General features: G+C 42.8%; 1 protein-coding gene across 3 annotated transcripts; it reads right to left on the bottom strand.

The window, feature by feature from the left end:
• Positions 1–23,991: 23,991 nt before the first annotated feature.
• On the bottom strand, positions 23,992–138,350 carry ARID5B (AT-rich interaction domain 5B). 3 transcript variants are annotated; one of them, XM_054277011.1, is made up of 10 exons: positions 138,286–138,350; positions 137,858–138,118; positions 124,797–125,022; positions 91,177–91,407; positions 60,303–60,415; positions 53,902–54,106; positions 51,514–51,566; positions 44,547–44,644; positions 32,125–32,323; positions 23,992–28,228 (listed from the first exon to the last, which is right to left on the bottom strand). In XM_054277011.1, exons 1-10 carry the CDS (start codon positions 138,304–138,306, stop codon positions 26,078–26,080), a joined length of 3,558 nt encoding a protein of 1,185 aa, XP_054132986.1. In that variant the 5' UTR covers positions 138,307–138,350; the 3' UTR covers positions 23,992–26,077. The 3 variants fall into 3 exon arrangements, with proteins under 3 accessions (XP_054132986.1, XP_054132985.1, XP_054132987.1); XM_054277010.1 differs by lacking the exon at positions 138,286–138,350 and having other exon boundaries at positions 137,858–138,169; XM_054277012.1 differs by lacking the exon at positions 138,286–138,350 and having other exon boundaries at positions 51,514–51,542; positions 137,858–138,169.
• Between the last annotated feature and the right edge of the window lie 4,570 nt (positions 138,351–142,920).

Genomic DNA, 142,920 nt, shown 5'->3' with positions numbered 1-142,920 from the left:
ATAATGAGGATTTATTTTTACATTCAACAGACCATTGAATTTCAACAAGCTGTTTCTCTATTAAATTCAGTGGCTTTGTTTTGAACCGAACATAGGTATTTTTGCAAGGCATTTAATATTAATTTGAAGGCTTCAAGTGATGAGAATTCACTCATACCTCCTGTTGCAATACTTGATTACCCCAGGTACATTCTTCACTTGATTTTCTATTTGCATTTCTAGCTCCACCTTAAGTTATTTTGGTCTTTTTATGCATTTGATTGCTTATATTGATCTCTGTAGTATCAGCTTTTCTAATTGCCTGTGTGTAGTTATAAATCATGATTATGTCCCTTTTAACCTTTCCTCTGATGAGACTGAATTCCTTAACTTTCCTATGGCAGTGGATGTTATCCAAGACTAATTAATCTTCACGTTCCCTGGATTTCTCATGTACAGAAGTATTTGTAAGGGTGACATCTGCATTAGATGCCACATGTCAGTAGTGATCCATCAGGACTGTACAGAACCAGAATGTGATCCTCTTGCTCTGATGAATATCTCCCTCTCTCTTCTCAAGAACTGCATTTTCTTTTCTTTTCTTTTTTTTTTTTTTTTTTGTGGAAATGTTGCTTTGGATGCTGACTGTTATGGGCCAAGTCCTCTTCAGAGTCTTTCTCAAGAATGTGGTACATCATCCTCTTATTATCTTACCTTATATATTCTTGGAAATACAGATAGTATTTTAGCAGCATTAAAATACTGCTCATGAAGTGATCCAGATTGCTCTGTGTAAGTGACCTGTCCTCATTCTTTACTACTCCAGCAGTCTGCATGTCCTTTGCAAATTTATTGCAAGTGATTTTTACAGTTTATTCCAGATCATTGATTTTTAAAATTGAATGCAAGGTAAGGTTTGTAGAGAGAGGTGATAAGTTTTTATTACATCAGTGACATGGGTAGGGGGTGGGGAAAGCAAACAGGCAGGCAATTGAATTTCTGTCCCTTTTATCCCAGAGCTTTTAAAACTTTCAGTAAGATGGCAAACAGCTAAATTTCTTGCTGAATCCCTATTAATAGTGTATCTTGACATTATTATTGTGATATTTTAAAGAAAATTACATGTTCATTTTTTTTTTTCAGAAAGTTACTCAGGGTTCTTGTGGGTAACACCTCAGTGCAGGTGTCTTTGCAAGCCAAGATTTAACATATCTAAAATACAATCTGTTGCTCAAGACCTGTTCTCCATGAAGCTGTGTTGCTATTTTATATCTATCCTTAAATTAGGCTCATGTGGGCCAGTTCATGATACTGCAGTGAGCACCACTAAGCAAACAAATCCATTCATTATTCTGTTCATCTGCTTCAGAACTACATAATCCCTGTTATGAAGAAAGAGGTGATTCAGGTTTTAGTGTTTATTGTTACTTTGCCTTCTTTCCCCTGTCCTGTTCTGTGTTGCCATTAGTGCCTTTGCATCTTCTGTGAAGCAAGTTGGTTTAACTAATAAAACCTGCAGGCTCCCAGGAAACACAGAGCTCAGCTATCCAATAAAGTCAGGGCCCCTGGAGGAGCTGCTGCTCCCAGGCAGCAGAGGAGAATGTAATGTTCCACCATCTTAGCAGCTGCATTCAATGAGGATCCTTTAATTGCATGGCTCAAAATATCAGGGATCAGAACCCAGAAGTCATTTGGCAGATTGCTGCTGGGATGAGGCTTGGAGGACCTGTGGCTGCTCCCAGCCCTTGTGTCCCATTCCCCTGGTTCACATTTGTGTAGGCAAGCTGGAATGCTGTCAGCTGCCTGGGAAGTCCATTGAGAAACACCTCTGCCAGGGTGAATGGCTCCAATGATCCAGTGTAGCACAGGGAGGACGCTGGTGGCACCTGCTGAACCACACGTGGGATTAGAGACTTCTCTGAGGAACGTGTCAGGCCTGCTCTGGAAACTGTACCTGCTTGTTCTCTGCTGGGATTAATTAATGCTGCTTAAAGCCAGAATTGAGTGATCCAATGCAGTCTTGAAGTGGGGGAGACAGAAGTCAGCCTGAACTATTCTTTTAGGAAGTACAGCTTGAAATTAATTGCTAGTTCAAACTTGAATATAAATTTCACAGAACATGAACTTCTGAAATGTTGACTGAACAAAGCCTTAACTTATTAACTTTTTATATTTACCTAATGTCTTCAGCTGTTCACTTGGTGTTGGAATGGTAGACGGTACTTTCTGTGGTTTTAAAGGCATTACCTTCAAATGCTTATATTTTTACTAGAACTGTGGGGTTTTTTCCCGTGGTAATAATACTAATAGTTATTTTATGGTGGCTTGTACGTATTTGAAAATACTGTCATAGTATTCAGAGTTGATTTCTAATTAATGCAAACTGCCTTAATAGAAAAATGGAAATTTGGACACTAATGTATTGTGAAATGTTAGAACAGAAATCTTCTTATTCTGCTGCTAGCATATTGTATTTCTGTTAAAATATGCAAGTGAAATTAAAAACGTTTCTAGAATAAAAGGTTTTTGGTGTAATTTCTTTCAATCTGGAACTACATTAAGCTTTACTCCAGTGTATAAGCCACGGGTGATGGCTGCTGTAAAATGAGAGCTCAGGAGTGGCTGCTTTTCCCTTGGGCCTGCCATGAATGTACCCCTGTAGGCTCATACTGACAGCAGCAAACAGTGTCAGCCTCAGGTTTCTGCCCTGCATGAAGGGAGGAAAAGCCAAACTGGCTTTAATCAGTTAAATCAGTGCTCCCTGCCATTCACTGAATCCAACAGACACCACCCTGAGTGAGCAGATAAAGTCAGAAATGTTATGAGATGCACTCTTTTCCACAAATGTGCCAAAACAAAACACCCTGGTTTAGCTTTCATCTTACATCTCTCACAGTCATGGAGGAAAAGATGCCATGGCACAGATTTACATCATGCTCTCTGCCTTGTAAGGTGGCTTCATAAATTAGCCACTGACATCCATTGATTAATTAATTAATCCATCCATTAATTGTTTTCCTTTCCCAGGCACCCTTGTGCTGAAGGGGAACTCTTACCCACCTCAGCAGCTAGAGCTCAGTGTGACACTGCTAATTTAGAGCTAACTGAGCTGCTCAAGTAAAGTGTTCTTTTGACCCAGTTATAAAATTACTGTAATAAATGCAAAAGGAATTGCTAGACATTTTAATTTTGGAATAAGAGTCCATGAAAAAAACAAAGTGGGATTGGCAATTGCAAGGCAGGACAGTGCAGCTGAGTGATTTAATGAAAATTGTGCTGCAGCTAAAGCTGCTGCAGTTTGCTTTAAGCAATCATGGGAATATGATATGATGCTCTCTTCATATAACCATTAGCAAATGGTTAAACTGTAATTGTTCCATATATGTATTATATACTCACAAAAACCCCAGTTTGTGAGACATCAAAATAAATGGCTTTTTATGAGGAAAGAACAATCTTTCAAGATTTTTGTATCAAGATAGCTTTCTAAATGTTTTTTATGTACCTCCCCAAAGGGAGAAAATTTATAATAACTAGTGAAGTGTCTTTTATTCTGTTACAGTATTTCTTCACATTTCTATAAACTTCTTGCAAAATAGCTACAAAAAGACATTATTTATAATATATGTTGTTTCACCTGAAGGGTTTTTTGCAGCTCTTGTCCAGTGTTTGGTAGTGATACAGGAATGCTTGCAGAAGAAAGTCATTTCATCCACAGCCTCTTCCCAGCCCTTAGTAATTACAGGCTTTTTAATATGCAGACGTGGGAAGCCTTTTAGTCTGTCAAAGTTTCACTTTATGTCTCTGTCTGGACATGAATTCAGAGTGGCAGTTGAAAGTAAAAAATTGTATTCTTTAATTTACTTAAATTTTGGCATCACTGCTGTCTTGTAGCACTTGCAGCTTGATGATATGCCACAAGAGTTTTCTTTCCAAGTTTTCTTTTCTTTTTAAAATTTGTGTATTTTCTTTTGCTAAGAAGGAAAGGGTCAGCAAGTGTTCATCACATTCCTTTTTCCATCACTGACTATAAAAGTGGTTCCAAATACAAATATCATTGATTAAGTTTTATCACCCTAAAGGAAAATGGTCCCACTCTTTTCCATCTTTGTTTGGATTATATTTTCCATTTTCTAATTAGTGTCTATTTCAAAATCCCACATATATTTTGATGATATCTTTCTTGAGCTGGGTGCCCAGAGCTGAACACGCACTACTTGCTCAGGGGCACTCTTGATTTACAAGAACAGAATATGTTCATTAATATTGCCTCCATTTTAGCTACTCATTGTGCATTAGCAAAAACCAAATCAAAATATTTCTATCACTCTGTGGCCAGAATGGTGTGTGCCTAAATAAAGATGGTAACTTAGGCAAGGGAAGATCTCAGTGTTGTTCTAGTGAGCTTAACATCTCACCAATTTCTCAATACCAGGAAAAATTGTTATAACTGTGTGGCTGGCACGAGTGAGCTGCTCTGTCCTCACAGCATTTTTTTTCAGATGGCAGCAGCTGCTTTACTTTCTTTGGTTTTGAGTGGTCATTACTCCTCAATCCAATGTCTGCACAAAAGGGTTGAGAGCTTTTGAAATAAACTGAGAGCAATTTAAGTGACCTTCCCATGACGTGGATGGATCAGCTGGAGTGTCAGCTGCCAAAGCACTGAGCTGACAGATTCTCAGCCTGTATATTTGACTGGTAAGAAAACAGAGAGCCTGTAGCAGCTTTGCCTTTATTCTGAATCCAGACCTAGGGACTGGATGTAGAGGATGAGAATGCTCCTCATCACTGTAGCTTTATCACACAACATGGGACACCTGACGTGGGGCAGGCCAGCTCTTCAAGCATGGAAAAAACTTTGCTCAAAATTAGTAAGAATCTCAAATTTTACTAACTAAATGGAAAGCCTTTTATTAAGGACAGATCCTAATAATGGTATTCAACACATGGCTTCAGGTCAAACTGGATTTAATACACCATGCATTTTATAGATCAGGATTTTTCTATTATTTTAATATGAGTTCATTTGTGTGTCTAATAATACATCACATTTTACTCATGACCTCATTAGGAAGATTCTTAAACATTTGCTTGATCATTATCCTAAAGAAGGATAAAGGTCTGCTGTCTTGGGAACACCTCAGGTTTAACCCAGCTCGTACAATAGCCACTTGAGCCTACAGCCTGATGTACACTTTTCTGTTCATTCATTTAAAATATTGTATAATTCTTTGGCAAGTAAAGTTAGTGACTTCTAAGCATTAATATGTAACCTGCTATTTACATTTTTTGTAATTATAAACCAGAACACATGAGTCTTCAGCTACTCCACAGCTTACTAGAATGATTAATACAAGCTTCAGCAACAACTTGTTTACTTGCTTCTTTCTACATTTCCTTTGGCAGGGCAAATTCTGTCAACCATATCTGCAAAATAAAAAAAAAAACCAAAAAACCAAAAAAAACAAAACAGGAAAAAAAAAACAGAAAAGGGAAAAGGAAAAGATAGAGCCAATTATTTAGTTAGGCTCTATCTGTTCCATGTTGAAGCATTAAAGAGAGCCAAGGGACTGCTGCAAAAACAATTATTAGAATCAGGGTATATACAAGTGTATAAATTCAATTTGGGCTCTCACTGATTTTAAACAAGAGTCAAGGGAGGGGCCACAGTTCCTCTGCCCCTCACTTTTAAAGATGATCCATTGTGACAGAAGTTTCTATCACGCTTTTTGAGGCATTAGTCCTTAGGGGTGTTTGGTTTGGCAAATAGTGCCATGTTCATGACTGACTTCAATACCACCATCCTCACAGACCCTCTGAACTTGGGGCATGAACTTGGGAAAAAGAATTCTATTTCTTCCCATTTCTAGAGATGATGCTAGCAAACTCTCAGCAACTTTTAATGTAAGCAGTTTTGAAAAGCTGACTGTGTTACTAATTGGATGTGACCAAAAAAGCCCAATCAGGATGTTTTCTGAGAAGCCACCTGGGCAACTTTTTCAGCTTTTTATAGTGACATAATATTCAGAGAAAATATTGTTTAGTCCTTGTTCTTCACTTTTGAAGCCCTTTACTACAGAGAATTTTGAATCTTTAAGCTCTCCTTCCCTTTCCAGTGTCACTGTAGGAATTAGTCTTATCTGGCAGAAACATATTTCATCTCAGCTGACTTGCAAAGCACACAAGGTTACAGCAGTTGAGAGAAGGAAGCATGGCTTGGGATTGGCCAGTGTGCTGCAGGCTGTGACTTGTCCATGGAGCAGTTTGGGACTGTCTCACGTGAGACACTCTGGTTCTCCTCATGCTGATAAAGGAGCAGCAGTCACAAAGGAGCTGGAGAGATCAGAAACCCCTTTCCAGTCCATGCCTTCAGTGCCTTCATCATGCTTTATCAGCAATCCCACTATTTTCTACAGTGCTCTAGTCCCAACAAAGTAACTCAGGATACAAACTGTCCTGATGCCCTCTGGGACATCTGTCAGGAGTGAATGGCATTCCCCAGCATCAAGGAGCACCAAGACAATTTTGCCCAGCCAGGTCCAGAGCTGAGATCCCCACATGCCTTGTTCTGCTTTTTATCCCACTCCAGTACAATCACAGCAGCTCCCATTGGGAGAAGGTTCTAAAGTGCTTTATAATCATTAAACTTCACAGTACCCTTTAGGTTAATTATTTGTATGGCAGGAGAAGTCATCCACAGAGGTTACACATGTGAGATATCTATGTCAGCCTTTATAGACCTGATTGTGCTCAGGTTTTTGGGCCCATTTTAGCAGCATCCTGATCCTATAATCAAATTATATGTATAAGCTGTGGTTTTGATAAACTAAACATAAAAGAAAAACAAGCAAATGAGCTTTTCTACAGCCTCCTCCTCCTCTGAGTGCAGTGTTTCAAGGTCCTCATGGAGCTCTCCCTGGAGCAGGGCTGCAGCTCACCAAGCCTCAGTCCCTCCTGGCACTCTCATTCATGCATTCTGTCAAACAACATTTTCTTTGATTTTTTATCAAGATCTTCTTGACTGAGATCTTCAAAGCAATTAATTCAGTGCTCCATGATTGCAGCTGCTGAATAATTGTTTGTTAGAGCATTTTCTTTCCCAGGCAAGAGATGTAAAGTAGTTGCTCCCCTCAATAAACAAGTTGTCAAATGTGATTAGTTAATGGACCTGTAATCATGCGATAGCATAAAGGTAAGGATATGGTAAGTGTGATGTGAAAATGCATGTTTAAATTAAAGCTATAGGGGAACGTTTTCCCATAGGAACTCTTCCTATCAATGCTGAAATAGACAATTTACTATTCACAATGATTAACTGCAGATCATTAATTAAAGAAAACAAGAGATTAGTCATCAAGCATTTCAAATGAAAGATGCATTGATTGTTTGAGTTACTTTTAGGTCTGGCCAGGAGAGCAGATCAGTGCCCAGGCCCCCATGGCTGAGCCAGCCTTCCCATATAAACTGGCATGAAGAAGTAAAAGCCTGTTAAAATTAAGGTCAAAAATGCACCAGCCAGTATTAAGCTCTCAGAGCCTGAAATGTGATCCTATGCTCCTACTGACCAGCCCTGTAATTTGCCATAGTGTTTCTGGTCAGACACATTAGGAGGCAGAAATGGAGAGCCCAGGCTTGTGGGGAAGAGGGAATGTCATTTTTTGGCAAGTGAATGCTAAATTCCAACTTAAATGCAGTTACAGAGAGCATGTATTATAGCTAAAAAAATCTAATTAGCTCATTTTTATCTCTAAATAATAAATCCATCCTTCTGCCTGCCCTTTAGAAGAAATCTGAGAACCCTGCAGTGGAATCTGTGGAAAGCAGAAGCCCTGTGCAAAAGAATCTTGCAAGGTTGGGGGTTTTTCCTTCCACCCTCCCTTGGGAACTGTACATTCAATGGTTTCATTTCCTAAAAGAGTTTTCCTTGACAGAAAAAGCAAATACTTTTATTTTTGTTTTTGTTAAGAGCTGTATCTATTACAGAAATTTAATTCTCCATTTGGGAATTATAAGCAGTAATACAATAATAATAGTTGTTGGTTACCACATGCTTATTTTAGACTATTCCAGGCAGCTGCCTTCTGCTTTTTGTGCAATCTCTTAGCATTAGGCTCCAATATAAAATAAATTACTCTGAACTGCCTGCCAAATTTGACTATTCTTTTAAAATCAAGTAGCTGTTACTTACATTATGTAATAGCAACAGGGATAATTTAATTACCAAGTCACGTGTGAAAAACAAGACTTCAGCCTGCAACCTTCAGGAAATGAACCACCTAACTGCTATTAAAAAGATGATCAGGGTACATAATTCTGGGACAATGGACCTGTGAAGGCCACTGCAGCAGTGATGTGCTACACAGTCAGAGGCTGTGGGGTCACTGCTGCTTCTAGCCCAAATCTGCTGGGATTCTGTTTGCTTTCTGGAGGTAAAGCTTTCGTAAGTGTTGAGCATCTCCTGTGATGTATCCCAGGATGAGCTCCCTGCACACTGCCAGTGGCACATGGACCCCAAGGCAGTAATTCAAGGGGGGCTGACACTCTGCTGGCCCCTGGGGCTGTGGATAGACGGGGCAGGGATCGGTGCCCCAGGGCTTGCTCTGGTCCCTGTGACCCCTCACAGTCTTGCCCCACCATTTGGGGTGCCCCTTTGCCATAAGGGCTTCTACAGGATTCCAGCTTCATGCTCCTTCCTCAGTGATTTTTACAAGCTGAGCATTTGACCAGGACTACAGGCTACCACTTATGTGCTAGCAAAACAGGTTTATAAATAAATAAAATCCCTCCAGGTTCATCTCCTTTGTGGGTTACTCCCACTCCTCTTCTTCCCCCTGGATGGCTCCCAGTGTCACAGTGGCTTCCTCTTATTCCCCCTGCCTCCCTTACACACCTCTGGTTTTCCTGCTGTAATAACTAAGGACAATGGTTTCTTAAGAGAGTGTTTCAAGGTACTGGACCTTTCAGAAGTGATCAAAGGTAGCTGGAGGATCAATCATACACACAAAACCATGGTTGGACGGCTCAGCTGAGGATGACATAGATGGCAAATGTCACAAAGTTCATGACAGTATCCCCCAAGCCAGTGAGACACGGATTAGGACCAGGTTACTCCAGATAGCTGCAATGCTGACAAAGAGCATCCAAGCTTTCTTGGAAGGCTAAACACTGGATCAAGTGGATGCATCCCTTCTTTGGCTACACACTGCTCGAGAGACATCCTCTTGCTTGTTAGTATGCAGCTGGTGTGGTTCACTAGCTCTGCCAAGCAGAGCTTTTTAATTCTCCCTCGCTGGAGAGAGGAACTTCAGAATAAGAGAATGATTAATGGAGGGAGGAAAAAAAAAGCAAACAAAATTTAAAAAGGGATAATAAAAACCCTCAATGAAAGTGAAACGATCAAGATTTATGGGAATTCTATGAATTCCTCACAGCCGTTCAAAGCAGGATTGCATAAGCCGCAGCACACCTCACTCGGCACATCCCTTAATGAGAGCGGCCGCGTTTACGCTTTCACTGACACCGCCCCCATGCCCGCGGCTCCGGGCGAGGCCCGTTCACACACGCTCGGAGCAAACAGAAAGCCGGGAAGCCTGGCCTGGCTAACTCGGGACCAGCTCGAGGGTTCGGGGTGCGAGAGGTGGGGCCTGCCTGCAGCACAGCTCGGAGGGAGCGGGCAGGGCAGCAGCCCCCAGCACAGGGACAGCCAGGGAGTGGGGACATGTACCAAGGTACTACAGTGAAATCTGGGTTTTTGCAGCTCCAGGAGCACAGCAATTGGAGAAATCCAAGTTTTCCAGGGAAGGTTGACCAGCTCACATTCAGCAGTGTGATGTTCAGGACTATAGTCATATAGCCCTGGCAAATATTTCCATTCCCTTCCAGCTCTCAGGGAAATCAATTAAATATCTCTGATCAGGTTTTTCACTGTGGCTGGGGACAGGGGGGGGTCTTCATATCCGCCTGCAGGGGTGAGCACAAGCCAAACTGCACTGAGGGTGCCTCCAAGCTGCCTGAAATTGGACATCATTGGAAGACCTTAGCACATCTTCTTCTCTGGAGAGAGTTCAACAGAGAAGTGCCTGAACCAGCTGTGAGACATTTGCAATGAATTGTCCATACTAAACACTGGATGTGAATAATATCCCTGCACTCCCCATAAAGTAGTCCCTTCATTGCCAAACTCCCTTTAACACAAGGGGCTTAAACACCAAGTTAACCTGATGGCAGGAGCCAGGAGAATCCAGGTCACTGCAAAGCAGAGCTTTTACATGATCACCTTTGTGGGCAGCGAAGCTCCCGTTTGCCCAGGATGGATCACAGAAGCTCTGCTGTGTGATGTGTTGCAGAATAACTGCCAGAAGAGTTGGTTATAATCGGATGAGATGGGCAGAGATGGAATGTGAACATGGAATGGCTTAGCTTGCAGACAGAAATCACACCTGAGCTCCTCCGCAGTGCTGAGGTGTGCAGCACAGTCAGGGCAACTTCCCAGAGCTTACAAACCTTTCTGAACAGGTTCAGGAGGCAGATAAAAGGGTCAGGTCAGTATGATCTCAAAGAGAGTGTTTAAGGGCATAATTCAGGGGCTGGGGACAGGAGGGGTAGAGGAACAGGCTGCATTCATACTCTTTCCAGGTAATAATCATACCATTAACTTGAAATGTTGAAGCATTTATACTGTCTATTGTGTGCACACGTGTATGCATAAGTTTTAACACTGCCAGCCACCTATTAAGGCACACACAGTGGGAGCCCAGACAGCAGGGCTTGTAAAATGTGACACCCAAATTCTGCATCTGCCCATTGCTTCAAAGCTGGCTGAATCTAAGGGACATGTTCCTTCTTTCTTCTCTTCCTCCTTTCCTAATTAGATCAGGAAAATAAATCAAAATGATACAAGCACAACTTTTCCATTTCTTACATCACCCTCTATCTCAGTTCTACCAATGCCAAAGCAGTCATGAGGATGGCAGGGCTGATGGAGCAATACTCACAGGGCTGAGGGCCATTGGTGCTTATTTGCTGGCTGCACCTTCTGTGCTGGTCATGTGAGGCAGCGTCCACACTCTGCTCAGGGCTGTCCTGCCCAGCTCTGCATGATCTGGCACAGGGCGATAACCACCGGCCTGGACAGAAACAGTGCAGCCACCATGGCATCACGTACTACATTGCAATGTTCCAGCAAATACAGCTTGCTTTCAGGAGGCTCAATTAACACAGGCAGAGTTTTGGGGGGTTTTTTTTGGTTTTGTTTTTTTTTTTTGCTTGGGTTTTTTTTTTTTTGTTGTTGTTGTTTTGTTTTTTTCAAGTTGGTTTTGGAAAAAATAATGAAAATTAATAACATATCCAAACCCTGCTCCCTCAGAGAGAGAAGAACAACACTGAAGAGTGGTGATGACAGCAGAGTGTAGAGCCCCCATCCAGCCCACCAGATACAGAGGGGGCCACTGGATTTCTAGTCCAGGTAACCTTGTTGCTTTGTTTGAAGTATGCAGCATGCAGCTGTAATTTCTTTGTGCCTGATCCATAGGGAGATGTAGCCTTATTCTAACAGCATACAGTTCTTTTGGCCTTTTCTGTCCACAGCCTTATAAGGGCTCCTCTGAAAAGCCAAATTTGGACTGAGTAGGGAACTGCTGTCCCCTATCACGTGGATTTCAGTTTTTTGATCCACATAATTCTTCTGAAGGGAGGAGGGCCAATAATCAATAGGTGCTATAGACAAGCTATTTAACAGGACTTTCTCCAAACTTGGATAAATCAAGTTTGAGCTCCTTTTGGCTCCATCAGTCCTGTAACAAAGCAGCTTAACACTGGCTTTAAATGAAGGACAGATTCTTCTTCTGAGCAGAGCTATTGTGTACTACTGAAGAGAGAAGGGGATAAACAAACATGCACTCCAACTGCAGCCAGAGAAAAATACAACTGGTGGCTCCACTCTTGGAGTTGTTCCTCCATCTCCATTAGCAGCTAAAAGCAGGATATGCAGGGGAAGATGGAGAGATGGTTGGGATAATGGCTGCTTTCTCAGAGTCCTGCCATGACCTGGGCAGCTGGTGACATGAGCCATGGTGGATGAAGACTGGTGGGGTCATTCTACTGCTGCACAGGACAGCAGTACCCTAAGGACTGAAACCTGAATGCCTTTCATGTCACAGTCTCGGTTATTAGGAGCAAAATCCCCTTCTCACTGATGAACACCTTTATGAATTGGCACACCTGTATTCTCATCCTTGCTTTGGAGGCCAGCTCCTTTGCTGCAGTTCAGACTCTTCTTGTGCACCATTTGTATGTGTTTTGTAGTAATTTGGAGAAGAGGACCATGTGCAACTGCCTTGTAGGAGATCTGGTTTGGTCAGCACACCTGGGCACAATGAGACACTCCCTGTCTCATTGCTTTCAATATTGTTCACCTGCTCTTCACAGCTGTAGCCCATTAGGGATGAGGCTTGGCTGCAGCCCCACTCCCCATCACCACAAACTCTGTACCTGTAATTCCCCTTTTACTTTTTCCTTTTAAATAAATGCCATGTCTACTGTTTCTCTACAGGACCTTTGCAGGAGAAATAGTAAACATGGTACAAGTATCTCTTTCGTAGGTTCCACTAACTCTGGAATGTATCTGTGATGACTTTGATTCACTCTCTAAACTTATGTATCATTAAAATCTGTATACTTACATTTATAGAATATTGACAGTATCAATAGTAACATATAAGAATAAACCAAAGGCCAAACACCAGGATAGCAACAAAATCAACAGCTATACAATTTTAACAACATCAATAATTAGACAGCTATATAACTCCAAGTTATAAACCTTTTACAGTTGTTGATTAAATAACAGTGAGATTAGTATAGAATAGATAAAATGCAAGCACAACCCTGTCTCCATAAAATAGTAAATACATTTACAAAAGTAGATCTAATGTGGATAATGTGCAAAGACAACCAAGCAGTAATAAAAACAAGAACAAATTCCAAGACAGAACATTGGCTAAGCTACAAACAAAGCCCAGTACAATGGGAAACACCACGAAAAGTGGAGCTCAACTCACCTGGTTGGTTGAGGGGCTCTGCCATTTCCAGAGCTGGGCTCCCTCATGCCATTTCCACTTACCCAAACCACAGTGATTATCCACACACAGGCTATGGACTCACTCCACCCAGGCACTGTGCTCTGAATTTCCCCTCTGGGAAAGCTGCTGGTACCAGCACTTGCACTCAAAGGCAGCAGGGTCCCCTGAGCCATAGTAAGGGCTGGATTGGCTGGATGACTGCAGCTGAATATTGCTCTTTTCCATAGTGCTCCTATTCAGGGAACAGTTCCTTCCTGGTGTGCACCAGGGGTGTTTCAATGTCCCCTGCACACACTGCACTCTGAAGTTGTGAGTACCTGGGTCTTTCAAATATCCCAGTTTACAACTGAATTCAATGCAGTTACCCAATGTAGAGTACAGCTTGGTTTAGTCAATCAATTTCAGCTCAATATTCGTTCTGTCCATATCTTCCTCTGATGCCATACAGGCCACCAGGCAAACTGGGAGGGGGGCTTGTCCACTGCCCATTAAGGCAGGTGATTGTTGGAGAGCCTTTCAAGATACAGAAATTCTGGGAATTTCTATTCCACAGTATCACCTTGTTGATATTCTTGCAAGGGGAAGAACAAGAAGCTCTCCACTTTGAATAGCTGGAGGTGTGCTACATCTCCCAGCTTGTCCTTTGCATGTTGGCAGCTCTGTCCAGGCCCTATAGTCTTTCCCTACTTCTTTCCAAACACTAAAAGCAGTACTGGCATCAGTCTTAAAATCCTATGACTTTGCCCATGGTAAAACACTACGAATGGCACAGTTACTAGTCTTAACGCCTTTTCTTTTCCATAAAGCTTTCCATGTGGATAAAACACTGTTTATCACTTGATAAGTCCCCATTATGTCCCCAGAGGCTCACCTGTACCCCAGGTGTCAAAATCAGTCTGGTCCAGACCAGGCAGCCTCTCCCCACTGCTCTCAGTGCTACCCTGGGCTCTGTCCCCAGCTGTACCTCACTCTACAGCCCAGTCCCAAGTCACTTTGAGGTCACCATGTGGCACAGCATATGTTGTAGCTGAGATGACCACGATACACAGAGCATCATCATACAATTTCAGAAAGCTTCAACCCATACACAGTAACACCTTACCACTTCAGAAGGCTTCAGGTGTCTGCTCATATAGAGTAACATCATTTCACTTCAGAAGGCTGCAAGCATCTGCACTTCTTTTTCTTCAGCCCAACCTTTCCTTACCCTCATGGTTAATGCACTGCACCTGTGTGCCCTCTGCTCCCTTTGGTGATTGGTCAGTGCACCTGGGCACTCCCTGGCTCATTACCTCCAATGCTGTTCACCTGCTTCTCACAGCTGTGGCCCATTGGGGATCAGGCTCAGCTGCAGCCCACTCCCAATTACCACAAACTGAGTTGTTAATGTACAATGGCTCCTACAGGTACACAAAGCCCAAATGTACAGAGAAGCTTCTACAAAATCACCTAGCCCTCACACTTCAGCAGTCCCCCTAACCCTGGCTATGAATGGGCAATGGCAGCAGGACCATCCCTGACCAAGCACCAGAATGGGATTCCAGCTTCAAGCTGGAAGAGATGCTCAGTTTGCAGCAACACAGCAGGGTGGACACCACTCATGTGTTACTCCACGTGCTGGTGTTCGATCCTAGGGCACGGCAAGAGCAGGAGCTGGGTGGGCTCTGTTGACAGCTGCCCTACACAGTAAAGCACCTCAACCCAATCCTCCTCACCTGCTTTCTGTCAAACCTGCCAAAACTGTACTGAAAGATCAGGGAAAATAGAGCCAAAATCTTAATTTTTGAATAGTATTGCCACAAGAAACCATGACCAGCTCCTTGTGGAAAACCACTCTGTTGCAAAACTGGCAGTGGTCCTGTTTAAGCCCACTGCTCTCATGGCAAATGCTGAGTTCTCAGTACTTCAGGACATGCACACATGATCTCTCTCTCCCCTTCTCTGCATATAGGTATTTTATATAAATCAATATTTTCCAGTCCTTAAGAACCATTTTTCTCCACCAGCAATTCAGCTCCCATCTAGCCAAAGTGGCTCAAATGGCACGGGTGGCTGAGGGGGACCCCGACAGGAGCTGAGCCCAGCAGTGGCAGGAAAGAGCAAATACATTGGGCATGGCCATTCTGCAAGCCTGATCACCTCCAGAGGAGCTGCTGGTGCAGGGCTGGTGTGTTTCTGTGTGTACCTGTGAATGCAATTTGCTCATAATTTTTGAAACTAAGAGCAACCAAATAACCTGATAAACAATCCCAGCCACCAGGGACAGAGGAGCAGCAGGCTCAGAGGCAATTATATATTTACATTACATATTTATATCATGAAAGTGTAGATAGATTATCTGTGTAAATATAAGTATATTAACCTACAGAGAAAAATATTTATACAAATATAGAAATGATTTTATTAATTTATTTATACTTTTGTATGTGTATCTACCTATATAAACATAGATTTAGCACTTCATTATATATCTTTCTAATGATATCTTTTATATTGCCCACAGGCATTGTGAAGTCCTGCAGGTGGCTGGAGGGCGAGGCAGGCAGAACCCTGACCCCAGGGAGAGCTGAAGCCCCAGGGGAAGCACCACTGGGGGGTGATGCAGAATAAACCCTCCATGAGGAGCCACCCCCAGCCCCACTGCAGCCACCTGTACCCACTGCTGCCTTTGTTTGCCATGCTCAAACCCTGGGACCTGTCAAACAGAGAGAAAAAAACCTCTCCCCTAAAAATTCATTATCTCACTGTTTTAGATAAGCACTGAGAAAAACATCCATTTTATGTCCTCCAAGGAAGTTTTGCAGGTGAAACATTAGCCTAGCTATAGAAGGCAGAAATGCAACCCTCTGTTTTCCATTAATTTTTGGAGGAGAGGATGGGGAGGGGAAGCAGGGATGACAGCAGAGACTAGGTGGCAGTTGGGCCGGAGCCATTTCTCCTGCATCATGAGAAATCAGAAGCATCACAGATTATTTTAGTCCCTTTTTTGTAGGTCACCTTTAATTGAAATGTTAATAAAGCTGTTATCTGTATATCTGAAATATTATATGGTAGCTCAGTAATTCACTGTCTTTATCAGCCTTCTTTAATGTATAATTTAATGCTTGTATAGCTATTTTGTTTGGGTATGACTCTCAGAATTACGACTAAAAAAAAATCTGTATGCTAGTTAACTACTTTTTATGGAAAGCATTTCTTTCATCTTATTTTAAAACCACGGAGCCGGGGGAAGTATTTTATGGACCACGGAATCTCACAGAGTAGTTAATTTCTGTCTGAGCTGGTTTCTTTGCTATTTTAAAGGATGCCATCAAGATCATTGCTATTTCTCTTGGTTGGGAGCCAACTGACTCTTCTGCAGTTGCGACACATCCTTGTGCTGTATTAAAGATGGGGAAAATAGCAAACATGGGAGTTGGATGCTGCTGTGTGGAAGGCAGGAAGAAGGCTCTGCCACCCCAGGGCAGCCACTGCTTGAAATCAGGCACCAAGCATGCTGCACCTGATGGGTAAAAATTATTTCAGCCTGGGAATATGGGGGGAAAAAGGTGATGATAACCCATGTGCCTGCTGTCACTATTCCCTATCCCAGTGTCCAGCTGGGCATGGGGACCAGGCAAGCTGGCATGGTCCTGTGAAAGGCACGTTCTTCCTGCAGGCAGCAAATGGGACTTGGCCATGTGCATGCCATGGGCTCAGTGGGGCATATGAGCCTTCAGTGTGTGTGCCTTTGCTTGGTGCAAGAACTCTAAAAGCAGTAATTGGGTGGTTAGCTGAGCCCTAGGCGAGCTCGGGCGATGCACTAAATATTCTGCCTTTTGTTTCATAATGAATTATTCTGTGTATCTAGAGCAAAGGGAGTTTTCTTTTTTGGTCTTTTCTCTGCAGTTCGTTCCTAGCCTACTTGTGGGGGTGTGTTGAAATCTTTGCTTTTTGCTTATGAGGTCAAGTACTTTAATCAGGAGCAAAAAAAAATCGCGTGCTTTAATCCTAAATTCTCTGAGTGGCTGCCAAATATAATTAGAAACAAATGGCTTTATTCTTCATTTGAGAGCTCCACAGACACTGGCAGGGGGCAGAGGGAGAGAGCTTGGTTCGCCTGGCTGTTTTTTGGGGAGCTTGCGGACAAAACCACTGCCAAAAAACATGAGAGAGCCCTGCAGAGGACGGAGGGTTTGGGCACAGGGGCAGGAGGCAGTCCGAGGGGAGGATGAGGCCTCTGTGTGTGCCTCCTGTGTCAGCAGCTTGGTAATTCCTCCCATTGGTACTGGACACTGGAGGGGCTGGAGCAGGGTACCATCCCAGGGGAGCCACATGACCATCACCTGTTCATGGAACCACATAAGCTGATCATGTCAAGGTCCCAGCCACCCCAATGGGACCTGAGTGGGGAGTAGACACCCACATGCAGAGCACTCAAGGGGTTTGGCACTCCCTGGGCTTCCCTCTCCAGACTAGCAGTGGCTGAACCCCAACTGGGTACACACGTAGTGTTTATGTTATAGGAACTGAATTCTGCCCCAAGCAACACCAGCCAGCACCTCTCACTGCAGATATCCACTGCTCCCCTGCTTACACACACCTGGGTTGCCTGCAAATTCAACTTACCTCTATTTAGGTGTATCCGTGCACCATCCACAGAACGACAGAGGTGCAGTGGTTTCATCCTCATGGCGTGGGTCACCACTGTGCCCATAGTGTATCCTTTAGTACTTGGGGCGTATGCTGGGAGTGCAGCATGGCTGCCCCTCATCTTTGCCTCCTGCTCCCCATCCCAGCACTTCCACAGCTTTGCCTGGTCATGGCACCTGCCTCATGGAAGGGACATGGCATTGCCCAATGGTACTGTAGCTACCACACCTCTGTGTGGTGGCCTGAAATAAAATGGCACTGCTGATCACCCCTCTGGTGTCTCCCAGCATGAGGGGGCATTTGAGTTTGCCCAAGGCCCTGGAGGTTGTGAGACACCTATTTCAATTATCAGTTCTGCCATCAAAATGGCTAAAAAGCAGCTCTCACTGACTTGTGCAAGATGGGAAGTTTTGCCGCTTGCCTAGCATACCCCCATGGCACAGCAGTGCCTCACAGCATCGCCTCATGGAATAAAAGCCCCTCACAGCATCCCCTCACAGCATGGCAGCCCCTCACAGCATGGCAGCTGCTCACGGATCACCTCACAGAATGGCAGCCGCTCATTAATCACCTCACAAAATGGCAGCCCCTCACAGCAACCCCCTCATGGCCTGGCAACCCCTCACGGCATGGAAACTGCTCATGGATCACCTCACAGAATGGCAGCCCCTCACAGCAATCCCTTGAGGCATGGCAGCTTCCCACAGGATCATCTCATGACACTGCAGTTCCTCACAGCATGGCAACTCCTCACAGCAACCCCCTTAAAACATGGCAGCCCCTTACGGCATGGCTCATGGATCACCTCACAGAATGGCACCCTCACAGCAGCCCCTCACGGCATGGCAGCTCCTCACAACATGGCAGCCCCTCACAGGCTCACCTCATGACACTTGCAGTTCCTCACAGCATGGCAGCCTCTCACAGCATCCCCTCATGGCATGGCAGCCCCTCATGGGTTCCCTCACGGTAGCCCCTCACGGCAGCCCCTCACAGCATGGCAGCCCCTCACAGCATGGCTGCCCCTCAAGGCATGGCAGCTGCTCACGTGATGGCGTCTCACTGCACGGCCTCACACGCCCTGGGGCCTGGCCTGTGCAGAGGAGGATAGGGGTGCCTTTTTTTTTTCCTTTCCTGACTAAATTGCAGAGCAAACTAAGCAACACTTGCAAGTTCAGCGGGTTTCCCCTCTCTTTCTTCCATTAATAGAGAAGCCCCTCATGGGCCCGGCATCCTCAGCCCCCTCCTTTCCCAGGAGAGCAGCCCCCACACCCAAGGCGATTTGTTAATTGCTTTGATTCTCATCACCAAAACCAAGCAGTTGTTGAGCCGCTCTGTCCCCAGGAGCAGCACCAGGAGGAGGAGGAGGAAGAGGAGGGAGCTACCAGGACTTTTGTGCCCATGTGCACACCCAAGGACAGGGCACACTGCTGGCCCCGCAGGCACCCCTCACCCTTGTGAGCACGGGAGGTCTTCACAGCTGCCACCATTCACAATTTGTGGGTCTCCCGTTTTACCCAAATCACTGCCCTTTCAGCAGCCACGAAAATCTTCATGAATTTGTTTAACCCACTTTTGGACATATTTGTCCCCAGTCTGCTGGCTCTCGTGGAGGGTCCTGTCCCTGCTGCCCCAACCACCAGGACAGGGCACCTCTGGCCTGTGACCCGGGGGGCTCGTTCCAAAGGTGAGCACTAGATGGAGCATCTGACATCGCGAATACTCTTTTTTTAATCCCGTACAGGACAAACTGAAAGGCTAAATGAAAGCACAGATTAAGCTGTATCCCTGCCTGCTGGCTGGACGCGCATTCCCTGCACAGGGGGCAGCAGGGGATGCTGCCTGGCCACAGCCACGGCTTTCTCCGGCAGGAATGCAAACCCTCAGCAGCCACAGCTCCAGGCAGACTGGGGATACTTTGGGGGCCACTCCTTGTCCTTTCCTCAAGACCATCCAATCCTCCCATGTTTCTCTTCAGTGGCAGAGGCGATACACACCCATAGCACTTCAGTTGTGAGTATGCCCAAATTTGGGAAGGCAAACATACAGGCTCTATTGTTTTTGCTTTGGGAAGAGCAAAAGGTGTATGATATTCCTGGAAAGCCTGTGGGTGAGCGCTGAATTTCCAAGAGCAGTTAGGGTGCCAGTGAGGATTAGCAGTGATGTCTGCGTGTGATCAGCTCCTCCCAGTAGTGGAAACTTTGCAGAAAATGTTCCTGAAATACTCTGGAGCAGAGACACTGCTAGTGAGGCAGAGACAGAGGAAGGGCCCCATTCCCGAAAGGTTGGCATCACCATGTGATTATCACCAGCCCCAAAAAGCTGCCAGGCAATGCAGGTGCTGCTGAGCCAATTTCCCTGTGATCCATCCAGGGCAGGGGAATCCTACCCCAGGACCTCCACCAGCTTTCAGCTCTTTGTGCCTTCTGTTTCTTACCTGCTGGGGTGCAAGGCTTGGGAAAGTTCTGTGAGGTCCTCAAGGAGCGTGTGCCATGGCCCAGGAATCAGGAAACCAGGTTCAATGACATTCTTTTTTCGGACAGGAGCCCAGCACAGGGTACTGCCATGTAATTGCAGAAAAGCAAGGCAGCAAAGCAGAGGATCAAGAGCCATCAGCCAGGGGAAGTAAACTGCAGCCAGCAACACCAGACTGTGCATCTCCACTTTTCTTCAGACCCTCTAAACTGTTAATTCCCTGCTGCTGGCAGCTGAATTGAAAAACTGGTGTGATAAGGTGACAAACTCTTTGTTTGCAGCAAACCAGGGGTACAGCGTCCCTTATCCTCTCTCAATCACTGGACATTTCACTCTCAAACACAGAAGCACTTTGGACTCCCTAATAGGGGGACAAATTCTTCCTAGGTGGAGCTCTGCTCCTGCAGACCCTACCAGCCACTGGTGGGGTGCACTGTGTCCTGCAGAGGTGCCCTTGTTTCCCTGCAAATGCTTTGGGTGCTGTCAACACAGACTACTTTGCTCTGCTGCTTGCCCAGGTGTGGGTGCTCTGACCCCCAAGTGACCCCCAGCAAACTCACTGGGAAATGCCCAGCCCAGCCAAGGGAGGATGCTGTGTCTCAGTGCCACTCACAGGCCAGGCTGGTCTGGCTACGAAAAGCTCCAGGGTGCTGTTCCTGGGGTCTTCCCAGCCACACCCTGAGGAGTGGGTAAGGCAGCCCAACAGGCACCCCCCAGCACTAGAAAAACAGGCAGCGCTAGCTTACATTAATCCACAAACTAGGAAGGGCTAAAAAACAGTAAGGAAGCAAGCATGGTGCTGGAAACCAAGTTGCCTCAGCCATGTCTGCATCTCCTGCAAGGGCCAGCTTCCACATGTCCACATTTCTTCCACCTCTTTCACCACTTGGCTGCATTTTTAACATAAAAAGAAGAAAATGCCTCAGCTTGGCAAAGGCAGTAGATAGGGGAAAAGGTTTGCTAGAAGGCCCCATCTTCTCCGATGGCTTCATATACAGCACTGATACGAGTGCCAAGCCTGAGCTCAGAAGTGTTTGGACAACACTGACAGGCACAGGGTGTGACTCCTGGGGTGCCTTGCACAGGGCTAGGAGCTGGACTCGAAGATCCGGAGAAGATCCTGATGGGTCCCTTCCAAATCAGCATATTCTATGATTCTATGATTCAGCAGTGCTGCATCCTTTACACATGCCCAGTGGCTGGCTCTCCTCAAGCTGGTTATTTCCCAGCACACAGAGGAGGAAATGGTTGTTTTTGAGACTGCAGCATGTATTTGGAAGCTGGTGAAACTGGTCTGTGCTCACCTGGCCACACACTCTGCACAGGGAGAATGCATGAAGCAGTTCCAGCCTCCAGGGTCAGCCATGGCCTCAGCTCCTGGACTGCCCAGGGATGGGAGAGGGAAACCTCCCTGCTCCATGGCTCCAGAACCATGGAGCTAAGCAACCATGTGGAATTAGCAGGTGGCTACTGGGCATTCCTGTCCTGCTAATGAGCTGTGCTGGACAAGGGCAGTACCCAGGCCTGACCTACACACAGCCCAAGGATCTTCCCACCTAAGGAGACCAGGAGTGTAACAGCACTGGCTGTGCTTATGGGCTCTCAAAGGGGCCCTAGGTTTTATGGGGGGCTTTTCAGACTCACCAAGGAACACAGTAAAAATTACCTTTGCTTGAGGGTTGTTCAGCATCATCAGCAAAATTAGTAATTAACATCTGACTCCCAAGACTCCAGAACCTTACCCATGTTTGAGCTGGGAAGAAGATGGGGCAATTTTCAGATCCCAGCTCAAGCCTGCAGTACTGGTAGAAAAACATTCTTCTCTGAGATGCAAATGGAGCAAAATTGCTGCTGGAGCCACTGGCTAAGCATGGAAGTTATCCTCTCAAAAGCTATTCCTATAGTCAGCATGATCATAGCCACACGTTAAAGCAAGTACACTGCAAAAATAGTGGAGCACTGACTGAAGATCTTGTCTCTCCCTCCTTGAGGAAATTGCAAGCTTCCATTTCTTTAATCTAATCATTTGCAGGAGGAGATACTTTCTCTAGAAAAGCCAATATAAGAGGGCTGAAAGATCGGATGGGATAATATGTAATCCAATGTGATAAGGGCTGTTTACAGAATTATTAATCAAACACAAAAGGGAACAGATAGTAACATTTTTTATTAAATATTACAGTGGATCAAAAAGTACAAAATATCTTTTGCCTGCTATGTGATTGGGAAACTATTGGCACATAATACAGTATCAAAAGCATTAATAAGTACAATTTGGAAAACATACAAAAATTGAGTGTTTATAGTTGGCTCAGCTTTATTTCTGGTAGTGTTTAAACTAATGCAAAGGTTACTCAATAACCTTTTAAATGGGAAACTATATAATATTACTGGGCCATTTTTATATATACAAATCATCACCTTACAGAGCATATAGGCTACATAACTTGAATCACAAAAAGTATACAATATTTACAACAAAAGAAAGTTAAAAAAGTATAAACAGCTAGTAGATTATGCTGCCATTATTAGAACATATTTAAAACTGCGGGACTGGGGGGAGAGGGGAGGAAGAGGAAGAGAACGAGCGAAATATCAACCACATGTACAGCAAACAGCACCCATGGCAGCACTGCCAATGCCACCCGCCTCACACCAGTGCAGGAAGTCCCACTGCTCATCAAAGTCAGCACGATGGCAAAACTGGCCCAGCTGTGCCCTCACTGACCACCACAAAGGAAGCGAGCAGGCGGCGGGCGCGAGGGACCCCATGCTGGTCTCTGGAGGTGGCAGCCCCACGTCTCCCCAAATGGGGCAGTGCTGACGGCAGAGGCAGCACAGCACTTGTGCCCTGCTTGAGCTCCAGCTGCTGCCAAGCCAGCTCCTCTGCTGCTAGGACAAGCTACTTCCCAGGCTTGAACCCACTGGGCAAGCTCTTCACACCAGGCCAGCTCACAGCCACAAAAGACCTGCCACAAACTGCTGCCCTGCTCCCACCCCGCCTGGCCAGGGGCACAATCACACTGGGAATCAGGCCCTAACTTCCCATATGCTTCACGAAGCCTGGCTCAGAGTGTGGCCAGAAGCTACACACGAGCCGTTTGCTGCTGGGCCTCTTCCTTTGGATCTCACAACCTTTAGCATCCCTAATGCATCCTGGACATAGGGCGTTTGAATTGCAACATTTCTTGGAACTGGCTCCTAGTAAATAGATTTATGACTCTATTGCCAATTAGATTCTGCAGTTTCCTTTACAAACCTACCAATAACAATGGTCTGATTGCACAAAGAAAGGCTTGTGCAATTTCATTCAATAATAAGGCCCCTTGAACTCAAACAATGCAAACAAAGCCCCATTTAAGACATTGAGGGGAAAAAAAGACTTTTCAGCCAATGAAGAATTCAATAGTCTGTTGAAAGATTTCCAAGATTTCTGTTAAAAGAGTTCTTAAACAAATAATGCACCGCTTCTGCTGGGGGTTTATGCCACCATTTCTTTTCCTTAGTCCTGACGTTTTGCCCAGTATGAGCTTCCCCAGCCAGCAGTGGCCAGTCTCCTCAAGGGACAAGCGACGAGCCTTCCTTCCCACTCCCTGTCCCCCAGCCCTGTGCTGCCTCAGCATGGCTCCAAAAAGCCTACCAGCAAACTCCAACAGGACATAACCAAAAGGGACGTTGGACACTTTGCATAAACAAATGCACAACTCCAGAACACACAACTTAACCAAAACAAGGAGAAGCATTTGCTTTGCCAAACACACAACAAGCTTCTGTTCGCGTTTGCTGTAGGTTTTTATATTCTCTACCCCGTTTTCCCCCGCCCTCCTCCCCCCCATCCCCAAACCCCTGACTCTTACGTGATTCAGATGTAGTGCAACTTTACTAGAGATGTCCTCCACACTGCGACCTCTGCCTGGATGAGCCTGCGGTTCTGTTTCCTGTATGACTTGTGGAGCAGCAGGATACCCTGCACTGGCACATCAATGTTCCAAGTTCTACTAGTCTGTTTATCAATCAATTAAATATAGTTTTACCACAGGAATATAAAGTATTTAATTGAAGAAGCTGGATTTGTAACAGTAGACGAGTATATTATTCTGGTTTCCACCTTTGGATATTAAGTATGATACATTATATATTGTATTTGGCTTCATATCACGGGAAAATTTAATGACATGCCTAGCATGCAAAGTGTTTCTTAGTAGTTTATCTTTTCATATCAAGTACACTGTCCTTGAACAGTAACTGAGATGGTTTGAATCACAACCAATTTTCACACTGTATAAAGCCTCCAAGTGACACTTTGCTTTATCAATGTCTGTGCTCAGCTACGTAGTGGTGATGTCCTGCAAAGTGAGTATACATCCACAAGGAAGCTCTTTCATCAGGAAAATCCAGCCTCTCCCTGCCATGCCTGGGCTTTCCCCCTGCAAAAGGATGTGCAGGGAGAGGCCGAGATCCCCGTGGGAGCGTGCAAGGACCATCCCAACCACTGCACAGAACCCCCTTACCATTGCGAGGCACAGAAACAACCTGTAAACCTCTGATTCAGATCCACACTGGCTGCTCTCACAACTTCTGAAATTCTCAACATTCACACAAACCACAGATCTGTTTTCTGCACTCTTTTGTCATTCAGCAGCTTGAGCCAGGGAGATTTTGTTTTCTAGACCGTTTCTCTGGTAGGCAGGAGGGTTTCACAGCCTAGGTAAGATTAAGTACAACGCTTGACAAATTCACAGACCACGATACAGGAAAGCAAAGCTCGGAGGGAGGGGAGAAGCAGCCTAGGAGCCATCGAAACAACAGGAGGAGGGTGAGAGGTGCTCAGCACCTCACAGGGGTGGGCCGTGGGGAAAGGAACCTTGTTCGCATCCTTGCACCATAACATCACCTACAGTATGTTTATAACCATTAAGATTAATCTGAACCAGTTGCTTCAGTTTGTAAACAGTAAACGTTACGACAAAAACAAAACAAAAACGCTGCTCCAAAGTATAAAGAAACTGGAAAAATTACAAACACGTAATAAAAAAAAGAAAAATTAGGACAGCCACAGCCTTTAAAAAAGTTGCAGATAAAATGATACTGTTTAATTTAAAAAAAAATAAGAACCCAAAACAGAAAAACAAACACAAAGAGCACAGAATATACTGGACAAACGAAACTATATAAATTATTGTGACCAAATGTGACACTGGTAGTTTATGAAGTGGATATGTACAGTCAAATTAAACAGTGTTTACCATTCTGTTCTAATAGTGTTAAAATGAAAAAATCTATTGCCGTTTTACTATACATTGCATTGATTGAATCTTTAAAAGTCAGGAAAAGTTACCCAAAAAAGCACATCCACTGATTGTACAGATTCTCGGCCCACTTCTCCTTTCCAGGTTCATCTGAAGTCCTTGACTCATTTGCAACAATGCACAGCCTCCGGTCCTTGGCTCAGTGGAAGGCAAACACAGCCCTCACTGGGGCTTCAGTGAGCTCAGGACTGGGCCTGCGTTTCCACGGCTCCCTTTGAACATCTGCTCTTACCATGTTCAAGTCCTTTCAGAAAACACATACGCAAAATCCAAAAAAAATTCTTTTTTTTCTGTGTTTTTGTTTCTCTCTCCTTTTTTTTTGTGTGGCTTGTTTTTTTTGTTTTGTTGGCTTTTTTTTTTTTTTTTTGGCTTGGTTTTCTTTTTTTCAAGGGCGGGGATAAGGGATGAGGGGCTGATGTGGGAGCCAGAATTAAAGAAGCAGTCCTGTCTCCATCCAACTCCAAGATGCTCCTCTAGGCGGGATACGACTGCATCCTGGTTGACAAAAATACAGATTGCTAAATCTGCAAGACATCGTCACAGGGGGAGGAATGTGGCTAACTGAACTTTCTCCTCAGACCTTTCTTTGTGAGCGAGGGAGGTTTACAGTTTTGTGCTCGGATGTACAGAGGATAGCTGGGAAGGTGGGAATGCAGCTTGAGGGTTTATAGCAGCTAAAGGATAAATGCTGTTATGCAAAAGGTCACCGTAGGAACTTCCTACAGGTGCTGCTGCAGCTAAGTGTCTGTACAGTTGCTGGGAGTTTGCAGGGGACGTGAGGAATTGTCTCTGCACCATGAAGGAGTGAAGAGCCAAAGGCTGCATTAGTGGGGATAGCATGGTCTGATTTTTCAAGTACTGCAGGGGATGAGAATACCCGGGTGGGAGGCGATTGTTCAACCCCGTGCACAGGCTTCCCGGATACAAGCCTGGGAAGATGGGGGCTGACAGGGGAAATTTGTGGCTTTCCAGCATGCTGCCAGAATGGAGGCCATGCACTGACTTGCTACCTTCCCCCTCTTGGTCGGGAACCTTCTCTTTCACCGGGGTCTCCTTTGGTAAGTGAATAGGAGAGACAGCTCGGATTTTTTTTTCAGAAATAACTTTGTCCAAATCCTCCAGGCTCCTTTTCAGAGGCCGGGCAGCCCCCACGTTTTGAGGGCTCGTTCTGCGGCTGATGATAGGATGCACCATCCCCTCCATCTTCCTCAGGTTCTCCAGCCTCTGGGCCTGCTGCTTCCCAGACCTGTGGAGCAACTCGCTGTGTTTTTTTGGGGCTGTCAATGCCATAGGGGACACACGGCAAGCTTTGGGGTTACAGTCTAGGCTCACCGCCTGGCTGCCTCCAGCCTGGAATGGGGAGATCCCTTTGCATTCTTGCTGGGCTGTGGATGAGTGAGGGAGACTGGAGCCTGGAACCTTTGCAGTCTGTTTGTGTATGCTCTTTGGAAGACTCAAATCTGTTGGCTGATCATCTGAAGAGGCCTCCACTGTTGTCTTTTTTTCTTGCTGATGCAAAGACGGCCGATAATTTAAATTTAGTTTTTCTTGGTGTTTGTGTTGAGTAAAAGTAGAAATATTTTCAGACTCTCTGAACATGTCCTGGGGGAGGTACTTTGATGTCTGTTCATTATTAAGGTGGTGTTCTGTGTGCCTATAAAGGCTGTGCAGATGAGGTGATGAATAGAAATCTGCCAAGAAAGTGGGCACATGGGAGTGCTGCAGTGCCCTTTTCTCACTCATTTTATCTTTGCAGTCCTGGATATCCAACTTCGGTAGGTATGACTCGGCAAGAGAACTGAGGTGATGTTTTGAAAAATCACAGCGCTGAGGATCCGGTTTACTTAGCATGTCATGTTTAAAAACATTATTAATTGACTTCCTTTCTTCCTTGGTTTTAAAACTCTGTACATGTTGTATGACTGAGGGCCTATTAATTGCTACAGGATCAGAATTAGGGGCATGGGGACCTTGCGATACGCCTGAGGACAGTTCATCTCTGCTGCTGAGTTTCTTTTTGCTGATCAAAGGTGGAGGAGAACCATAAGGATAGTTACACGAGAGCGTGGCCCCGCTGACCTGTGACAGCAGCTTCTTCTTTGCCAGGGGTGACATGATGCCTGGATTACCTTTAGAGTACAGCAGTGGTGTGTAACTGAAAGTGGAGTCATCGTTCATGGACCCGGGCAGCTCCTTTTCCTTAAACATGTCAAAGTTCTGCACCACCAGGACTTTGGGTGTTTGCTTTAGTGCATTGTGGATATCTTCATTTCCCAGCTGGTCCACTTTCACCGTGCAGTTTGCGATGTAATCGGCCATCCCTGGCAGTTTCTCATCTTCCATGTCACTCTGAGTGGGCAGATGGACTGGGAAAGCAGTGAAGGGCATTTCTGGATGTTCACTTTCCAGGCTGTCAGTAAAAGCTTTGTGTAGTTTTTGTTCAGGCTTTGTGTCTTCCAGGGCATCCGGTGAGGGGTGTAATCGTTTTGTGACAGTGGCATCCAGCACAGCGTCTTCTTCCTCAGGCACAGAAACACTCGAGAAAGAGGACGAGTGCTGAACCTCCTCCTTGGCTTTCTCACTGTTGGTGCTGTTTTCTGTCATGTCTGTCTTCTCCAGAGGCAGTGTCCGAGCAGTCTCTGGTAAAAGAGATGGAGGGCCTTGCATAGGTTGTTTCACCTCTCCCACTGTAGGATGTTCAGGGAAATTCTTCTGGTCTGCTGATTCTTGATCCTTCTCTTGTTCTGATGAAACCTAATGAAATGATTCAAGACACAATAGTAAGAATGCAGTATGTTCCGGCAGCCTGTTTGTAAGGTTATACACAGTACGCTGCTGGCTACTTTTAGAGAAGGACTTGCCAACCACCTTGCTGGCATGTGAAGGCTCTAACATCAGGTACTGGACTCTAAGAAACAGAAGTATCTCCAGGAAATATTAAAAAATACACCATCCCTGTCAGAGTTACAATAAAGCATTTCCAAACAGCAGATGGTTGTAACCTGATGAGAGGCACTGGTGGCTTGATCAGATAGCTAAATGCTGAGGTTATATACTCTTTTAAAATTAATTAGGTAAATGCAGAAGAGCAGATTTCCTGACACAAACAATAAGGCTATAAAAATTTCTCCTACCAGCCAACTTCACCCAAGAAAACCACACTATTCCTACGCTTTTCCTTCCCTAAAGTCTCTCCCTCATAGCTATCTTAAAATTCAGTGATCACACAGGAGATCATTCACACCCAGTTCTGCATTAAAGTGTGAAAATGATAGAAATGGCATACTAGAAATCCCTATTGTAGGCAGCAAATCACTGCCACAGCTTAACTAGGACACACATTTTTTTATTAACGGATTGAAATGAAGTTGTCAACATTCAGTAAGTGTGTGTGTGCCTGCTATTACAAACATGGCTTTTATACGTTCTCGTCAATGGGACCGTGGCTCGTTCTGCTCCCCCATTAATACAGCGTGTGTGCACAATTCCCACTATTCATCCCATTATGTAGCCGCCTGAACTGTGACCCGCAGAGGTCACCAGAGCATCCCATCTGCGATCCAGCTGACTGACAGCCCTTTTCAAAACTGCTGTCACTCTCCTCTGACATGTCATGGTAGAAGACAGTCATAAAACAGCAGCATTGTGCGACTCCTTTATTATTATTGTTTTCTTTCTTCCTTCATTGTAAAGATAAGACGCACTGAGAAAGTTATCATCTAAATGCTGCTTTATGGTCTGTCGCAGGAGCAGGGAACTGGAGACGGTCCTAACGAATCTAACCCTCTCAGAGATTTATTTCTTCACAGCTGCTTTTAAATATTCCTGTCTGTTTGGTTGGCCTATTAGTTACAGTGTCTGTTAGTCATCCTAACTTCTTTTTAAACTCAGAGCTGACTTTTGCAGCCAAATACCATCATTAGGTCCTTTACAAAGTACCATCACTAGTCTCTTGAGCTTATAAAATTACAGGCAAATACCAGACAGATGAGCAAAGCAAGGAGGAGAAAAAAAAAAAGAGAATCATACTTAATAACTGTACATTCTGCTCTTTGTTTCTGTTAAGCAATACTTTGATTGAAGTTTCAGCTATTGTGAGGAAATGTGCAGTCTAAGGCTAATAGCATTTTGTCTGGTGTCTTGTTACACTGACAATGTCATTGTGATGGCAGGAAAACAGTGAAGAGCACAAAGGCAAATGCAATCCTAATAAATTAAAGTTATATTCTCTCCCTGCATACTTCTAATGGTGCATGAGTTGAACATGCAATTGAGACCACCACACATCTGTAACTGGATTATGCTTTTCCAGCTCACAGTTTCCAGGCCACATGCAGAAATGGCTTAAGTGGGGACGTGCCTACACATTTATGTGGTGGCTATAGGGCTCTCCCTCAGAGCAATACCCCATCACTGCTGTGCCTGGATGAGGGCCCAGGAATGGGGCTCCACTGCCAAGGCATGGCTGCAGTGCAAGAGACAAGCAACCTTCTGCCTGGCCCCAGCACACCTGGATTTTGCTCCACCCAAAGGAGCTGAATGTCTCCAGCCTGCTACCCCTGTTAAGTGCCACATCCTGGGCATGGAGCCCTCCATATGGCAAAGCACAGATGAGTTCTGGAGCCCTACACCCACCCAGGGGTGAAACATCCACCCTGCAGCCCCTTCACTGCTCGGGCTTTGTGTGATCACTGACCTGTATGGTGACTAACAAGGAGGTCAAGATACTTAATAGCCTGCCTTGATCAAATAGGGGCAGGACATGTCTTCCACCCCAGTCAGGGAGAAGACATTAATTCTGCTATAAAAGGTACCATTTTACAATAGGGAACTGCCATAATTGTAGATTTTTATTGTCTCGTCTAAGCTCCCTACATTTCCGATAAGTGCAGCTTAGGAACTCTTCCTGCAATCCATACAAAAATAACTTCAGTTTAAACAGCAGGAAGTTTGAGATAGGGAACAACAAAAGCAAGGAAATTCAAAGTGAAGGTTGTTGCTCTGTTGCTGACTTGTTATGCTGGGCATAGCAGCAGTGGTACTGATAGTGTGTAATGTGTCTTCCTGATCCAAGACCCTCAGTAAATAGTCAGGGATGAAGGAATGACAAGGGAAGGGAGCAGAAGCTTTCACTTCACTTCTTGCTTTGGGCAACTTGTCTTGCAAACTTCCAGTGACTGAAGCACGCTTGTGCACACTCTTCTCTTGATGTACTTCTTTTTTTAAATTTTACCCAAACAGGGCTCTCCCTACTTTAAAATTACAATGTAAGAAAAAAGAAAAAGTCTTTCTGGGGATTGCTCTTAAATTACATATTAATGGTACTGTTATTTAAAACACAAATTCTTCTTTGGATGAGAGATTAAATTGTCCTTGTAAACTTAACGAGGTAGTGGGACATGAAACCCCAAATTGTCTGTTCTCAAAACTGGGTACATGGAATCTCAGAGGCATCTGCATTTACAGGACCTGCATTGTTATTTTAAAACAATGAAGAGGAGGATTGTTGATAGCTGACTCAATACAATTTCCAAACAAGTTTAGAACCAGGACTCCTGTACCTGCCAGACGCAGTGAAGTCAAAGGAGCAGCCATAGTCTGCCGAGCACGTCATGTGTTTCGACATTCTTTAAATACTTACTTTCACTGCAACGCCTTGAAGGCTGCTGTGACCTGGCAGACTGAGTCAGGAAAAGCAACATGTTTTGCAGGGGTTGTGTGTGAGGAGCTTCACCACCTCCTTCACATGCGGTGCAAGTGGGGCACAGGAGAGTGGGCAGATGTGCAAAGGAAGGTGCTCAAATAACACTGGAGCAAAAACCCCATTGATTTTGCATCACTTAACAACACTTGAAATTTACTCTTATTTGTAGACAAATACGAGTCCTACCATCAATCTTACCCTGTGCTGTGAACACAAACTCTCTTCTACAGGGCTGTTCTATGCCTGCAAGTAACGTGGCTGTATGTGGAAACTGGGGCCTGCCCATGTGAAGCAGAGGGACATCACAGGAACCTATTATGTCTGAACAGGAACCTCAGCTGAAAGCCATCTACTGCTCGGGAGAGGGAAGTCGATCTCAGGGCTTGGAAGGTGGTTCCCTCAAAATGTGACCTTTCAGTTCAAAAAGAAACTTAGTATAATATAATAAAAATCCTAGGGAGCAGTATGTTTTCTCACAGTCATGCATACATCTGTGAGCACAGAAGGGCTGATCTAGAGGTTACCATTATAAAAATCAGCTGTGTCCAACAGTTACCACAGTATTATCAACAATATTAGAGGTTCCTGCACCCTATACTTAGATTAGGAAATAACTGTGGCAGTTGTGTGGTTTCCCTTTGGCAGCTGCTGATCTGTTAATGGTGACCACTGTATAATACAATGAGCAGAACTGGTACTAGTCAGATCCAGAGCTTGGTCCTCTGCCATCCCCACTGTGCAATATGGAACAAATTGGCTGCCATTCGCAGCCCAGCAAATCCCAGCACAGATAGCATCACAACAGCTGAATTTCCATTGCTGAGCAAACTAAAAGGCCAACTGGTTGGAGTTCTCCTGTTTAAATTATATATTTTATCACTGGATTTCATGTGATTAAAGCTGTGCATTTTTAATTGAAAAACTGAAAAGCAGGGAAGCAACAGACCTCAGATGCATCTTGGGGTTTCTGTGAATTATCTTTTTCCTTCTTGCTCTTTTGGTTTTCATTTTTGATGCGTTTTGTTGCAGACACTTTTGTTTTTGCTTCACTCTCCTGGGAACCGTTATCCTGTTTTCGAGGTTTCACTGGAGGCAGTGGCTTATCTTCCTCTCCTTTAATAAATCTTTCATATGGCAGGATTAATCTAGGGGATTAAGGAACAAATAATTGATCAGGTTTTGCTGTTCTAGCAAAGAAAAAATGTATCTACTGTGAGCAGTTTACTTAATAAATCCATTTTCTTCCGTGCCATAAAAGTAACAGTTTAAACTCTACATCTATAAATCCAAGTATAAGAAATCAATTTATTTGGCAAGATTATAACGTGGAATAAATTCAGTGGAGTTAAAGAGGTGGTGTGGATTAGTTGTCAGCAACTTCACAGTGGCTTGTATGGCTACACCAATTTGTACCAGATGAGAATATCAGCCATTATGTTTTAGACTGATTAAAAAAAAAATTTCCACAGTTTATTTTTATTTTCCCTCCCCGACTTTAACAGCATGCAGCAAGCCCCAGGAAAACACCTACAAAGCCACAGCCAACTTGGTAACAGCTACACAATTTCCAGGCTGCTGGTTCCCCTGACTGCAAGGGCGGGTGCCAGGAACGTGGCAGGGGCCAGGAGAGCTGGGCTGCAGCAGCCCTACGAGGTGGGCACAGCACCCGCCCAGCCTCGTCCATGCAAGGCACCCATGCAGTGACAGTCACCAGAGCCTTTCTTTAGGAAGAAGGGGAGAAGAGAAGAGTTAAATATGAAGGAATTCTACACTGTGGAGCTGTCTGCCACAAAGTGCACGAAATTGCTTTAAAAACACAAGGAAGAAACACAAACAAAAAATATCCTCCCCTGAAAGCATCAAACACACTGAGTTTTAATCTCTCTGTTTTCCCTTTGCAATTCTTGATCTGAAAGGAAAAATAACTGATATAATTAAAAGGGATGGATTGCATTACAATCTCAGTTTCAACTTCAGTGATTAAAGTTTTTATAATGCATTTTAGTATGATTAATGACTCACTGTGGGATTAATATAAGACTCAGACTTTAAAAATATGAACATTAATACAGCAAACATAATCTGTTAAAAAAAAAAAGACAAGTTGACTCTGTTAAGAAAATGTACTTTGCTTATAAACAACACAGATCTACTGAAATACCAGGAATCCTTAATTATCTTTAATCTAAGACTCCAAGGCAGAAACCTCTTTGGTTCAGATATTCGTTTGTTATCCTAGAATCAGTTTCTAAGCATGCAATTTTGATTTACATACTTAGATGTTCAAACACAGTTTGGGCTTAAGAGAGCAGAATTAGATTGCTCGTGATCATAATATTTTACATTTTAATAAAATACAACATAAATTATGTTAAAATATAAACCTAATTTATGCTATATTAGAAACAAAATTCATTAACTGAGCATGCTCTGACATGGTATGTGCAAAGAGGCGTGAATAATACTTTCTAGCCCTGAATTTGGCAGGGCTCCAGTAATGAAGCTAAGCAGAGCCCACAGGGAATATTCATCTTCAGATCCCATTACAAACTGAGTTTAAACATGTTACAGCTGCTAAAACTGGAAACTGCTCCCTCTATGCAAACTTAGCAAAATAATACGTAGTTGCCAAATACCTGCTTCCCACTGTAATATTACAGGTAATGTTTATATAAAAAAAGCATAACTAAGCAGAAGAAGAAAAAAATAATCCTGTTCATACTTGAGGCTGCTACATTTCATTTGCAAAGCACAAATATTGGTGAAAACACCGAATTCCTCCCCATGCTGCACAAAGCACTTTGGACTTCACTTACAGGCAAGGTTGGGTTTCACACAGGGCAGTGCCGAGGCTGCTCTGCCATGTGTTAAGTATTTAAAGTCGCTTTTAATAAAAACACATTTTATTACAGTAATTGTTAGCACTGCGAGGGGAGTGTTTGACTTTGTTTTGTTTCCATGGGAACGCATCGCCCATTAAAAATCTACATATTCCATCCATAAAGGTTTCAGCCGCTGTCCGGTGCCTCATAGGGGACAGGGATGCTCCCAGCCTCAGGAATGAGCCTTTCCCTGGAAGATGCCGAGGGATTAACCCAGTGACTATGGCCGGGCCAGGAGCAAGGCCTGGGCCAACATGATTAATCACTGCTCGCGTGCTCTCCTTGTAGGGTAACACGGGACCCAAACTCCTCCTCCTCCTGCTGCACCTCACCAGAACTCATTAGCCTGGGTGCTAATTAGTAACTGTGGCTTAAATTTCCTTTTCTGATCTTAAGGGTTCATGTGGGAGTACAAGGTTTTCATTTTAGTTATTTTTCACTGAGCTCAGCAGTTGGCAGGCCGACAGCAGTAGAAATACATTTCACATAGCCGGTCAGTGGCCTGGAGCCAGTGGCAGGAAATCTGGAATTAAATGTTTCGTGTATCGGGGAGGCGGCATGACTAAGGTAAAACTGAGTCAAAATACAAGGATGGCTTGTTCTAGCATTTTCCCCTCCTCGTTTCAAAGGAGTGCCGGCCGAGGTGGCTCTGGGGGGCGGCTGGCGAGGAGCCGGGCAGGAACGCGGGCTGCGAGACCCCAGGGAGCAGCACCGAGCCCAGCAACAGCAGCAATTGCCTCTTCACGTAGAGATTTCCGTCGGTTGCAATTTTCACTGAATGTTTTTTCAGTTATTCTGTCATGGTACAACACAATTACCCACAGGATATGATCTTATCATTTGATTATTAGAAGTTTTTATAGTGCAGGAGTAATAAAGCTAATACAGCTCTCTCAACATGTAAGCAGCCGGCTCACATGCCATGAAAGCAGCCGGCTTAGCCAATTTAAGGTCAATATTGCCCAACACCGGAAGAATGCGATCTGCTGTTAGCCAAATAGTTTAGCAGAATGTGACATGTCTGAAACCAGCACAAGATATTTTTTCTTGGTCAAATATTTGCAGTGCAGGTAAGATTTAATCAATCTTTGCGCAAGGAGAGGTAAAGACAACGTCCAAAAAACTGGATCCAGATACCTCAAATGTATCGCGTGTTGGAAACAACAATTATGTTTTCAGTCGCTTTGAACTGTGGCTGTACTTCCCGACGGGGGAGGAAGTATAAAAGTATTCATAAAAAAGGAAAAGAGGGGGAATATTTTGTGGTCTAAAGAATATTTACTTGTAAAGCCTGCGAGAAGACCAAATAAAAGGGTCTTTATCATGATCAAGATTCTAATATTAACATTAATAAAATGTATTATTTATAAGTCAATTAACATAAATAGAATATGTAAGCACTAGTGTATTAAAAAAATCTTTCCACAGGCAGCAGATTTTTAGCAGCATGAGGTTTTTTTTTTTCCTGGAATAATACAAGAATAACATTTTCCAGCCAAGAGCAGAAACAGTAGGGGAGTCTTTGCTATCACAGGGCTTCTTATTAAATTCAGTCACTGTGAAAAGCCAGTCTTTTTCCTTTTTTTTTCTTTTCTTTTTTTTTTAAATAAAGACAACTTAAAATCAATACAAGTTAGATTAACAAATCAGTACTATACTAATCCTGATTTATTACAATCGGCAATATTAAGTTTAATCACGTATAAACTGCTATTAAAAAAAGATTTTCCTTTAGTAAGTCCTGAATTAAATAATAGTGCAGTGTACCGAGTTTTTAGATCTGCATCATCTGATATTATGAAAAATTCAATGTACTTCTCTGCAGCAGATGTCAGAGGTCAGCAAATCTATTACAGTAATGTAAGTAAGCTGGCTTTCTGCCAACCTTTTTTTAAAAAACACTGAAGCAGATAATTTTATATTTACAAATTCTAAAATCCTCCAGGGACTAAATCTCTTTCCCAACAAAAAGCAGAAACTTCACATTAGAGAAATGTATTTCACAGTATATCAAACATGTCTTCATCATTAGCATTTCATAAAAAGGAAAAAAAAAAAGCCCTTAATCTTTATTAGTCAACATTTTTTTTCCAGCTACAGAACTAACAGTACAAGTTCTCATCTGAGCCAGTAATCACTACATGTATTGATTATGCAGAATGAATGACTTTTTTGGCCTGACTCTGCTTCATAGGACACATGAGAGCACATCTATTTATAGGCATGATAAAAAAAATAGTTACAATAATGCAAAGGATCTGACCAGCCCAGAAAGAGGAAGGAAATTAAACGTTAAGGCTGCCAGTTTCCTCTTTAATTCTCCCTACTGTGTATGGATATGACAGGGCTCTGGGCTGGGGAGGAACCATATGCCCAGGACACACAGGGTGATGGAGGGAAGGAGGCAACTCAGCACAACCCCCACAAAATTTTTTTTTGTATCGCTGTTTCAGTGTTTATTTTTGTTTTCTTTCTGGCAGAATAAAATATTTCAGCATGTCTCCCATTGAGATCATTGTACTTTCTCCAGGGATCCAAGCCCAACACAAAATAGGATGCATTGGAGCCTCTCAGCCACAAGAATAATTTTGGAAGGCCTTAAATACCAAAGTCCAGTCCTTGGGAGATGTTGCCCCATTCGCATCCTTGGCCAGGTTAAGGAGGCTAATTGCAACAGAAATGAAAAATGATTTAAATTTGCTCCACCAAATGAATACAGCAACCAGTTAACCCGTGGAACTCACTGCCAATGGATATCTTGGGGCCAAGGGATTAGTGAGATTATGCAAGGATTAGATGCTAATGTAAATCATGAGAACATTAAGCTGTTAGGGCTTCAAAAATGCTGAAAAGGGACAGGCAATAGATCTCTTTAGTAGTAGGAATTTGGAAAACTCTTTTCTCCTGAGCACATAAGGCTATGGCGGCTCCAACTCCTTCCTCTGCAGGCACTACCAGAGCTGGAGGGCAAGACAACCAGTTTGTTCAGTCCAAGAGGGCACCCATCTGCTCTAGGATGTCCTCACAGCAGCTGGGCAGAGCTGCCCACAGCCCCTGCAGCCACAGGGTCTGAGTGCAGGGCTGGGACAGCCCCTGTGGTGAAAATGGGCCCCTATCAGTAACCTCAGTGAGAGAAACCTGATTCTTTTCCCCTAGAAAGTCAGTGGCAAAACCTTCAGCTGTTTTACGGGACCAGGAGGAATGCCTGAGCTCTGATCCCAAGAGAAGTCTTGTCTTTTTTACGCTGTTGCTTTTCAAAAGAATAAATCTTCGAGCACTGGTCCGGTGCAGGCAAGGGAAACAACGTTGAAGGAAAACCTTCAGTGACAATCAGTTGGTGGGGATAACCAGGAGCAGGAGGCAGCTCTCCTGGGCACCAGTGACACATGCCCAGCAAAGAGGGGAGAGGAATAGCCCAAACTTTAAGGTCTCAGCTTGTTTTCCAAAATGGGAATATAAAATACATTCAGAAAATGAAGCAGTGTGTTCCTGAAGTCTGCTTGCCCTGGACTGCATTGTACAATGCAGGGGTTATGAAAGCAAGCCTCACGTGCTTTTGTGCAGAACACAATAGCAATGGCTTTATTTGCATTTGTCTGAAGTACAAAACTGGCATGTATTATATCAGCAAAGACAAAATATGCTGGAGTTCAATTTTCTTTCCAAAGAACTTTCCTTCCTTAAAGAAATGGCTCTTTCATCCTTTCAACAACAACTTTCCTCACAGCCCACTGGGAGTGCTGGTGGGTAATGAGAATGGCTTACTGCTGAAAGGTGGGAACAGTGCTCAGTGCTGCTCTAAGAGAATTCAAAGACACTTCGTTTTAAGTAAACTGGAAATTAGTGACATTACAAACACAGCTGTTGATTTAACTGCAGCGAGGCAAGCTCAGGCACTCCTGATCCTAGGGCTCAGCAGGGGGAGATGAACAACTCCAGTCTTCTGCCTTTGGCACAGATTTACAGCATGGAAAGGAGTCAAAGGAAGGGTGGTGGACACAGAGCAACTTCCCAAGAACACTGTACCAAAACCACTACAAGACTCTGTTTTGGCCATAGTCACCATTTCTGCATCTAAAGGCAGACATGCATTTTATTTGGTAGGTCCATGGAGTCCCTGCAATGCTTGTTCCCTAGGCTCAGAACAAGCTTACAGATGCCAATTTGCATTGTCTGTGGGGTTTCAAAATCCTGCTGACCCTCCCTGGGAGCTCTGAATTACATCTATATTGCAGAAAGCTGAACAAACCATGGGCATTCTCTTTCATGTTAACAGAATCCTAAAGTACAAGGTGGAGATTCCCAGCATTGCTGGGCAGTCTGAGGCACAAGATCTTGGTGCTTACTCACCAGTGCTGCTCCTGCAAAAGAGAATGGCACACACCTCTCACTGTGCAGCACTCTCCTGGGGCTACTCAGCTCCCAGCAGGGAAAAGGGGCTTGTCCCCTGTTCCTACTCCTACATGTCAAGGAATGAGATTGCCATGGGTGACACTGACTCCAAGCTGGACTGCTGGCACCCCCAGGCTCTGGGCACCCAGTCAGTGCCAAGGCACACGTGCATGGTGGGCACACCTGGCAAGGGCCTCTCTGCTCGGGTGACAATGCCCCCAGCAGCACTGGGCAGCACTCAGCATGCCCCAGTTCTGCTGGGACAAACTCCTGGGTAAAAGGAAGGATGTAGGTGGGAAAACAATTCCCCACCAGGAGAGAGATCATCTGCTTGCAGGCACTTAAAGGCACTGCCCGACTGTCCAGCACTCTGCACTCAAGGACTCCCACTGACTCTAGCAATGGCCACTAAAAGTTGCTGAGGCTGAAACCCCAGAAATTTTGAAAAAAAGTGCATGTTCTCAGATGTTTTAAAAGGACAGCTAGGGATCTGTTTTAATGGTAAACAATTACATTCCTCTGTCATCTGATACTTTTTAAATTTTGGGGAGGGGGGAAGCTTTCTGAATGTTCAATAGTTCCTTTGTTAAAGCATCTGTTACTCACATAATTGAAAAGATGTTTGTTCAGTGGTATGCTTGAGAGTACAGTTATTTAATCTTAATGATAAAGCCCTGAGGGCAGAAAATCATAAGTAGAAACCTCTTGTTATTTATCAAAAAGAAAAAAAAACACCTAAACCAAAAACCTAGGAAAATAAAGAGAGAACTGAGACACCTCATCTATCTTCAGGCTTAAATTTGTGCTTGATGGAAAACTATGGAGACAATTTGCAACTTGCGAAGTTTTCTGGGAGTCTGGGACGAGCTGAAGTGTGAGGGGGGCAGGGAAGTGGGGTGAAGACAAAAATAAAACAAGGAGAGAAAACTGTTGCTTGGCAAGTTTTTTTTGAGTCAAACAAAGAGCTAGTTGTAGTTTACAGCATGACATAACATTTGATTAATTTTTGCCTGGGGATGTTTTCACACTTAACAGTGTAAATCAAAACCTTCTATTAATTACAATGTGTATAAAAAGATAACCATAAGCAATTTCATGCAGATGCTACACTAGTCCCCTACTTTTTGTTCCCTCTAACGACTGGCTGCTATTTCCTGCAAAATTCCACTGAAATGCTTACACGTTATGAAAGTTATCCAAACCCTTTAGAAAACCAAACAGCATTTGCATGGAACACAGGGCTCTCCTGCATATTGAATTACTGCACAATATCCTCAGGGTAGACAGACTTGTTAAAGGGAAACTGTGTAAGGGACCTATTTTGACCTGCCTTGTGTTTGTGATCATATATAATTTTTATGTGATAGATTTAGAAAGAAAAATGGCAGAATAGGCTCTGAACTCTATCTCCTGAAGTTAGCCCCCTGGCAGATGTGCAAGTACCCAGGGGCCACACTCACAGTCAGAAGAAAACCCTCTGCAGGTCATTGTCCAAAGTGTGGGCACAGCCACCTGCCACCCCATTGTGAAGAAACACAACCCATCTCACCTGTCTCCTCCTCAAGTTCCAGGTGGCTGTATCTCTGCAGAATACTTTCCCACTCAGCTGCCTTAATTTAGTAAGAGCACAAGGTCTAATAAATCCCTCTCCAGCTGTGTCTGCCCAGGACAGACGGGTTTTTGAAATGCTAGTAACTTGTGAGGGCCAGCACAGGAGACATGCTGCTGAAGAGCAGGACTTGGGCCATGGGGCTCTCTAGGTCCATCTCTGCTGGAGATCCCAAGGGAGCCCAGCCTCCTGCAGCACCCAAAGAGGCCAGGAAGCTACAGGTCTGTGGTACCCTGCAGCTGCCTGCCATGATGGTTCCCAACATGTCTGTCCACCAGAGAAGCCAAGGAGAGCTACTGCATGCCCTGCACAGCACACTCCCCCAGGCCATGTGTTTTTGTGCACAGCCTGTGCATGGGACTTGCTCTGGAGAAAACCAAGATGAATCACAGCCAGACTTGGAGACAGAAAAAGGCCCCAACAGGTAATTACGAATATTTCTGTTTTGTTCAATGTATTTTATTGGGAACTTTTTATACCTTGCCAACAAGCAGGCTGGGTTTTTTGGTTTGGTTTTTTTTGGGGGGGAAGAGGGGAGCAGTGGTGTAGTGTTTACAAAAAATCCCCGACAACAACGTCATCAGCACTGCAGAAAACAGCCTACTGCTCACACCAGAAAGTCAAAGCTGCCGATCATGTGTTTGGTGTAAAAGCGAAAAGAAACCTCAAACCCTGCATGTGAAAACCACATCTGCATTATTAGGGGAAGACAGCATGGGGCAGAGTGCTTCGCAGAAAAGGAGCCGTTTCTGAGGGTTTCTCGATAAGCGAGACAGAGATGCAGGGTACTGACAGGGCTCTGAGAGGTTCAAGGGAACGCTGCAGGCTGAATCAGCTACACCAACCACACACCTCTGCCTCTCTGTGATCGTGAAAGATCATCAGAGGAACATTAATGAAGACAGTAACGACCAAAACAACAACACCTTATAAGCTCTGTATGGTCCAAGTCGTGCATAGAGCAACAGTCCCATGATGGGAAAACATTAATGCTTTTTATATTGGTAATCATCTGTAACATGAGCAATTAAGTACAGTACTAATGGACTATAGCCAAGAGCCTGGTACTAATATTAAAAACTGACAGAGATGAATAGGTTTGGAAGGAAAACTAGGCTGACAAAGACATTTTTATGAAGTGCTTGGGCCTATTTGGAATAACCCAATCAGAGGCAGGTCTAGACCAGCCATGCCTACAGTGACAATAACGTATTCATTGGCATTATATGATGCCTGCTATGCTTTAAATAAAAACACTCATTGCTTCTACTCAGAAACCTGCACTTTCATTATTATACTCATTAATAAAACAGAAGTTGTCTAACGAATATATAATATAACACTTACTGAAACACTGGCAGCCTTGCCTTACTTTAAAATGAAAACAGTTACTGGAAACAGGAACTGTATTAATGATAAATGAATCAGCTGAAAACGCACACAAAACCTTTCTTTCCCTTTTACCAGGGAAACAAAGAAAACACCGCCCCAACTGAAGCACTCTACCTACCTATAGCACACCAGCAGCTACCACCACAAACCCTGCTCCAAACAGCAGGGTGCAGAGCAACACATTGCCCAAAACCTTTAAAACTGGCTTTGTTCCAGCTTTTGCCATCCACTGTACCATGAATCTGCAGCCACATGGTAGCTTTGCAGAGGTTATAAACACCTTTACAGAAAGCAGTATTTCTTCATTGGATTTGGTAGACAGAGACAATTTTGCCCTCTCCAGTGCTCATATTTTGTGTTTGGGTTTTGTTGGTTGGTTGGTTGTTGTTAATGGGTTTTTTTCCCCCTCTCCCTCTTTTCAGCCTTTGAAATTGTGTGTGAAACTCCACCTTGCAAAGGAGAACAGGAGAGGGCAGGAAGAAGGGATGGCAATGCCTGAATTGGGACATATGTACCATTGCACTCCTCAGCATCCCAAGGATGTCACTGAAAGGTGGCTGCCACCTGAACAGCCTTGATATGCTAAAGCTGATGCACACAGCCAGTAACTCCTCCTGGGAGAGAGCTGGTTAACACAACATGGATGCCCTTGAGATCCAGCTGTAGAGATGAATGGCAAGGCTAAGTCAAACAGCAGCAGGGCCAGTGAAGTCTGGGAACTGCCTGTTCTGCCTCCAGTAAGCAAGGAAGGGCCAATAGGATTCAGAAAGGAAAAATCAGGAGATTTACATAGCATTTGCTTTCCAGATAATTCAATTTCCAGTTTAGCTGTACAGTTTCAAGTTTGAAAATGTATGTGTGTCCTGAATCATGAGCGTGTGTATTCCTGCACTACAGTTCTAGTTTTAGATTAAATGTCATCTGAGCACTTTGCCTATAAATGAGCATTACGTTTACAGGTGCTGTAGTTAGAATTACCTGCTGAAACAAACCATGACAATTTCATTTACTTTTTTTCAAGTCTGAGGCTTCATACAGCTTTCCTGTAGTGAAAGGAAAAAGAGCATCTAACACTAGAAAAGCAGAGACTGGATGAGTTACTGAGGTTTTTTGTATACGTGTTTTGGTTTTTCAGAAGGGATTTAGTGAAGAACATTTTAGGTAAGCTCAGGGCTAACCTGAAAGTCCTGAAAGATTTTTTGCTCCAAATGCCATCTTTTGATAGCCTGCCAGGGATGTGGAAAATTAGGTGCTGCCTCATATCAGACTTTATACAGAACTACATGATAGACTGGCATCCATGAACTCAGATTTGAGTTCTTCAGTGTATTAAGACCAATCTAACCATAAACTAGAAGACACTTTCCTCAGACCAGATCAAGTCAAGCAAAACTGCTTTTGGGTAGCCTGGAAAGGCTTTTCAATTTGGAAGGCATCAGGACTGTTCAGGTTTTCCAGACAGCACAATGGGTTTTGTGGCACTTCAGAGCATACCCAAGTAACTGCTGAGTCAGTCACACACAAGTCTCTATGCATGGGAGTGCAATGCAAAGCTTTTACATATTAAAAACACCCAAACCACTAGCAATGAACATAGTCAGGAAAGCAGAAGAGAGAGAAAGGGGTTCATGGAGTATTTGTGAATGGCTCATTTAGTTTTCCACAACTACAAGTGATGTGCTCTCTCAGTGACTCCAGGGCTTCAGCAAGGCTCCCTCTGCAACCCAAACCCACAGAGACCTAATGCTCATGTGTGCCTGAGTCTCCTTTGTCCAATAACATCCCCCACAGAACATCTGGCAAGGGAAAAGCCACACTGCCAGTTGGAAACCCATCAGCTGGCTTGGGTGCAAGAGGAAGCTGAGACTCTCAAGTCTATAATGATGGGGGTGGAAGAGCTGAATATCCACAATCTGATGAGTCAATAAAACAATCTATAACATTTGTCTGCAACATGAAGGCAGGGAAAAACCCCATCTGACATGCACAGCAACTCACTCACTTCACTCTGCTGCTTGGCTCAAACTCCAGAAAGCTTCTAACATTTTATAATGGCAATCATTACATGCAACTCCTCTGTGCACCCAAGGCCTTCTGCTGGAGATGTCCCCTGTAAATGAGCATGATCAAATGCCCCACCCTCCATGAGGATGGCAGTATGTCTCTTTGAGAGGCTGACACATCTGGCACTAAGATAAGGAGAGAAAGTGCCCACTGAACACAGCTCTGCTGTGCCACCTTCTGCATGGGCAAGTACAATCTCTTCCTGAGCCCAGCAAATGACTTGTTTATGCCGAGGAACAAGAGACTGAATTTTACTTATCTGAGCCGAAAATTGCTGAGTTTATTCACATTTGCTTGTCTAAGAGAAAACAAAAAAAAAAAAAAACCCAACAAGAAAAAAAGAAGAAAAAAAAAGATAAAAGAAAATAAAAAGCCCCAACAGTTGTTTCTAAAAACCAAATCAAAACAACATTCCAGCTCCAGTATTTTATTCAATGTGTTCTGGCTTCACAAGCCCTGGAAGTTATTATCTACATGGGAAGAATAAGAATTCAACAGTTCTGACCAGCAACAATGGCTGCAGAGAAAGAGTGCTTGGCAGCAGCTCGCAGGCAGGGAGGAGGGAAGGAATGCCATGAAGAAGAGGAATGCAACGCTCGGCATGACCTACAACACTAACAGCACCCTGCACTATGGGCCACCCCATTATTTTGATCAAAACCACAATCTGTTTAATTGGTATTCCTAAAAAATGATAAAAGACAAGCATTTTCATCAATTAGCTGCTGTTTCTTATTTTTCCTCGAGTATGTTTTCCTCAATTTTTCAGCTTCTTTAACTGAAAAGCTGTTGCAAAAATTAAGATCTATACCAAAGAAAAATCTGATGCTTTTTTTATTTATTTAGTCACTGGAGAAAGACACGCTGGTTTAAATCACAATGGATTATCTGACTAAACTGTTGGGGAACTATGTACTAAATCTTAAGACGACTCTCTCTCCTTTTCTCTAATTCCATACAAAATGCTTTGAAGGCTTTCCAAATTAATTTTTTCATTATTAAACAAGCATTTCAGATTTGTTATCTTACCTTTCATAATGTCTACGAGTACATGTAGCAGCACTTGTGCTTCCAGGGTTACCACCTAATTCATCATAAATATGTTTCCATTGTCGACGGGCTGTTATCTGTAAAAATGGCAATGGAAAATTTAATCTTGCATCTTTACAGATTCTACAGCATTTGACTTCACAACAACAAATGCACATATGACACTTTCAGAACAGCATGTACTACGAGCACTATAAAAGCCCCTACAGAATATATAGAGTACACAGAGCTTTGGGTGTATTTTTTTTTTGTAAGTTAACACTATGTCTATTTTCTTTCTCTCTAAAATGGAGTGATCTAACTGATTCATTATCAAGTCACAAGCAATACAGACTCACAAAAGAATCTCAATCAATACAGGGTCATTAACTATCAGAAGTTATGCAGACAAATCCCACAGTGAATTATGAAAATGAAGCTCAAATCATATTCAGCACAAATAATGATTACATAGTTATTTTAACTGAATTAGAGAAAATAAATCTGCTGCAAAACCCAAATCCACCACAGAATTCTGTAAATCCACAAAAGCATAGTCCGTAACTATATATGTTACAAGCTGTTTATTTTTATCCATTTATATCTGTAAAATATACAGATCAAATAGTACTGAAATCTTAACGTACTCCAATGTTAATATTTGAGCTGTGTACTTTATTGGACCGTGCTGATGAAAATAAACATCTTGTAACATATTGAATTGCATACCATGGTTCTGGGTTTTTTTGTACAGAAATTAGGATTACACAGAATAACAGATGGAAGACCTGGCAAAAGGATTGTTTCTGAATACCACTTCATTATTTTATATATTCTGCTATATTTAAAACAGGAAGAGAAACAGGAATAGGACAAGCACAACAGATCACCCTTGTTTGCCTGCAGCTCATAAAGAAAGCCAGTAGAAAACTGGTGGGGGCAATTTGGGGAGAATTTTGTCATTTGCTGTGGAATGCCATGGATTTTAATATATTCAGCCCTGGAGGCTTCTTTGGAGTTACCCACAGAGCAGTCAATGGCATTTACTGAGGAGGTAAAGGCAGCAATCAGAAGAGAACAAATATTACAACTTGCAATCAGAGGCCTGTAATTTTAATCTAAACAAGAGGAGATAGCTACCATCATTAAATATTACAGGGTAAGAGATATTTCTGTTTCACTCAATAGAAAGGGAAAATCCTTCCTTTGCAGAAATTATTCGCTAAAGCCAAAAGCATAGTTGGAGTCTTATCACTTGATAACATTACAATTTCTTCAAATTTATTGTTTGCAGAGTTCTCCAAAAAACAGCAGTAGCTTTAACTCACTATTGGCACTTAAGCATAGTTTACACCTATAGATACTTTGGGGGAAAAAAAAAAAAAGGTGTTTTATCTTAAACCTTACATAAAGCTAAATGAACTGACTTCATTCACTAGTTTTATTTCCTGTCTTTTATAATAAACCCAAAGACTACCAACACAAGGATTCAAGCAATTCAAGGAGAAATTCCACACAAGTAAGTTATTTAAATACAAATCAAACACTTATCTGATGATAAGGTTCATACTAAGTCTGTTTTGTTTCAGTTCTTATGCTGTCCCTTCCTCAGTCTACCCACACTTATTATTATTACTACTAAAGTGCTTGAAGAACCAGAGTCCTATTGAGCCATAAAGAACATCACATCCTGAGAATATGAATGGATGCTCCTTATGCCACCTAAAAAGTCAAATGAGAGTTGGACCAGGTATCCTGTTGTGGAGGAATGCCTGGATGGGAAGCTACCTCTGGTCCTGCCTCCCACACTCCACCATTCCTCGGGACAGACAGCACAGAGGTGTGGCCAACCAGCCCTTGCCTTCTTGGAGCTCCCAAAAATTCACAGATCCCTTGAGGACTCCTGCAAGCAAACCTCTGACAGGATCCCAGATGGGGAAATGAAGGTGCACAAAGCTGCACTGGGGTCTGTGCTCTGGCCCTCTGACAAGCACAACCTCACTGGGCTTGCAAAGATGCCCAGGACCTGAAACCTCAGCTAAGAACAGTGATGCTGAGCAGAAACTTTAAATGAAACCAAGGATTAGTTAGCAGGAGGACTACTGTAAGTCCCCCTTATAATCATCTTGATGTGACTGAGAAACACAGTCTCCATTTTCAAAAGGAGAGCTTCAGAGCCTTAGTCTCATTTATCATGAGCTGACTCAAGAGCTGATACTCAAGCTGGAACACTAGTAAACATAACTAAGGGGAAAAGTGAATCCCTTTGAAGTCCATGGATCGTTTTTTGTGTCTCTTTCTTCTAAGCTGCTTAGAGTAATAGTATTTTCACAAACATTTGCCCAGTTCTAGCCAATTCCACATCTGCAATGGACCAGAGCTCCTTGGCAATTAACTGAGTTGTGCCCTCCCACAGAGGGAGTTTAAATTTGACATTCCCTGAAACAATTGTTATTCTAACAAAGCCTGGGGTTCAGTTTTGCCCTGCTCTGGAAAGTTTATTTTTTATGCTTAATAAACTTCAAAGGACTAAAGGAACTGATTAATTACATCCTTAAACAATCTGTACAAAATGCTTCACTGAGGAAAGTGCACTCTTGTCATGCAGGACTGCTCAAGCTGGATGTTCCTACTGACCATGTGCAAACTGAGGGCCTTTCTCATACAAGTTCTTGCCAGCACCTTTGAAAACCTCTGTGAAATCTTCCCCAACCAAGAGAAATCCGAGTTAAGCAAAGAGACTGGCCTGTCTAGGGATGTAAGAGCCGATCTGATCTGGTTCCTATAAGTACAGTATTATGCAGTGAGTGGTAGTAAAAAAAACCCCCAAAAACAACCACATATAAAAGCAATGATCTTATCTATTAAAGCAGAAGGCTGTTTACAAACATGCTTTTAATGGTGTCTTCTGCTTTGAGAAATCTTAAGGTCTTCTGCACTGCAATCCTACCTCCTAGCTCCCTTCCTTGTGAAAGGCTTCTTGCTTATTTCCTGCTGCAAACATAATGGGGGATTTTCTGGTCATGGTACATGATGTTCACAGCTCTCTTCAGAGCTCTGGGAATTAGTTCTGTATGAAACAAACCCAGTTAGCTTTGCATTCCACTGATACACCAGTTTCATCGGGCCTGCCCAGACACAGGACCGATGTATGCGTCAATCACTAATTTTTAAAAATTAAAGCACTTCATTGTTGCTTCCAGGGGGCAGCAGCTAAACGGGATCCCACTGACCTTTGGCAAAATCTAAGCTGCTACATACTGAAGGTTAAGCTCCACCTAATTTTCTTTTTATCCTTTATCTTTCTAAGACATCTCCAGGTAGAGTCCATTCAGCAGCACAGCCTTCTGCAAACATGCCAAGACACTCCTTTTATGTTGGCTCAAAAGGAAAAAATGCTACTTCATAATTTGCCAAGGACAACTCTTTAGGAAAGTCCTGGAAGTTTCCCATCTATGAACTTCTGCACCTTTTACTCACTTGACTTAGGGTGACTGAGAAAATTCCAGGCAATGGCTGTTAAATGCCACTGCAGCTGAGCCCCCTACAACATGGCATTGTCTCATATTTCATCCAGTGATTTGGGGACATTTTAAATCATTCATACTGTGAAGGTCTGCTATAGAGAGTGCTTTCCAATGCACTCTCCTATTATTAGTAACAAAGATGCTCATCTCACATATCTTTGTTTAAGAGAAATATGATTCCACCAACTACAAAGAGACAGCTTCATCTGTTAAAGTCTTAAACCAGTTTGTATGGATTGCTGTTTTTATTAAGCCTTGTTCAACAACAACTACAAGGGAGTGTGGTATTACACAGTTATAGATGACAACTAAGAATTAGTAATCAAATGGAGGAGAAATGACACTCTTAAGGATTTGAAATGGAGAGCACTTAAATATGACACATGATCATGACTTGACACTATTAGATATCCTGTATGTATATCCCATATACAAAGGTAATGCTCTCTGTCAAGCCTCACTGGATCCATTGCCCCAGGGGGAAAGTCAGATGGCTAAGAAAGTTCTCTGCATCTCAAATCCAATTCCTGCCTGTTCTCAGTCACTTTTAGATCCTTAACTGACAGGACAGGACTCAAAAATATCACAAAAATCTTCTGTGAATCTGTGCAGAAGCTGAAAAACACCACAAATGATCCATGCTTGTTTCTCAATAATGTTTTTTAGACTGCATCAAAACACGTATATATGAACAAAGTGAACAATGCAGTGGATAAAATTAAAAATGGGTAGACTATAACTGTTCTGCCAAATAAAAGGATGTAAAGTTTGCAACTGCTTTACCTGGGAAGGTTTCTATGCTGCTTAAAAAATTGTCATCTAACTACTTTAAGTTTCCACATGTCATTTTAAGCAATCTTTTATCTATTTCCTGCTCATAAAATGGCTGTCACATGTTGAAGTCAAATTTCTACTTTTAAATATCATTTTCTTTACAATACTTCCAAGAGAAAAGACCTATTTCTATCTCAATGCTCAAACCAGAAACCTGTGAAATTTTAAAACCAATTAAACATGATGAAGCCCTTGTAATGGTTTGCTCAAGTCAGATGGAAAGGGCCAGAGATAAATGCATATTAAACAGGGCAGGTTTGACAAAGCCATTGCACTCCACAACTTCTCCTCATCAATAGATGGTGGCACTGTGTATGAGAGTGCTGGATTCTGCTCAACATTGAATTAAAGCACTCACTTGAAATTTCTGCATCTAAGTAGACCTGCCTAAGATCCTAGAACTGATAACTAAGGTCCATGTCACCCCTACCATCCACTGACTTGTGAAATATGAAACAAATAAAACACAAAAGCTTCTCAGCAGGGTTTGCCATTATAAACTATATACAAACTAATGCAGTTGGCAAACTCAATGCATATAAACTGGCCATAAAATAATAAATCCCAGGGTGTGCACAGGTCAAAGTATTGCAACAGCTATCAATATGATACTCAGGGAATTTAAATCAAAGGCAGATCCATATCGAGGATGAGACTGTTAACAGAAGAGAATGAGGTCAGGAAACCTCATGCTCCATATACAACCTAAATTGCATCACAACAGTCTTCCCAACTTCAGCTTGCCTGCAAAGAGCACAGATGCCACTCACATCATAGAAACAGGACAGGCCCATCGTTTCAGACACAGTCACTCTCCAAAGAAAGCTGGGCTCATGGCAATGTCAGAGGGTGTGAGCTGTGCTTGCCTTGACATTTACTGAATAGGAGCAATTGCTTAGTTTACTCTCTATGAAGAATAAGCACTGCTGGTACAGTTTCATTCAAGGTGACAAATGCCCCTAAACAACAGAGAAAATCTGTCACTGAGAAAAGGACAGGAGCTTTGAGAGAAGTGTGGACTGAAGCTACTTTGGCTGACATCCTCATGTATGTGATCCTTCCTCTCTGATCCTGTCACCTTCCTCAAACCTGGCTCTGTGGCCTTGTGGTCACAAATTCACAATCCTGTTCTTGCTCTCCCTCGGGTATAGAGGCTCACCTGCCCCAGCTCGTGTAAATCCATCCCTCTCCCTCTGGCACTAAAACTCAGGCCTCTCCAGCAAGCCACCACTTTGGCTTCCCTGCTTCTGTACTCAGTCCCCTCAAGCAAACCTGAAACATTGCTGTCAAAATTGCTCGTCTTCCTGAGCACTCTGAACATGCCACTCTCCCTTCAATCTCCCTCCTGGCCTTCCCTGGTGCTCTGGATCAAGTTCAAGATTTCAGCCCTCATTTTCGTTGCACTTTACAACTGGAGCAATTACAGCTTATAATTGCTGTAACGATCTATCTATGGTAGCTATTCATTCATACATACCCATGAGCACGCCTACACACACCCCTGTACATAAGCATGGTATGTGCTGATTAATGAAAGATAGAGCAACAGTAAAAGCCAAATCAAGCATATATTTTTTTAAAGAATGTTAGATTTCATGTTTTACAAAATCCCAGGCACACCCATGCTAACCAGCCCAGGCTGCTGATGTACAGAGCAATATGCTTTATTGCAAGGAAGGAAAACAGTGAGTTCTGCATTTTGGTTCAAATGACTTTCAGTTTCTTGATAGTGCATTTCTTCTTGTCATTTCTCTACAGAACAGATATGTCCCAGATTACTTCATAAACAAAGCAAAAATAATTTCTTTCATCTAACTGTGGCAGGAACTGAACAACTTAATCTGATCATTGTGTGCGAAGAAAATATTTCCAGTGACGACATCTTCCTATGTCAATTGTTTTTTTATTACAGATGTCATCTCGATGTGCCATATTAATGCGGCTCTTTCTTCTCATTTCAAGATTTTAATCTGAGTTTGTTGCTCTAATATTTTATTGGTTCAAAATACATGCTGTAAAATCCGTGGCCATCAAATTTTCCTGTGAGCTAAAAATAAACCGCTCTCGTCAGATATGGTTAGCTGATAAAAAGTGTCAGAGACTTTTCTGAATTACTTTGATAACTTCCTGTTTATGTGATACTGACCCTTGTCTAATAAAGATCTTTTACACTGGGAATAAGAGAAGATTCTGCAGCATACTATTCCTTAATGGACAATGCTGATTACTTTTGAAAGCCTTTAATACATTTCCCATATTAGACATGAACAGATGTCAGGGATGTTGCCAAGTGAAATTTCTTTTATGCAATCTTGGCTTGTTGTACAATAATAGCCCTTTCTCAACATGGGAAAAAATTACAGACCTAACTAATTTCCTTGACAGAGAAGAGTTACATATGTTTTCCACTTGGAGTTTTTACGACAAGTTTACAATTTTGCCAGATCTGGAACTAATTGGGACCATTTCCAAAAATGGCCCAATAAACCCACAATGAGTACAGCTAGTCTAAAATGCAGCAAATGATTGTTTGCTTTCACATTTTTTTTTTAACAGGGAAAAGTTAGATTGCACAATTATTTCATTTAAGTTACTTAAACACTTACTGTTTCATATCCTCCCAGTTTTTGAGCAGCTTGAAACATAGTCCAAAGGTTAACTGTTAGAGGGACAATAAGTATTTAGATAAGCATTGCATTAGCCAACATATTTCAAAGAAATGTAAATTAAACAGTTTTAAAAAAAGAAAAATAGAGAAAAAAAAGCTCACAGTCCCTGAAAAAGCTCCCGCAAAACATTTTCCAAAGAGGTATTTACATAATCTGAAGAGTAAATATTAGCCCATACTATATATATTTTTAATTACATATAAGAGAACACACTTAGAAATTCCTTAACAGGACTGGAAAAATACACTGAGACAAAGGTAATGGGCTCATTTGACTTTGCTGATAAGAAACACAGTATAATGACTATAGCATGTTTCCATAACTTTGATAATAAAAATTACTCACTGGGAAGAATGTTACTTTTAATTATTTGTTTAATACCGGTTTCATTAGCAAGCAAGCAAGCCCCACACACTGGCTCACAGAGCAGGCCTATTGATTAGACAATATCCAATATTTACTGCAGCTCAGATAATGGGCTCCATAATCAATGAACAATAAGCTGCGTTCTAGCCGGCCTGCGTGAATGAACCCAGATGGAGCACGAATGAGCATTACTGGAATAATTGTGCTGTGGCTGGTTGTGCCTTGCCTGTGCCTGTGGGGTCAGAGCACAGAGGCAACTCAATTCAAAAGATGTGTTGGGAGAGAGTTGTTATTTCCTGCAGAACTTCTCTCCTCTCACGTGCTTTTCATCCTGGCCCCCTGTCCCATGGGGTCACTGCTTGCTGGTGTCTATTTTATTTAATTTAATTTAAATTTTTATTTTAGCTAATTTAATTGTTAGAAGAAAAATCCATGTCAGTCCTATCAAAGTTGTGTGCACAGTTTCACCAACAGTGATTCCCCAGACACACTACAAATACTTGAGGTCAGCAGTAACGCTGCAGACCATGGAGAATGGGATCTCCTTCTCCATGGGGGGATGCTCTGCTGTACTGTACGTTCTGCCTCTTCCCAACAACCTATTTATATTGGCAATGTTTGCACAAGCCTTGCTGGACAAATACAGAGCCCCATCCTGCAAACATTTCTGCTCTTCTCGGCATACATTTGGTATTTAAGTACTTGCCGGATCAGGCCCCTACTTCATAATGAATGGCAGGCAAGTTTCAATGTATTTCAGCTAAATGTTAGCAGCAGGCCCTACCCCCAGTGGGCAACTTTAGAATTAATACTTTAGCTTGTCTTTTGAGCCCACCCTGTCTCCATGCTTGATGGAATGCAGAATAATATGGGGGGGTGGGGGAGAAATAAAAAATTTCTTCAACACAAAATGTTCTGAAAGCCTCATTGAACCTTGTACAGCTTCAAAGCTATCAAGAGCTTTGCTTAGGCCTTGATTTAATCTGCATCAATGCATAATGCAACGAAGCTGTTCATAGTACATTAATTTTACTCCCATTTCAAGCAGCCAGTTTTCAGACAAACACTGTAATCATTCTGAGTTATATAAGTTTATAATGGCTGCTGGAGGCCTGTTGCAATCAGTGCCAATTGCTATTAGGTATGTAAATTGTTATGTAAAACATACAGGTTTGACATTCTTCATCAAAATAACACATGGTTTTAATCTAGGAGATAAATTAGAGTAAATAATATTTCAATCCATGGTGTTTTCCCTTTAAGGAAATAAAGCATCATTCATTCTATAGATAGGAGGAGAAATTCCCCCATTTACAGCTTTTGTTGGAAACTGTGAAAGATCTACATTGTGCTGCAATATTTATGCAAAATTCAGTTTCAACTGTATCTTCTCCACATACAATTAATTTACAGATTGTGGCACTACAAACTGTACATGCCAAAGCAATTCTCAAGACTGTATTCTGTATTAAGCAGATACAGTCTGGTTTTATTCTCCAAAGTCAGTAATTTATTAACTAGAAACACATTTTGGGGCTTAAAAATATGATTCTTTTTGTGCCTTTCTTGACCACCTTTAAATGTCTTCCTTTAATATTTGTCCTTTCATAAAGAACATCTGGGCACAATAAAGAAACGTCATATTATTAACTCAGAAGAAAGGCATTACAGACGCTGCAGATTTACAAAACAGAAAACTAGAGAGTTTTCAACATGCCTATTTCTAGTCATAATCAGTGGATTTAAACCTATAAATATCCGGCAGCAACTACCCCAGAAGGAAGAGATGCAAATCTAGGCATAAGACAGTGAAATGCCTGGACTGGAAAATGTGTAGAGATAAACATGGTCCCTCCCCATCCATAAGGCTTTAAAATAGGCTTTGTATGCAATTGCTTTCTCCAGAGAAGCCAAACCATTCTAAAATGTCAACAAGAAAGTGAGAAAAAGGATACTTACTCTGCTTAAAACCTAAATAGGGTATTCGTTCAATTGGTGTTTTCCTTTCTTTCATATATTTATAAAGAGCCACAAGGAAAGCCTGCTCATCAGCTCTGCATTCTTCACCTATGGCAATCTTTGATTTATCCTCACTTGAGCCTTTCTTACAGTTGCTGTTGTTACTCTTGGGTTTGGGCAAAGCTGACTTAGCCTCACATTTTACCTGGGAAAAGAAAAGATGTCATATCAGATCTGGGTAATCTTTAATTTTCACTTAAGGAACAAATACCCTCTCCTAGCAGAATGGATTGTTTAAAAAAACGAAGGCCAAACCATGCGACTGTATTTGAGGGGAAACAAAGGAAGCTATTTATAGAGCTAAAATGTCTTGTTCTGAATCTTAGTCACAACATTTTTAAGCAGCCACATCTTTAAATCATTATAACTCACTGGTAATGCTCTCCAGATCTGCATTTTTATGACTATACATTGCTATGTCACAGCTTCTATCTCTCACATACACTTGCCATTAGCAAGTCTAATAATAACCCTTGTTCCAGGATTGACACTGAGCATTGTCAACTCCCGTAGACAACCCTTGGAGCTGAGGGTGCTCAGCCCCTTCCAGGAAAGCTCAGCAGCCAGCTCTGAAATGACACATTCTTCTCTCCTTTGGCCCACCAAAATAGATGCAAACCATGGCAAGCTTTATCCAGGCAGAGCCCTCAGCACACAAGTGGAGGTTCTGCTGTAGCATGGACTCAAGTCAAGTGTATTTGAGCATCCTAAGCATTTAGCAGAGGGGAGAGGCTGGTAGCTGGACACTTTCCTGGTAGACACTGGCATCCCCAATGCCCGTGAGTCCTGGAGCTCCAGGTGTCCCACTGGATTGCCCAGCAGATGTGTGCCAGTCAGGAAATCAATAAATTGGAACCACTTCGCCTCTCCTCAGTATTCATACACGAGGAAAAATACCCAGTGAGACTGGTTTAATTCTGCAGTCCCTCTTGAAGATAATCCTCTCACTGAATGAAGCAAATTACAAATCGAGTGTTCACTTAAGGTACGTATACAAAAAAAAAAAAAGGGCAGAAACCTGATGTTTAAAAGCTGTACATCACCAAGACATTGGGACCATGGGATCAATAAATTTCCAATGAAATACTGGAAGTTCTCTAATACAAGGTAGTGGAGATGGTTACATGTATTTCGGATTTGCACTGTCCCTTCAATGCTTCTGAGTGCTGTCAGGAGCCTTCCAGTAGTTCCATACCCCATCCAAGACAGGTCCTTTCGTGCTCCCAGAGGGAGCAGGGAGGCTCTAAGAGCCATCACTTGGTATTTTAGGAGGATACCAGAGGGGAGTGGGGTATCCTGCTGTGCAGGAAGGCAGGAGTTCTTGCTCAAGCAACCCATGGACCCTCCTTCAGAACTGTCACTTCTAAACCAGCTGCTTTCTGGATATTGTTGACAATTTGGAAGCAACTGCTATGAAGAGCATTATGTAAGTGCTTGTAAACAAATATCACTGGAAAGACCACAACCACAATATGCTTATATTATCTTAATAAAAGATACTCTGGCATTTCAGGCTCAGGGAAAGCAAAATCTTTATACTGCTCCAGGTATTAACTTTGCAGAGAGTACTGAGTTCAGGTGATCTGCTCCACAGTTTTCCACAGATGCTGGACAAAGCAATGGTAGCTCCTAAGGAGAGTGGACAAGTGGTCACAATTTTCCATGGCAACTGATGCTGCTGAAAAACCTCCACTATTGGCTACTGCAGGGTACAGGCTCACTCCTCCCAGGCAATGCAGCAGGGACTGGGAAATGGGCTTCCTGTGGGGTTTTTCTTGATCACTTGCTGCTGAAGTATGTCCAGTGTACTGCTTGATATTCTCCAATTGCACAGTTCAAAAAGATGTCTTCCTACAGCACAAGACACCATCCTTTGTGTTTTAGATGAATAGATATGCCTGTTGATTAAACTTTTGTAAAGATCATTGGTTTCATCCAAAGCTCAGAGGAGCTGAACTGGTTTTTTTTCCTATTAAATGAACTTTGGACTTCCTCATCCACTTTTCAGGTCAGCACTGTAATTCCTTGGCTTTTTGTACTTTGGCATCTCACAAAAATTATTTAGCAGCTTCCAAAGTTTAGATTACACTGTCATACGTTTCAACGCTTCACCAAAGACTGGGTTAACACTCTCAAAAGGAATGCATGACTTCAGTAATTCTAGGACTTTTAATTGGAGCTGCAAATTTGGAACAAATTCACTGGACCTGGGAACAATATTTCAGTTTTCTCACCCACTTGCTTGGATTGTTTTTCAAACCAGACAATTCAGAACAATGTTTACAAAGACAACCTGGGCATGAACTCTAAGTGAAATCAAAGCTCACAGCTGTGCAAGCAAACTAATGGCAAGGGATACTACCCAACAGGAGACAAAGGCAAAGTAATGTTAAGAAAGCTACCAGGAGTGGGAAAAACCCGTGGTACACACAACCTTCCTCTCAATGTCTACAGAGAAGCAAGGTCAAAGCCCCTGTGGAAATCAGAGGTGTCAAAATGCAATGGGCTGACTCCAATCAGTATTGGGTTCAACAAAGCTCTGGTGAAGGCTACAATGCTTCATCTGCTCAGCATTTGAGGTCCAAACCTCACTTCTGGAACCTCCCCACCATCTGACAGGCAATATGGATGAATGCCATGACCAATGATTAATGAGAACAAAAAGGGCCAAATGCCATTCTGGGCAACACCAGTGTAAATCCAGCATAAACATATCAAAATCAGTGAGAATGATACCAGATTTGCTCCAAGCATCACAAACTGCCCTTTTCTTTCAAAACACAAACCCAGTGCTACAGCTGGGTTAAGCTGGGTAAGATGGAGGTGCACTGAGATGGGGTCTGGAACATCTGACCATCTCCTGCTGTGCGTTCCATCAGAGGTGGATGATCCATGGCCAAATGGTCAGTGAACACTCATGGGTACAACTGTGTGTTTGTCTTCTCCTGCCAGAGGTCACACACAACACAGACCACAGCAGATCTGCACTTTACAGTTTCCATCAGATAATGGTCGAGGCACTCGGAATAAATCTGCAGGTCTGAGAGCACGCCAGGCCACCTGTTGCCACAGGAAAAGCATATCCTGGCAACTTCTAAACTCATTTCCCAGATCCTGTCGTACAAATTAAGTGAGAGGTTTACTTCTGCAATTGCACTAGGAGATGTAATTAATAGATCCATTTGGGGACAATTTCCATGTTTAACAAGTTAATCCCTTCAGTTCCTCAAAATGGTCAGATCAGCCATTTTTAAGAAGCATTAGAACATACTTTAAATTGGGAACACTCTCTGGGAGGATGAAGCAGGTACAATGAGGGTCATCTGCTGGAGCCCCCAAGTTCCAAAAGCCTGTCCAGTACTGATGACACATCAAGTATGAAAGCCTCCAGAGTCCTAGGAGTGTTTCAAGGGAAGATCTTGACATATCCCTCTCCAGGAGAGCTGATCCTGCTGGAGTACATGGCCTTGTATTCCTTTCCCAGCTGTGGAGGGAACTCCCCTGGCATCTTCTCCAGGAGGCACAAAAATTGATGCAGTGACCACCAAAGAGATACAGAGAGCAAAAGCAAGAAGTGGCACACAAAAGAGTCACCCTTCCCTGGCAGCACCTGCAGCTTCAGGAACACACTACCTGTGACCTATCACTCTATTTCTAACAAGTCACCTACACTGGAAGTGACCCAGAAATGCTCCTACCCAACCAGCCACTTCTCCTTGTCAGGTTAACTGTGAAACCCCACAACGATCTGCTGATAGCTCAAGACAAACATGCCTGATGAGAAGTTGGTTTTAAGAATTAAGCTTTCTAGTCACTGGCAGTAGAGAACATGAAATTCAGCAAGCCATGACAACTGTGCAGCTTGCATGGCTCTTGACAGGCTCAAAACCACAGCCTTTGGAATGCCCCTTCTGCCATTTCCCAACCCAAACCATTTGGCTACTGCAACTCCATCAGAGCCATCGCCCCACCAGTGAGAAATGAGGCTGCTGCAGACACTGAGTGACAGGATCTGAGAATGCAAGCTGCACAACTTCTGGTCAGAAGGGATTTTATCTGCAACAAGAATATGGCCAGGACTGCTAAATGCTTCAGCATCTGACTGAAGTGGATTAATCCCATTTACATGAGCAGTGTTCAGTCCTGCTCTCCATGGACCCATTGTCAGCATTAGTCAGATATGGAGCACTCACAGAGGATAATCAATGGTGAACTCCAACATGGAGCTTCAGATGACCATATCCTAACAGTTTCCAGCAATGAGAAGATGGTAGGTGGATCTCTATTTCTCCCCTTCTTCAAATACCCTTTTCCTTTGTCGCCAGTAAGGCAGAGGCAGGGTCTGCACAAAGTGCAGTGCATCTGCTATGGAGGGTTTCATTCACTGTCCCCCTCTCAGGGAAGTGTATCCACAGCCCTGAGACACAGATTGATGTGAAGAGCCACAGTGAAGTCAGTGTGACTACGTGCAAGGACATTATATCATGAGCATGTCTATTATTTATAATGAAATTAAGCTGGCCAAGATAATTAATGCTATTAATATCTGCACAATGATGAGCACAGTATGACTAGATAAATAGGTGGAATTACTTCTTATCTGAAATATCCTCCCATCTGACTAGTAGTGAACCCAAAGATAAACAGAGAGGATAAACAATTTGGTATGAAGTGTTACTGTTGTTTTTAATTATCTAATACCTATATATCAGGTGCTGAAGAGGCAGAGCTACTTGTGCTACAGTCTGGGGTGCTTTGACAATATGGTCCATGCCACAGTGCACTGGCAATATTATGACATGAAAAAAGGCTTGGGGGAAGGGAGAATTCAGGCAAATTGAGACATTTTCACACAACGGATTTTGCGCATTCTTTCACAGAGAAAACATTCAGACAAACTCTATAGTATCTGGCAGGACCCTGCAACTCAACACACCAGGCTCCATCACCTCTTACCACGGCTGTCTAATATGATAGTAGAGACTCCAACTGAGCACAAGAGGGCCCAAAAAGAAGAGAAACAATGACTTAAGGGCAGAGTTTCATCATGAACTTCAGCCTCCTTTATTGTCATCAACAGAAGGCACAATTTTAACTGAACTCCTAGAGAGGAGGAGGAGGAGGTGGAATTTAATTTGCCTTCCTGTGAGAAACTGAGAGCAGAACACTCCTACTTGACCTCTTTAACCTCCTAATCTCCCAGGACATTCACTGTGTACAACAATACAACGCAAATGGATCTATAGACCCACTGTATTTCCTAAAGAGATGGTCACAACAATGCAAGTGTTTTTCAGATACACATCCATCTAATTTATTGAAACAATAGATTTGGGAGGAGTTGGTGTAAAAAGTCACTTATACTTTTAAGCTAAACAGCTAAAGAGTATATGTAAATCTCTTTAGCTCTTTAGCTTAAAAGTATAAGTGACAAAGTTCTGTCTCAGATAAAAATCAACTATTGCTTTAAGTAATTTTCCATCTTTGCACCTTAGAGTTTCTAATTAAATCATCTTGAAAGGAGCCATTTGTGCTGCTCTTTTTTTTAAGAGAAAACTAAATTCCTGTCTAAAACCACTCAGACAACATACAAAATAGGATGCAATTTATACTACAGAAACTCCATTTTAAAATATTTTAAGGAAAGGACACAAACCCACAAATATCTTAGAGATTAAGTCTATAAACACTAATCAGTGATCCCATTTTTACTTGCAGTATGGGCTAAGCACTGCAGCACTGTAAATGCATGCACTATTCAGCAAACTGTGGAACATGCAGCTCAGCAGTAAGTATTAAAGAAACAGTCCAGATTTTTTTTTAAGCTTTCATATTGAGTTCCTGCCTTTATCTTTTATTTTTTTTTCCAATTAAAAAATGTCGAGATCTTAACATCAGGGTAATGCCTTTTGTGTTTGCTTCTTAGAAACCATTACAGAGGCAGCTCTTGTTTCATAGTCTGTTTATCTTCAAACTTATATTTAGAAGTACATTGTAACAGGGTGAGCTGCTCCCAGGTTTATTTTTAATTCCTAGATACTGTCACACACTATGTTTGTGTGTCACAGAATGTGAAAACTAATACTAGATGCCAAAAAAGCTTAAGCACTACCAGTTACCAACAAGCTGATAGCGTTAGGTTGTTAGGTGATTATAATTGCTGGTAACTTTGAACACAGGCATGATTTAAAGTGAAAAATAAAACTATTGAAAAAAATTAAGTTTACCTCCTCAAGAAAATAAGTTACACTCTAAATGTGAAACCGCATGCTGGGAAACAAAGGCAGGGTTGTACCTAAAATAGAGGAGAGTGCCGAAAAGAGTATTATTAAGTGATTTACCTTGGCAACAGCTTTGCTTTCAGAATTATTGTTGGAATCCTTAATGCCATTTAATGAATCTCTTCTCTGTGGGCATGGCTTCTTTTTGCGCGGTCTGCCTTTAAGATTTGGCGCTGAAAATTAATGGAGAACATTAATTTGAGAAGAACTTTGAGCACATTGTCTTATACTGGATGCTTAACAGCCAAAAGCATAATAAATAATTCCACTACAATCACTCACAGAAATGTACACATCTGTCTACAGTAAATGCTTATTACGAGATTCCTGTCCTCTGTGGTTACATCTTGACACACTATACATTTCCATAGAACATCCCCCAAGGCTAATCTAGTCTACTTTCACATAACTAATTAATATTAAGTCAAACACTGGTCTCCCAAGGAATCAGAGAAAAGGCACAAATATTTCTCTCTGGTACAAAAAAGAACAAAATTTAATATTAATAGGCAACTTTAATCACCCTGCTGCCTTTATTTTTAATCTTCAAGCAAGAGTACTAACTGCTATTTCCAACTTTGGGCAACATCTGGCACTGGAAATGCTCTGAAATATTGAAATTCCTTACAGCTCCAAGAAATGTTTATATATCCTGTCAGTCTTGTCAAAGTTTTTCTAAAAAAGTTTAAGAAAAAAATAAAAAAATTACCCCTGAGTCTTGAAAGGGATAAAAAAAACTCCTTAACAACTAGTTCTGGAAGTTGACAAGTACTGAAATAAGTGATTGATTGTTTCATAAGGGTTACATACCACACATACAAATTAATGTGAATCACTTTCAGTTTTGTCCAATTCTTAAGATAAAACAGCTCTGAAATAACACAGTGACTAAATCCTAGCTGTGCTGAGCCATACGAGGAATGGGATATGGATCATCATAAAAAATATCACACTCATCTTTCAATAGTGCTATTACAACATAAATTAGATCATATATAGAAATAACAGATGAAGCAGATGTTTGCTCATTATTACACGTCCCCTCTGCTTTCAGATTTAAAAATCAGCCTTGGACTACTATGGCAACATTTAAAATTATAAACAATCACTAACTAATGACTGTAGAAGTCATGAAGAAGATAATTTCCTTTAAATCTTTAATTTTTAGGTAACCATTGTTTTCATTACTTAAAGGGATGATTAGAACAATGTCAGAAATCTAAACATCACAAACCTCTTGAGTGTCTTCTAATTGTTTCTAATCTTCCATTTGTTACACAGTAAGCCAGTGGTTTCAGGACATTTTACATTTTAATTAGTTTGCAAACACAATAAAGGGTGCTAATTTGATTTTATAGTTTGAGTAGCACTTTCTTATTTGGTCTGTTCAGAGAAAAAGAAAACCTTTGGGTTTAAAATAAAAATATCCTTTTTCTTCCCCCAACACTGGTGTAAGGTAAAAAAAAATAAATCTATATGTGTATGAGTATATATATATGCGTGTGCATATGGGAGTAAGTCCATATTCGTGTCTATCTAAAAATACATATATCTCCCTACAGAAATATCTCCATTTATCTCCCGTGAAGCACATTCTGCTTATTGAAAAGTACTGCAGAAAGCAATTCTGAAATTGTCATCTGAGGCTAACATGCAAAATTAAACAAAGAGAGAAAGAAATTATTACCCATTCCAGCCGACAAACATCTGCCTGATTTATATCAGTACTCATGAATGCTACAGCATGTGACTGCACACCACGTCGCTGGAGTCCCAACGTGGTGTGGATGTCAGTCTGACACAAAACGAGCACTGAGAGTGAGTGTTTGCTCCGTGCTTACACATCCCCTCCCCCAGCCGCTCCATTACTCATCCAAACAGAGATGAGCGGCTCGGCGGCAGCGTGGGATGAGCTCCGAGGGCTCCAGCGCCGGCTGCCAGCTCTGGCCACGCCGCCCTGCCTTATTTATAAACCCCGCTCAAGCTTTGATGTCCTCCGGATGCCTACAGGGAGTTTTCTGGCACACGACCTGGATGGGACGGACAGATCCTTAGTCACGGGCTGCCTCAGCAGTCGCTGAGTTCTTTAAAAAGGTACTGAAGGAAACAGAAATGTTCCCGCAATTTACTACCCTTTGGCATACGTATTAAAAGATTAACCTTTGAATGAAAGGATCCCCAGGCCTGGCCCAACCAATGGCCAAAGAGGGATGTGGCTGAGCTACCATCAAACATATTTGTATGTGAGCTATTTGTCTTTTCTTTTGTTCCTTCATTCTGTTCCTACTTTTTAACAAATAAAGAAACTAGTTCAAGGCTCAATGTTTTTCAAACACACTTGTTATCTTGAGTTTTGGCACTGTACTTTGCATCACACTATAAAGCACTGCTAATGTTTTGCTAAAAGCTTTAAAAGCAAGAAGGCATTTGTTCCTAAATTCCAGGTATATTGAGCTTGCATATAAACACTGTTTGAATTGGAGCTTTCCACAGCAGAACTGGCACAAACCCACTATGAAATGGGGTATTTGCATTCTCCCTGTGGCTCAGGAGCTGCAGCAGGGAAGGTTTGTCTGCAGCACACACAAGGACCATCCCGCACGCCCCATGGTATGGTTTTAAATCACCTAGAGCCACTTCACATCTGACACACAATTAACAAGTAAGCAGCAACAGGAATTATTATCAGAAGAGAAGGTCCTGGCATCTAATATCTACTCTGTAAAAGAAAACATTTGACATAGTCCCAAATCACACTTGAAACAAAGCCATTAATATTTGCTCCCTAAACCATTATAAATAAACACATTATATGAAGATTATTGCATTTCAGTGACATTCATTTTGTTCGTGTGAGCGAGGAAATATGACTAGGACAGAAGAAATAATTTACAAGTCACATTCATGTTTCAATTTTGTCATCTTTTGTTTAATTTTTGACATATTCATGAGCATGCTGCAAGTGTCTTGAATTTGTTATTCATAATTATTTTAAAGCAATTTTATACATTTTGTGGCTTAGTCACATTCAGTTTTCCTGATGATGTTAGATGTTCAGTATGTACTGGACAGCTAAGTGAGTATCCTATGGGTTTTCTTCTGTTTTCTAGTGGAGAAGGACTTCTGGCATGACTACCTAAGAATATCCAAAATGATTCACTTTCTTCATGTGTTTGTGCATATGGCTTTCAGATTCATTTTCTGAAAGCATTGTGGCAGTGAGGCCTGATAATTTACACATTCCCAGAAGGCGAGAGCATAAGCAAAGAAAATTGAAGTAAAAAAAAATGAATAAATAAGTACAGAAAAAAGTTTGCATTATTTGCTACCTCTGGTGTGAGTGCTTATAACAGGCGTATGAGAGAGACAACACAGTACCAGTAAAAGTAACTTTCTTTCCTGTGTAATTGACAAAGTGATTGCCTTTTGCCAATGTGTAAATTATCAGGCCCACTGCCACTGCCACTGCCTAGAAGAACTCCCAGCTCTGGTTTTACCCCAAGAAAGACAGGTTGTATGCAGGGCAAAGATAAATACACAAAAGTGGGAGCTGCCAAAATCAACCATGACCATTAACACTGTTTACAATGGAAAAACATGGGCTGCCACAACAAGACAGCGCATTCACCTGCCACCTTCTTTTCCTATGCATCCAGGATGGGGAAGTAATTACAGGGCTTGCCATCTCCCTGTTATCAGGTCAGCCTCACCTGAGCTACATCCACACTGATAATGCCATGAATAAACCAAGAAATAATGGCTGTTGTTTTGGGGTACCTGAATTTAGCAGGTCACTTACTGTAAAATGACCTCTTTTTTAGAGTTTGATTATCACTGGAGGTCCAGGGAGTTCAACTCTCCCAATAACACTGTTCTCTACATTCACATATTTTGGCTGATGCAAAAGATTTGTTGTTATAGGGAGGGTGTTAAAAAAAATAGTGGCCTTCACAGAGCTGAGGTCAAGCTATGTTGGCACTTTGTCAAAATCAGTGGTGTAGCCAAGAGTTTTTAATGAGCCTGGAATGCATTACCTCATTTTTCATACCTGGATCACTTACTCATGTTGAGCCCAAAATAACCTTGGACCTTGCTGGCTGCTCAGCAAACCATGTAAGTAAACAAGTACTGTACTCATGCCTAAAACATGTATCTTTTAATTGTTTGCTCCACATTTCTTACTCTAGAGCACATCTAAGCAACTGTAATGCCCGTGATCAAAGTTCTTGCCTTTCCAGGCCTCTCTGACCTGGGTAACTATTTCCTGATACAACTTTTGATTCTGGCCTGCTGATACTCCAGGTTCTCAGACACACTTCAAAAGTAGGAGAAAAAAAAAAAAAAAAAAGAAGGCCATTGCCATATTTTGCTAATAGACTTACAACTTACACTGCCAACCAGATTCTTCTGGCTGCCTGCTGTTTTCTGTGACTATGTTTTGTGAAAAGATGAAGGAAGAACAACAGCATATTTGCCAACTGCAAAAATCAATTAAAAAAACACAAACAACTGAGCTTCTAAAAATCTCCACAGCCATTGACAAAGAAGGGCCAGCAGAAGATCTGGGTCTACATTTAGGGTGGGCTCACACAGTCAGGTGAGCTCTAAATGCAGAGCTGGGAGTGTACCAGAGGGAGGCAATCACAAACCAAGATTTAGGTGGAGCAGTGGAAGTTGCTAGAAGTGAATGAACAGGGATGAGCAGTGGTGCTGGATTCAGAAGAGACACGAGGCAGTGGCAGCACAGCTGCCAAATGCATCCACCGCCATTCTTCCCTGAAGGACACCTTGCACAGTGTCCCCTCACAGAATCCTCCTGCACTGTGCCAGTCCTTCACATGTCTTCTGCACAAAAGCTGTGATACCAGAATCCTTGGCTCTAAGCTGCAAAACCATCAGTACATACAGAACAGATTAGGAGATCTCCTCTCTGAGGCAGGTGGAAATGGCAGCATGTGTTAGATCCCAGAGCTATTCATGAGTCAGGTGCCAAACAGAAGCTGGAGGTGGCATATGGAGGCGCCTGGCCATCAAAGTCAAGGTGAGAAGAATGGCCCCAGATCTCCACAAAATCCATGAACTGACCATGCCTGTTAGCAGGTGGCAAACAGCTGGTTGCTGAGGACATCCCTAATACAGCCTGGCAAAAGTCAGCTCTTGGCTGAAAAACACGGTTACATGTTGCACCTTTTAAAATGTAATGAATAGAAAGTTAACAGGTTTAATGGCTTTAACACTTACCCCTCTAGGGGGCTTCAGACATTCTGGAATATCTGGAAGTTGAGAAAAGCATATTGCTGTATTTAAGCGTGGTCTCAAAAACTGTTCAAAGCTTAGTTAATCTTGCATATTTTGTGGAGTCCCAGCTGCTTCCTTGATTTCTCTGTCACCATCATCTCCTTATTTTATCTCCATCCTCTCATTCCCTTTTCTGCATTTTGACTTCAGGCCTTCACATTTAATTTATTTTCCTTTCACCCCTGAAAGTTTATTTAAAAGCTTTTGCCTCCAGGAAACATGGTCCAAAAATGAGGGCTTGGGGCATTTATTGCCCAGGCATGCTGAGCTGATGAAGAGAAGCAGCAAGCTGTAAGTAACCTAATATTGCATCGAAAGGGTAGAAATTAAAGTGCCTGGAAAAGAAAGCAAAGTATCAATCTGCACTAAAAAAAACCCAGACCTGAGTTTAGGAAACATCACTATCAATTCAATTTGGGGAAGGTCTCAACGGGATCCTAAGCACACCTATGGAAGTCAATGGTGAGCACCTACCAACAACTCAAGCCCTCACCAAGCTGTGGAGGTCACACAGCCTCTCTGTACCCACACAGACACCCCTCATGCTTGCTCAAGCTGACATGAAACAACCCGAATATCAAAATTATTTTTACTAGGCTTTTTCTAAATGAAAACACTTGTTTATTCCTTTCTTTACAACTGAACATGCCAGGCCTCACCTGGAAACTCCTGAGCACAGCAGTGAACAACCTTGCAGGAAACATTCAGGATTCATGCTGCTTTCTAACCCACATGGAGAAAGAGTGGACTTGTGCAGCCATTTCTGAAAGTTTTGTTTTGGAAATGAGATATCCCATGCTACATGTGGGGAAAATCAATTTGCTACCTCTCTAAAGAAAACATTCCCCATTTGGAAATAAGTGAAACAGACACTTCCTTGTGTGGATTAATGTGGAGACATATGACTTGCTGCAGACTGTTGTTTTGACCCCCCTCCTGACCAGACAATCTCTGAAGGAAGCAAAATGCTAGTATTTTTCATGATTTACGGTTCAGACTAGCATTGCTTTTAACTGAAAATTTAGAGGCACTGCAAACATCAGGTTGGTGAATTTTGCCAAAAAATGAATGGTTCTTTTTTCCATGGAAGATGGAGATAAAGTTCAGGATGAGGCTTGGAGTCTCTTTTTCTTTATTTCAGCATGGTTGGATATTAAGACTTTTCCTTGATCTGGACTTCTATATGTCCTGCTGACTAATGTGGATTTTAAAAAATGGAAAAAAGTTGTGGGTTTTTTCTTTTTCCTGGACAAAATATATATATGTGCTGGAAATTATGAAGTGCAGTAAATTGAAATGGAAAGCTGAAGACTTCAGAGAAAAATCTATGCTTGAAAAATACATGACATTCAAGAAGACCTTAGAGGAAATTAAAATAATAGTAACAAAAAAAATTCGGTGTAGGCCTATTACTGGCTACAGATGACAGGACTATTACTAATGATTCAAAAAGAGGCAGAGGTGTGTGGTAAATATTTGTTCCATACTTGTAAAGAAGCCAGATGATATGCTTGCAAAAGAATATAATTAAAGCCAGTCAATTGACTTGGTTTTACAGAAACCAGATCTTAAAACAACAGAAAAGAAAAACAAACAAAGTACCTTATTTTACACTTTGAAACGATAAGCTTGGTTAGAGAAACTAGCTGCACACATGGAACTTACCTGCATTCAGTAAGACAGCTGATTTAATATTAGATAATACTTTGATTAAAAAACAGCACCACATAATTTTATTCAAGCGTATATTGAATGGATTAAGAACTGGCTAAATGTAGGCATCAGTGGGGAATTTCTACCAAATAAAAAGATTTCTGGTGGGATTCCACAGGGGCTGCTCCTAACCTTGTAAGTATTACAAATTTTAATCAGTGAAATAAATATAAAGCCTCTGACAGTTACATTCACACTGACATGAGGACTGGCACAGTCCTAAGACTGACTCATACAAATGAGTAATCAGAAAGAAAACAGACCAGGAAAACACAATGCTCCTCAATACAGCTCCAGCATGAAACCTGCAAACAGGGATTACAGGTCCTATTGACCAAGCCAAGGGTGACTGTTCATAGGCCACTCCCCACTGTAAATTCAACATACACTGATAGGAAGATGCTGTGGCCAACAGGGTATCTGCCTTCATGGAGGTGTGAATAACTCAAACTGTGCTGGGTTTGAGCAAAAATGACAGAGCAGTCACTTTACCAGGTAACAGGAGCTCCTCAAAGGTGAGAAAAAGTTGGCACACAGGAGTGAGGAGGCATAACCAGGCATGCCCAGGCACTGCAGTCCCCATACCTGATCCAGTGCCAGAATATGGAGGCATGTGTATAACCAGCTTTCTCAAGGCCTTTGGGAAAAGCCTGAGCCCAACACAAGCTGGTGTGCACAGTGCAGGAAGCAAGAGATGAATTTGAGGGTCTGGAGGGTTGAGGTATCCGACTGGGGCTGGGTGTCCCTCTGTCAGGCTGCTGCCAGGAGAGCCTGGCTGGCTGCACCACCAGCGTCCAGCTGTCTGGCTCTGGTCCTTGCTCAAACAGCTGTTTCCCTTCTCCTTTAGAAAAAAGGTGGTGAACTGGATGAAAGAGTTTGCCAGCAATTTTGGCTGATGAGCCACTACTTGGGGTTCATACCAGATTAGATGACTCAGTGGTTCTGGTGAGAAATTGCATGAATATGGGATCAAACACAGTGAAGTACTGAGCAATGCAGGACAAGGAACATGAAGAGCTGCAGACTTGATTCAGCAAAGTTCATGCCTAACTCGTAAAGACCTGGAGCATGCAAGGACATCTGATGACCTAACTGGGCTAGCCACAACTTTGAGCCTGTGTTAAGCATAGAACACAACCAAGCCAGCATGGCGCTCTCTGCCACTAATGGGAAAAAAGCATTCAAGCCCTGAACAAAGAAATCTTCCTCTCTCATCATGAAACACCCTGTGCTTGGGCAGCATCACAGGATCAGACATGGGTTCATCAAATTTCCCTTTCCCTCAGAAATCCTCAGTCAATCTCCAGCCCCAAGGCCCTCCATCCCCAAAGGTCACCTCCCGGGAGGCTGCACCCAGCAGACAGGGGCTTCAGTTTCTGTGGGAGGGTCAGCAACACTCAGGAAGTGTAGGCCCAACTTTACAAAATAATAATAATAATTAAAAAAAAAATTTAAAAAAAGGCAAGCAAAGAAAGGAAAGTGAGCAAGCAAATGAGCAGGTTCTAACAGATTATGTAATAGCCAAGACAAAGGCAAACATGGCAACAAGAAGTGAAAACGCACAGCAAAGCCATGTAAGTCAGCCTGTCTGATCGAAACTCATCAGAACACTCAGGGCAGACCTTCCATTAGAGGGCTGGAGAAAATAAAAGGCAAATCTTAGGGCAGTTTTCCTCACAACGTTTCTCTTTCTCTCCAGTAAAAGGCAGCGTTTGTGTAATTGCTGTCTAGCAGAGTCAGCAGTACCCAATGGAGACATGACCTACATACCTCAGAAATACAACAGGAACGTAACCAGTCGTATCCACGCAGAGAGATGGATGAGATGGGATAATTGACTGATGGACATTGTGCACGAATATAAGCAGGCAGAAATTCATGCCAGAAGGATAAAATGGACAGTTTCCAAGACCTTGCTTTTGGGAATAACAGTGCCAGGTAGGAAACAATGATCATCAAGTTGTGCACAATGTGAAAGTGACAGATATATTATTTAAATAATCTCTTGCATTTCTGATTTGCAACTGATTATATAAGATTCTTTTTTGTGTGTGTGAGAATATTATAATTTCCTTTCCTTTTTTTTCCTTTGCACTTGATCACTGTACTGCAAAGTAATCAAAATCTGTTAGGCATAATCAACCTGCATGAAGATATTAGTAAAGTGACAAGCAGAAACTACAGAGTAAGCTCTCCCCTTTGATGCCTACATTCAGCTGCCACCACAACAACTACACAAGGCATTAGGTGGAGGCAGGAGCAGCAGCCACAGCCTAAGCCCTGTGCTCATTCACATCTCTGGGTCATCACCAACTTCACTTGCAGCACTTGGCTTGCCAGTCACCTCTGCCGCAGTGCACAGAGTCAGCAAAGGGTTCAGAGGCAATTCCACTTCTGCAGAGAGCTTGGGAACAAAGCCTTGGCACCCTGGGAGATCTGGGTGACATGGGGTGTTATTGCTGAGGTGCAGAGGGGATGCTGCCCAGCACTGCTGAGCACAGGAAGGAATCTGAACTTTTTCACCCACAAAACACAGAAGTGGAGCTCTGGCAATTTTGTCAGGTTGTGTATAGGCAGCTAGGGAATCTGTACAAGTCCCAAAACACCCCAAAAATGGTGGTTTTAAATTCCTGATTGTAAGATCATGTGCCCAGTTAAAACGAGTGCAAACCCCATAGACTTGGTGTAATCATCTCAAACATCAACACAAACAAAACTGAACCCATCTCTTCATTTTGGCCTCAGCAAATCTCTAGCACTCAGAAAAATCCAAATAAAACTGAGCTGTATTCATAAATTTATCTGAGCAGGGCAGGGTTTAAACTAAATATGCAGTCAGTTGTGCAATATTCTTCTGTAGTCAATACTGGTTCTTAGGAAATTATCTGAGTGAATTAAGTGGAAGACTATTAAACAATTTACACACTTCCTTGTGTTTCAGATGTCTAATTATAGCTGTGTTTGTCTCTCCCCGCAGAACTGTTGTATACCACATGGTATGCATATTTCAGCATCCAGCATTATTAACTCATGACCGACTGTCAGTTGATCATTATCTAACACATGGGGTCTGCAAAAAAAGCCTTATTTGGGCAAGAGCAGGCTGCGGACCCGCTCCCGCTGCATTTCCCCCACAAGAACTTCACTTGGATTATTATCTGCTGTCAATGGAAACTCCGAGGTTACTTATGTGAAATCTACAGACAGGAAAATAAATCCTTACCGAGTTTAAACAGTTGATATTAAAACCATCTCCAGCTCGGCTGGTTTAAAGAAAACTCTCAGTTGCCCTCTAGTGTCCCCCTGCTGCCACGCCAGGCAGCCTGCCCGCCACAGCCAAGGTCACACAATTTAACCTGATTTCACGACGGCAGATTTACTATTTGCCTAATATTTTGCACAAAAGGGCGAGAGGGGGATGCTTTTTCCCCCTGGAAATTTCAGGGCTCCGGCCCAGGAAGCCCAGAGCTCGCATAATGTTTACAGCTGTAACTGAGGCACATGACACACGGGTTTTATGAGTGAGAATCTCTGAAATCGCTCTGTGTGCTGCACTCCATAAAGTTCATTCATAACTAAAAATAGACTCATGTACAAACTGATTTAGCATTATACTGAAGCTAAGGAACATAGGGAGTCTGCAGAATTCCCTAATATGGAAGAGAAGCTGAGTTTTCAAAAGCAGCAGTTTATTTGTTTCTGAAAATGGACAACATATGTCAAAGATTTAATATACAGAACCAGGTGTATATATAGCCTAGATCTTCATATGTGCCCATTTTCATGCTATATAAAGACTTTATACAGCCTGAAACTAGAGATTTAATAATAGATTACTAAATTAAGTCTGCACAATCACTTCATAAAATAAATAATTTCAATTTAAAATACAGCTGAGGGGTTTGGACAATTTCCTGCATAATAGAGGCCCATCCCTGAAATGTAAATAACACCGGTATTAAAACAAGTCAATCAGGCACATCACGAAAAAAAAAAAAGGTACATGAAAAAAAATGCATTTTCCAGTCTATTTTAAGTAAGGATGCCAAACCTCTATTTTATTTGAATGCTGCTTTGATACATTACTACTGGCTTTTTTTTTTTTTTTTTTTCCAAATGTCCTCTTCTTCCTTAGAGGAATCCAGGGCTGACTAAGTCTTAACATTTTGAAAACAGCAAACCATCAGGGTTTTGCAACAAGAATTATTTACTGCCTTCCTGTGTACTGTCAGCATTCTTAAAATACTGTTACTATAAAATTAAACAGTGTGCTCTTCAGAAACACATGACGTTGCTTGCTCTGTTTTTTTAACTGTAATTGTGCAATTTTAAAATTCTCTTCTTTCTCAATGCCTTTTCCCCAAACAAATACCTTTGATAGTTATAAGGTTACAAAAACAGTTTAGACTTTTTTTTTTTAACTTACAGGCCACCTGTGGTATTATTGACTGATCACACAGTAAAAATGACAAACATTACTTTATTTGGTATATATCCTAAGTTAATTATAAGGCCTTCTCTCCTTAATTTGACAAGACTGAAATATCACAAGAAGTACATATGGCAATTCAGAAAATATAATCAGGGAAAAGGCGAAATGAACATTTCAGAAGACAAATGACTTGATTTGCATAAGCAGATATTTGTAAGGCTCCGCCTTTCTCTACGGCCTGATCAGCACTTTCCATTTCTCTGGCTCTCACTTTCACAGCATAGTTCACAAGCACAGTAATTTCACTTTCCACCCCAAAGCGTTGCCCCAATTGGTTAGAGGAGGTTTTTTCCAACAGCAGCCAGCGATGCTGTGGGACACTGAAGAGGTGACACTGTGCAAGGAGGTGGCAGGACCTGTGCAGGAACCCTGACCCACTGGTTCCAGCCATTTGTGCTGCTGCAGCACCCCCACTTTTCAGAGGAAGGTTGTGTCTCAGCTTCAACTCATGCCAGAGCCCCAAAATACTGGAACTGCCACTAAAATAATAAATGGGGTAGTACAGTCCTAGCACCACCCGGCCATGTTAGGGATCACCTGCCCCTAGACCTGTCTCTCAGGGACAGAGTGGGACCCCTGGAAATCCACTGCCCCCTTTGGAAATCCACTGCAGACTGGTCTTGCTCTCTTAAATCTCTTGGATTTAAGTTTTTCCTAGAAGCCTCCCCATCAGCCATGACCTGAAGCTACTTTGTTTAGGAAATCTGACAAAGTGACATGGGTGGCCAAACCTACATATCTGATTTTAAACAGATAAAAATAGCACCAAGACAAATCATCACCTCTTCTGGATTTCCAAGTACACTATTAAGTAAGACTTGGACTTCAGCTAAGGTGAATATGAAGATTCATTGTCCCAGGAGATAAATATTGACTGAGGAAAAGCAAAGGTCAAATTGGTCAATATTTATTCAAGAAACTCTAAATCTTGATGCAGTGTAACATACACTCAGAATGTCTTCATCAGCTGTCTCTGGAGATCTTTTCATTACAACTAAATACTATAGAAGCATCTTCTCCCCTCCAAAATTCAAATGTAAAAAAACTTCAGAAACTCAAACATACCAACTGCAAACAGGAAGCTTCTTGTGCCAATGGCCTCAGCAAAAGGACGTGTTGATTTGCAAATGCTATCTGCCCAGTCTGCATGCCAAAACTCAGCAGCCCTGAACTCTGAAGATGTGAACAACAAAAACTTTCTGACTCATCCCATGGCAATATTTCAGACTACCACAAACAGAATTTCTTCTTTGGTGAGGACTAATGCAATCCCTTCTTCCTCTGTCTCAAGTATCTGTAAATTAGGACTGAAATTTTATCTCTGGTTTCTAGTTCACATAAAGATTTACCTTGGACAATGCTAAACAAGAGTTTTGGATGGGATACAGTCCTATTATTCACTATGGCAAGTGTATTACTCCTATTATTTATCTAAGGTTTCAAGCTTACTGCCTGCCTTCTGAAGCTTTTCTACACGTTATTTTTGTCTGAAGCCACAGAGCTATGGACACTTTTCCACACAACAGCACTGCTGAAAGCAGAAATTCCAGGAAATTTGTAGAAGCTGATTTTTCTGAAGATGCATTATAAAGGAGGACACTTGCATCCTCTGGATTTTCAATGAAGTTATTCCCAGAATTCCCCTTAGCACCTTCACACAGCCACTCAGTCATTGGGAAGGTTTTAACACTCCTACTCCTATGTTCATTCAAACGGTCCAGCACAGCTGCTGAACTCCTATTTCTAACCTTTTGTCTTCACTAAACAGTCAAACGTAGCAGATTTGTTGCAATCACCATGGAGATCCGTTGGTTTCAAATTAGACACAAACTGTTTGTTTCCTTTGCTATTTTTATTGTGTTTTGAGCCTATTATGCTCATCCCACCCTGCCCTTTCCTTATCTTACTGGCAAGTAAGAAAAACTGGCTTCACTGGGAAGTCAAATCCTAGACACAGCCACTCCTGAGCTCCATGGAGAACGGCGATGGTCTCCCCTTCTCAACTGCCTTTCCTCACTGTTGCCAACCAGTGAGTCTGCACAAGGTCACACTACACTGATGAGATGACACAGAAGGGCCAAATGAAGTAAATGCCTGCTAACTGGAAGAAAAATGTGAGTTTTGCTTTGTGCAGCTTCATAGTTAGGCTTACTAGGGTTGGAAGAATTAATATACTCACTACAAAAGGGAGCGATAGGCAAGGCTTGGTCTCCCATGTGCAATGACATGAATGAACCACCAAGGGCTGGCAAGGGAGAAACAGCCCTGGCGTGGCAAAGGGAAGCAGGATGGGATGGGACCACGTGGCAGGGGGTGCAAAGGTGAGGAACTGAAGAATAGGAGGACTGAAGCAATAGGTACTAGGGAGATGTGCACTTCTGGACTGTTTGGATTACATACAGAAAGCAGCTAAATCCAGCACTCCCAAGGCAGGTGAAAGTGTCACCAAGAGACACCTGGGCTATTGCAGCCAGACTCTGTGGAGCACCCTCTCACCATGGAAAGGCTCACTGAAAGCATGAAGGAGTTGTTAATTGACTCCCAAGTGAAGTCTCTAACAGAAATTCCTTTGGAGGCGCAAAGAAAGACACAAGGACCGATAGTGCTGAATGTAGGTTTCCCACAGCCCAAGTCAATGGGCTCCCTGTGCCAAAAAATGCAGCAGGCTGGGATCTGACAGTCCCAAAGCTGCGTAAGCCAAATGCAAGCCTTTCCCACAGCTCTGTGACAGGTACACTGCTCCCTTTAAAACAGCATCAAGTCTCCATTATACATTTCTCTGCTTCTGGAATCATAGGCAATCCATAATATAGAACTTAAGCTAAAATTCAGAGGCCAATTAAAAAAAATAAAATCAATGAAATGCTTTTATGAAAGAGAAGATTGATCTGCAGCTTATAAATTCCAGTAATGTAATATTTTAGAACTTTAATAAATAATGCTTTTATCTTGATTGTAAAATAATACCCTGCCATGAAAACACAGAGCAGAGGTAGGAAACTGTTCAACAAGAATTAAAATGTCACACTTTGCACAGAATGGTGCATTACAATTATTGGTGAAACACATTTTTCAAACTTGTTAACACAAAATTAACAATTACATACATCACTTAATTCTATAAGTGCATATCTCTTGAAGTACCCATTAGCCAACCATGCCTAGTTCAGTTTTAATATACATGCAGGCTTTGCAGCACAGAGGGGATGGAACTATGCAAGCGCTGGCACAGTAAACCCTGAAATGGCAAGTGCTATTAAATTGAGATGCAATCACACTGAAAGGGAAACATTAACAAACAGCAGACAATTGAGAAGAAAATACAGGGCGCTTGTGTTCTAATACATGTGCCTCTAAACCTTATATAACTATTCATTGTCTAGTTCATCTGGCCAGGGGCCCCGTTTGCTCTGTGCTATTCTATACTAATTTTATAATAATAAACTGTTATACAAGCTTTATGCAGTCATGCATATGAAGAGGTTGTGGAAGACATTACATTTGATTATGTTTCTAGCAAAGACACCATCTTGAAATTAAACATAGCCTGGTAGAAGTTTAAAATTAAAAAAAAAACCCTAGCCAAAACAAACAAAAAAACCCCCAAACAACAACAATGAAAAAGAAAGGAGAAATTAAAGGAAAAGGAAACAAATGTATGCAAACACATAATTTTAAAACCCCAAACAAACAAAAAAATCCTTTCTAATAGGTTCCTTTCCTCCCCTATCACCTCCACATTATGCATGACAGATGAATACCACTCATTCTTGCATTGTATTATATCCCATAATACAATGCAAGAATCTGCATGTTTCTGGACTATGCTCACTGGAAGACAATCAGTGATTTTTGGAAATGCACGGGTTTTTTAAAATACACTTTATTTTTGCAAAAACAAAGCAAAATGGTTTACAAAGCCAAAAGGAATGCATGAAATAGCTGGGGTTTAAAAACCATGTTAGTTTTTGCTTTAGCATGAACCAACATGAACCACTGAGATGCCTTAGTTAAGATTTAGCTGTACCACAAAACATTTGTAGGACAGCAGTTGGAAAACTTGGGGATGAGAGACACAGGATACAAAAACATATACACTATAAACGAGATCCAATCCAGAAAAGTAATTTCATATTCCACATTTGTCTGTGGAATTGTCTGAGAATTTTCTGCTCAACATTACTTCCAGGTTTATCACAGCGGTTCAAAACTGGCTATATTTAGTCACTGACCAGTGCCAGAAAGCACTACCAGACTATAGGATCATGGCATATTTTAAGTTTGATATCTCATCAACTATCAAGGCCAGAAATAAAACGCCTGTTATAATCAGAAAGAGTGAAAGCCTCAGAGCTCCAAGATACATGAGCTTTTCAGCTATGTCATGAGATATCCTAACTCAAAAATCACATTCTGATTACCACTGTGTGTCTGATACTTCCTGACCACCCTCTACATATTTTGATTTCAACATTTTAACATCTAATCTAAAAAAATCCCATTAAAGCTAGTGAAGCAATGTTTTATGTGGAGCCCCTGAGGCACTTCCACATGCAAATACCACCATCACATACCAAAAGCAGAGTTGGCACTCAAGTGTCACTGAAGCCGATGGGTATAAGAGCAAACCCCAAAAAGCTTTAATTCCAGATTCTGATCTAAATCACAGCACTGTCAATTCAAAGTAATTGACTCCTGTGGATTAAGATGAGTGGAACGGAGATCCTAATCTTGTTCTTAACCTTTACATTTGAAGTAGAGATGATCATAAATCAGGTTTTCTTATCCAACAGGAAAATGTCAGAATTTCATAACTTTCCTCAAATCAGGCAGGCAGTCAAAAATGTTCTGAGCAACACTAACAGGCTCAGAATTTTTTATTTTAACGTGTCTAATGAAAAGAAAACAACTGGAAATACTTATACAGATTAAAACTCTCATCTCAAATGGTTTTGACAAGCCAGTGCATTCTGCTGAATGTGGGCTCAAAGCCCTGTGCTTGAACAGTGAGCGCTGAGGTCCCTGAGCTGCAATGGTACAACCACTGTGCAACAGCACCAAAACTCATCCAGAGAAAGGGATGGGTACAGGACAGGGCCACACTGGCACCAGCTGTGACAGCATTGGCCCTGAGAATATGTCAACCCATGATAAAACCAATCTTCCAATCCTAGACCAAGCACTTAATTTCAACCTTTCTGATGAAAAAAAAAAGAGAAAAAAAGAAAAAAAGGGCAAAAAAAGAGACCAAAATCCAAACAGACATATAGCAGCTGTGGGCTGTTACTGTGGAAAAGATTTCAATTTCATTTAAATGACATCTTCAAGGGCTAAAAAAGGCACGAAGGACTTGACTCAGTAGAATTAGACAACTTTGTGTGAGGTAAAAGTTATGCCAGAATTAAAATGCAGCAAGAAGTGGCAACCAGGGGCAATGAAGGGGTGGAGCCAACCAAGGGGCTTGCCTGGAGCACAGACCCATGGCCAAATGTTCCTACCAAAGGAACAGGAACCTCATGCATTCTCTAGCTGCAGGAATGCAAGACAAGGTGGCAAAACTCTCTTCAGCCACTAAGGAGTGTTTGTTGACTTCCTGTAACCTATTTAACCATTGCTATCTCGCTTTGGTTGAAGCTTCTGAAACTGCAGAAGTCCATCCACCTGCAGCCTCCTGCTCCTGCTCTGGCTGCATGACCCACCTCATCTCTGCCTTTGACTGATGTGACAATTGGAGCTCCTGTTTGCTCCTTTGGGACTCTGATTTTCATGGCTCTGCACGCTTAGACCCAGCCAGGACAGCCCTGATGCCTTCTCCAGCTCACCTGAAATGGGAGCTGATGTTACTGCTCATTCATCTTGGCTGCCTTTGCTCTCCCGAATATTTCTGATGGTTGCTAGGCAACTATTGTTGAATACATGCATGAGGCATTAATTGTATGAGCACTTTAAAAGAGGAAAATTCTTTAAAACTGAGGACATTGCCATACCAAAAATAGGATATTTCTTTTATGAAGGGCAACACTCGTGGCTGGGAATGTTGAAGGTTTCAGTATGTCAGAGGCCAGATGAGTCACTCAGATTACTCACATGCAGCACAGCACAAAAGCAGCATCTCAGCAGACCTGGCTTTATTATAAAGTTTTATTTTAAATTAAGTGCTTCAGATCTATTTTATCTTCTGACTGCTGTCATTGGGATATCACAGTCCACATTTTCATGAAATTAATTGTGTTGGGTCCAGCTGCTGTTACAGTGTTGGAAGGTAGGGAGTGTATCAATTCAGTACCTTCTAAACCAAACACGGCACCAGCAAATACTCCTCTTTGCTACACTTCAAAGAGATGCTGTAGTCTCACTGCTGATCCTAAGTGCTCTGTGCTTCTTACCCATAAATGTGGATTTCATTTTATAGGGTCTTTTTTTCCAAAATACATTCCAATGTCATGATCAAGCTCTAAAGACAGTAAACACAGACTTCCATAAATTGACTTAAAACTTCTAAACTAAGCAACTGCAAGGATTTGCAGCTAGGTAATTTTTAGGGGGGGTTGTTTTATAAAAAAACCATCTCTACCATAACTAAACATTCACAATGTACACATATTCATCTTAATTACAGGCTGCCTTTCGAAACAACCAGCACCAAAAACCCCCTGAAGAACCATCTTTTTTGGCAAATGAGTACAACGATTATGGTTCATTGCAAAATCGGGATGCTATAAAAGAATGAGGGCAACTATACTGCTAATTTTAAACATGGTATTCTGAGCTAAGAGCTGCTCAAGACCCTGGGAACAACCTTTTCCATTTTGCAAAATTGTGCTCTACCTCTGTGAAAGCTCGTAATGGGACACAGGCTTAGCTCATCACAGTTCAGCCGAGCTTTGTAAGACTTGAAGGTGAAGGGACTTATTTAATCAGGGAAGTGAGAAGTAGAATCATCAACACCTACTTAAAGTAAACATGCCACCCCACAGCAAACAGCTGTTTCACACTGGAAGCTCAACTTCCACTACAGTTGCAAATCCAGAGGGAAACACAGGAGGGTGATGACAGAGCTGGAAGATCGCACCACACCTCTCTGTTGAAGCAGCAGCAGTGTCTGTGAATGTCACTTATGCGAGCAGGATGATCACCATAAGCGTTTTCACATATTCTCTTACCCCTTCTCTGACCTGAAACTGCTAATTTCAAATAAATTCATTCTCTTCTACTATCCATTTGTTTCTAACACCTTCTTTTTAATTAACATCTTTTTAAAGCTATTGTGAAGTTAAGGTGACCAGAGGTGTTTGTGAAAGACCCATCGGGGAAGACTCATGAAGTAGATTCTCAGATGACCTTGCAGTGTGTTGCCACACATTTAAATGACACGCTACTGAGTTACATTTTCCATTCTTCACCTGAGGAGACAGCCCTTTGCAGAAGTTACTAAAAGTGACCTAAAATGGACCTAAAATTCTCCCTGAGCTGATTTTCTGAAAAGAGAACAGGCCAGGGATTGATCAGACCCCAGAAACAGAGCCCCAGAGCAGAGGAGCACACTGCCTGATCAGTGCTCTGAGGCACACAACTGCTCATGGTGGATGGAGCCAGGGAAGGAGAACAAAGATGATGTAGGCTATTAACAGCCCCTGAGTGGATCAGTGAAGAGACTGATGTTTAGCTCTTAACACACCACATTTCCTCCATAATCCTGTTCCTCATTCTCCTATCCACAGAACAGACACAAAGCTCTGCCTTGTTTAATTAAGAGCGCAAGCAAATTTTTTGAAGGTTTGTTTTATTGTATAATGGACACATGATCCAGCACAGTCTAGCCTTTACAGGTCTGGATGCTATAAACTACATATATTAATAAAGTTACAGTTTTTGAGGCCAGAAGGAATTAGGAGGATACTAGCACCTTGTTTACCTTCTGCAGATACTGCCTATACAGCTGAATGACTACTGGATGAAGAGTACTGGACTACAGTATCTCTTCTTTGAGTAAGGATCCTGTCTTCTACAAAGCAGTCTTGATTTAAAGGATTCAAGTAAAAAAGAATCTATGCTACTCCTAGCTAAGTTGTTGCCATGGTTAATTACCCCTCGCTGCTACGTAACTGTGCCTTCGTTTCACCATTAATTTATCTGCTTCCACTTTGAAGCATGGGGTCTTGCTATGTCTGCCAAATTACAGAGACCTCTACTGCCACAGGTCTCTCATGAAGTACTGGCAGAATGATTGGGCCCCTTCTTAGTCTCCTCTGTGCACTAACTGGAGCAACATTCTTTAGTCTTTCACTTAGAGGCAAGTCGTCTGTCCCATGAACTGCTTTTTGGGCCCTTCCTTAACCCTGTCCAGTATTTGAATATGCAAAGGAATCAGAATCAGGTACAAAGGTAAAAGTAGGGACAAACCTTTCTTCTAAAACACTTCTGCACTTCCATGTTCCTCTACAAGCCCATAGTTCAGAATAATACATTTGAGTATTAGTAGTGCAGTTATTCCATGAAATTGTACCACCCTTTTTGCAGCAAGCTCTCATCATTTGACTGACTAACCAAAAATGTTAGCTCTTAGGGGGTTGATAATGATTTCCTCTAGCATTAGAGGCAGGAGTAGTAACACCTCTCTATTTTTTCTATCTATTCCCTGCTTATTAATCCAAGAAGCAGATCTGCTCTCTTATTCCAGTCAATTGGTTATCTATCATTACCCCAAATAATTTATGCCATTAAGACCGACACAACAGCCCTGAAGCATATGGTAATGCTGCCAGATCACTAAAAGACCAAGATACACCTGTATCTAATACCAAGGAATAAACTTCAGCTGAAATGTAAACTATCAGCACTTAACTCACCTTTGGCCCATCATGGACAATATATCAACTAAAAAAAATCACTAAAAAGTCATAATTGCCAATGATAAACCTACACAAAAAATCCACGCTACTTCTTTTATTAAAATTTGCCTTCACTTTCAGGACATATATAAAAACAAGGTCCTAGGAAGAAACTACCAGCATCCACTGGCTAGGGACACATGCAAAAAGTGATTGCTGAGGTCTCTTAAGCTATTTGTGTAAATGATAAACTAATTGCCCGTGATCCGTTTGATCAGGTTTACAAAGATGCTGACAGATAATGAGAACTTAAACAGCACTACTGTCAATAGAGAGAAAAAGCCCTACTCTGGATCCCCCTCAATGCCCTCCCTTGATTTCAGAGAGAGAAAACTATAGCAAGAATTTTAATGACCTGTTTTGCCTCTTTTGCAATTTGATTTAAAAGCAAATTCACAAAATCCCAACCACGTGGAATTTACATTCTGCAGAAGTCTCACCCACCAGCAATTACAACTGCAGTGTTTAAAATTTTAAAAGAAAACAAACCCAAACCTGAACAAAACATTATTTTTCAATTAATTTTCTTACTCTGATTTCTCTCCACATTGCATCATCTCCCAATTACTATGATTTTGCTGAGTGTGCCAGTTTCTTAAATACACAGCTATAAAATGTATGGACTAATTGTTGAGCAGAACTGAAGAGCTATTAAAACTGCAATAGTACAGCACTTCCAATGGTAGTCTATTATTTCTACATGATTGGTTTTGTACAGTCCAACTCATGCAGTGAAACTCTTAGATAAATTAACTCCTTCGTTTTGACATAAACATCAAAGGGAGAATGAAAGGAGAATGAACATTATTTTCTGCTGCTATTTTAGACCTACTGTTCATAACATCCACGAATGTTCCTGGAAAGTTACAAATGATTTAAATTGAGAAAGCCATTTGCTGTTTTATCAAGTCTGTAATACACAAAATTTGGCTCCAAAATGATCTCATTTTCCCATTTCATGTTTCCCTGTCATCTACATGGTAGAGCATGTTTACAGAACTTTATAACTATAATATACAATTCAGTCATTTCTAAACAGCCCTGTAAGAGTAAGTCTGAAATGTACACATTTTAAAGATTACTTAGTGAACACCAAACCCCTTCCCAGCTGTTTTAAATTTTGAATTTCCCAATAAATGAATAACATACTAAAAAAGCAAACAAGATCTGACATTATTTAGTCTAAGTTTCTAAAATGGCATAACATCTGTGGCTAAAAACAATTCTGAATAACTATATTTAACTAGAGCAGTATTCTATTATTCATAGCTCATTTTCCTTACAGACTAGGGGATTTAATGTGGTGTTCAAGCATTTCAAACATTTCTTTTAATTGTTTAGTCCTTCCAAAAGCCAAACTGCTGCAAAAAGGGGGAAAATGTTCACTCATATCTTTTATATATATTCATGTGACCAACCCATGATCTCAGTTAAGTGCCACAACTGTTCATTAACACACATCACAGCCCCCCAGTCAGCACTGCGAGCTTTGAAACCATGCCAGAAGCAGGGCTCAACAAATGGCACTTTGACCTTTTCACTACTAACTTCAATCTTTATTAAAATCTCTCAGACGTCAGCTCTGTCTCTCTCTTTTACCATCTTTTATGGGCTCCTGAAATACCTAATATTCATTCATTAAAGGGAAAAGTTTGTTACATTCTTACATAATGATAGATTCCCCTTTCACATGCAATCGGCTTGTGAAATGCCTTTGATTGAAAAAGAGAACGAAACACCCCCTCCCCCTGCCAAACAACTCTAAATTCAGAATGCTCACTCACTTCCAGGGAAATCAAGCATGCTGCCTAATATTAAAAAAATCTCATGGCATCCAGGCAAGTTTAGCTCCGTTTTATGTTCCCCTTATTAAATTTCACCTTCGCAACACACAAAATCCTCACCCCGCTCTTTGCCTGCTTTTCCAGTTTCATGTTTGCATCTTTACTTCCTCAGTCCAAGCATTTAAAGGGGGACAGAAACTGAATTTTTTTGTCCAGCAGTTTCAGTTTCTTACAATAGAGTCACCAAAACCAGCAATCCCATGGAGGAAAATGCAACTAGAGACAAATAGAGGCTTTGATTATTTTTATGGTGCTCAAGCATAGATTTGGGGGAGGACAGAGAGAGAGAAATAATGATTTTTTCTTTTCCTTTTATTTGCCTACCAGTAATTAAATAATTACACATTAAGAACAACAACAACAACAAAAAAAGAACCACAGAGAGAGTTCTCATGAGTCATTTATGTGTTTTCATTCTTTGTGTAAACTTTCTGGCACACCCTATATGCTTCATTTCTTGCTTTAAATAAGTAAGTACTGGAAAATATGCATAGTATTTGGAACCAAGGGGAATGACACATTAATTCGAAGTTTACTTTGCTTAAGTTTGCGTTTTCCAAATTTGAAATGCAACTTCAAGGAAACCTAAAACTCACCTTCAACCTCTGATTTCTCTCCCCCTTCACCCACGGATTATGCAGAAGGTATAAACTATTCATTTAAGCAGCACAGTGAAGTATCATCATTAGGTGGCTTAGTTGCCTGGGATACTCCTACCAGCCTGACCAGTAGGGAACCTGGGAAGCGTGAGCTCCAAAGGGGGAAAAAGTAAACAAAGTAATGAGTAACAGTTACAGCTCCTTAAAATGTGTACATTAACCTCACTATTGGGAAACTATTTGCTTTTTAGAGGCAGCACCCTCTGACTGAAATAATGATAAATATTTTGGAAATTCCATCTCAAGCCAAAATGAAATTACCTGAGTGCACTCTCAGACAACAAAGCTTTTCAGTATACCTTCAAATGAACTCAGGTAAGTTTACAAATGGTCTATACCTAAAAGACCATTAGCTAAAATTGCATTTGTTTTTATTGAAAGACAGCCTCAAGTGCTGACATGTAATATATGACATGGGATACATAATAATACTGTTAAACCAGTTCTGACATAATATTTCCCTAGGCATAATAACCACAAATGACTGCTTTAGTTAAGAACTAGCCAGAAAGAAAACAGATCCACGTAAAAGTAGCTTTAACCGTAAATACCTCAACAATATTTTATGTCACTTTGTAAAAAAGTTAAAGGAGTCCTATAATAATTAACAACAAAAACTTCATGTTCTTTACTATTGTATAGTGGTTGTGAAAGGTTATTTCATAGTCCCGCAGCTGCCAATGCTGTAAATTATGCAGGCACCAAGAAGCATTAAGGAGAAATAATAGCAATTTAAACTAAGGCTGACGTAATTCATGATAAACAGTCATTGGAAAATATTACAATGTTGTCTTTTTTGAGTGGGTTTAATCAGAAGAATGTGACCATATTCTGACACAAACCACTCCACTTTTCCATTGTAGGGGAACGGGGGCCCTTCCCTGGCCATAAAGGTTTCCCTTGCTCACTGCCACTGCTGAGCCCCAACAGCTCAGGGATGCTGCTCACAAGGCTTGGGTGCCAGTGGGCCCAGAGCTCTGAGACACAGCTCCACAGTCTGGGCAGGCCTGGTGGCCCAAGGGAGGCACAGAAACCAGGGGAACAGTCAAACAAGGATGCACTAATGAAGGCATATGAGGCAAAAGAGATGGCTCCAGACTATGATGGATATAGCTCACAAACACCATGAACACAGCCCATCTTACTTTTTGCTATGATCACAAAACATGATTTTGATAGCTGAATTGTAAAACCAGCCATCAAGGGGAAATCTTATAAAGAAGGAATTAGTAATGTATATCTACAATAATTTATTGAATGGACACTAATAGAGAGGATGCATGTGTAGGAGATGGATGACAAGCACACGCTATGGGTTACATTTATCAGGCACAGAAGAACAGCTCACTTGCAAACCCTCATTTGCTGGAACTGCACATTAATTCTCTGCTGAACTCTTGTCTGGTAAAACATGTAAACCCCACAATACCATCACATAATCACTAAGCTAAAAGATACACTGAAGTTCTGGGACACCGAGGGAATGGGCAGAAGCAGCTTTTCAAGCAGTACCTGCCCTTCCACTCAGCATCTGCCGCCTTCCCGAGGGCAGCAGGAACACACAACCCAAATAAAATCAGTGTTCTCCATCAAGGAGTTTTGATTCTGTAGTGAAAACAAATCTATCTTACTATTTATCCTGGTTACAACTATGGTTGCTAGTGAAAATGCACTAAAAAAACAGAAAGGGGTGGAAGCTAACAGCATTTGTTTCCATTGAAGTTCTTGCAGACAGGAAGGTATTTTATCTTACTTTACTATATATTACTTGTGTTCACTTAACAGCTTGCTGTTAACATTGGGTGAGATTCTGTCTTCGGTTAACTGGTGAAAATCTTGAGTAACAGCCTCAGAAGTGCATAGAGTTATGCTGGATTTACGCCACTAAGGAAGGCAGAATGTGACCCCTTATCAGTGCCTTCTTGCTTTGAGTATACAAATATTTTATGCATTTCAATGAGTGACAGAATGCAAAACTTGCAAATATTTATTTTTAGCTGTATGGGGAAAAAGCAATTAGAGCTAAAAATGTTAAGAATGAAGAAATCACTTAACAGAAGCAATTATGTTGGGCACATAAACAGCTCTGCCTTCAGACATTTTATTCAAATGCTGCAGAGCACACTAGAAAATATCAATTGTTTAAAAAAACCCCTCCAAATATTTTTTCACAACTGAAAAATCAATCATTATAAACAACATCTGGGGATCATTAATATCTTGCTCTACAGTTGAATTAACAAAATAAGAAAGAAATCTGTCCAGAATGCAGAACATTTCCAGATTCACTTTCTCAACCTAAAAGCTTGTGTTTGCAGAGGTGGGGTGGGAGGGAAGAGGAAATGTACATTTATCTATATTGTATATAGCACTATTATGCACTAATCACTACTTCCCCTCCAGCTATGTCCTGTTTTTGTTTTGAGAGACCTAAAATTTGAAATATTTAGCTAAGCCACCCTGCCCAAAACCTTGGAAAAAATTTGCATATTTTTCAGACTGTTGGAGATGCCACCGTAAAGCTCCATCTAAGGAGCTCCCAGTATCCATGTTAATAAAAAGTCTCCATACTCCTCCTATTGCTGTTCTAAATGTTTTAAACATTCCAGTCTTTGCAGAGGACCACTAACACCAATCCCACTCTAATATCACATCTGTATTAAAACAAAAAAGCCCAAAGCATCTATATAGAAATTTCAGGTTTTTCTGAATTTCACTGCTATAAATTATCCTGCAGGTAGCCAAAACAGACAACAGCAATAATGCTGATACTTTACATCAGCTGAAAAACTTAGAAAAACACTCAGTCAGCTCAAATACAATTTTTGTACTGGAGCTAGTTTAAAAAGAAAAGCCAACTTTGACTCACACAAATAAAATAAGTCACCAACAGGAAAACTGTATTTCATTTAGACTGAAAACATTCTTCCGTCCTTTTTTTTGTTTGTTTTAAAGACTCATTCCCTGCCAAGGTTTTATTTTGTTATGTTTTTCTCCCAAACAACTGATTTTATCTGTGAGTCACAAACTTCTGTAAACTAAGATGCCTAATGAGAGCAAAGACCAAATTTCAGCTATACCAAGAGCAATGGTACCACTCCATACCCTGGAGTGACCAGCTTCCATGCCATGCCACAGAATTTTTCTGGCATATGACACATCCCTAAAAAGTCCTTTCTTCTTCATAATGCTGCTCTTCCATGGTTTCCCTGGCCAATGACAGGGAGGGTAAGTCTTTCTGAAATTGTTGGCTCAGAAACTCCAGCAGCTGGGAGCACTGGTAAGTCACCCCTCATTCCCAACCACTCCCTGCCAGGGCTGGAAGTGAGACAAACTGCATTCTCCATTGTTTTACAGGGAGAGATGGGCTGCTGAAGGTTGTGAGGTTTGCATTTTAATGCAGATAACTTCTCCCCTAGCAAGCAATATATGGTTAAGTTTGGTTTGGGGGACGAGGAGAGATAAGAGGGACCTGCAATTCCCTTTTGCACATGGATTTTTTTTAAATGAACAGTTTCCCTCTGCATTGCTCATGTTATGGCCAAATGAAGATGGTTAATTTTTCAGAGAAAAAAGCTGTATTTATACCACAGTAGGTTGTAGTTCTCTCATGTGTTGGTATTAAATGTTTCATTAAAAAATTGGGTTTTACATGCAAACCCAAAACCTTCTTTTGGGCTTGAACATGTGTTTTGAGTACTCCAGGGACCAAACATATTTTTAAATGGCATATTGGACCCAGCATACTGTAAAAATAATCCAGAATGATTTAAAATTTATCAAACAGATTTTGAAAATTGAGAAGAAATAAGGTATTCTGTTTTCCCTCACACTCCTGTTTATAGAAAAAGCAAGCCCATCCTCACACAATGAAAGACAGCCTTTGGATTCATCTTTAGCAGACAGGATTTATAACATTTATCTAGCAAAGCACCATGAAAAATCGTTCTGTGTGAGATTTTCACCTGGTGAAGCTGATGGAGCTGAAACTCACAATCATCCAGACCACACCTGGATCACAGAAAGATCCTGGCTCATTGATGAGCCCTGGAAGCCACTCCATGCCATGGAGCTGGCACAAGCCTGGCAACTGAAGTCACCTTTTTTGGACAAGCAAACACAGAGGACATGTGCTGCTCTAGCAACAAGTGCACACTGATTTATGCCCAGTGACCTTCAGATACACCTGAACACTCACAGGCAGCTTTGCCTCCAGCTAGATCCCTTTGGTCTGTAATGAGAATTATTAGAAACCTAATTTTTTCATTCCTTCTCTCCTGCAGCACATATGACCACACAACAGATGCCAGTAAATGATATGCATTTACGAAAGTTATTCAGTAACAGTAACCCCAGAGGCTGATAAATGAAAAAGATTTTGAAAAATGTCTTGACTTGAAGAGAAATGAATTGTTCCTTTTCATTGCTCATGTTCATTTCATTATCCACCTGGACTGCTTCACGCTGGTGAGGATCTCTAATTGCTCTTATTTCAGGAGAGGGATACCTGTGCAGTTGGACTGCAGTCATAGCCAGGAACGTGGGCTATCAAGATATCCAAGCATGGTTTATGTCTTCTGCCTTCTGAACAGAAGCAAGCTCTTGAGCCTATTTGCATTCTGGAGGGGAACCCTCCAAGGCAGTTGGATTAACTAATCAGTGGTTATATCAACAAGGATGGGAGCAGGAAGCTTCCCACTCACAGCAGCCTTTCCTCTGTAAATGCAGAGCAAGTCCTTCTGTGGCAGGCTGCAGAGAAAGACATGCAAATGTTTGAGCCTTCCAGCTGCTGAGCCCATTCCTCAGCAGCCTGCTCCTCCAGCAGCCTCCTAGATGGGATGCTGTGGCACACTGAACCAGCTAGAGGAGAGTTACAAGAGGACCATGCAAGAAAACAGATCCTGAATATTCCTGTCCAGAGCACTTGGGCACATGCCATGCAGCAGTGGGCACAGAGGGCAGAGGCAAGCACAGGCAGTGGTGTTGGGAACACCTGTGGCTGGAGCTGGAGGGGAAGTTCAGCACAGCCTGAGCGCACAGAGGCTCTATGGAAACACAGAACATGCACCCAGGACTGCCCAAAGCCTTGCTGCTTCCCTCCCAGCCATACCTGGGGGAGCACACAGACAGCAGCTACAAACATCTGCTTTAAAATGTCCCACACCAAAACAATATTTATTGTCAACAAAACTTAATTCTTCTTCCTCATTTCCAGCTTTATTTATTTTTGTTAAACCCTGCAAAAGAGGGAAAAATAGGCAAGGAGTATGAGAACAAGTCAGAGCTCAACAAAATTTTTTTTTGTTATAAACTTATAATGAAAGTAGAGAGAATATTTTCAGGAAAAACATTTTGGCCTATTAAAACTGCCTAACAAGGACAATAGCTTACATGCTGGGGGTTCTTTGTAAAGGTGGTTCTGGTGTCTCATTTGTCACATGCTGTATGTGTTGCAGTACTCCACCATACAGAGAACGTGTAAAACTGGCCTCAAAAGCAATGCTTCTGAAGAAGACTTGGCATCCACACTGGAAACCAGTGCTCCAGTGTTATCCCCATAAAGACATCAGGACAATGTATTTCCCAAATTTTGTATTTGCTTTAGAGCTGGGAGAATTTAAGGTAAAAATGGTGAAATACACACTCCTATCCTGTTCCTTCTGCACGCTTATTTCATTTGCAAGGTAAGAGAGGGACAAACCCTTCAAAGTACATGTGTCTGGGACTCCTTATAGACACCTTTTCAGAATTTTAGCCACCATTTTTGTAATTTGGCATCCTCTCAGATTTGACTGACAAATACCAGTGCCTTAGAGTAATCTATTTATCTACTGTACCACCCTGCCTGTGTTTAGCCTTAGCAGTCATCACCTTCCCCATGTGACATCAATCTACATGGTATCAATGTAAACTGTTTGTATAATGAAGCGTTGTACATTTTATTGTCCTGCCAGCAAAGAAAAGGATAAACTTGTACTTTGCCTGCAGTCTTCAACAAAGGCAGCATAATTGACACCATACATTTCGCAATGCAGATATGAAACCACACACTGGCCAGTTTTTCCTTCTTTAAACAGCAGGGCTTGCAAGTTTTACATCATTATTTTCATAATAAATACTTTTAAACAGTGTTTTTTTGGGGATTTTTTTTGTGGCTCTTTTTTTTTTAAATAGGAATTTTTAAAAAATCTGCTTCTTAAACCAAACTAAATTTTAAATACACATTATTAATTTCTATGGCTAAGATTTCTGTGGCTCTGGTTGATAATGAGATAATTGCCTTGCAAAGGTCAAGAGAATGGCATAGTTTGCTTTCAGAGGCTGAACAAAGCACTTGCTATGGTTCACTAAGCGTAGTTTCTGCATCATTCCACATCTCTTTGATTCATCTATTACTAATATTCCATGATACACTTGCATTATGGATCCAACTATTTCAACAAACCTGTAATCAAGGAATGACCCTGAATAAAATACTCCACAGAAAGCAGATGGTAGGCTCATCAAACGCCTTCAAGCCTAAAATAACCTTTCTCACATAAAAAGGAGAGTCAATTACAACTGAACTTTATATTCTGAGCTTGAGCTCAGAGTAAATAAAATCCAACACGATACTATTGTGCCATTGGACCAAACTTCCAGGGCATTTAATTCATTTTTTCACCACCCCCATCCCCTAAGAGCAACCAACACTTTTATTCATAGTTCATTCAAAACCTGCCATGTTTTGTGTGAGTGTGAGCAGACTTGACAGTTTGGGCCAGATTCTGAAAAATCTTGACAGCACAAAACTAAAACTACTCTCAGCAGTCATGTGCTCCAGTGACAACACCACGTGAGGAGGGATCTCCTCTGCCTGTTGGGAATGGAGTGGCAGAGCAGCAGAGCAGCACTACCTTACAAAATGCCCCAATGCCACCAGATGAGTCAGGGTTTCTCTGCTGTCACAACAATGCCTGAGCTGGGCACCAAGCTCAAAGCCAGTGCGGCCAGCTCAGAAAAACAGGCAGATCACTCTCCCATCAAAAACATTCCCTCTCAATCTCATTATTAAATGTTTAAGGGCATCAGCACACATTTTTCTCTAAGAGACTACAGGAGCTTCCTTGCAGAGATGTGGGGGTCTTGCAAGCAAAGGTGTACTCAGCACCATGCAGACTTTGCAAGCATTAGCCACAGAACTCATCCATCTGGTGATATGGGGCATAAAACTTAATTCTGTACAGGGCTAAAGAAACTACACTGGACCCATTAGTGGGTGTCCACACAACATGCATTCTGCCACATATTCAAAGCACACCTGCTGTCTTGGGATGATCTGACACAAAAAAAAACCCTGTGTGAAATCACCTGGTTGCTATCAGGTGTCAAATCTTGCAGTCCTTTCCCTCAGCTGTAAGAAGCTGCATACTCCTTTAGAGCTGCAGAGTATTCTCTATGCCTCTTGAATTAAGAGGTCACCTCCCAGAAGTATCTCTGCACTCATAAAATCAAGCTCCTAGCAGTGGCAAAGCCCATGTTGAACAAGCCCACATTCCAAGATGACCAGGAACACACCAGCTACAGCTGACACTCTTACAGTGCCCAGGGACCACGGCTGATGAGTGCTCTGCAACAGCAATGGGGTGTGCCAGGACTCCCTCCTATTCTGCATCTTTTAGCATACTGCACCAACAATGACTTCAAAAAACTAACACACACTGTAATGCTTCTGGAAGACAGGCTACAGGTGAATGGTTAAGGTAGATGAACTTCAAACCCAGGCAAGATATTGTTTCACTCAGACCCAGTCACTGTGCTACACTCCACCCATGTAACATTATCTTTGTGAACTCAAGTTGCAATACTGAGATCACCAGTGGCCAAAAGCCTTCAGTCTTAGAGAAGAAAGAGCATATTTGGTACTGATCATTTCAATCATAAATAGCATTCATGGTTCACTTCAAAGGAATTACATCTTCCCTTTGGAAATAAGTGGATAATTAAAAGAAGAAAAATGTCTTGTGAGAAAAAGAAAATAGCTGTAATGGGACTTACCAAACTCGTCGCATATACTTTCATTTTCTATTAGGGTGGGATGATCAAATGTATCCCGACAATAGAAGATCTGGGGGTTCTTGCTTGTCACTGCAATTCCTCCAAGGGCTAACACGAACTGGTCTGTGAGGATTGACGAGGGCTTGTCCTGGATGCGCTTTAGCATGGACCGGTAGCGACAGTACTGTGGGTAGCTGAGAATTAAAAGGTTTGAATCTTCATCATCCTCACCTGGAAGAACAGAAAAAAATACTCTTAGTATATCAGAAAAATACACAACAAGAACTGTGACTCAAGTATTTCAGAACAATTTATTTTTCTGAAGTAAGTTACTCAAGACACAACTTTTATGGCACAGTGGGTCTGGAAAGAAAGGTTAAAAACCAGTAATTTAAAGAAAGTTTATTAAAATAGGTTATTTTCTGCCTTTCTGTTCAGTTTTCCCATACTTACTTACAAGGACTACCTGGATGAGCAAGAAAACACTGCTCTGCTGAAGTTGGCCAAGGGCCTTAATCAAAGCGTTCTCCATATTTTGCCAATTTGGCTGCTTCAATAGAAATATCTGTAATTTTTACTCAGTTCCCCATACAGCTTTTCTATACTCATGTTTACATCAGTTAACATCTTTTAAAAACAATAATATACAAGGCTCAGAGCATAGAGCTATTACCTCTCCTTTCCAGTCCCTGATACTGGCAACTACCAAAGGACCTCTGGGCCAGGGAGGTGGGGTGACCCAACCTGGTCATTGTTGCTAAACCCCAAGAGGTGGAAGCAACTTTCTGCACATTAACTGCAAATGCAGCAGGACTCAATAAAACTCCTACAGAGCACAACAAGCAAATGAATTTTTGAACAGCTTGTGCTGCTGGGCTCAAAATATAAAGCAATCTAGACCTCAGAGCTTTCCATTCCTCTATGGTTTAGATGATATCACATATGAAGGTGGCAGATTTTGAAATAACACAATCAAGTGTCATCATATAACCAGAAGGAAACCTAGGAGGAAAAAAAAACTCAACTAGGGACACAAACATGAGAAATTACTCATTTGCTGGTATGTACTCAACATCACTTTTTATGCTCATTTATCTCCTCAGGTACCTAACTGAACATGGCTTTCCAGGCATGCCAGTGAAGACAAAGCAACAGCATTCACTTTACGTTTTCTGTTCTACTCTGATTACTGAATAACTCAGCTATTTCTTCTGCCAGAGACAAAAGATCTACTATTTAATCCCATTACCAATACTGAAATCATTCTTACTCCTAAAGTAAAAATCACTTCAGACATTGAAAGAAAAGTCAGATCAGTTCTCCCCAACTAAATATGATGGCACAACTCATCTAGATTCAAGTGAGGCAATGAAAATGTTGACACATAAAAGGCTAAATTTTAAGAAGTCTCTGGAAGCAGATATATCACCTAGAATGTCATCACTGCAGAGGAATGCAATGCTGTAAAAAAAAAACTCAACACGACAGACAGACTTGCAAAGCACTGTCTTTAGTAGCAAAGCTCCTGAAAGCCATCACTTTTAAAAACTTAGAACTCTCACTACTATCCTGACATAGGTGAGGAGATAAAATTGTTTGTGTTAAAAAAAAGAAAAAAATTAAAGTAAGGGTTATGCATTTTGGTAAACAGCACTGGCATTTTCTAAGTAAATAAAATTGATGGCCCTAAAACCTCTTTTGGCCAATAAGGATGTGGTCATGCTTTTCTTTGTTTCAACAAGTATCCCATAAGCCTACACAGCAGCACGATTGAGCCAATTGCTCCTGGGAATAAGGCTCTCCCTTCTTTATTAGGAAACTCTAAAAATCAGATCAGGAAAAGTGTTCTAGGAATTAAGAAGCACATGATCCGTCCTTTAACTCCTTCGAGAGTTGCACGTACGCCTGCCTGACGGTTATTACTACTTTATACCTTTGTGCAGATAGCGCCGAGCTGAATCTGTCGATCTGACAGCACTTTTCTTATGCCAGGATGTGGTCAGCTTTTTAAACAGGGTGTATATAAATGTATGTCCCACGTGCCTTTGTAGTAAACCATTAGTTTCTAGACAAATGTGCTGCAAGTCCCTGTGCAGAATTACACAAACTTTGTACCCCTGACAACTGATGACTTAACTCAAACCCCCTAGCATAAATTAAAACCAAGTAATTTTTACAGGATCACTTTCATACATGCTTGTGCAATTCCAATGAGTACTTTGTGATGCATTTGTTTCCTTTCCTTTTCTACTCCAGGTTCAATAGATACATCAAAGAATGAACAAAGGCTGAATAAACTGAAAATTTGCTTAGTGAAAGACAAACACAGTGTTCCTGGAACAAAGATTTTTTCCTCAACCACGCCCACATGAGAAAAGAGAAATCAAAGCAGACCAATCCCTAATAAAATGCAAGCCCAAAGACGAACTATTATTTGCTTTTATCAAAATCTCACACGTGCCATTTAATGGTGGACTTAGTGAATTTTGCAAGTATTTTTCAGAAATATGATCAGAAAGGGTTTACTCTTAGGAGAAGAGAAGCTCAAAATGTGATTAATTTTAATGGATCACATTCCATTAAAATTAAGAAAAACAACATGACTTCTATAAACACACAACTGAGATATTAGGAAACCAAGATGCTGTATTTTTTGAGTTTCATTTTAGATTCCACAGACAGAACATGGTAAAAGATAATATCTACAGTATTCTGCTTGTGAGGCTCAACTGAAATTACTCTAATCCTATGCTTATATCATAATTGCGTGGTTTAATAACATCCTCCAACATCAACTTTTCATTTATTTTTATATTTCAGGGCTGAAAACAGAGAAACTGTAATTAGGAAGCAAAGTTCCACTCCTGCCTTCCAAGTACTGCCTATATCTGCAGAGATATAATCCAACAGTTCCCTTTGTCAGGGGTAAAGAGAGCTGGGATTTGGCACAGCCTGGCATTTATGTTGGATTACATGTTCTTCAAGTTGTCTTTGTAAGTACGAGATGCATGAAATGCCAAACACAATGAATCTATGCAAGAACTGACTTTTCAAATCAGCACAACCATTTTTAATATGTAAGGCAAGACAATTAAAAGCCCCAAAAGAAAAAAAAAAAATTAAAGCCTGTTAAAAGGACGAATTCCTAACAAATCCATCTAGAGCCAGAACTATTTACAGAGAGACCAAAAAGAAAACCCCCTGTAACACGCTTTTTGTTTGCTTGTTTCAGAAACATCAGCCTATAATGTTATTGCAAACTGCCATAATCTACCCTCAACATCAGTAAGCATTATTTCTCTTTAAAAAGACCTTCACACCAGGATTTTATAGAGCTTGATGGAAAAACTATGCATGTTCCTTCCTGTACCTAATTACCTCAACTGAAAAAGCTGCCAAGTATTTTGCCCTTTAGTTCTTTTAATCGTATTAGTGCAAATGCATTTGGATGCCAACAGAAACAAACATTTTAAGATTTTTGCTTAAAAGATTCCAAATATGTATGAGGCTGGTGCTATGAAAGCACACTCCACTTCTTCCCAGAAAGCACAGAGTTATTCTTGCAGAAGAAATATGAATTTGTGCCTCTTGTAAGACTAAATGTCTAGTTTCGACCCAATTTAAGTAAAATAATGTCAATATGAACTGCTCTCACAATGATTTATGCTACCTTCTGTTACTTTATTACATTAGACATTACTTTCTCTAAGCTTTATACTTTTTGCCGTCCTCCTAGCAACCACATAAAGGCTGAGTACCAACTTTACACGCCTGGCACCCTTCCAGGCTCAACTGTTATTGATAATTATATTGAAGTTTCAATTTAATTGCTACTCTGTTGTGACACAGAATATTTTTTGTAATTAGGCTTTTCCCATTTTCTGTCCATTCATTTTTTGCATTACTGAAAATTACTTTTTCGGCCCAATTTCCCCCTCCCCTCTCTGAAAACACAAGCAGAACAATGATACAGATAAGGGTCTGTACATCTGTTACTATCATTAACAACTCAGTAATGTGAAGGGAAGAAAAAAAAAAAAGGGGAAAAAAAAGCTGAATATAATTTCTCAGAAGGTAAATTTTTTTTTCAGTTTAAGTGCTCTTTTTCTTCTTACGGTTGCTCAATGATTTCCTGTTCTAATTACAAGACATTATACAGAAAGCAATTTTTAAAAAGGAAATGTACCAGCACAGGAGGCTAAACAGAAACACTTGCTTGGTATGGTTTGAAATTGCAAACTTTTACGTCTCTTATCAATTCTCTGCTCTACCTTTGTACAAAATATTATACCACACATCTACCATTCCTTCAGAGGCAGTTAACACAAATATATACATCAAAGGGCAACAGTTAAACTGCAGGCAAAGGAAAAAAAAAACAAAAAAAAAATCAATTTTTTCCTTTTCCATGTAGCTGGTAAGTTGGAGGCAAGCCAAGCCTCAGAGTGGAAAATATTAAAAAGTTAAAAAAAAAAAAGGCAGCAGGCTTGATTAAAAAGCAAAAGAAGAGATATTCAGTTCTAGATCTAAATGAATAACCCACAAACTATTTCATAAAAACATACTGTGACGTAAATTACACATCAGTATTGCACTGTTGTGGTTATTTTGAGAAATGGCTTGTACTGTAAGTCAGCTGGTAAAACCCCACCCTTAATGATTTTGTAATTCTCCATACAGCAATCAACTGGAGCAGTCATGAAATTGCCAAGAAGGAAAACAGACAGAGCTGTAGAGAGTTTGTAATAAAAAGATAATGTATTTTTAACATAACAGAAGTAGAAGATTGGTTTTATTAACTAAAAAAACTACTTAAAAGGTCCCAGGCTTGCCATTTGTTTTGATAAATGTTGACACAGATCATCGTAAGATAAGCAATGGAAGTACCAGGGGAAGCAGATAAAATGGGACAATGCTTTGGTGTGTGGGTAGCAAATTGAGCAAGGGAGCTCTGTGGAATATAGAGAGAAAATGAAGGAAGTTGCAGGGTTCTGTCCATCAGGCTCCTCTCCCACACAGTGCCCTCGCTCCTCTGCCTTCTTTCATAACCCTGTGCTACTAAGGGGGTCTCCCAGAGGATTGACATACCACAATTAGCTTATCATTGCTTCTATGCAAGGCTTTGACCATTACCATCAATATGCAGGGGATACAGAGGTAATGGAGGATGCACCTGGGTGTCTGAGGGACTGGTGAGGCGCTGAAAGAACATGGATCTGACCCCTCTGATGGAAGGTCTCCTGACTATTGCAGGGCAGTGTATGCACTCACCTCCCAACACCCTGCAGCTGTTAACACCTAGTTCTCCTTCTCTTGTTCTACTTCTCATGCCTATACTGCAGTCATTGCCAGAGAACACAAGTGTAGATGAAGCAAAGATGTGTAGCTCACCCTTCAAAACCAGTATCTGCAGGTCAGACAGGCTCTACATATATCAGAGCTGCCTGTTCTAATAAAAACCCAAAGAAAGAGTGCACAGTTTTCAGCAGATGGAAATCAACTTACCACACAACTACCTAAAAACCCTGAATCTCTCAAAAGGTCCAAAAGCAACAGAAACAGCAGAACGATGAAGGAATAACTACAAAGAGGAATAAGAAACTGGGTCTTTATGACCTCAGAATCTTTAAGAGGAGTGATGCAATGAGAACACCTTTCCATATCATAGTCCAGCTAAAACCTGCCAAACACCTCCAGACTTCCAAGATAACTGCAGGTGGCCAAGCAGCAATGACAGTCATCACCTGCACCTCTGGGGATTCCTGTGAGGGCAAGGCCAGCTCTCCCAGAGAAATAACCTTCATGGGAGGATCCTGCCTGGCTCCTGCCTGACCACCTCTCACACTGAATCCTTTGCACAGACACAAGGCGAGGAACCACAGCAGGAATCTGCTGTGGACTAGGAGCAACAGCTGAGTTGTTCAGGTAGCTCATCACGGTCACAAGGCATGCTCTAGCACAGCAATCCACCCTCTCTCCAGTGGTTAGGAAAGATTTCTCAAACACAGCTCTTCCAATCCGCTCTGCTTTTTCATTCCCATGGTCTTTATTCACACTAGTAAAGACGCTCAGTGTGCCTCAGCTGGCTAATTAATCACAAGACCTAAAAATATTAATCTAAGAATGGTATTTCTCTCACAGATAAATGCAAATACAGTAATGATTTAGCCACATGAGATGGGACAGGAAATCTGTGGTCTTGGTTTTAAATAAATTTGGGTAAATTATTGACACAACAGGGATACCTCTTTGTCGGCAGGACTCATGCTACTCATCCCTGCTTTGAGAACTCCCCTCTATTTGAATGCTAATGCAATCAAGAACAAAGGCAATGTGTTGCAGGATACGAACACAGTGATTACATTTATGTTTACCAGATAATGATGGTGTTAACAAGTTGCCTGTAATTCTGACATGGACGTTTGCCTGCCTGATTCTGCTTTTAAATTGATCAAAAGGCAAAAGTCATTTCTGCCAATAGTGAGAATAAAATGTACAGCCTTTCTGCGTGTGTCAGATATTTCTCCCCTTTTAAGGAGGAGACACAGCTATTTCTCAGAATTTCATGCCACTTCCCCAGCCCTCTGTTTTCTGTCACAGTGCCAGCAGAGCATCAGCCTTTCAAAGAATTCCTAAGCTTAGTTTAACATTTGAAAGAAAGAGAATACTTACAAATCTACTGGAGATTGAAAGTACTGTTCAACTGAACAGCAATACAGTCATTAAGAAAAAAGAAAAAAAGACCGCAACATCTAATACTTATTAGAGCACATGGTTGAAAAATATTTTTCGCTTGGTTATTTGGATCAGAGTTGTTCTACTTAACGGGGACAAACCCAAGTATGTTGAGCAATGACCGACAGTATGTCCATATAATCAAATATTCTATAATATTTATCTCACTAAATAACTCGAAATTCAAATCTTAAATCTAATTTTTGAAGAAGACAAAAGAAATTTTATATGAAAAAATTTCCAACCAGGTATTCCACATCCTTTTTAGATCCTAATCCTATATTCAGCTCCTCATAACTGCAGCTCCAACTTTGCACTCCCAGGATCCTCCTGCACATTAGGAAGTGCCTCATAAACCTTATGAGGTGTTTCTAGACTCAAAAGAAGAGTGATTGACACTCGTCATTTCCACCTTTTATATAACCCTTCCATCCACAAGCCTCAAACTGCTTTATGGAGATGAGTAAAAATTATTATCCCCATTACACAGAGAGAGAAACTGAGACAGAGAGAGCTTAAAGGATTTATTCTACAGCATCAAGCAATGTAGAGTGCAAGGGAGAGAGCCAAGAGGCCAGGCAGAAATTCTTGTTGGGAAATTTCTGGGTAAGTGGGAGATCCCTGAATTTCCTCAAAAGGGAAGTGACTGTCTCTGGTCACCCCAGCCAGCCTGCCTGCCTCCACCAGAGATGGGGGGCATGGATCAGGTGGCTCTGTGCTGAGGCTTCTCTCTTACCACAACCATCTTCCCTGTCCCACACAATTCCAGTCACTCCTTCATTCTATTCAGCTGCTGCCCAGCCAGGATTATCTCCCCCTTCTGGAAGGGTCTGGGGAGCAGCAGCTCACCCTCCTGCCCAAGGCAGGTGACTGCCGTGACAACAGCTGGAGGAACCCCAAAATAGCAAGCTGACACTGCAGATGTGGCTGTGAAATCGCCCCCCTGCCTCCCAAAATTTCCCTCTCCTTACTCCTCAGGACACAAGCATGGGCCAGCCCATGTCCAAACAGCCATGGACGGCTACAGAAAACCACTCTGATATAAAAGGTTTCTAAACTGCCCTATTAGCTTTCTAAAGCAGATGGAGATGGGGGGAAGGGGGAGATTGATTGTACAAGGGAGCACATGCTGCCTGTCCTCTTGAATGTTCTGGGTCATGCAGACCATTCAGGTTGAATGTGCATCAGCTTTAAAACAAGTATTTATCCTGGTTGTCGTGGTTACTGATAAGCAGCTTCAATTCTGCTGATAACAAAAAGAAGAAAGAATTAAAAAGGGGAGGGGAGCTGAAAACATAATTTGGTAATATGACGAAGCCAACAAGAGGAATTAAATCACATTAAACAAGCCAATTGTACTGTAAATGGCTCTACCTCTGTATTTGCTTTTAAAGCATCTAAGGCTCTAACATGGCAGCTGCTTCAGTTTTAACAAACAAACAGTAAAAATCCCTTTTAATAACGAAAGAAAATAATTATATACTTTGCTTTAGCTGAATTCAAACATAATTTAATTTTTCCTGAGGTGAGATTTGCACAGGGAACAATCAGATAATAAGCGTTATCATTCTCACAGACAAAACTGAACCAGCACTTTGCAATTCAAAGTGCTATTTAATGCACTGTTTTCAGCAATCTCTGAACACCATCCAACATACCACTGAACTACACTCCAGTACTTACACATAAAGCCTGATCCTGCAAATACTTGTGCATGGGGGTTGTGCTATGAACACAAGTACTACAGCTGAGGTTGAAGTCACACATTCCTTACAGCACCTTTGTGAGGTGGGGTCACATCCTCACATCCACTAACTTTCCCTACAACACCTTCTCATGCTCTGCATTATTATTACTACTATTTCTATGATTATGTGTCTTGGTCCCCCTTTCTGATGAGAAAATACTGGAGAATGAAAAACCCTACTCTGGTGGAGAAACATGCAACTACAGTCCCTGGCAAGAGAGGGGCACACATTTTTACAGCAGTGATAATTAACCATTGGAACAATGAGCTCAAAGGTGTAACAGACTCCTCAACCCAGTGCTCAGGACTAAACCTCAAGATATTCTGTGGACTGACAAATTTTATTCCCATGGTCTGTTATCTGTCTCCTGTGCTGAAGAGGCCCATGACAAATCCATACTTGTGTGGCATGAAAAACTGAAAAGAAGTGGATGGAGAGTTAAACTGAGTTACTGGGTTTAATATCAGACTAGCCAGGTCTTCTGTCATCTCCTCTTTCTTTCACCTCTGCACACCATTCAAACATAAATGACAGACAAGGAAACGCAAGCCCTACTTATAAGGGACTGATTCATCACCTCTTCCTTGCGGCAGAATCAACCGCCTTCATTTTCCACTGCACCCAGAAGTATGAGTCAAAAGCCTTATTTTGGTGTCTCACACGGGGCTCTTTCATTATCATTCTGAAAATTCGGAGGAACTGCGCCCTCCTCGAAATAGCAGCGGCAGAAGCCGCTGGTCCCAGAGCTGCGACACGAGGGGTGGAGGGTGGAAACGGTCCAGTGATTGAAACATTCAAGCCCCGCTTTTGACGTTTATGCCCTCTTTGAAACCTTTAATGAAGTAACAACCCCGTTAATTCTGGCAGGGTATTTAATACACATAAAAACTGCATTATCTACTATTTACAATTTACTACACACGAGCAGTATCTGGCTCTGTATAAAAATAACAAGCTCACTGTAACCCTCCCCTCCCTAACCATACTGCTGATTTCTTTGACACATGGAGAAGTGAGAATAATTACATTTTACTGAGTGCGTCTCATTACACTGATTTAAGTAAGATTTCCAAAGCTGTAAAAATATGCTTTTCAGTTTCATTTGTTTCTAGCATTTCACTATGAAGACAGTTCGTAAAGCCTTCAAAAATCATCATCAATATAGACAAAAATTGTACCCTGCTCATGTGGACATCTGACAGAGGGATAATAGGGTCTAGAAACACCACAGTCAGATGTTGCTTTTCTGTTTAATGTTTCCTTCTGTGCCAAACATAATATAACAGACAAGTGTTAGAGAGACATGCAGGGGGGAGTCTGAATAGAGAGCTTTAAAAGAGGCCCTTAATAGAGAAGCTGTATGCTTAGTCTTCAACAATATTCAATAGCAATTTATTTGCAGCCATTTTCTCATGTAACCTTTCACACGGGAGCAGATAAGATAGAGCACAACACAATTTGTCAACTGCCAGATATGAACAAAAGAAACCATTTTTAATAAGCTTCAGTGGCCCCTTGTATTTGTTTTGCAACATGTTAATAACTTTTTTGGAAGCCAATCAAAGACAAGAAGAGAAAAAGAAGTCAAGCTGGGAAACAAAAACCACAGTTTAAGAATTTTACAGATAAACTCGTGTTATCATCTGCAGTGTAATAATGCTTAAACCCAGAAGTGGCACAAAATTGGAATTAGAAACACGATGCCATTTCTTTTTTAACAAAAGAGCAATTACAAAAAATGCTAGTGTCATATATACTTTTCCAAGAATTTGCTGTCCTCTATCTCATCCCAATGGAGCATACACCTGCACCCCAAAAGAACCTTACTCAGGTTCCTCTCCTTTGCAGTGAAGAGATCAAACATGAAGACTATGCAGAAAGGCCAGACAGGAATTGCCAAATTCCAGGCCACTGACCCAACTGCCCTGTACCACGCTTCCCCAGCCACTTGGAAACCCTCACCTCCAAAAATGAACTTGGGTTGCACCAAACAGCCCCCAAACTGCTGCTCATGTAGCCTTCTAACGTAGCCTTAAAAGCTGTTACAGGCATATGAGTAAGTCTGTGGTTGCTCATAAGACTGTGGTTGCTCATTTAATCCTATTCTGCATCACAACAAAGCAGACTGGAGCTGAAAAGGAGTAAAAGGAAAAAGGTCTAAAAGAAAAGGAAGCTAACTTACACCCTTGTCTAGGATACAAGGGCCAAAACTGAGTGATATCCAGTATAAGACAAACAAAACAACTGTGCTGAATTTCAGCAATGCCAGGACCTTCCTGTGTGACCAAGGTCATATCATTAGTTATTCCTGGGGCAAACCCTCATTTTGATGGAAAAAGAATTAGTTGCAGGCATGTGAGAGCTTGTGGGACAATTGCTCCTGACTCCTTCCCCTTCCTGCAGGCACAAGAGGAGAGGAAGAGAACCTCCTCAAAATAGCATCTACCGATACCTGTGCAAAAATGTTTCTGCAGGAATGGGGTTCAACAGTGGGTTCAAATGCTCATATGAGCCCTCAGTCACATTCTTAAGGTAAAGGCCTCCTGGTACTGAAGAAAAATCAGAAAGCACCAAAATTCCAGCAACATACGCTGAAAAAGCTGATGAAGTGTTAAGCAATTTCATTAACATTATTAAAATAGAGAAAGTTCCCTTGGAAAATTTCACACAGGCTTTAACGTCTCATTGCAAATTACTCACGGCCTGAGAGACGCGTGAGGAGCAAATGGAGAGAAATAAAGCTTCTCTCCAGGTAATTTGGACCGAGTCCTAGTCTCACTGGTAGAAAGACCAGGCATGTGGGCTTCAGTGAGAACAGGGCTGGGTTCTTTGAACTAGATTATTATGGCATCTCTAAGAGAGGTACAAAAGTATACGGTGAGAGAAGATGCATCAGAGAACAAAAGAAACTGCTGGTCAGATGACAACCCTCCTTGTTATGATGATGAAAAGACTCCCAGACTTCAGCAGACACACACCTGCAGAGTTTAGGATCCTATACCCAAAATTAGATTTTGCCTTCTAAGGACTTTGGAAAGGAGTCTGTTATCCAGTGAAGGGAAAGAATGTAAGTATTTGCTCTTCAAGAAAGAGGGATGGCTTTTTGAATAAGAAAGGGCTCCCTATGATGGGAACATTCCAACCCAGCCCCACACTCCTCCTGAGAACCAATACAGGATTTCTCTTCCTCTTCTGCAGGACCAGGAAAACATTCCTGGAAAAAAGGAGAAGCTGTGCTACCTGAATTGTCAGAAAAGGCCTCAGGTGGAGGCAGGGTGAGAAAGGATTTCAGGACAAGTTATGCCTATGAGCTGAGGAGAACAAGCAAGTATCCTCCCACTCTTTTCTCTAGGCAAACTCTCTTTCCAAGTTTTCAGTGTGAGCATTGAGTCTCCAGTGAACCTGCCTAGGAAGGGCTCGGCACAGCCCTGCCTGTCTTCCAGAAACACCAGAGCTTGGGCTGTGGTCCCACACCCAACAGAAAGGAAGGATCCCAAGTAAGAAACAATCCTAACACACTATCTGCTAGTCTGGAACCTGCTCTAATAATAGATAGCACTGCCTATTTCAAAGCTCTTAATGAAAGCTAATTAGTCCTCAGGGCATTCCTATGAGGCAGGTAGACAGATAAGTATTATTTCCCCTGTTTTACATATGAAATAACCTCATCAGAGATGTTCTGACTTGCTTAAGGCCACCAATGAGTCACTGAGCTCAGCACCCAGCAGGTCCTGGCTCCCAGACCTGTGCTCAGACCTCTCAGCCATACCTCTGTCACAAGTACAAATCTTCATTTCAAACGTGGAGGGAGAAAGGAAAGATCAAGGAGGGGTAATAACACTGGGAAAGAATTTTCTCTGGGAAAGGAGCTTCCAGAAGAACAACAAAACAGAGTCATGTATCTACTGAATGCTAGATATCAAATCTAGAACAAGGAAAGAGATGAAAAACACACTGATACAAAATTGTGTAAGTTTTTATAATATAATCTATTCAAGCAGTCAGAGCTATTTATTGTGGCTCACAACCACCACTAACAGCAATTCATTACCTTCACATTTCTAATTTCTCGAATGGCCAAAGCCCACAGTCCTGGCTGCACACAGATGCTCAGTACACACATGTAAGTTATGTGCCCACACCCACAAAGTTGCACTGAGATGTTGCTCCACACTGGAAACCTTTGTGACTTCAGACATCCAGGGTAGGCAGGAACATTATCAATGGAACACAACAATCACAAAACAAGCTTTTGTCTCTTTGGGAAAGAGCAGCAATGGTTCAGCCACCATTTGCAAACAGCCAGAGCTCACATGACACCAGATATTACACGGCATTACATTCTTCCATCACCAGGCTGCTGCATCACCCACTACTTAACTGCCCTCGACCAGCACAGACAGAGCTGGGCAGACAATGCCCTAAAATTTTAACACTCCACATCCAGCTAACGTTTTCCACATTCCTGAATGTGCCCTTCAATGACTCCTTCCCTTTCAGCCCACAGCCCCATAGCCCACGGACACACAATTAAGTGAAGCAGGGTCCTTGAAAGAGGGAATGCAGTGCAGCAGTCCCTCAGAACATTCACCAATTGTTTGTGCTAAAAATAATAATTTTGCTTCTATGAGATTACAGGACCAATCTCCAGGCTAGGCAAAGCATTACTTCTTTTTCAGAAGAGAAAAAAAATTATTTATACAGTGCATTACAAATCTCAAAGGGTGATGTTTAAACACAAGTTTGATGAACTATATGCAGCATAATACAGCTGCTTTGCATTTTGATTCCTTTATTTATAGACCACAGCAAATTAATAACTCAAAAATGTTCTTCCAGGCAAAGTAATGGACACACAATAAAACTATTCATTTCCTCAAAGGTCACTCCAGGAGAAACATACATTGTTTCGAAGCCTACCAACAATGCTATTGTTCCAAAGAAAAGTGAAAATATATAATGAGCAGTTAGTACATATATCTGCAGTGGAGACCCTGGGCTAATTTAAAGTGCAATCTTAAGGCAATCAATCATACTCTTAAATTACTTCATTTTCCAAACTGTTTACACTTTTTAAGTTACAAATCCACTTTCTGCTATTTCAACTCACGATTTACAGCTACAGATTTAGCCTGCCTTGGCTTGCTGCCAAACTCTAGTCATGAGGGAGCTAATGATCTGAACAGATCAGTGTTTTATAATGGAGAAAAGCGCATGTAAATTTCCAGCATGTCTGCAAGTAATCAAGGCATGCTGACTATAAATGAGGCGGCCTCACATTTATTTTAGGAGAAATATCTTAAAGCCCCACTTTTTATCCAGGCCAACAACAAAAAAGAAAAAAAAAGAAAAAAAAAGAAAAAAAAAGAAAAAAGAAGAAAAAAAAGAAAAAAAAAGAAAAAAAAAAGAAAAAAGAAAAAAAAAGAAAAAAAAAGAAAAAAAAGAAAAAGAAAAAAACCCCAATCCTTTAAAAAGGTACTCCAAGATTATTCCAAATGATTCTAAATGAAACTGCTAGGCAAACAATATGTTAAAGAATAGTACAATAGCTAATTTCCTTTAGTGTTTCTATCTCTAACCAGATCATATCCTTATCATGGCAAGCTGGAACATTAAACTCTCTAGTTCATGGAATCAAAACACAAGAGTGCTTCATATTACATTATAGAAAAATGAGCCATTCCCTACAAACAAGGTCAGATTTCTGGAATGCCAAAGGTCTACATTTAAACAGAGACGGGAGGAGGGGAGGTTTTGCCCACTCCACTTGCTAAAAAACAGTGGGAAACTAGACTAGCAATTCAAATTTGCTTTAACAATTAAAATGGTAGAGGGAGAGTAAGAAGTCTCTTCAGAATTGATATTTAAATTAAGTATGATCTTTATTGTTTCATTACAGTGGCATAGCCAAATAATGACTTTGTGTTACTGTACAAATAATGCCGGATCCTCATTTTCTAGCGGAAATAATTACTCTATTCTATCATTTTCTGCTTATCATCAACCTACACCCCCTTCCTGTGCAGGCAATGGGTTGTGGTATGTTTGGGGCTAGACTAAAAAAGTTTCAGATTTTCTCCTGTTTATAAAGGCCATACCAAGAAGGCACATTTTGACTCAAAAGTGGCTTTAAGAATGGAGCTATAAATATTCCTGTGTTGTACTTCATGAAATTCAATCCATCATGACGGATATTTCTGTTGTAACATTATTACATGCCTAAATTCAATTGTATAATTGGATAGGGCTAGAAACAATAAGCTGGCATTGCTTTTTTTCAGCATACTACAGATTTAAAATACCTGTAATCATAAATCAACATAATTATTTGAAGTTCTGTCACGAAGCAGAACAGGAAAAGAAAAACTAAAATAAACTAGCTGCTAAAGAATTTCATTTTACTTTCTCGAGACTGAAATTTTTTACCGGCTTTGAGTCTTACCACCACTACAACTGGGAAAGTCTTTTCTCCTTTCCAGTTGCCTTGAAAGGCACCTCCTCCACAAAGATTTTGCTTTCTTACAGCTTTCCAACACAACTGGCAGAGCTCCACTGAGGAATCCCACAACGCCACAGTAGGAAGGATGTGCCTGCAATGCAGCCAGTGGGACCAGGGAGCCAGGCTGAGAGAGACAAAGCAACCTGAGCTCCCCACAGGCAGCCAAATGCCAGGTGGGACAGGGGCCACCACTGCTAGGGCAGTCTGTCCTGCTAGAAGCTCTAGGGGGAGACAGCTGAAGTCCCTCCTTGCAGTGGAAGCAAAGCAAACTGAGCATTTCTTGTCCCACTGTGTTAGGTATTTTGCTACTTATGCACCCAAAATAATTTACTAATTCCTCCCCAACCTCTCTGTACTTCTTACCACTGTCAGAATCAAAGCTAACCAACCCTTTCTTTTCTTTTTTTACCCCTAGCACACACAAGCAAGAGCTGGGGAGCAGCTTGGATGGATGGCCCCTGGATGTGAAGAGAGTTTGTTGCTGGTTGGTTCATTTTTAATTATTGCTAAGCAACTGCCATTGGGAGCTGGGCCTCGGGAGATCACTGCCCAGCTAAGGCAGAAGACCAAGCAGATGTGAGCACCATGTAGGAAAACACCAGGAGATGCTTTGGGATGGACTGCATTGTGTTACTGGGAGAGGAAAAGCACTGATGGCGGCTGAAGAGTTTCTTACCTCTCCCCACCTTCAGTTACACAACCATTTTCCAAATCTCATCTCCACCAACCTTCCAGCCATGCAGAGCTTCATGCTTACTGGAGGCACTGGGCTACAGCATGACTGAAGTCAATATTAAAACAAGGATTCCTCCTACAGCTTCCCTGCAAAAACATTGTTGGGAGACCTCTGTCCCTGTGAATGCAATCTCCTTGTTCTGTTTTTCTATCTGCTATTACAGTTTTTTAAGAACTCTTTTTCTTCCTCCTTTCTCTTTTCATCTTTGTAGGTCTCAAGCTATGTATTTCATTACTTTTGATACTTATGTGAAGAATGTTAAGCCTTTCAAAAATACTCTATTGGCCAAGTGCTTTATGGGTACTGGAGCTCAGCAGCATATACAGTTGCATGTGCACACACAGAGAGATATGTGCAGTTTCACATATGAGAGATGACTATGTAGCCATCAGCATTGTCTGTGCAATCACCTTCTGTTTGTGTGTACATACAGAATAAATTACACAATTACTGTAACATGAATAAAAAACTTGCTTTCTCAAACTCTCCACTTTTACTCTTGCACACTGCATCATCAAATTGGAGAAGTAGCCAAAAACAGGTAAGACCTAGATTTCCTTGGTCAAAGAATACAGGGGAAAAAAAATCCTCCTCTTTCAGTATATCTGAAAGAATCAAAAAAGGGTGAACAAAAGCATCTGGGGGGAAAAGGCAAGTCAACTCCAGCTCAGCAAAAATTTCTAAGATAAAAAAAACAACATAAATAAAAAAGAGGACATATAAATAGGTGATGTGAACAATTCTTGAGAACAAAAAAGCATTTGATATCCTCTAAGTTGGTATCACAGGGTGGTTATTAACTGGCATAAACATGCACTTTCAGTCCCACTGAGTCACCCAGAAAAGCTGGCTCTCAAATAATGAGGCTGATGGAGCCTGACATCCAGTTCTACTTTTCTTTACTCCAACTTGGAACTGTTGCACAATTACGATACAGTACGTCAGGATCTGATAAACAGAACTGAAAAAGGGAAAGAAAACAATTTTTTCCCCTACAAGTCAGGTTCAGTGCTTTTGCCTATTAAAGTAACCAAATATGTTTCTCTCTGAAATCAAAGCCAAAAGGCAGCATGCCAGACACAGTTAACAGATAAATCAATGTTCCTGAAGGGCGGGCTTTTTTGTTTTGGGGGGTTTGTGCCTGACAACAATCTTGTGGTGAGCAAACAGAACACCCACCACACATCTTGTCAATCTACTCACATGAAACAGGGAAGAAAATGCAAATACTTTTGAAGATCTAGGCACTGTTTGGAAAAACTTCATGTTCTAACCTCCCTGTCAGAGGTCATGGTTCTCATAACCATGGAGTCTGCAGCTATTGTAAAGCCCACCTCATATAATGTGTAACTGCAGCTAATTTATCACTAAGGTCACTGCACATACTATCTGGAAGTTTGTAAACAAGAATGAATCACAGATTTCATTTCTGTGTCCCTTTCAAACTGGAAGACCTAACAGTTTCCTGCTCCAACATACAAAATAGTATCGCTTCTATAAACCTACTCAGGTCACCTTGCCAGCAGTTTCCATTTAATTAAACTGACAGCAAAACAGGGCCTTTGCTAATGTGATCCAGACCAGTCTGCCTTCAATGTAAATTCTCAGGCATGAAATTACATCTGAAACAGATACAATAATCCGTCTATATCTTAGTCATGAGTTTAATCTATGCTAAAATAACATTTTCTTTGTCCCTATTGAAGTCTGTTTTGGAATTCAGTGATCTTTTCTTCTTTTCACAGTTGAAGTTCAGAGAATTATTCAACTCCCATTCACCTTACAGTCAATTCTGAATTTTCTTCTTGCCTGTAATTTACACATTCATTGTTGGTTTCTAGGTCATGGGTAGCAAAATGATCTCACATATGAGAAACCAGATTCAGGACCCACTTCAAACTTTCACTTTCTGGAAATGAAATAGACTGGTAGCACTATAAAAGTAGTTCACAGCCACTTAAAGCAGCCTGAGTTGCCTTAAGCTAACAGCCCGCCCTTTCACACAGATCCTTGATCAACTGGCTGTAATGCAGAAAACTGATGAGATTTATAGGGACCTCCAATAAAATGGAGGTGGGGTTGTTTGTTTGTTTAATGACCCATAACATTTCACTCTCATCTAATCATTCTCATCAGTACTCAACTGGTGCAGTAATTCCTACAATACCCAGAAAGAACAGAATATGCAAAAGAATAGTTACTGCACAGTAGCCACAGTGCTCATGATGACCAACTGAACAAACTGCAGGGCGCATTTCTACCAGATGCAAGTGAGATGGGAATTTCTGAGAGATGCCAAGCATTTTGTTCCTGGCCCATGAGCTGCCTCCTCCTGCACCAGCATGAGGACAAGCCTGAGGATGCTAAACATCCCTTGTAATTCATGCCTACAATATCAGAGGGTTTGAAAACAGGAAGGGATGGTATCCAGAAAGCAAAATCTGGAAAAGTCACAATTAGTAGGGAAAGGGCAAATAACCAATCTTTCTCACTAAAGCCAGAGTGTACCACAGCAAAGTCTTCAGTGTGACTATCTCTGGCAGTCAAAAAATGACTGAAATAATGCTCTTCCAAACTCCCAACCTTACAGTCTAGTCTAGCAACAGCACTGGAGAAGCTGCTCTTTTTGCTGCTCTGTGGATTCCTGACACTGGAAGAGCACATCACCTAAGCTCTGCTGCACCGGGTCTCCAAGCTCAGTGGGAATTACACAGCACGTAGCCAGCAACACAGAATGATAAACCAGGACATTAATTCTGAGACACTGTGGCAGGAAGGCCTGAACTTCAGAGTGCCTAGCAGTGACTGTCACCTCAACATTTTGATACTGGAAAGAAAAAAAATCAACTCTATTACATGCAACTGCACTTCTGATACCAGCTACGTAGGTAAACTAATTGAAAAGAAAAGCTTTGAAGCAGAAACTGAAGACAGATTCTGGCTGCAGATTTAGCATGAAACGAAAACTGAGGGTCCACTCTAGTATAAATCTGGTCTCCATGTTCAGGTTATCACACACAAGAGGGTTTCCTGCCTTTGGAGTCAGTAATCACTGGCATGGACCTGGAGTCACTTCACCAGGTGAAAGGGAATGCTCCTCCAAGGAGCCTTGTTTCCTATTCTGATTTGGGTAATCTGGATGGTGAACTGGAAACGGACTTAGTGGGAAATTCTTATGGATAGTCGGGGCAAAGATCTCAAGGAGGCACACACAGAACAGTCCCACATGCGGTGCATACAGACATGCTCTGAGGGAAAAGGAGCACAATGGAAACTGGATTCCCAAGTTTTCTATGACTGCCATCCCATTCTGTCATGTCTTAATAACTTTCAGTGATGAAGGCAAAGTGCCCTAACAGCCCCACTGAGCTTAGGGCGCTCCTTGCACCACCTGTAACAAGAGCTTGTTGCCCGAGAGCTTGTGCTGCAGCTGGAGGTGCTACAACCATAAGAAGAACAAGTGATAAAACCACTGTAACAACTAGAAAAAACTGAACCACAGTTCATTTTCCAAGTTTCTACCCACCCAAACAAACATTTGCAAAACTTTTGTTACTTGCCCAACTAAGAACATCTGCTGCTCAAGACATGTTACATGACTAAGTAGGACATCTGCCACATGCCCAGCAAGGTATCAATAATGCTTTCAGCATATTTCTACAGCCTAGACAATATAATTTCCAAGTACTGTTGGCCCAATCTTCCTCTTCATATAACAGCTTTAATTGCATTGTTCTCCTAAAAAGTAGAAAATTAAGTGCTTCCTTAAGAAAACCAGGCATACACTAGGCAGTCTGATATTCTTGAGAAAAATAAGAGAAAATTTAATTTTGCACCAGAAGACAATGGTCAGACATTAGCATGATCAGAAATCATTACAAGTCCTTCTGGTAACTGCTTTTCTGTTTCACTGTTCATGAAAGTCCTCTGTTTTAGAACACTTAACAAGTGTTCTCAGAGTAAATGTACATAAACCTTTTCCTATTGGTAGACTAACTTGATCTACAAGGTGATGAGGGGAAAAGGGCCTGATAGAGGACAGCAGTCTCTCCTCATCTCTGGTTATTAAGAATTAGCTCTCTGTGCTTCCCTAAGCCACCAGAAGTGGCAAAGAGGCACTGCTTTGTGCAAACAGCGTACATAACTGGCCAGAGATGAGGGAATCACTTTTCAGGTTTACTTACATGGATTTGCTGATATATCTGATCACAGTCTCTCAAACAGGCAGAGAAATACTAATAGTTTCTTCTCAGAGGGTGAAAAATGCTCCTATTCCATTTGTGCAAATATGCTGGGCTCACATTATCAAACACATGAATTCCTGTCCACACACTCTCCATCTCCCCTGCAGACCCTGCCATCAAAACAGCAGGGAAAAATTGGCCTCATTTCCTGTATATTTCATATAGGCCTAAACATTCTTAAGTATGTTGTCAGGGAATATATTTTAAGACTGATATGCTCACATCTGATCTCCTACTCCATGCTTTTAAGATATTAAATAGGCTTTACCCAATAAATCAAATGTTTTGTGCCTTAGAATCACATGGTATCTGAAGTCACCAAAGCCTAAATCCTGCACCATTCTCATTCACTATATGAAAGTCAGGGGACCCAGGTCAGGAAAAAAAAGTAAAACATAAGCATGAAGCCTCCCTGCAGAGAAGGCTAACAAAAATCCCAGGGGCAAGGCAGAGAAGCTGCCCTTACTGCTGTCTCCAACCATCCTCACCCCTGCTCCTATTCAGCTCTGCACCACCTCTTTCCCACTCCATCACGAGAGGATCAAAGCTGGAAGTCATGGTGGAGTACAGCCTCAGCACTCATGTTCTCAGTGTCCCAGGCTGCTCTGAAACCTACAGAAACGAGCACTGACCTCCCAAAACCCAAGTGGGATGATTATCCTAGAGGCTCCTTCCTGTTGAGGGCTCTAATAGCTGGGCAGGAAAAACAAAACAACTTACTCTCAAAGTTTTTCACAAAGGCAGACAGGGCCTGATTTCCCTGCCTCTCACACTGCTGCAGGGTGTTTCTGAACACCACAGCAGCAAGCCTAAGCCAGTGCTGCGGCATGGAAGAGTTACCACAAGAAAGAGAAATGCTCTCCCTACCTGAGCTGGAAGGCTCCTCCACAGGAAGAGCAGCACAGGCAGCTGAGGGGGCTGAGCACCTCCCAAGGGACAAGTCCACTGCCTTCATCCAAACTGACCAGTCCACCAAAATACCAGGAGCCTCCCACACACCAAACTGCAGCATCTAAGCTCTGGTGTTCTACAACAGCACAAAGGCAACATGTAAAATGCACTCAAGAAACACTGTGGGAAATGCGCCAGCATTTTAAGGAACGTTCCCTTTGGACATGAAGCTTTTTTTAGCCAAACCACTATGATTTTGTTTGAGTGACTCATACGAATGGATTCTGGATTAAGGTTTAAAAAAATGGGACATTTTCTCTTCTGCTCCTAGGTCCACCTCAAGACATGTGAATGAAAAAATAGCAGTAAGAATATTAGGCTGGACTTACATTCACCAACAGATACTAAATAGGGATCTACTAAATTTGTAGAGCTAGCTGAAATTACAAATACATAATTCTGAAAATGCAATTCCTTCTTAAGTCAGGCTGGGCAAGGATCATAAAAGTATAAAAAGATACATTGTCCCTAAAGACTGTAAGAAGCTAATCATTAGCCTACTGTTTATAGTGGTTATCTTTTTATTACATTATTATGATTTTTTTTTAATAGATCATTTTTCCTTGCAGGGACCTGGATCCTTATTTCTACCACAAAGGTAACAAAAAAATACCCACTGTCTCCAGGCAAAGACAAAGACATTTGCCAGATAAAAAACAAACTGACAAAGGGTACATAAATTTGTGTTTGACTACTGCTGGGCATCTGGAAAGGCACACGTTTTCTTTGGAAAATTTTTCTTCCAGTTTTTCATACAAATGACAGTAAAATATGTACCCAGTAGCAAACTGAGAGAACTAAATTTAAAATGCACTTTCAGACCACTCGCACTTTTTTCTTTTTAACTTCTCTTTTCCAAGGCGAGAGGGGAGGAGGGAGCTTGTACCAATGTTTTGAAGTACTGTAAGTTCTTTTGCCTTTTAACAGAAATATGTAAACAAGGTGTATGACTGTAGGGTAATGTTCTAGTCACAAAGCATTCAAGAGCCAGAGTGAAGCTATTTAAAGAATGGAGTATTCAATTCCTGAGGCCAGATGCTAGTATAAATATGAAACTATGTTCACACTGCAGATTAAATTATTTTTAGTTTCTGCGTTTGAACTGCCAAAATTATTTGGGTTAGTTTATTTACTTTTTTTACTGTACCACAGAACTTACAGGGCCACATTTTTATGCATCTGAACAGAGGATTAAAAACACAAGCGTAAAAGGACTTTTTAATCTATTTTCTCTGTGCAAGAAGACTGGAAGTGTATATTGACAAACACTGTCACAAGTAAGGGTCATTCAGGCAGTAAGAAAACTAAAAATAAAGATGGAGCTGAAGCATTTGAGAGTCTTGGAATAGATTTTTATAGTAACTTCTCATTTAATTTTTCATCCCACAAAGCTTTTAATTTGGAAATACTCAGTGTGAAAGAAAAGTGGAGACTGTGGTTTCACAATAATTAAAGGGAAAAGCATGCATTAGGATTGCATTACACCCTGTCAACTGGGTTTGCCACAAGAGCTCACACAGATATTGCAAACAATATCAAGTTAAAGTCACTAGTAATTAACAAAAACAAATAATCAATAATCCCATGACCATGCCATAGCAAAAACATGGTTGAATTCAAGAGAGAAAAACAATGAAATAAACTGGCAGTGAACAAAGCAAAGTGAGGTTCAGTGACTAACTGGGTGAGGACCTCTCACTGATACACCAAAGCCTACAGATCTACAAGGCTGCCAAGGACACCCCTCTTGCTGATGACCACTCCACTGCTGTCATTTTTTTGATCCTGTAATTTTCTTCTCTTTGTTTCATCAGCTGACAAGGACTGAAGGTCCAGGATATATCTCAGGGATGTGATTCATCTACTGATAGAGGGCAACTCTACCAAGACCCAAAAAGTAAAACAGGAACTATGCGGAAGGACATAAATGAAGACACAGATTCTTCCCACTGTGAATACCACAAGGGCTCCCCTGGCAGGCCTGGATGTACAGCCAGGAGAGGGATGAGCAGAAAGACTGCAGCTTGGGCAGTCAAGAGACTTCCAACACCAAGGAATGTGGAATTACTGAGCAGATTGCTCTGCACCACACATTTTGCCAATGACTTATGGAAGGATGAGGTACCACGGCACAGCTGGCTGGGGGGGACATGCTGGGAGGGGAAGGGGTCCTACAGCACAGGGCTGTAACCCACCTAATACTGGGATGTGTGAATGACACAAGTACCTGCAGAGACTGTCACTGCCCCAAGTCAGCAAGGCAGTGGACACCAGCTCAGTTACAAACAGGTGACATGGGACATGCTGAAAGCTGAACTGGCTCTTGAATATCCCGTCAGGTTCAGCCCCAGTTCCTAATTAACTGCCCTTATCGGGTATGGATCTGGTATCACAACAATGAAGTCTCCTTTTGGAGGACAGGCAGATGATGCCAGCCTCCCCTGGGTATTTACAACAGGCTTTCAAAATGCACTAGCCTGCACTTTAAAGAAACTGGGGGGGGATGAGAACATCTGGGCTTTGGTTGTTTCATTTCTCAGTAATAAAAAGTGAAAAAAATGAAGCAGCTGTGTTCCTGTGTTCAGGAACACAGCAGCAACTTTGTCATCCTCTACCTATATTCACCAGCTTCAATCACAGGAACAGAATGGGATGTGGGGGAACTTGGAGGAGGACGAGAGTGAATGTTTCCCACCTCTTTCTTAAATGAGATATTCGTTATAGGATCCTTGAATTGTGTGGGGATCTATTCTACTCATGACACACATGCCTAACTCCCCTTGGCACTAATGGGAACGACGAACGTGTTGTGAGAGGAGAATTGCCCCCTAAAACTGCAGGAGTGTGAACAAGGTTGTAAATACATCTCAAGGTTCTGGTAACATTAGAAACCAGCCAAGCGAATTTCTCATGGTTTATTATGATATCACCAAATCCCCTCCATGTATTTATAGCCTTGTAATTCACAATTATTCTGGGTCCATAAATGTTTTTGGCATCTGAATGTAGAACTGATACTATTATTTCACATATTATGGTACTGTCCGTGAATGCTAAATTTATTCCAGCACAGACTCCTGCAGTTCATTCATCAGATATTTTATGCTACTGTTCTTTTAATGATTCATTTATCCCTAGTAATATTTGTATTCTGAAGTGTGGCGTCTCCAGCCGACAGCACAATTCAGCTCTGCTGAATTATCTTTTTCTTTCACAGCATAACAAAGTAGAGCACAGTCAAATTGAAGATGGCCTTTAGTACACTGTCAGAACAATGCTGCTTACCAAGCATATCCAGACACATTTCTCAAACCACATGTAATGCTCTGGCTGCCAACATGCTCATAAAGTCATTAACCGGCATCTTAAAATGAGGGTGTGATACATATATTTAAATGTTTAGGAAAATCAAATGTGGGCTCTCCTAGAAGCTTATTTTGAATTTCAGCTTCTACATATATCAACTATGCAGACGTAAAAATTCACCTTGATTTTTCACAAGCTGCTAAAAACATACACATTACCTATCACTAACAAAAGCCTCTTTATGCCATTAACTATTTGCCCTTCACAATGTTACAGAGGAAGACGGACCCAAGCTGAAGGTTTACAGTGCTGAGGATTCATTTTTACAAGCAAATTATTATTAGCAGTAAAGTTAAGGAGGAACTTACTTTACATGTACAGATTTTACTAAATGAAGTAAATAAAGGTTATGCCACAAGGTTCTCTAATGCAAAACCTGTGCAGTAAGTTACAATTGATGCTGTTTTAATTTTTAAATATATGCTTTCTTTGTCACCCCCTCCCACAAACCGCACTCCAATTTATAGATACACCAGGTTTAACCATTCCCTTCCCAAACACCCTCATCTATCAATGTTCTCATCACACAACGATCACCAAGCCAGCAAAGACAAGCAGGACCCAAATTAACCAAAAGGGATGAAGCAGTCAGAATTGATACTGAGACTCTTAAAACTCAGTCAACAAGGCAAAGCTGCCAGAACCACAGTCTTCCCCTGTGTACCCCTAGAGCCCCTCTTGGTGCTTACAGAGGTGACACACAGTGCTGGAGGAGATCCCCAGAATCACAATCTTCTCCTGTGTACCCACAGAGCCCCTCTTGGTGCTCACAGAGGTGATATACAGTGCTGGAGGAGATCCCTGGGCTGGGAAGGCACATTTGCTACTGCCCATTCAGCTGCTGTAGCAAAGTCCCTTCCCACAATCTTGTCCAACAACTTCCCTTTCTTTCTAGTGTTCCCACCTCCCACTTCCTCTTACTTGCCCAAGCAAAGGTCCACCTTGCCAAGCTGAGGAGCCACCACTTGCTGTTGCTGATATCTCCATAAATGCTGACATGGCCATTCACTGACAGCTTTTACTCCTGCGTGCCTCTGGCCTATCAAACAATTTCTCAAAAAGGAGAAAAAAGGAATAAAAAGCAAATCTCCACCTTCAAGTTAGATGTACAAAGGATGCTCTCTCTGACAACCTCTCATGACACAAGACAGATCATCTATAAGAAGAGGAATATTGCGTCTCAGAGAGAAAGTACTGGCCTTTCTACAACAACACAATCAGAAGCAGACCAGGATACTTAGGAAAACAGATAACAAGAAACCACACACATACTGAGCCTGTAAACAAAGGGCCAGGTGCCTTTCTGGGCACGGGAGCAAGAAAGAGCAACTCAAGAAGGCATGGAAGGGAGGTGGTGAGAAAACTTGTTCTGGCTTTTCTCCTTCTCCCTACATGGGAAATGACACCCAGATCTGCCCATGGTATCAAGAGCACCCACAGAAGAGCCTGAGCATCTCAGCACAGCCATACAGGTCACAGGCCAGCATGATCCATGGGCTGCTATGAAGACAGCTCTGACTTGATTAACAGAGCACCTGGAGTCCACGATGGTGCAGGACTCTAACCCTGGGCTCCAGCAGCACAGAATTACAGCACAGGAAAGCAGCCAGGCAGGAAAAAAGAGGATGTCCCTGGGGCCCACCCAGCTATACCACAATATTGCATAGGTGTTGGGTTTACAGATCTCAGTACACAGCAAATTTTTGGCTGGCTGTGGAAAGGATATAATGCAGGAAAAAGGCATCAGTGATCGATGAGGGATCACCACATCTAACCATGGCACACAGAGGAAACCACTGATCACCTCCCTCCATGGGGCTGGGCAAGGGAAGCGCAGCAACACAAAACAACAGATGTCCCAAACTGGGCCCCCGTGGGACCCAGACACAATATGGGCAGGAATGGAAGGTAGAGGGAAGGCTGGGGAGTAAAACAGCACCCTGTAAACCAATGATTAATAAAAAAAAAAACAACCAAAAAAAGCATACACTGAGATAAAGCCAGATTCAGAGCACAGCAGCACTGCACCAGGACACACACGTTTCCAGTTACTGGAACAAAAACCCATGGTCAGTAAGAATTAAATGCAAGATCCAACAGTGACTAGAAGGGAAAAAATCCTGGAGAGCAGACACATGTGGGTTATTACACAGCCTGGCAAGGTCAATCCCGGTGCTAAAAGCAGACAAAAATAAAAAAAGCCATCAAACATTTTTAAAGGGACACTGTCCCACACTGGCTGCTTTGACACTGTCTGTGAATGGTCCTTATTTTTTTTATCTACTTATTTTGTAATTATGTAGGCTGTCCTGTTCTAGCCAGAAGCTGCAACAAAACTCTTATTGATGATGCAAACTACTGCAACTTTGACTTTCAGAGAACATGGGGCAGTTCTGTATCTTCAGAGGCCAGAGAGTAAAATTTAACTCTTCCTCCTCTTGGTTTCAGCACTGATTCCTTCTCTGATATTTCTGAATAGACCAGAACTGCAACTGCAAATGGCCAAGCTCTACATGAATGGCAAGTACCCTGTCATACCAATACATAGTTGAAAATGCTGACACAGTGACAGTGGCTATCAGCACAATTCTGATAATCATGTTAGCTCATTCCTGCTGCAGCCAGGTGAACAGCCACTGTGAGTTAGTGGCTACCAAGAGGGAAGTTAACCTGGGATTCTGTTTACATTTCTTGGCATACCCTCCACATTTCAAAGAACAAAATACTGCATCCTCAGTTTCCAGGGCTGATGTGTTGTCATTATACTGCAAAGGTTCCATATTGCTGTCTCCTTATTGCAAGAGTTTCATAGCTCCTTTGTGTTTCTCATAGGCATCTCCTCTAAGCACTGACTCTTCCTTCTTCTCACAGCAGCAAACTGATTCCAGTTCCCCTTTCAACCAACCAGCCCACTCTTTCATAGCACTCTTCTTCTTACTGGCTACAGCTGTGGCCTTTTAAAGTCCAGCTTGTTCCCAATCTCTAATAATTAGCTCAGCTGCAACTCCTTAGGGGTAAGATTACTTTCTATACTACCTTTATTTTCTTATATCCTGTACCCCTACAGTGATGCTCTCACCCCCTTTTTATAAAAGGTGAAAGGTAGGTCAAAGCTTGATAAGAAATTCAAAACTCTTAGATAAAGCATGCTTGAAGTTTGAGGTGTGTGGTGTTAAAACTCCTTTCAAGAATCACAAATAGATGAGGCTCAACACAACCCAGTGGTGAGTGAAAGGCTTCCATAGTCAGTGCATATTAAAATGTTTTCAACCTCACCCTCATCTGCTTCCTTTGCAATGAAGTAGGCTCTCCACAGGGTAAGGAAGAAAACAACAACAAAAAACATCCCAGCACTACTCAGGCAAACAAGTGGCTGAAAGAAGGACAGACAACCTTGGAAGGACCCCAACAACCTCCTTCCAGGGAGGTGGAAGAAGGTGCAGAGGAGAGCAGCAGTGGCTCAAGAGAGAGGGGCAACTGAGGAGGGAGAGCCCCAAAATGCTACTGAACATAGGGTCTTCTCCAGGACTGAAATATTGGAAGTACACTGGACTTAACACTGCATCACCTTTCAGCACTTAAAAGGCAGCCAACAACTGAAGCCAACAAGTATTTGTTAAACTAACTGGTTGACCAGTAATAAAACAAATATTTATCTCTGTCTGTCTGCTCAGCACCTCAGGTTATCTCTGATCCCAAACATGTTAACACCAAAGGTAAGCAGTAATTAAACCAAAAGAAGGTGTTGAACCAAATGAAGCCTTCCTGCTTCACACCCTCTCTGAACAGTCACCCCAAAAGAGCTTCCTGCTCCACAGCCTGCTGGTGCTCTTGTCCTGCTGCAGCAGTGCAGGCATGTGCTATAACTGCGCAAACATAGAAGAAAAGCCAGGCCACAGCCTCTTTTTTCCCAAGGGAGTCGTCCTCCTCTATTCAGGCTCCATGGAGCACAACAGACGAGTCAGGTAATAGCCTCATCTATGGCAAAGGACTGTATCAATTGGGCTGGGAAAATGAGTTAGAGAGGTCACTCTGACCCACAAGACAAAAAACAACATACGGTGCACAAGGGTAGAGAGGGGAAAATGGGATAATGGGACACTTACAGGAACTTTATCAAGATCAGAATGGCATTCAACTAGGGCAATGAGGACAGGAAGGCACAAGAAGAGGCAAAGAGCGCAGACAGAGAAGAGTGGGAGGGGAAGAGAGGCATGATTTAGGCACAAAGTATGCAGAGTGGCTGTACTCTAAATAGCTAATGATTACTTGGTCAGAAAATTATTGCATCAAGTTAAGCCAGGTGAGCCTGAACTGAGCAGCACGCGACACACAATGAAAAAGGAGAGTCAGCGTCAGATCAGAAGTCACCACAAGTGTCTGAACATGCTACAGCTGCAGATTATCAGTTCTGATAATGGCACAGTTTGACTACATTATAACTTGATAATCCTCATCTGGTGAAGTCACACCTGCTGGAAGGCCACTGGCAAGAGAAATTGGAAGGGCAATGCAACAGCCCAGTGCCCACTGGGGCTGGGAACTGTGTGGTTGGCACCTTCCAGAAAGACAGCTCATCCCTGCTCTGCCTGTCCTTCCAAACTCGCTGCAATCTGCTGGGGACTGGCCAATTTGAGTGGCAACACAAGGTCCACCAAGGAACTGCAATCTTCCAAGTGAAGACAGGCAAATTATGAGACTGGTAAAGATGAGAAAATGAGAGGGTGACCCAGTCCTGCAGCACCCAGCTCTGCCCAGCAAGCTTCTCTGGGGAGTTCAAAGGAGCCACTTCATGAGCAACTGCTGGAAAACCACCTATGGATAAGAAAAGTGTGACTGCTAGAATATACACTCAGATAGAAGCAGTAGTTGATTTCCCTGGGTTTCACAGGGAACAAAGATCCAGATTTTATACCCTCAAATGCATGACTGTGGGGAATGAAAGACAGGACAGGACAGGACTGATTGCTACATTTTCTTTGGGTTTCCCCTTGCTGGACCTGAACAAACAAGAAGTAAGTGCAGCAAAACCCCTTCAGTTCACCAGAACTTGCCCATCCCATTCCTAACACTGCAGTGCAGGAGCCTGAACCGCCCATTTTGGCATGATACCCACAGAGGATGGATAAAAAGAGCGGCAATGCCAGCTTGGGGACCAAACTCAGAGCTGGGCCATGACAGAGCCAGAGGGCTGCAGACTGCCTGCCTGTGGCACAGCTCCCACCTCCCTGGCCCAGTGGGCACAGTGGCCATTTGTTCCATGGCTAAACCCAGGCAGCTCTGCAGCTCAGCCTAACCCAAACCAGCAGAGCTGGCGAGCACTAAATTCAGTCATTTTCCCCTCAGTCCCTTCTCTCAATTTCAGCTCTGACTTCTCTATCTTTTATTTCTTTTTCTAAAGACACATTTAGAGATGAAACCATTCATAACTGCCTATCCACAGACAGTTTGTGGCAGCATAATTGACAATGAGTCTGCTGCAAAAATGAAAATGCTGTTTTAATAACCTTGGCCTAAAATACATTCTGTTGTATGCCTCAAAGGGTTTCAATAAAAAGTCAACCTGTAGAGACATATTTTCTTGGCTTAAACAACAATCCAAAGCATATAAATGTAGTCCAACTATAATGACATATTTATAGGCCAATAAAGCTTACACTGCAGCTTTCATACTTCACTTAAAGGAAGTCTGTAAGAAGCAATGTTATATAAAATAATTTGAATTTTTTTTGAACTATAGCCCAAGGAATACAAATATGCAACTTTGCCATATTTAACCGATAGTGTTTACATTGCTTAGTTGTTAAACATTTCGTAAAATGAAATAATTCCTCATTTGGTGACTTCGCACTGGTTTACCAAATATGGGTATGCAAGTCCATTTATTACAAAGAAAAATTCCCTAAATAATTCTAAAGACAAAAATAAATAACTAGCGGCCTCAGCAGTGAATGATTTTATCAGACCAATTCTTCTGGAAAAACAGGTTCTTATGTTCATTATGAATAATACATTCCTGAGCAACTCTATTTTTATATGCTGCATTGTTGTTGCTCTTTATTTTTCCTCAACATTTGAAAGAAATATTCAGAAAGCTATAAATAGTCTTAAGACATAAACTGCTAGCATTCAGTATTGACATATTTGCAGAAAGGGACAGACTGTATAACATAAATATCTCAACAGGCAGAAAGAAATAATTCTTAAAAATCATTTTTCAGGCTGAAATCTTGAAGCTCACACAAAAAATGCTATTGCACGATCTTTTATTTAATACAGTCCTAAGGAAAAGTTCTGCATAATTCACTAGTGATAAAAACAACAGTATTTTACAGGAAAAAAACCCAATCCAACAGTTTCTGCAGAAAAGAATGGCAAAGAGAAAAGAAAGAAGAAAAAAAAGAGAAAAGAGGGGGAAGAGAACAAAAGAGAAGAAAGAGAGAACAAAAAAAGGAGACAGAACTACCTTGTTTGAATTAGGATTGACTTTCAGTTATAGGTTCATGGCTTCTACAGGTTGTGGATTAACCAGGTATTGCCTTAGTTTTGGCTAAGCAAGTGCCACTGAACACATGGCACAGGGTGTACACTGCTCACACGAGGCCTCACTTTGCTTGGTTGTTGTCTGAAGCTGCCCTCCTCCCAGCAGCAACGTGTTTAATTAAGTATGTTTGCACAGTGACACTTCTCTGGGTCTGTATCAGCCATGTTTTCATTTCATCCGGGTTATTTCACTCCCCACCACTCCTGGATAATGTGTGAAAACTGGTTTTGTTTCTTCTGTAAAGCTTTTTTGAGCTCTTTGCTAGGGATATAATTTCCTATTACATTTTAGAGCTTGATTCAAAAACATCTAGTAGGAAAAGCTACAGAATCTATTCGCTTTTATGGAATTTTTCTGTAATGGAAACATGCCATTTCATAGGAAAAAAGGGGTCCAGGAGATCATGTTGTTTATCTAGGCCTTTTCAACACCTGGTTCAGCAACTTCCTCACCTACAGCCAGGGTTAAACACCAGCACCAAGTGAGGGACCTTTGTGTGACAGTGCACTGTGCTCCTCTTACAGCTCTATTTTAAGAGGAAAGACTATCCCATCCCATTGTGCTGGGGACCTGCTGCAGAAGTGATTGCTAATAAATCTTTTGACCACCACAGCAGAGCGCTGCTCTGTTGGCAAGACACTGAGGACTGGAAAAGGTCTGTGGGCACACGTCCTAACAGGCAGTAAAGCTGCCCTCTGACAGCAGAGAAGAGACAACACCAGCAGCTCAAGCACCTCAGACACCCCACATCATGCCTCTGCCTCCAGCTGGGGACATGACAACTCCCAGAGCAATGTCAACCCTGACCAACCACTCAGAACAAGAGAGTGAATCCTCTTTGTCTCACCATAGATGAAACAAACACCTGAGCTCATGGATTGCCTACAGGACACCAACCAGGGCTGCTCCACCAGCTTCAAACATCACCACTCTTCTGAGTTTTTGTGTCAGATCCAAGAAGCAAAATAGGATTAAATTCTCGGCTCTTTCAAATGGTAAAAAAGTAATCTCAATCAATTCTAGATTTAGGAAATTAATTGATTCCCTTAATAGGCCGGATCAATTGTCTATATCAATGTATCTAGTCAGCTACAGGTCTTTGTGAACCTTTGGTTTCCCTTCTGTCAACCAGTCATTACGAAGATAAATGCAGTCATAACCAAACATTAGCCAAAATTCCCTTTTCTACAGAAAAAAAAAACCCCAATGCAACAATAAAGCCAGAGCCAGCAACTGAAAATGAGCAACATCAGAATGTGGGGTTATCAAAATTATACCATATAGTTTGCATTCCGTGAGCGTTTTCAGTATAACCCCTACTTTGAAAGGCTTAACATGCAACTATAAGCCTTGGGCTTAAAGATAATTTTCTCTGGCTCCTAGGGTAGATAATAGCAATTTCATAACTTACCACAAGGAGTTTTTTGTTTGTTGAAAACAAAAACAAGAAAACATTAGCACACAAAAGTTCTGTCTGAAAAACATTAAGATTCTTCTGACACAACAAACAAATGCAAATAAATGTACTGTGTAAAGATACCAGGGCAATAGCAGAGAAAATTACTGCATGTAATTATGAACTAGAAGAAACCACAAAGAAAAGCAAAGAGAGAAAGAATTGCATGGCTTATTTTTTCCCTGGACATGCAATGAAAAACAAGATCAACTTCCAATTGTACTTGAATCTTCCAACCTACACAGCTAATGGTAACATGTGAAATTGACACAATGATTTCACCATTTGATAAGATCAGAAAATGAGATGCAGAAGATAAATCTTCCAAGATAGATCTTCAGCTTCATGTAACTTGGCTTCCATGCCAACCTAGTCATGACACTATGAAACAGAGCTTGGCCCTGCACTCCTGTTCACATAGATACAAAAGCATGTCTTCAAATGCATCAGGCCTAGCTCTTAATTTCTTACCTTTTCACACATTATGGCCTAAACTTGATGCTTTTCAAACATGGAACATTTATTAAAAACTTGGCAGAAGAGAGAAATGTCCCTGGTATGCACTTCTAAGTGCCATCTCTGACAGCTGTTACACATCCAAAGTCCTAATCCCACAACCAGGCACGTCTACCAAGAGGAGACTGATCTCCCTTGGACCTGGGAACCCACCACAGGCATTACAGGTGTGAGTGCCTGTGCAACAGAGCAGTCCCACAGCTGCAAGCCTGTCTGCAACCACCCAAAGCAGCAGAGCTACCAACCTCCTTTCTGAAAACAGACAGGGGAAGAAAGCACAGGGCTGTGTATGGAGACAGTGGGGTGCTCACAGAGCCCTGCAGCAACACAAAGCCGAGAAGGAAACACCATGGAAGGGACACATCCCTACTGAATGTGACACAGAGCCAGCCATACAGAGTCAGGGCAAGCACCAGGAGCACCTATAAGCTCCTGGAAGATGGCACATGAGAAGTGAAAGGCCTTTGCCTCTCACAGGAGGCCCTAGGAAGACATGTCAGCCTGCTCTCCCCACAGTGCACAGCTCTGACCTGATCCCCCAGCCTGCAGAGCCCCAGGGAGAGCCTGGGACAATTATTTGTATGCACATCTGCAGGGTTTGAGCTGCAGTGCTCAAGGCCATACAGACAGGTATCACAGTGTTACCCCACACCAGTCTGCAAGGAGCTTGAGATGAGCTCACTACCACCACTCATCCCACACAGGTATCTCATGGCCACACCTCTGCCCCAGGCTCAGACATACCTTGGGAATCTGCAATGGCATGGCAGGATCAGGCTGTTTTCAAAAGACACTCTCCCATAAGAGAAAGTAAGGGATACTCACCAAGGTCAGCCTTTTCCTTCAGAATATCTTTGAAGTTCAAGCCACTGTTCAGTGTGGATTGTCTGTATCTTGTCAAGGCCTCTTTCTGCCCATTCTTCCCCACATCCATGGGCTGGACCGGCTCAGCCCGGAAACCACACTTCCACTTGGAGAAATCCGACTGTGCCCATTTTGCCAAGTCCTCAAGCTTCACAGTCACTTTTTCTGAAACAGCAATAACTTCATCCTGCAAGAAGTGATCAGATGAGAATACAACATGTCACTCTGGGCTCCCTGATGACTGAGAAACCAGTAATATAAGCCTGCACTGACTCCTGCAAAAGCCTGTCTTGCTTCAGGCTGAGTAATTTTTCTGTATCACAGAATAGCTAGTGCTTAATTTATTCCTCTTGCCACCTAAGTGGAAATATTAGTTGTTTACTTGAAGCAAATATACAGCATCTAAAGACAATTTCTAGAACCAGGGCAATGATCCTAAAAGGCATTTGAAATGCAGGTTGCCAAATCACATTCTGTATAACCCAAAGCCTTGAGGGAAAGTTTGCTTTTTAGGTGCAATTAGCTGCAAATGTAAAAATTCATGGCTGGATGACTAATGGTTATAGTTAGTCCTGAAATAAATGGACTAAGTAAATCTCAGATTCTTGGAACTCTGACTCACCAGAAAATTCCTATGTTTATGGTACATTTTCCCTTGGCTTATACACAAATATTGAATTTAACTTTTGTCCTTAAAATTAAATAAAACTGTGATGTAATCCCAAAAGAAATACTACATAAAAGTGCTTCCCACCAAAAGAAACTTGCACATTCTCATGTTTCTTAAAACCTTTCTCAAGATCAGAACTGTAATTTTTTCCCCCCTTCTAAAACATACATTCTAAGAAGAGCACTTAAACTTAGTTTAGCCTCCAGAACATACACTCAAATTAAACAGTCCTAATTGCTGGATTTTAACCTTCCAGGAATCAACTCCTCTCAGTCATGATGAATAAGCAGAATATTTTACAGCTGACTCCACTGAGCAAGGGATCAAGAAAGCCTCAAAAAATAAACAAACAAACATACATATCCAGCAAGATACACTCCAGATTTTTTTGTTAAAACAGCAGAAATAATTTATGTTGTAACAAGAGCTGGCTGTACACCACACCTTGCCCACGACACATTTCTAACACTAAATAAAGTTTCAGGTTCTTGAAATAAATAAACCAGAATCCAATTTTTCTCTCAAATAAACATAAGTATTTGCAAAGGGGAGAGAAATTCTTTGAGTTATTAAACAAAGGGAAAAGCACGATTGATTCTCTCTGTGTTTTTTTTTTTTGTCCACTGAACACATTCCTCAGGAAATAAAATACTGCTCAATGGAAAAAAAAAAAGAAAAAAGCTTTATTGTGACAAGTCGCATACAATACAAAACCTGAAGTAATTCTAGTGAAAAACCAGATCTGATATTCCTCTCTTCCTTATATAATACAAAACTGTTTTACAAGCAGGCACCTTCATTACATTTAGTGCAATAACAAATATTTGGTCAGAAGTGAACAGCATGTTTATATGCTAAGCAAGCTTGTAATAAAATCTTTTCCTTTATCGCTGCACAGCATAAGAGCCTCCACCAAACAACAAACAATAACAGTGATGCTTTAAATCTCTGTTTATGACAAACGTCAATACTTTGTAAACAAGCACTGGGTACTACAAAGTACAATTTCAATGGATGGTTTCACCCAATTTCATTACACCATCCACTTGAAATAAAAAAGCTGTAGTTGCTATGCATTTTATAGCTATTACATGGTGATTATTAAATGTCAGGATGGAAAAAAAATAATACATATATATAAATATCAGGCTGCCTGCAGACAGTCTCAGCAATTTCTGGATGAAGTCCTCTCTTAGGGTGTCGAATACCATCACCAGCTACTACACAATTTCTCATATTCCATACCAGAGAAATCTACTTAGCAGCAGTTTAAAAAAAAACCCTGAAAAACCAACAAAAACCTGACTTGGAGATCAGACATGCTTCTGGTTAAAATATTATTTTCCAAATAGCTCTCATGATCAAATGATTATGATTTCAATTACTAGTTTCTTCATATCCTTTCCAAGAACTGGTATGACTAATTTTGGCTGGCATACAAAGTAAGCCGAGCAGACAATTTATTAACCAAAAGAAAAGTACAATCACTATTACATCATCAATGAATAAACTTGTTTTTGAGAATGCAACCTTCGCACACACGCACATGATGTGGACACAGAAGGAAAAAGAAACTGAATTAAAAAAAAAAAACAAGACAAACAAACAACAACAAAACAAAATAAACAAAAAATGCCACAAAAATCCCCCCCCCAAAAGCCCTACTGTACCAAGGGTGAAACGATACCGGTGCACTCTGTCAGGCTGCTATGGAGGGGAACTGCAGAGGCAGGAGCAAGGGACCTTTTGGGGAGCTGGGGAAAGCACACCCCAGCCATGAGTTTCCTGTGGCAGCAGCACATCCAGCCACGGGAATCTGAGGTGTTCAGCATCCCCACATGGATGTGAGGGGCCAGAAAAACAAATACACAGCAAAAATGCCACTCTCTGCCATCCCTCAGGCCTCTGCAAAGTGCCACCAACATCCAAATACAGCCACAGAGTGCTAAGGGGTGCCCAGGATGGCACCAGGGAGCAGCCCAGCACAAATACAAAACACAGAAGGAGTCCATGCTGTCCCTGTGCTGTGACAAGGGCTCTGGGCTAAACCTCGCTCCACAGCTGCTGGCCCCTTGTCAGGGCCACCCGGCCACCTCCACACCAGCCTTGTCCCCAAGGACAGCTGGTCACCCCTGCAGCAGCTACGTCCCAAATCCCTGTCCCCAAGGCACAAGGCTGGCCTCCAAATCTCTGTCCCCAAGGCACCAGGCTGGCCCCAAATCCCTGTCCCCAAGGGCACCAGGCTGGCCCCAAATCCCTGTCCCCAAGGCACCAGGCTGGCCCTCAAATCCCTGTCTTCCCCGGGTACTGCCAGCGATCCCCACAGCGGCACTAGGGAAACGCGGCCTAGTTCACTTTTAGGCGGGAAATGGAAAAATGACCTGAACCGCCTCAGAGCCTGCCTTGGGCCGCCCTGCCAGTCACACAGCAGGACTGGACAGACCTGCTCCCTTCCCTCAGCACTCACTTGTGACCCAGTTCACACAGAATTGTCCACATTCTTCCCAACTCCTCAAGCGCTCCTCAAACGCTGCAGATCATCCTGCAGGCCTTGTCTGCCAACACAGACCTCACCCGTGTGGGACTGCATCTCCAGGGGCGCCTCACCATGCAAACACTGAGCCAGCATGGCAGGGGGCTCCAGTCTCTACTTGGTCACCCAGCCAGGCATGGCAGGGGCTCAGTCTCTACTTGGTCACCCAGCCAGGCATGGCAGGGGCTCCAGTCTCTGCTTTTGGAGCAGCCCAAGCCACATGCAGCTCCAGCGGGGTTATCTTGCCCACATCTTGGCAATCTGCTGACACCAGAGGTCATCTGCCCTTGCACCACAGCACCCAGAGGTCACCCAACTATCTCACCAGCTCTGCAATTCCAATGTGCCTTGCTGCGCTTTCGTACATTCTTCAGCAACCTTTCCAAGCACTCAGCCCCAAACTGCTGTGGTGTTTAGGGGGTTTTTTAGAGCAGCAGGTGACAAAGGGGTCCTTCTCCTTTTTGGTTAAGCCCCATGTTACAATAAAAGTTGCTCTGGGACCTGCAGAGCTCTACCAGCCATAGGAGCTCCTATATCCCTGTGGCATCAACCACTATCTGCTGCTGCAACCCTTCTAGAGAAAGCCCTTCAACAAGATGACAAAGGAATACAGATGTTGAAAAAATAAAAACCAGGTACACAGTGACACATGACTAACAAACCTTTAGAAGATTAAAGAAATCTGCTGTATAACCCTCATGTCATTCATAATTATATCTCTGTGTAAACATGAAAAAACACCCACATAGCAAACAGTGCATATATATCTCTATCTATACAAAATCAACTCATCATGTATTAGCTATGCTCTGAAGTGATATGTTTATGAGGTCTCCATTGCACAGTTAAGTCTTTAATTACCATTTTTTCCTGCTACAGCAAGAAGAGAAAACAACCAGCAGAGATTTCAACTCTGCTCAGGAATGAGATTTTATCCAGTGGACCTGACCAACTGGTCAGTGGCCCAATGGACCAATGGTCTCAGCCATAATGTTGTCTAAATCTCTAAATAGGCACTGACTATAGAAAGTGGCACTTTTTTAGCTGCTTCTATAAAAATGGTTATTGAGTCAGCCTGTAATTTTAGCATGTCTTGTAAGACTTCTGAGCACAGTACAATTCTTTCCCCTATCAAGTAGAAAATGGGGAGATGGTTAAGAAAGATGGTGACACAAACCCTTCTCATCCATCTCTTATTTTTTTAAGAGCACACTGGATTTGCATTTCCAGAGAAGTCATCCAGGGAGAAGAGGACAGCATCTTCTCGAGAGCCATTATGCTTAAATATTATGTCACTGTTGTCTAAGCAACCATCACAGCCTCGTGAAAGCACAGAATGCTATATTGCCTGACTCAGCAGATGGCTGAAATGCTTATATTCAGGGAAACAGGTCAGGTAGTTATAATAGCTTAAAGTAGATAATTATTTTTTAGAAGAAATATTAACTCTTACAAGGCAGGGAGTCACAGGGCACCACAGGGAGGTCATACATCTTGATTGCACACCCACACACAGTACATCACAACTCCTTACTCATTGCCAATAACTAGAAAAGATTTATATTTTAGAGACATTGAGGCAGCCTTAAAAGAATTACAGCAACTGAGATATCTCAAAATTTTGACATGATGAGACTGTTTTCACTCCAGTACTTCCAGAGGTCATTTAAGGAATTCTGGAGGGCATGAGCTAGTCAAACACCTGCTTGGCTGTCTCCTAACATCAAATATGTGGCCTAGAGAGAAACAGGAGATGTACTGTAAAAACTCTTGCTGATAATTACAGGAGACACTGTATGTCATTTATCTGATCAGTATGATTTGCATTAGAAAACATCTTCAAGCCTTTTCTGTGAAATCTTTAGCACAGTAGATAGCTGGGGATGCGTATTTTACAACCCAGTACATTGCTGATGAAAACACATTCATCCACAGGAGCAAAAAATACAGTGTGACTCTTACAGACTGCATTCACCAGGGATAACAGAACTGTTATTTCATTTGGGCATAAAGGCCTCCCTTATCCTGGGCTGGTTTTACACCCCATGTATATTTTAGGGGTTTGCAATTGAAGTGAAAAGGACCTTCCTGTACCATGTGTATGTAACATGGCAGTTCTTGACTCAGGAATCCAGTTCCCTGCTCTAGACCCCTTTGAGGAGCAGGAGCCCATGCTGCAGACATGTAGAAGGGAAGGAGAGAGCTTGTTGCCAATAAGCACCTGTCCCACAGGAAGGCTTTTACCTGGATGTTTGAGGGAAGTACCATCAGCTTTGTATGACAGCACAGTTAAAACAAAAGGTCCTGATCACAGTCTTTAGTCCAGAGCTCTTCTCTGCCATCCAGACATGACCAGGGCACTGGGACAGCAGAAGAAACCAGGTCATCTCAGTTCAGCCCTAACCCACCCACTCAAAATCACTCAGGAACCTGAACCCAGGTCTCCAGAAGCATCTCCTAAAAGCAGCACTCCTTTCAGGGATCATACTCAGCTTTAAATGGGGAAAGAGCATTTGTACAGGGCTGATCTACTCTCAGAGACTTCCCCTAGAGTAAAATGGTCCTGTCTCCTTACTGCCAGTGGTGGGCTGGGAATATGCACAAAAGCTTTTAAGACTGCAGAACCACAAACTAGCTAAAAAACTTGCTGTGTGGTGGAAAAGGCCTGGCTCTGGGATGTGCCCTGCTCAGCCTCCCTTACAGGGCACACAAAGGACTCTCCTGCTGTAAGCATGCCGCAGACCTGGGCACAGCTCTGTCGGGTGGGAATTGCTCCTCCTGTTCCACAGGTGGGATCACTGAATGACAGGGAAGCCTCACAAGAGGCTGCAGAGCTTGGCACAGGCAGGAGCAGCTTTCTTTCCCCTGACCCTGCTCAGAGTGCTGCATTTGGGGCCATCTCCTCATGCACCCCTAGTCCAGGGCAGACAGAGGTGTCCCAAAGGATTTGTGGAGCACAACTGACTGCTGGGGTCTGGACCTGTTCCCTGGAGGCACCTACATACAGGGACCTATAGAGACCACTGCTTTCCACCCATGAACCTATGGGGAGAGCCTTGAGAAGGGAAACATGCATAGATCAGGAATTTACCTGGCCCACTAGAGAATTTTAAAGAGGCCAAGGCAGAACCTTTCATCTGTTAATCCTTTCCTAATTACTTTAAAGGGCTATAATGATCTTGTTAAACTCAGGTGACAGGTATTTCCCCAGCCTAAGCACAGCTGCACAGAGCTGTCTGAAACTCACACTGATGTGTTCATCCCTTCTTCCAGGGTCCAAAGCCAAGAGAAAAGACCAAATTAAAAGGACATGGCTGAAGCACGTGAAGCCCTATGGTTTTTGCTTTCCCTTGTATTAGCAAGCAGCATTTTCCACATGACTCAGTAATTCCAAAGCCAGACACGCAAAATGACCTGAGGCAGAACACCACCATGTCTCTGCAGGATGCTTTTTGGGGTCCTGGAAGTGGGGTGGAGATGGGGTGCACAGAGGGATGGCTGTGAGCAGTTAGACATGACATTTCTACTGTGAGCCTCCTTCTTTGTGACTGGGGTGTTTTTTTCTCCCTCCTCCCACTCCCAGCCAGAGGTTCAAATTGAATTTATATCTGTCATTGCAGATAGAAGTTCTGACCAAATAGAAAATAAGCTTCAGTCAAAATGTTTTGCCGTCAGATAGCTCACAGATCTCAAAGAGCTGTTTTAGTTTAGGCAAGTTGACAAGCAATTCATTCCTAATTTTGCCTACTACAGTAACAGTACGAGAAGCTTTCCTCATAGATTACATAATTATATTTTTTCTTAACAAGGAGTACATGGCATTAGCAGGTTTAAATTATGCAAGCTTATTCTTTTGTCTTTTGTTATATTGTGTTCTATTGTGCTGGTAAAACAATATGTGCTTTAATTAGCAAATATCTGTAAATAATTTACTTGCTTTTCATACAGCAGAACAATGGAGCCAATTTTCACATACATCCACTGAGCATGTCTAGGGGGTTTCTTGCCAGAACCTTCCATTGTTCAGTATCTGTATCAATCTGCCCATCATTAGCAGCTAACGTTCAACAACCCAGTAAGACATTAAAGTTTTGGCCCCCAGGAGTAGCCCCAAGCCCCCCAAATCCGAGGCTACGCTTTGCAAAGAAAGATTAAAATATCCAGAAAATGAAAACAAACTCTTTTATTATCTATAACCCTGGCACCTTCGCATAGAAACATGGACGCCCGCCAAGCATTAAGGTCATTGGATTAATGCCATAAAATGCCGATGTTCATCTGACCTTCTGACTGCATTTTAGCTACAAATAAAAAGCTCAACTTGATACAACACCATGAATCACGCGAGTGTCTAGGCTGTGCAGGGTTAACGCTGGGTGTGAACCCACACTGCACACGCACAAACACACACACGCACACAAAGAAAAAAAGCTCTTAAATCACGAGTGGATGACTGTTCAGAGACTTCAGGCATTGTTATTTTGAATGCGAATGAAAGGGCCAGAACAAGCATTGCAAGAATATTTCAATTATGTATTTCCCAGAACTACATCTCTGAGCAACTAATGCAAATATTGCTCCCATAGCAGTAGAACTTCTTCCCGAATAAAAGCATACGAGAGCTTGAATCAGAACATACTTTCTATATCATTCGCATATTGTTTGAATATTATTAAAAATGCAAAATCTATGTATGCGTTACTCTCCTGAGCAATACAGTAATTATGATTAAGGGACAAGCAGCACAAAACCAGCCAATTTATCTTACTTGCGCTTAGGAATACTATTGTGTAACTAAGCAACTAAAGACAAAATATAGTCTAATTAATTCACTCCTATGCTTATTTAAAAGACACAATTAGAACATTTTTATTTTCCAGCCTGCACAGTATCTCAACATGCTTGAGGGTGTACCATGTGAGGCCTATTATTCTCCAAAGACAAGAGTTTAATGTTTAGTGCCACTGATCAGACTGGGAACAGCAACTCTGGAAAGCAGTGGGTGTATTTTACAGTCTGAATGCACAGGGAAGGGGAGGGAAAGGAGAAAGGAAATAAAATAAAAAGTTGGGTTTGTTTTTTTTTTTAAGGAATCTGCCTTAAATGACTAGATATTTCAGATTGTTGGCTAATGGCTAGCAACATGTGGCTTCTCTGAGTAATATCATTGCCCCGTCCTTCCTTTGCCAGCATATGCTACTGGTGGCAAGAGAGATAAAAATATACAGAGTGGATATGCAATTACCAAACCCACGATATTTTATGACAAATGCCATTTCTCTAACACTGCTATTACAGTGTGACTGATTTCCAAAGCTGAATTAATTTGAGCAAGTGTACAGTGGAGATTGATGCTATTAGCATGATTTTAAAACACCCTTTAATAATCATAATCTGCATGTTTGAAACGTGTTGCCATTACCAGTGTTGACAGATACGAGCATAAGGCACACACCATGGAGGCTAAAACGAGGCTATTCTCATTTCAAATAAGAGCGTACAGATTCCTATGTCTGTAAAAAAAAACCAAAATCCATTACTGTAAAAAGGGAGTAGCACATTTTTCTAGGGGGGTGGCAATAAAGCAGTGCTCTTACAAGACACCATGCCTGGACCAGCCTATGCTACCTTTAGGCACTGTGGTAGGACCCCCACAAGTCAAGAGCCCCAACAAAATGAACCAGGCTTTCGAGGGATGCTGTCAGCATCTATCCCAAATTGAATAGAGAACAAAACCACTGATTCCCTTAACTTTCTGGAAGAATCTCTTCTGCAATTATAAATGACACACATTTATGGAGTGACTTCTTTTTTTTCCTTTACCCCAATTAGTCTGAAAATGCAAAATACTTCTAGGGAAATAATTACAGGAAACTAGCTCTCTCCTCTCCTCTCTATGAGCAACGCTTACTCATGTAAATTGCTTGCATGAGTAAGGATTATTTGCAAGGCGAAAAGCATTGCATCAGATCCCCAGTTTGGGAGAAGAGATGAAATCAACATGAGTTCGTAGTAAACTTTGCTGCTGATGAATGAACCAAAGGCAGATCCCCACTGACAGTCCAGCCTCAATGGAAGCAGCGTTCACCACGATGCAGAGCAATGCAGGGAATGTCATACCATGCAAAATGAATTAGCTGCTTGTTTAGGGTTTTTTAGGAATTGTATGCATCACATCAAATACCATCCCTGGACTTAATGATATCAACTTTGAAATGCATTTTTAAGCCTAGTCTAACTAATGCCAGCACCTTTAAAAACATGAAAGCACAAGGCACTAACAAGCATTTTACTCTACAACTGCTTTTGCAAAGGTCAGTCATTCCACAGCCCCACACCACCCCTTGGAGCACAGAACAGTAAATGAGCTGGAGGAAGGTTTGCCAAGACCTTGTGAGCTGGAGGGTGAGTCCACCTCGTGCCCCCTGAATGCCACAGGACCTGAGCAGGCACTTTCTGACAGCACACAGCTTCTCACACTTGGGTGCCAGCAAAGCTGGGGGCCTGCTTTCCACATGCACCCCATCAAACTGTTTCAAACACAATGGGGTGCCCTTAAAGGTGCTCCCTCTGGATCTTCATAGGCCTCCAGGCATCGTGTTCTGACCCCTGTGTGAGGCACCTGCCGTCAAGGAAATCTTCCCTGCCCATGCGGAAGGTGACACGGGACCCCAGCAGACCAGAGTCAACGAGAAAATCAAGGCAAGGTGGTGACTTCCTCCACCAAAAGACCCTGTTTTGGTAATGGCTCTGTAAGGATGGAGGAGAATCACTTCTTCCCTGCTGGGGGGAAAAGAGACACTGGCTCTCTGGCCAGTGTTGCACCTGCTGCAGTGTCTGGGCTCGATGGTGAGGTGGGAAGCAGCGTGCCCAGGCTACCCTGTTTTGGAAGCAGCAACAAAGTTTTCAGTGAAGTAGCACAAAACTCTTCTAGTTCACCTAGCAGTGGCCTCCCAGGCGCTGCTGCTCTTAAAAAAGTGTCTCTACCCCTGGTCTGAGCATAATGCCTGAGCTGGTCCCAGGACATGCTCTTCACGCATGTCTCCTTGGGATGCAATGAGCATCAGGGTCAGAAGCATCCGTACCTGCTGCATGTGAGCAGACCCATCCCACATTCACCATCCACAGAGTCCCTGGGAAACAATCTCTGTCAGCTCCTGGCATCAAAAGGGAGTTTCTCCACTGTGGTGATGGGGATGCTGAGCCTTAGGTGGAAAGAAGGGTACTGAAGCGGAAGCACACCTGGGCTTGAACCTTCCCTGGATCTGGGCAGTGCATGGAAATATCCGGTTTCAGCGGCACTCAGGGTTATATTTAAATCTGGATGATGAATTCAGCTAGCTATAAAAAGACTTATATTTACACTTATTGCTGATTAGCTCAAACATTTGGCAATCAGATAAAATACGCCATCAGAAATTTGTGAGTAACAGAAGCATTACATCCCTCCTTGCAGCCACTAGCTGAATACTGTCACAGTGTCAGTGCTGCTATTACGGAAAACAGGCAGCCAGCTGCTTCTCTTAATCACGCCGCTAGCGCAGGTAGCTGCTGGAGACTGTGCCTAAATCTCTGGTGGGCTCGACCACAAGCCTGCAATTCAGCCACTTGCTCCCCTCCCCAGCCATTTCAGTGACAGCCCTGTCACCCTTTGCCTCGGACACCACAGGTTCGCAACACACGCTTGACCACGGGCTCACTCCATCCCTACTCCCTGAATGCACAATGAGGTATTTTATCCCATCAGCAATCCCACACCACAAATAAGGTCCCCTCTGATGGCTACAAGCCGCATCTGACTCGAGAGCCACATCTCCTCCTGCAGAAGGGGCCCAGGCCAGAGCTAGGAAGCCCCTTGACCCCAGAGGCGGCCCTGCTGCCCCTCTGGGAACCAAGACGAGTGTCATTTACCAAAGGGACTGGGACCTTGGAGTGCCATGGGGAAACAGCTGCCCCTGCCCCCCAATGAGAGCAGTTACCCCAGCCAGCCAGCACCCAGCTTTTTGTCTCTCTGCTGCCTGCACATCCCCAAGCACTGCTCGGATTGTTCCAAACTATTAAAAATCGATCATAAAAAATCATTCCTATTTCTATAAACAAGTTAATGGAGTAAGTGAAAACAAAGTACATTTCTTAATGGGAGTGTTATGTTGCCCTCTCTAGGCCCTGGCTCTCAGTGCTGGTTTCTGTAGGCTCCCTGCCAGAGAAGTATCACTCAGAGCTGTTGCTGTTGCTGCTACTCTGCTAATGAATGACTAACTTAGGCCAGAGGGGAAATGACATCACCGGGGTGTAAAACACAACTGCATTAGGAAACTTTTTACCTGCTTTACATTTGTCATAATTATTCTACACAATACGGCCGGCATTTGCATAATTTCAAGGCGTGCCATTATCTTAATTGAAAATTGTTTTCATATGGTTGAATAATGCAGAATGACATCAGTTAAGCCGCAATGAAATGCACAAGTATAATCACACGGCTAATTACCAGCGGTGTTTGCATGTAAAAATAAATAAAATCGTGCGTATTATTAGGAAGGTACATGCAGCTGAGAACTCTCGTACCGGAGCAGTGTTTTACTCGTAATGGTAGGATTAATTTTCTCTGATGTTCCTACCACAGTAACATGAGCTGATCATTAAGGCGTATTAAAATGATTTGTGTCCCTTTCCCCACCCCCCTCCCTTCCAAATATCTTTCATTTTACACACACACGAGACACGCAGAGGCACAGTTTTAAATAGTCACCACGGGCAATTTCAGAGCATCCATTGCTCACTGTCATCTCCCTGATTCTTAGGAAAAGGCTCCCTTATCTCAGCGGCACGCACAGAAAATTAAAGTGAAGAGGTGGCAGCGAGCGAAGGTGGCTCCGAGACGCGTTTCGGCTGCGTACGCGTGTGTGCGGGTACACGGCTACGCCGGCACCTACAGCCACGCGTGCCTCCGAAACAGCCCCTGCGGACAGCCCCCCCTTGGACCCAACGCCCGGCATCTCCAACAGAAGTTCCCCCAAAACATCTCGTCCCCCTCCCGCCTGGTCTCCAGCCCCTCTCGGGGACCCTCGCCATCCCCGCAGGCCCCTGCCTGGGTACCTCACCCGTCCCCCGCCCCAGACTGAAGCAATGAATTTGAAAAGCAGATAACGGGAGGGCTCGGGGCTGGGGCGGGGCGGTGCGGGGCTGCGCGGCCCCATCCCGGGCTGCGCGGCCGCCGGCGGAGGGTGCCGGCGCGCAGCGCGTTTGCGCCGGGAGCGCGGCGGCTCCGAAATACGCCCAGGCATATCTGCAAGTTATTTGAATGTATTATTCCCTTACCTGTCATTTATCACTTTATTCAACACGTCCCTGCCAGCAAGAGAGCGTTTGATCTCCCTCTGCCTCCATTTCGTAATTTCCGCCCTCTTAAACATATCGAATACTTAAAAAAAGCCCCGAACAATATCGAAATCCCCCCAACGTGTTTTTTCCCCCGCCCGCTTTTCCGTGTGTTTTGCTTTCGGGGTTTTTTTGTTTTGTTGGGTTTTTTTTGTTGTTGTTAAGCAGAAGGATAGGGCGAGCTCCGCACACACTCCGCTGCCCGCCGGGTCGGGGCCGCCCCGCACCCCGACCCCCTCCCTCCTTCCCCCCTCCCGCACAAGTTCCCGGTCAGCGCGCACCGGTGCGCCCCGACGGCGCGGCCCCTCCGCGCTGCCCCGCCACGCACGGCGGGGAGGGGGACGCGGGTGGGGGGAGCCAGGAGAGGGGGGAGCCGAGCCCGGGCATGCAGGTGGGGACGGGCGCGGGGGAAGGGGGGGCCGGCGCCGCGTTTACCACCTCGCCATGGTCACTGGTCCTGCCCTGGGGGGTGTCCTCGGGGAGAAAATAAAGTTTGGCGCTGGAGAGAAGTTGCCGGCTGGTGCGCTCCTCCCAGAGCAGCTGCAGCTCCGCGATGCAGGCGGGCTCCTCCGCGCGGCACCGCACGAAGAAGAAGTCGCCGAGGGAGAGGACCCGCGCCCGGCCGCCGCCGCGGCGCTGGAAGCGGAACGCCCTGTAGAAGACGTAGGGGCCGTGCGAGCCGCACGGGGCGCCGACCCACTGCGGGGAACAACAACACGGCAGCGGCATCAGCGCCGGCTCCGCGCCGCGCCGCGCAGGGGCAGGAGGAGGAAGAGGGCGGCGGGAGGGGAGCGCGGGAGGGAGGGAGGGGGCTCCGCGGCGGCGGGGGGCGCGGGGCGGGGCGGGGGCGCGGGGCGGCGCGGTACCTGCAGTGCGCTGCGCTCCATCGCGGCTCCGGCGCGATTGAACTCAACATTCTCCCAAACTTGTTGGCGTGAATGGAGCCCGGCAGGTCCTGGCAGGGCGAAGCCGGCCCCGCCGCCCGCCGCCCCCCGCCGCCGCCGCCCCCGCGCCGCCCCGCCGCCGCCGCCGCCTCCCGCCCCGCCGCGCGCGGCGACGCCCCCCCCTGCCGCCCGCCCCCCGCTCCGCCGCCCCGCCGCCGCCCCGCCGCGTCCCGCCGCCGGCGCCACCCGACGCCGGCCGGGCCCCCGACGCCCGGCCGGGCCGGGCAAAAATGCCGCGGGGCGGCTGCGGGCCTCGGGGGCTTGGCGCGGAGGCGGCGGGGCGGCGGCGGGGCCCCTGTCCGCTCTCGGCGATTTTTGGGGGGCCGAAAGGGCGGGCGGGCGCGCTGCGGATCTGACAGGACCTGCCCGTATATGTCTAATATAAAGACCATTTCCTGCGGCGCGAGGGGCGCTGCTCGTCCGCGCGCGCCCGGCGGGACCGCCCGCTCCCACCGCCCGATCCCGCTCCCACCCCCGGCAGCCGCGGAGCGCACGGCGGGGGCTGCGCCCCCCCTGCCGCCCCCCCGGCGGCCGCGGAGGGCGGGCGGCGTGTCCCTAATTTATTTATCGCTGTTCCCCGGGAAGGGATGGAAAGTGGGTTATCGATTATATAAACACATCAATATTCATGGCGCTGCGCGGAGGGACGCGGCTCGGCCGGAACATTCAGCGCAGGGGGAGGGGGAGCGGGAGCGGGAGCGCGGCGGCGGCGATGGGCGCGCTCTCTCCGCGCCCGCGGACACGGGCGCGCAGCGGCACGTGCCGGTGCTGCCGCCGCGGGCCCGGGGCGATGGCTGGGCGGGCGCGGAGGGGCGCGGGGCGGCGGACAGGTGGCTGCGCCCCCCACCCAGAGGGGCGGCCCCTCACCTGCGCCCCGCCCGCCCCCTGCGGCGGCGCCCCGCGCCGGAGAGAGAGAGCCGCCGCCTCCGCGCGTCCCGCGCACCCTCCGCTATCCCGAGGCGAGCGGCTCGGGGCGCCGCCGGGAGCCTCAGCCGCGGGGAGCCTCGGCCGGCACCGCGGGCTTCGCACTTGGTCCCGCAGCGGCGCAAGGGCCGCCCCGCAGCGCCGGGCACGGAAAGTTCCCATCGGGGCTCCGGGAGCTGCATCCCCGCAGGTAGATGCTGCTGCGGCTAGCGGGCTGCGCGGCCTCCCTCGCCCGCGGAGCCCCCATCCGCCCACCCCTGGACAAGGACGGGCGGGTCATTTTGGGGGAGCTCTGTCCTTCTCGCCCTTTTCCCTGGGGCTCCATCACTGTCCGCCAGCGCAGCCAGCCCCGGCTCCGCGGGGCAGGGGGGGATGGAGCACTACAAAGCGGCTCCGCGGGGAGCATGTCCCTCCGCGCTTTCCTCAGCAGTGGCACTTTCTTCCCAATTTTTGGCTCATTCCTCTCCCAAGCGCTCTCCGCAGGCCCTGATTCCAGGGGGAGGAGGGCAAAGGCGGGCACAGGCTCGGAGCCGCCCCAGCGGGGCGCCGTGAAACGGAAACAAATAAATAATTAAATAAGCAAATAAACAAACGAACAAATAAATAAATAAATAAATGAGATCGTTAATAATGACGCCAGCGGTGACGTCAGCGCCGCGTGCATCACGACACAGCGCGCGCCGCGGGGGGCAGCAACAAGTGCGGGCGGCGCCGCGGGCAGGGCGCCTCCTAGCGGGGGCCGCTGCTGCGGTGCGGACGGCGGGGCAGGACAGACGGACAGCGGTGCCGGACAGCGCTGTGGGTGCAGAAATCCCGCTGGGACCGAGGGGCCCTCCCCGCTGCAAGCCGTGATGCTCGGTGGCGGGAACCCCTACGCGAGGTGCAAGGCTTGCTTGGCCCCGGGTAGCGGGAACGGAGAAGGCGCGGGAATTTGGGCAGGGTTCGCACCGGTGCCATGAAGATGAGGGATTCATCTTGACAACCTCAGCACCCAAACCTGGCTAGGATGCTTGGTGCTTCTCAAAGGGCAGGCTGAATTTTTCCTGGTTCCTCTGGAGGAATTACCAAATCCTTACAGTTTGTAAGAAGTTTCACCTTTCCTGCCCTTTATCCTTTTGAGATGCCCCGAGTGCTTGTCCGGGCTGTGGCCTCACGGCTCGTACAGCGGTGAGAGCGCTGTGAGCACCGGGGGCAGGCTGGGATGCTGCCGAGGGCAGCAGGAAGCCAGTGGGTACCGCTGCTTGGGCTTCCACCCAGCACCAGCACTGCTTGGATGGGCAAACCCAGGAGAACAGCTCAGGAGAGCTGCAAATGGCAGCCCTTTTGGCCAATAACGTCACTTTGTGCTTGGGAGCTCAGTCCCCTGGAGGATGTTTGTGCGGGGCTGGACAGGTATGAGAGGTGATGCAAGTGAGACCCACACTTCGATACATCCCTGCAAAACAGGGAGTGCTGCTCCATTTCACCCTCAGTGAATTCCTGACCAGAATTACACACATTTCTTCTGCAATTCACCTTTGTTTTCACTGACCTTGGCATGTTTAATCAGGGTTATATTCTCACACAGATAAAACAGTCCTCAAACAATTGTTACAATATTTTGGGCACAAACAGGTTTGTATTTTTTTCTTCATTTTCTTTATCTCAGGCAGGTAGGGCTGCTCCTTTCCCACCATATATAATCAAGTAGCAAAGAGAACTTCCCATCTCCATTTGTGCCCAAATCCCTCTGCTTCTACCCCAGCAGCTGGGGCCCAGGCACTGTTGGCAGCCTCTGTGCCAGCCCTGAGCTCCTCCCCACTGCATGAACCATCACTCACAGCTCTGATAGTTGCCAGGTCCCATCCTTCCCACCAGCCACAGACTTCCTCCAAGCATCCCTCCAAATCATGGTGTTATATCCTCTACGAAGAAGGTGGATGAGGCTGAACAACCAGGTAAGAGCATGCTTTGGTCCTCTGAGCAGAGGGATGATTATCCATCCCTGCAGGATGATGGGAGGCAGGGGTTATGCAGGATGGCCCAAGTCACTGCTCCATGTACTGAGCTCCTGCAGGACCCTACCTAACCTTCAGCTGTAGAGGAGCTCATTGTCCATGGGGCAGGAGAAAGGGCCCAGCATGAACAAAAGGAGGGTTCACCTTCCATCCCCATGGCTCCAGCCCCCAGCCCTTGGTGTCACTTCATCTGGTGCTGCTGGCTCGTAGGACCCTCAGCATCCTGTTTAGGTTGCTAATGTTGGTAGCATTTGGAATGGGATAGCAACAGAGGCTGTGGCAGTGCAGAAGTGTACATATTCCCAGCAGTGAGGGCATGCATACTCATCATTGCTCTGACATCAGTTTTATAGAAGCCTTCCCCCTCCCCCCTAGAAAACTCTTTATACTTCAAAATAATAAATACAAAAAATACAGAGCCTGTTTATAACAGAAATTGAAATTCCACATATTATCAAAAGTTGGATTTTGTCCTGCAGGCACTGAATAAGTTTCTTCATATGAATATTTTGTAACTTTCTCTGGCCAAAAGAAATGTGCAAAATGTTGTAATTTTTCTGTGCCTTCTTTTGGACATTCCAAGTTTTTGCTTAAGCTTCTCATAAAAGGCTATTTTCAGTGAAGAGGGGACAAAAAAAAAAGCAGTCTGCAGTATATTGAGTCAATAAAGTAATGTAAAACCATAAAACACAGCAACGATAATAACAGAAGATCAGTAGATTACAAAGGAAATAAGATGGGGATCAAACAGAGTGGTAGCTGGAAATGACTGCATAGAAGACAAAATAAGGCTGCTCCTAATAAACAGCCAAAGTTGGACCAAAAAGCATTTGAAGCATTAATTTATTAAATAACCTTATTTTCATGCCTTACAATTAAAAATAGTTGTGGTCAGGCATGTTGGGAGACAGGAAGCAATTGGAGTCTTGAAGCCCGGCTTTGTGCTTGGAAGGGAACACAGCCTGATCCACGCTGGGATGGGCGGGCTGTGCCTGCACGGGGGGGCAGCCAGCAGTGCTGGGGGCTCCAGGCCACTTAGTGATTCTCTGCTCACAGCTCTTCCCTCCCAGGCCTTTAAGACACGGGGGAGTTTTATGAGGAGTGTTCAGGGTGTGAGATGGAGTCACAGCGGGAGCAGGGGCTGTGAGAGTGATGCCAGCCCCTGCTCCCACTCAGCACACGGGATGGGGTGCAAAGCCCTGTGAAATTGCCATGAGGCCCCATGTTCAGTTCAGCAGGTTTTGGGATCAGTCTCTCACTTTGGGAGCCCTTTAGATCAGATGTATGAATCACCAGCTCAAAGCATTAATAATGCCAGGAGTCAGAGCATTTATCTTCCCTTCAAAAGATCCACCAGCCCCAATAAGTGACCAAACCGAGCAGAAATCCTACGTGAGATCAGCTTACAAACCCCAGTCTTCAATTCATATGTGCATTTGGAATTATTTTTATTTACCTTGCGTTTCTTTTTGCTGCCCTGGCATTGTGTGTTTTTAATTCCCCCATAGCACTGCTAGCAGCTCACCTGGAACGAGCACCCCACTGCCCCAGGGCTCCCAGACCAGGCTGCTTAAAGAAAATACTCATCCCTGAGTATCAAGATATTCAACAATAAAATAGTGACTGGTGGCACATG

The sequence above is a fragment of the Melozone crissalis genome, unplaced genomic scaffold (assembly GCF_028551555.1).
Source record: "Melozone crissalis strain CALT ecotype California unplaced genomic scaffold, PUWL_Pcris_2 ptg000019l_1, whole genome shotgun sequence".
Taxonomy (NCBI): Eukaryota; Metazoa; Chordata; class Aves; order Passeriformes; family Passerellidae; genus Melozone; species Melozone crissalis.
The sequence above is the reverse complement of the archived record's forward strand: the minus strand, read 5'-3'. Positions and strand labels throughout refer to the sequence as shown.

What these genes read in the sequence shown, in the direction of transcription:
- ARID5B (XM_054277010.1), bottom strand. Translation starts at nt 138,148, where the DNA reads ATGCCGCTGCCGTGTTGTTGTTCCCCGCAGTGGGTCGGCGCCCCGTGC. An exon ending in AAAGCAAAGCTGTTGCCAAG is followed by an intron (nt 54,107 to 60,302) that starts GTAAATCACTTA and finishes TTCTTTTCCCAG; the next exon opens with GTAAAATGTGAGGCTAAGTC. An exon ending in AACTGGGAGGATATGAAACA is followed by an intron (nt 44,645 to 51,513) that starts GTAAGTGTTTAA and finishes CCATTTTTACAG; the next exon opens with ATAACAGCCCGTCGACAATG.